At 41.6% G+C, this 115906-nt stretch overlaps 1 protein-coding gene and 1 long non-coding RNA gene across 9 annotated transcripts; both read right to left on the bottom strand.

Annotated features, from left to right (window-relative positions):
- Positions 1-12323: 12323 nt before the first annotated feature.
- On the bottom strand, positions 12324-89976 carry ARHGAP12 (Rho GTPase activating protein 12). Of its 8 annotated transcripts, none has more exons than XM_040547215.1 (19): positions 89777-89870; positions 83290-84044; positions 57389-57652; positions 51507-51647; positions 49866-49946; positions 41697-41822; positions 37936-38010; positions 34672-34733; positions 32965-33046; positions 30391-30513; positions 25793-25894; positions 25349-25447; positions 22916-23015; positions 21891-22010; positions 18915-19013; positions 16802-16879; positions 15608-15742; positions 15240-15342; positions 12324-14800 (listed from the first exon to the last, which is right to left on the bottom strand). In XM_040547215.1, exons 2-19 carry the CDS (start codon positions 83956-83958, stop codon positions 14626-14628), a joined length of 2634 nt encoding a protein of 877 aa, XP_040403149.1. In that variant the 5' UTR covers positions 83959-84044; positions 89777-89870; the 3' UTR covers positions 12324-14625. The 8 variants fall into 8 exon arrangements, with proteins under 8 accessions (XP_040403149.1, XP_040403150.1, XP_040403151.1 ...); XM_040547216.1 differs by having other exon boundaries at positions 89708-89823; XM_040547217.1 differs by lacking the exon at positions 89777-89870 and adding an exon at positions 89176-89198.
- On the bottom strand, positions 75107-78320 carry LOC121064939. Its single transcript, XR_005816814.1, has 2 exons — positions 77644-78320; positions 75107-76269 (listed from the first exon to the last, which is right to left on the bottom strand). It is a non-coding gene; the product is annotated as an uncharacterized LOC121064939 (long non-coding RNA).
- Positions 89977-115906: the final 25930 nt, after the last annotated feature.

Raw genomic sequence — 115906 nt, 5'->3', positions numbered from 1 at the left:
TTGGTGTGTCCATGTTCTCCTGTTGAGGTGCCCCAAGTCTAGAGGAAGAGCCCTGTGATTAACTGCAGGAGGGACAAGGAGAAAGAGGAGGCACCGGGCTGTGGGGCCCGTGAGAGGACAACCACAGTTTCTGTGGCCATGGCCATCACGTGCACAGCGAGGGGAGAGCATCCATGGCACAGGGGCCTCCTTGACCTCCTGAGTGCTGCAAGAGGGATCTAATGGTGAGGCTGCAGGTGCAGCGTGGTGTCATGCCCTGAAGTGGTCATCTGGTGGGAAAGGGGACTTCCAGATACTTCTGTGTGTTCAGCAGGATCTGAACTGATCACAGAGCAAGCCTCCTGGGTGGCATTTCTGAAGAGCAGCAGGTGGAGGGAGAATGCCAAATTCAGGGCTTTGGATCACATTATGCAGAGGGGAGGACTGACTTCAGCTCCAGGGACCCTAATGCCATGGATGTCTATGGGCAGGCACTGATGGCAGGCTTGGATCAGAGGGCTGCCCTAGTGCTTTGGTGGCTCTCCAGAGCTTTTGGGGCTTTCACTGCCCCACTGCCAGGCTCACAGACATGTCAGGAAAGCTCTGTGATGGTCAGCAGTGTGGGTGGTGTTTCCAGAGCAGCTGGAGCTGAAGGTGCCAGCCCGGGGCTGGATGTGGCATCGTGCGGGAGCGCTGCTGTGTCTGGGTCAGTGCTGCCTGCAAAGCTTTTGGTCCTTTCTCATTTCTGTAAAATGGAGAAAGCAAAGGAAAGTCTTGTTTTAATGGCCAATTTGTTGTAAAAGATCAGGAAAAAAAGCTGCATATCTGTAGTTACTCAGAGGACTGCAAAAAGCCTAGAGGAGACTGTGCTGGGTCTGAGGCTTGTTCTCTTTCCTTTTAAAGCTTTTCCTTCTGCTCACCTTTTGAATTAAGCAGAAATGAATTAGGAAAGGCTGCTTGTTAGCAAGAAGCACAACGGGATATTTTTTTCCTTTGTAGGTTTCCTATAAATAACCTCGCGTCCATGGCATGGCGTTTCCTCCTGCTGCTCACGGTCGTTGCTCTCACCTGGAGCAGGGTGTTGGGCTGGGCCGGGGCTGCTCCGGCTGTCCCCAGCCCCATTTGCCAGCACCGCTCCACGTGCACGTGCTTGGCATTGCAGGCTGCACTTTTTGCCGAGTTTGGCTTGGTTTGACACTTTTTTTGCAGGCCAGTCTCTGCCGCAGCCATTGCCTCTGCAAGCTGTAAAAACAACGCAGCGCCCGTCTGTCACCTCGGTTAGCTGAGGCGGACGTCGCTGTGTGTGAAATCCTCCCATGATCAATGCACGAGTTTGGTGGGGTGAGGGGTTTTTTTTCTTGTTTTGCTTTTTTTTTTCTCTCTTTTTTCTTTTTCTCTTTTTCCGTTTTGTACTGAGCTGTCTTATCTGCAGAAACACTTCCTGAGCTACTCTCTCATCCGGCCTCAGAGATACACTCGTTTCCTGGCGCAGGTATTTTTGTTCTGTTTTCATTTTGTGCCTTGCTATTTATATCCCTCCCTTCACTGTTACACGGGGTTCTGCTGAGCCTTGTTCCCGGAGCAGCTCATGTCCCGCTGCACCCTTCCTGCCAGCCCCAGCCAGCTCCAGCCCGCTGGCCCCACTTCCCATTTGCGCCCTGTCCCCAAAATTTGGTATTACAGAGGATCGATCACGTAGCCCAGCCAGGATGAGGTTAAGCCAAGTAGGCAAGCATTTGACGCCTTCCTGCTTTTTTAAGCAGCTCTGTTACTCGAAGGGGTGTGTAAATCTCGGAAACACGGTGTGGGGTTGCAAATTAAACAATGATTTTGGTGAAGAATAAAGACATTTCTGACATTGGTGGTGATGTTGGTGTCTTTCTTACAGAAGCCTTAATTTTTGCATGCATTGACTAGTTACCAACTTCTCCAAAAGGCCTGATTGCAGTAGAAATCTTTAACTGGTCTGAGCGCACAACTTTGGGTGGTGTTCTAGAGCTGAGCACTCAAAGAAAGGGATCTCTATAATAAAGGTTGCTAAAAAAAAGCTTGAATTTGGCTCCTTTCTGGCAAATCCCACCATGTGCATGGCAATGTCTCTTTCTCACATCCATTGGCCGAAGTCCCTGCAGCACAAAGCCACTGCAGCTGGCAAAGTCCAGCCCATGTTCATTGCCTGTGTGCAGGCCGAGGTTTTTCAGAGGTCCCAAAATTGGCCGTGTTTGGTCAGGTCTGGGGTCAGGCCTCTGCAGAGGCCCATCCCTAACACAAAGTGATCTCTCAGCAGGTTTCTCACCCAAACGAGAGGTGCTGAAGCTGCCTCAGGAAGCCTCTGTAGAGAAGGTTTTCCCTGCTCCATGGCTGCTCATGGAGATTGTGAACCAAATGAGAAATCCCACATGGAAAACCTTGCCAAACTTTTCAGCTTTGGGTAACTTTATAATCTGCTGGAAAATAGGCTTGTACTAAAGAATTTTGGACAGCCTGAACTGACACTAGCTATAAATACCGAGATGCTTCTGACAAGGGCTGAAGGGAGGTGAGCGTTTCTTGCTGAAGGTCAGGAAACACAAAATGAGGAGTGCAGGCAAAGAAATGTAAGGAGATGGAGCAAAAGAAGAATAATTAAAAAGAACTAAAGGTGAAAGTGAACTGTAGCCTTTTCCACACACAGAAAGCCCCAGCCCTGTGCCGATGGCTAAGCCTGTTGTTAGCTAACCCTCCACGCACCTTGCCTGGCAAGGTGGAGCTGCGTGTCCGTGTGTCTGTCCATGTGCTTTGTGTGTGGCTTCACCTCCAGGTGTGTGTGAGACAAACTCACTCCACAAGCGTGCTGTGCATCTCTCAGCACGCTCCTTTTTCCTTCCTTGCTTGCCCCTGTCCCCCACCCAAACCTCGCCCACCACTCTCTCAGCAGAGACCCAGGGGCCTTTGATGAATATGAGACTTTTAAAGCAAAGCTCTGGAGCCGTCACACACTTCTCCTAGCCAACCGGTTGGTTGTCCATGACTGTAACACCAGCACTGCGGGGTGCCAGCACTGAACTGAACCTGAAGCTGAACTCAAAGCTGCAAAGTGCTTATTGGGAAGGGTTTGCTGGGGTTTATTTTCCATGTGTACAGAAAGGGGTGGCTTGACATGTCTTCAGAGCTGAGGCCAGGCAGCAGGGCAGCGCTGCCCAGACCCCTTGGCATCTCCCAAGGGCCTGAAACTTCTGCAAAATCTGCATCGCCCATGGGTGCCTCACATGCACTTGCACACATCTGTCACAGGTTTCAAGAGGAGAAGGGGCCTAATTTTTAAAACATCCTCTGTTTTCCTCATTTGCTCTAGGAATGGACAAATATTTCACATTAACTATGTTCTTCTGCCAGGTTTTGTCATGAGAACATGGTCTTCGAATTGTAGAGACTGTGAATTATGGCAGCAACCCCTGTATTGCTCTGACCTTTTGAAATGTCTCCGGCATGATTGGCTGCCCATCCTCCCCTCTCCCAGAGGTCAGGCAGGTTGTAAATATAGGCGAAATGGAAGAGCCAGATAATCAAATTGAACCTATTTCACCGCAGTGCGGTGCAATCACGGCACAGTGCAATTCCATCAGCGGAGGCTGAGTTTCAAGGGATGGGGAAATCGCTCGCTAACTGTCCATACGACTTGAGGAGCCAGGCTCACCACCCACGGCTACATGGGCTCTGTGTTTCCAAACATCCTTTAGCAAAGAAAAAATGAAAAAAATCTCAAATTAAAAAAAAAATGGGGTCAGGAATAGGCTGCCATTTAAAAAACAGAAGGACATCACCTGAAAAAAATTACTTTGACATATAAGATGATTGATAAGTTTTATTTGCTTTTTTTTTCCCTGCTTTAAAGACACTAAAATGATTCATCTGTGAAGGAGTAGATAATGGTACTGCTTGCTGCATCACTTCAGCTTACCTTCTTCAAGGGTGACAAGCACTTTATTAAGTATTTTAGCAATAGCACCACAACACAGGGGTACAGAAAGTGCCATAACTCTAGCTATGAGTGAGGATAACACTTAGAAGCGATGTCCTCTGTCCAAGCAGGAGGAAAGCCTGGGCGCTGAAATCTGGATGGTTTTTCAGCAGGAGGAGCTGAGCGCGGCTCTGCGGCTCCGCCGCCTGCGAGCACAGCGCTATGAGCAGTGGGGTAGCAGGGCATAATTAATGTTTACTTATAATCAGCATCTTTCTGTGCCAGCAATCATGGCAGACTGAAACTAAGCAGGGGAACCAGCAACCCTGCTGCTTTCAGCTGTCTGGAACAATAATTACACAGTGCCACGGCACCTCTGGGAGTCTGGCACCATTTATCCTCCCCGACGCCGCGCGTTGGTTACCTGCCACACAGCGATCCCCAGCGCAGCCGGGCCTCGGCAGCGTTTTCGTACAAAAGGTGGAGAGAATGATAATGGCCATGCTATTGCTCTGCCTTCAGAAAGCGGGAATGATGGCTTAATTGAGGTTAAAATAAGCTCCAATCAGAGAGGTAAAAACCTAACGGGGCTACTTAATCTTATATAAATACAAGAGAGATACAAGTGCATGAGGAGAGAATAATAACTGACTCCGGTAGGGTTTCTATGGAGAATAATCATTAGCCAGGCAGTGAACAGATTGGATGGGGAGCAGGCTACTTAGCATTCATGCCCTGGTGGTGCAGGCTTTGAGTTGGAGCCTAATTTGAATTTTAGGGTTGGGTTTTAAAAAAAAAAAAAAAAAGACAAAAAGCACCTTGTCTGGAGCAAAGCAGCATCACGCTATTTATTTATATATTTATTTATTGCCCAAGCCTGTGCTGGGGAAAAAATCAAATGACTTTAACTCTGCAAGTGAAGTAAACTTGGTCTAATCCAAGGGGGCAGTAGCGGTGTGGGGGACTCGGGCGCAGGGATTTGCCCTGCCCAGGGCAGTGTCCCCAAGCCCTGCTGCAGCCTGTTTGTACCCCCAAACCCCCTTCTGTGCTCTGTAAGGTGGAAAGTGTCGTGCAGCCACCGTCCTCTCCTCAGCACCGCTGGGAATGCTACCAGAGGAATACATGAAAAGGGAATTTAATTTTTGCCTGACGGCATAGGCTCCTTTATTCTTACAGGTAATGCCCATGAAGAGCCTGGAACTAGAATGCTCTTTCTATGTCAAATCGTCGTGAAGGCTTGGCAAAATGTTGATGCTCTTGTTTTTCAGGCTTATAGGTTGCTGGTCACCTGTTTCAGGGAGTTAAATTGTATGTTAGATTTCAGAAGTATTAGAAAACCCTTCTTGCATGGAGCAGCATTTCAAATCTGAGCTGCAATTTCAGCCCTTTTCTGTTCCGTTTGCTCTTGCTTGCGGGAGCTTTTCTGTGACAGCTGCCTTCTTTTCGGCAGGCCACAGGGAAAAACGCAGCAAGAGGCACGGTGGGCACAGGGCCTGCCCAAGTGCCCCTGGCCCTGCGGCTGGGGACGGGCAGAGCCGAGGCATGAAGGGCATTGTTGGCTGCCTTTGGGACTTCGTTCACTTTAGGGCAGCCTGACGTCTCTTCTCCCCTCTTACTTTTTATTTATAGTATCGGGTGAAGTGTATATTGTTACTGTACAATTTCAAAATCGTGTGAAATCACGCGGCTTCCGCAACGATTTGTTTAATGGCTTCGCTTACACATCCCCGTTTTCCTGACTTAACTGGAACTCCTTCAGCTTATGTCCATCAAGAGATAAAAATAAACTGCAGGTTGCAGCTCGCTCCCTTAAGGGCTGCTCCCTTACTGTGGCGAAGCACGAGAGTCCTCAGGAAAGCGATGAAAAATTGCACCTGTCCAGAGAATGAGAAATGCCAGGAACCTCACAGTTTCTGAGGCCTTAAAGGAGAATAATTGCCCTGAACGGGCTGCTGCGTGCTTGGGACGCTGCAAGAGCCCTGTGGAAGGGAGGCAGAGCCTCTAGCAGCACCTTCAGGGGGAGGCAGGCGAGGATAAGCAGACCTGATGCCAGGGTCTGCTGCTTCACCGAGGGCTCGGTGCTGTTGCCGCCAGAAGTCCTGGCAGCCTGGAAAACAACCCGATGGCAGAAGGGTAGCCATGGCCCTACAGATAGCTGGATGTGTATTTTTCATGCTACCCCACTGCCTGGCAGGGTGACCACGGGTGTTTCGGCGTGGAGTTGGGGGTCTCCTTCTCCATCCCTGTTAGGAACGATGGAGCGGGATGAGAAGGGGGCATTTTTGCATCCGCAGCTCTGCTCTGCAGAGGACAATGCCTGGAGGAAGGACGACCTCTGCGGTTGGGTCAAGGCAATTCCGAAGCGATTTGTGCTTAATGGGCCGGGATCTGCTAAATATTTCACCTCCCTGGGAACGAGCCTGACAGCGGCCCCGTGCGCGTTATCCTGTGGAAAGGTGGTAGCACGGCTGAACACGAGCTGAGTTAAGGTTGTAAAGAGAGGACTCAGGGCCTCCTAATTACATGTTCCTTCTCTCTTCAATGCTTTCAACATAAAGAGTGGCTCTGTGGACTAGGACAAGATGCTGTTGGCCAACTAGGTGGGAACTAATGCTTTGGTGGGGGGGCTAAAATCTTCACCGGGGTTTGTTTGCAGGGCAGGAGGAAGGGACCCCTGTGGCAGTGTCACCAGCCCAGTAACAACCACAGCGGCCCTGCCACCTGCTCTGTCCCTGGTTAGCCTTTCCAGCTCCTCTGGCCTGGCACAGAGTTTTGTGCCTTGGCTGGGGAGCACGGTGCAGGAACCAAAAGGGAGCAGAGGGCTTGGCTGCAGCCAGCGAGCTACCAGCAAGGTGGCACAGACACAGCTACCACAGCCAGTGCCAGGCGAAATCATTACTAGCCCCGAACTACCACTGCGTGGCTTTTAAGTATTTTATTTTCAGCATTTAAATTGTAGCTTTGGGACAGATGAAGCTTTTTCATGGGTGCCTGGAAGTGAAAGGAATTCAGGATTAGTCATGTTCCTCGTGGTGATGCAGGTGTAATGCCTATCACTGGGCCAGGGCAAATGAGAGTGTCTCTGCCAGCCTTTAATTTGTCAAATGAATCTGCCAGAATATGCAGTACCTAGTTTTTTTTTGTTTGTTTTTGTTTTTCTTTAATCTTGTTTCTTAATGTAGAAAACCTTGACTTTTTTTTTTTTTTTCAAAACAATAACGAAGTTCAATGAGTTCAAACAATGTTTCTATCACCAGCACTGCTTCCAGTGCAGCAGCCGGCACGGAGTCTGGGAGCTGCAGGCTGAGGCAGGGCAGCACGTGGCAGCAGGAGGACAGAGGTATGTGATGGGGACAGCAAGCAAGCAGGGGAGCCCCGGCATCGGGGTCCCACTGAGGATTTATGGCACTGGCCCTATCTGGGATGCTCGCAAGGCTTCGTGTGGTGCTCCAAGGAGGCAGCAGCAAGCAGTGCCGGGGCTGCTGTTTTGCTCTCCAAGAAGAGGAAATCCAAGCAATGCAAAGCCCATCCACTGGGAAGGGTGGGGGTCCATGCATCCCGCTGCAGTGGCACGGTGACAGCCGGGACGGCAGCTTGCTGGCGCTGCCCCTGGCTGTATCCCCTCGCCCCCAGCCCAGCCCTGGGAGCTGCACCTCCCACCCGCTGCGCTCCCTGCTGCTCCAGCAGAGCTTCTGTTGGTGCTGGCAGCAGGGCTGTGGCCACCTGGCTGCTGCTGCTGACACCCAGTGCCATTGGTGCTGGCCAAGTGCTTCAGGAGGAAAAGCTCAGGAGATGGGGCTGGCGTGCAGGGGGCATCACAGGGCAAAGGGGCAGCAGGAGGTGTGCCAGGCTTCTTGGGCAGGGGAATGCTGAGGGCTTGTCCCTGGGGGGAACGTGAACTCGCGCTGCCCCATCCCATGCCCTAATCAGCAGGCTGCGTGGCAGCCGAGGGAAGATTAAAAGGATTGGGCTTGCTTAGTCTACAGTAGGGAAAACTGAGACGCAGAAACTTTTTATAGCTTTGTAGGCTGCTATTGCGTGTGCAGAGACGAATGGGAAATAGCTCTCCATGTGCTTTGTGGAACAGGATAAAAGCCATGGATATGGACAGAATAGGGAAAAAGACGAAAGTAAATTGCAGCAATGAGTGCATAGATATGCAAAAAGAAAAAACTTTCTAAATGGGAGGGGAGCTATGCGCTAGAAAAGGCTGTCTGGGAGTTTCCACCCTCTCCATTAGCGGGGTTTGTGAAAGCAGCCCAGACTCCTGCTGGGACCAGGAGAAACACGGTGCTGTGTCCCTCCCAGCCCTGATTTCGGTGCCAGCAGCCGGGCCGGTGATGTGCTTGCTGCGCGCTCTGGCTGGCAGCCCACGAGCTCCTTGTGCAGGGTCTTTCCCACAGTGGCTTCCTTCGCAGGGATGCGGAGGAGGCTGCGCTGCCCCAATCCCACAGTGGGACTCCGCCGCTGCCAGCTGCCCTCTGAGCCCAGCTCTGCTGCACGGCGATGCAAAAAAAGCACTTGAAACGTCTTGGGGAGGGAAGCCTTTTTTGCTGTGAGAGCCCAGCTCTCCCATTTCGGGCTGCAGGAAAGAGCAAGCAGCTTTAACAGCACTTTTCTTGATCTCGCCGTTGCTGACAGAAGCAGCTGCATTACCTGGTGCCACCACGTCCGCCCCCGGTGCCCAGTAGAGCTGTGGGAGCTGCTGGCGGAGGAGATGACGGCTTCCCCCCGCTGAACTGCGTTACCTCAGGAGAGGAACGGGAATTCAGCTTCGGCCAGCAGAAGCGCTTTCATTTGATCTGGGGCATGAATGACTAAGTGGGAACAAGGAAGTCAATGTCTAAGTGGCAGGCTACCTGCCAGCTTCATTCAGAGATTTCTAAAACCAGAGAGGACCATTATAATCACGCTGTCTGGCCTGTGACATACCACGAGCCTTAGCTCACAACCCAGCGAGGAGAGAGGAAGCGGGCAGGAAGGAGAGCACCAGGCCCCTCCTCTGGCCCACAGGCCCATCTCCATCCCCTCCTCTGGCCCACAGGCCCGTCTCCGTCCCCTCCTGTGGCCCGCAGGCCCATCTCTGTCCATCCATGGCCAAGGGCCAGTGCTGGCAAAATGGAGCTCACCTCACGAGCAGCGGCAGCACTCGACCCCGGCACCACGTCCCTCCCTCGCCCGCTCAAGCTTTCCTTTAACTCAGGGATGCAAAGCAAGCCCAGAAGGCCTTAGGCAGCCACCTGGGGAGCTGGTTATGATTTGAAGAGCTAACGATGCCGCCCGCTGTTCAGTGGTTATAGCAAATGCACTGCTCCCCCTCCTAACCCAACTGTGTACATGCAGAAGCTGCACCCAGGGACACCCCGAGCACTCAGCTCACTGCAGACTGTGATGTACTGTGTGAGGGGGAAAGGTGGGCGGAAAGTTTAGTTTGGGGTATTTGGTGTGTGGGAGGGGTAAGCTAGGGCTAACAAAGGGGAAAAGCACGATCCTGGTCTGTAGCCACAGTGGTTTAGTGCAAGTTTGTGCCGTCCTCTGGGCAGCCTGCACAGGTGACACAGGTGGTGATTAAAGGGGAGCAGGGAATTACATTGCTGTGCCTCAGCATAACGCCAAATATAACACCTAATTGCCGAGCTTACACTCATTTCTGCAATCCAGGAGGAGGACAGACCCTCTGGAAAACAGGAGCAGCAAGCAGTCTGCTGTAACTGTCTGGAAGGGACCCTTGTCTTGTTCTACTCTATTTTTTAACTACAATACATTTAGCATTAACACTGATGAAGCATTAACACTGATGACTGCTTGCTAATGAAGAGTCTCGTGGCTGGTGTGAGCGTGCAGCAGCCCCTGGCTGCACAGCAGTGCTCCGGGCAGTACCAAGCACCGCCCAGCCCCAGGCAGGTGTTGCACAGGCAGGGAAGGCAATGGCCTGAGGCACAGGGATGTGACAGGCAGCAGAAAGAGCTGGGGGTGCACGTAGGAAGAGGAGAGATGTCCGGGATTACCACTTCGGTAAAGGAAAGGAGAGCAAGCAGGATGGGCAAGGCAGCTTTCACAGCTTGAGACCAAACCCCAGGCTGCAGCACGTGGTGAGCTAGAGAAATGAGATGTGTCAGTGGTTAACATTTTCTTCCACTGCCTGATGTAAAAAATGAAAGCTTTTAATTACAGATATTTTTTTTTAAGAAGACAGCTGTTTCCTTTACACTATCAATTAAACTTCTGACTGAGCAGATTTGTACTATACATAAAAATCTAAAATGGATTTGAAGAAAGTTTAGCTCAGGACTTTATTCTTCTTTCTGCATACTCCCACGTTTCAGCTTTATGTGTTTTTTTTTTTTTTCTTCTGGTTTGCTAAGACTGTACATCCAGGGCTACCTGTGCCATTCAGGACCTGGTGCCACAAGGTTCAGACACCTGGCTGGTATGGGCAGTACCACTGGAGCAATGGAACAACTTTTATTTCTGCGTTGCACAGATTCTGGCCGTGCACCCATGATTACACTGCAGGAACAGAGTTCTTGACTCCCATTACCACACAGGTGTTTGTACCAAGCGAACCCAGACTGCAGCTCACCCCTGACAAGCGGACACAGAAGCTGCTCTGGAAAAGTCTGAAGAAAGGTGGGCACTGCTGTTCTGCAATGTCACTTGAACTCCACCTATTTAGAGAGACACTTACCCTTATAAAACATAGCCACGTCTTCATCTGTATTGCATGCAGGGGGAAAAAGGGGGAAAAAAAAAAGGAAAAAAAAGGAAAGAAAAACCCCTGCTCCTAGCAGTCTGGCTTTCTCCCAAGTCTCTGGCTTGTATTCCTGCAGATTTTCTAAGCTACTGTTTCTTTGCTCTCCTGGTTGTCCATCACACCTGCTTTGTCCGGTTGCCTTCGCTCTTTTGCATGTACTTATTCCCACACTAAGGATCTGCTCTCCCCTTCCCTGGTGAATGACGTTTTAGTGCAATAAGCTGCAAGACTAAATAAACCCAGTGCTATCCCTAATTGTTCTCATTTGCAGCTCTGAGCGTGCTGAATGCAACGTAGATTTCTTCTTTTGAAAGTAGTAGCTAAGTACCTTTAACAAACCCAACTGCATTTGGGGAAGCCCTAGGAAAGTCTAATATTAGAGCTGCCATTTAATTCTCAATGAAATAAAAAGGACCAAGAGGCCAAGTTCCCTCTGCGTGTCTTTCATGTTGGTCTGTTACACAGTGTGATCTTGTTTTACAAGTGCTCTGTTTACAAGAATGCTACGGAAAAAAAAAATGTTCATTTAAGTCCCACAATCGCATAGGGCTACTTTTGTAAAGGTCTGATCCAGTCCTACCAGCTGCTTGCCCACAAAACTTTGCAATTGTGGAGGCTAATTAAGATTCCTCAGAGGCGCTCTCCTCTCCTTGGCAGTTACAGAGCGCCTCATTAGACATGCTGTACCTCCCCCCGCACCCGAGCAGAATGCCCCACTGTGCCTGCTTTACGGCATGGCTGATGAATTAACCGATTGATTCTGAAAATATCATTACTTTGGGGCTAAATAAAGCTGTTCCCTTTAAGGGGAAAACGTCAGTGCTCCACGTAAGAATAAACTGATGCTACAGTACCTACGAACTCCCTTCTCTCCCACGCTGCAAGAGTCGAGGATTTCCTTGCTGGAATACAAAAGGTTCAATAAAAAGGGGATTCATCCTGGCTCTCAAGTCAGGGTGGTGAGGAAAGTTTGGTTCTAGGCAGTAAGCACAACCTAGCAGCTTGCACTGAGGAGGCTTACCTACATGCACCACCTCTGACTTAAAATTAGTTTCAGTTCAACACGAAATGAGTGTATTTGCCTGCTCTGTGTCCACTTCTCTAGCTTTAAAGAGAAGAAAATCATAACTGGTATAGATCAAGCAAGTCTGAGTCTCGCTTGGTGGTAATGTTACATGGCTGATCTGCAGAAGCACACAGCTCTATTACTGGAACAAAATTTGAAGTGGCACCAATGCATGGTACCTTTGAGCAATTACGACTGCAAGGGTTTGTATTGTCTTAAAATTGGATTCTAGTCTAAAATCCAATCTGGTTCATCTATTCCTCAGTTCAGGCTTAAAATTTGTTCCTTCTAATGCAAACAGCTTTCCCTCCCTGTGTTTGTGCAAAGATCTGTTCTTGATTTTTAAAAGAAAGCTAACTGTAGGAACAAGACAACAAGGCATTTCAAGTAGGGAAGAAACACCATGTGCCGACGTACACAATTTCAGGTTAGTCAAGACCAGCAGCTTGGACAGCCTCCTCTTTCTGAACAGTTTGAGTGTTTAGCTGCACCTCTTTTGATTAAAAAAAATACATCCACTTACCCAAACTAAAAGTGAGAAAATTAAAACTTACAACAATTTCACTGCACAAAACCGTACTATATATTGTAATAACAAAATGCTTTATTTTCTGGGAATACAAGGAAAAGTGTAATGGCCATCCTCATTACCAAATGGTTCTAAAAAGGAATTCTTTCTTTGAATACAGAAACACTCATACAGAAAAGGCGACCTGTAGATAAGCTATCTCCCTTAGCAACAGGAATTCTTTATTTTACAGCTGAAGTTGGGATTTGAATAATCTACAACAACATATTTCAACTCTGTTTATATTTTCTAGTAGATGGGGGCACATCTGCCACTCAGCACCGTTCTTGTTTGAAAGCCTAACAGGAGGCTGAAAACACAACACAGATGTAGCTATCACAATTCTCACCCACCTTGCTTTGCAACAAACCACAAGACTTCACCATTACCACAACAAGACAGTGAGAAAGCCACAAGGTAACTTGTCTTCTCTTTTATCTATGAAGACTTCTGATCCAAGCCTTATGCTCATGAAATTCTTGTACCAGTATCTGATTACACCTCACTACTTCACCACATATCCCCTTAGCTGCAATCTGGAACTTTGTTGTGAAAAGCATACAACAGATCAAAAAGTGAAACGAAATTATTTCCCAATGTATCTGCTTTTTTACAATAGGTCTGGAGCCGAGATGCTTTAAAGACCACAAATTTATATCCATAAATTATTTCTGCCCTCTCTGAATTTTATGTTAGAGTTTAACTTGTTAAAGAGAGGGACTGGAAGATTCCTAAACTTGTCAGGGTATAAAGTAACCTTTCATCTTTCAATCCAGCATGACAACTCTTTGCTGCAATTAGTGTCCATGCTAAGCAGTACAATACACCAGTCTTACTGTTTAAATGGGGTTCATGTTGTCTCAAGCGGGAATGGCAAACTCCAAAATAACTAATGGTTTTCTTTATTCAGGTTAGACATAACAAATATGTCAGATACAGCAGTTAGTCTAGAAAAATACATTTAAAAAAATCTTCAGCAGACCATGCTCCCTGTAACAAAATCTTTCAAAACCAATTTTACAAATTATTCTACATTAATGTAAAAAGAAATCCTTAAATTTAGCATCATGGATTCCATCAAACATCTATCAAAACATGAGTTTCACTATTTGCAGATGTTAGAATTCATAATACATTTCTTTCTAATGTATCCTGTACATATTAAATAACCTAAAAGGCTCTTCTTGTAGTGCATTAACAGTTTAGCAAGCACACTCAGTATTTTTCCAGTACCATTTGCATTACAGGTATTTGCCCGCAAATGTAATTAACATCTAAAAGTGCACACAGTTAGGTCCCCCCTCCCTCCCCATAACCTGTTTCACTGCTGAAACCCAGACATCAACTGGAAACATTATGCTACTGCAGCTAATCTACCCATGATTAGAAATGTGTGACTAGAACGTTCTTCTTGAACTATACAAGAACTGAATTATATACAAGAGTCAAAAGGACAGCCTGTATTTACATCAAGAAACTTCCACTACCACAGCATTATACCAAGAACTCAGTACAGTGTTACAGTCAGTATTTACTTAGGATTTAGCTGTAAATCAGTATAACACAAAACCTAGCTCAGAAAACGCCCTGAAAAAAATGAACATATGTATTAAATATGACTTCTGTTATGCCACAGGACAAATATCCATAGCTGGATACTGGTACAAGTTCAGTGTTTGAAATAGTGTGCTGTTCTATAAAGCAACTAAGAAGTTCCAGAATGGTTGCTGGGGAGGGGGGGAGAAAAAAGGAAAAAGGACAGCAGATGTCATGTAAGAAATTAGACTAGAATAACTAAACCAAACTGTTAGCACAAGTTTAAGACAGTCACTGCATGCAGAAACTTCATGGAAAAAGCATCAGACAGATCTGTTTCGCTTGTAATACACAAGCCTAAAGTGTAACTTCACTGATTTTTTTTCATATCAGTTGGTAGAACTTTTCCATATCAAGTGGGAATATTTTAAGATTAAATTCCAGATTATCCAGTTTGAGATCACTAGCTTTACTCGTCAAGAAATCCAGTGTATGAACCTATATTGCAATTCTCAAATGCTAGTTAAAAAACAAAAAAGGCAAACTAATTTTTTCAATTCACTTTTTACGCTGATTTTTTTCAAAGAAATCCAAACAAAGTGTTGACTTTAATTTGCATTAAAGTGGTAAAACATTTCTCCTGTTTCTCCCCTCTCCCAAAAGTGCAAAAATCAAGTTGCTGCTTGGTCCACAAACATAATACAACATATACAGAGAGATTTTCCTTCTGATGGAATACTGCTGCCAACTCATCACTTCCAGTTTCTACTCTGAGAAAAATGTCAGCGTCCAAAGATGGCATTCAATTCCAGCAGAATTAATTCTACAATCTGATTCTGGTATACTGTGTGGACTGCTATGTTACCAGTCTCTTTCTCTGGTTTTAATAAGGTTGGACCAAAAACTATTGCTACACTTTGATAGGTCATTCGGTTCTTTTCTCCATTCTCTACAACTCTGGAAAGGAAAAATACACACACACAAAAAATACATCAGTATTAAGAGTGATGGGATGACAGGAAAAAAGAAACAGTCCAAAGCAAATGACTATTCATAATATTTAACTACCAGGCTTGTAATTAAGACATACACCTGCTGTGATTTCCTTCTCCACAGAAAAGTTTTACTTTGAAATATTATTCTTGAAATCCTCACAAGTTCTCTAACTTATGTTAGAGAAATCAGCTGTTAGCCCTCATGGATTTTGCAGTAAATATCACAGTTATGACACATACTGTCTAAAGTCCACTGGTGCTCTGCAAGTTTGTATAGAACAGACCCATATACGGCGTTTATCAAGTCCAATATTTACAAGAAAAACACAGTGGAAAGTGTCACCTACTATTTTTGATTTGATTATTTAGCTTTAAGGGAGGGTCAGTATTCTAATACTTACCTCTTCAGGTGTCTAAAGAGTACTTGCATAGTGTCCTGATTTGGTTTTGGCAACTGTTTAATTAAATCTTTAACAGCATGGACACGCTGTCTTGGTTCTTGCTCTGCAGAAGGAAGAAACAAAACCTCAGTATTTCTGTTTAAAACTTTACCATAAAATTTAAGAGACTGGGACTAAAAGCTTGTTTTTCAAGCCTCATATTAGAGAACATACTGCCACCTCCTGGCCAGCCTGTATATTACTGGCCGGCAACTGCAGGTGACCCTTACAAACATTCAGAATCAAAACGTTCTTTTTACTAAGATAACTGAATTGCGCATATTGAGCAGAAGTTACATAAAAAGCACACGCACGTTTTCCAGACTTACTAATAGCATTGACGAAGTCATTGAAGTGATTATAAGTGAAGAGTGGTTCCGGCAATTCTCTGAAAAACATCTTTAGAGCTCCTGTGATGACATGTATATCTTCCCATTTACTGTCATTCAAGTCGAGTTTCTCATCTGAGACACAAAAATAAACAATGTTAATAATTTAACTATGTCTTTTTAATATATAACTTAGTCTTCTTTCCCATAGTATTGTTGTTAAGGCAGTGAAGACTGTATTCCCCTTCAGCCTTTTCTCTGCTTTGTACAGAGCAGCAGCAGTGTAAAACCTTTTGTATTTATAGGTGGCTAGGAGAATACTTCTCAGAACAAGCACGGTGTGAGATATCCATATGGCTGCATTCTAATAACAACAATGCATGCTCTCTTAGAAGGGCTAAAACACTGTCAAAAAATCTAGTGCTTGGGAGATCTGCAGCAATTTAGAGGCCCCAAACTGCTCAGAAAGGAACCAACAACAGAAATCTCAACAGTAATTCCACCTCAGCCTGGAAACAGGGTCTTTTCTGCAGCCGAACTGTGTAGGGCGATACATGCCACTCACTCCCTTACCAAGGACACTTTCCCTTTCCAGAGGAGAATATGAACTCCAATATAATACAAATTTTACTCCTAGAACCTGTTAATCAGGAAACGAGTGGTCAGATAGTAGATGGGCTACTGTTCTTTTACCAGCTGCGAGCCTCCTTGATTCCCACTGAACAAAACACTAAGGTATAGATACATGGAGTTTTACAAGAGAGTACAGTCAACAACAGCTAGCAATCCCCACACTGAAAGGGCATAGCAAATCTTGCTAAAAAGCAAGCTTAATGCTAGTGGAAACATAATACGCTTACTTACTGTTTTCTCATAAGGTATGCAGTTATTTTTTAAAAATCTTTTTGCCCCCTTGAATTCTAATACCACCTTTCTTTATAATTATGTTCTAGCAATACCTCTGTGCTCCATGCAAGAACAAACCTCCAGGATGTTAGTTTTGTTGTTTGTCTTTTTAAATGATCTGTATGTCTACTACACACTAACTTCTGCTATTTTGAAGTAATTTTACTTTGAGGACGACAATTATGAAAGATGGTAATTATACATTGAATCTTTTTTTCCCCTGAGCTTTCTATGAACTTCAAATAATCTAAAATCTATGTAATTGCAATATAGTTCAAGGAAACTTACCATGATTGACTGCAAATCTTAGTTTCTGTATCACTGCAAGATTACCACTAACTCGGTATAAGCCGTCAACGTCTAGTCCTAAAACAAAGGGATAAATCCATTTTGATACCTTACATACATAATGATTCTGGAATTATTAGACTCCTTGCTTATAGGTCTAGCCTGCAAAACTAAAAACAAAAGCAACCCACCTAATCTTGTAATAATGACCACCTGTTCAACAAAATGAAGTCATCATCAAAAAATGAAGTTAAACTAGCTTTTTTGATGGGCAGGGCACATAGGAGATGATTTAGTTTTCAGACACAAGTTTGGTAACATGAGGCTCAAAAGTAATCTCTAAGCTTCCCTACCCAGTAGAACAGTAGTAAATGAGGCAACAGCTCCAAGTTTTCCCAATGAGACTAGGGATCTCGAATGGTTTCCATGGGTGGGCAGGGTATATGCAGAGTCCAACATGCAAGAACCAATTATTTTGTGGATGTTCAATTTTTTAATGTGGTGGTTAAGAAAAATCAAATCAAGTCATGCACAGAGCATCTCAAAGTTGTCAAGTGACCAGCTTTGCAAGAAGGAGGATGACATGCATGCACACTCACTATTCAACAGCCTTCAAAAGTAGACAGGTAGCCCCTGCCTTTACAGCACTGAACATTCAACCAGAAAAGAAGAAAACTGTCCCTGTGGTTGCTACTGCAATTATTCAGAAGTGATTGATTAGCAGGTAAAGAATTTAATTGAAATGCCACTTGAATGCAGCATGTGAGTCAGTGCCACAGAGGGTGAGTGTTGCCAGAATACCTTCAGTCCCTGTAGCTCCTCAAGGAGTAGTCTGATGCAATACAGCACAGTTACCAGCACCATCTGACATATCCCTTTTCCCCATAATCCACTAGTCACTCCTTTACAGAAAGAACTGATTTGAAGTGTTGGCAGTAGCAAGAAGAGTTGAGGAAGTGGGGAAAAAAACTGTTCATTTCTGTCAGCTTCCCCTCAGGTATTTAAAAAGGGAAAAAACTTCACCACTATCTTCACTGCAGTCCTGTCTTTAAAATACAAAAAATTAAAAACAGAACAAAGCAAAATAACCCCTTTCTCTCAAACTGCAGACCACAAATGGCAGTAAGCAGTTATCTTTTCCCTCCCAGGCCATACGATGAGAAAGAGAACTATGGGTTGCAACAAAATCCTAAATGAAGTTCCCATGGAAGATACCTTAAAATTCACTTGTAGTATTCCCCTGTAAACACTTACCCTGATTCTCAAGAGAATGTTCTCAGATTAACAGACTGGTATATCTGAGTGATAGTTATGGCAAATCCACTCTCAGGTGATATGGCAATGGCAATAGCAAGAAACAAGCAAGGAAACGAACCCAGACTACAGCCAAATCAGATGTCACAACCAACATATTTCCAACAGAAAAAAGTGAAGATGTCCTTTACATCAGGCAACCCAGAATGCCACATATAGCTTTCAAACGTACCATTTTCCCAGCTATTAGGTAGGAGAGACTTATTTTCAATGAAAGCAAACAAAAACTGAGTCAATATGTGGACACTGATAATTTCCAGAACAGAGTAAAACTTCACATAGCAAATCCGTGCAAGAGGCTGAAGGAGATCAAAATAATAGATTCCTCTTCTGGCAGTCAAAGCTTATACAGAGCAAGAACACCACTTTTTTCTATAAGTTTGTTTCAAGGAAGTGTTAATATAAGTGACTTTGTAAACATGCTTAAACCTTTCAGAAACTAATGGTTGCATTCAGACAGTCTCTCTTCACCTGGAAGAAAATTTTGATGAGATGAGATCTTCTATTACTTCTTGTAATCGCTCCTCTTTTAGACCCCTACTGTTAGGAGGCTGCCTTTTCCTTATCTTGAAAGATATTAAATAGATCAATTCCTCAGATGCAAGACTTACTTTCTTCTCCCCAAATTGTACTCCACCTACCCACCCACGCAATCTTGAAAACTCGCTGCTAACTACAGATACAGGTTTCAGATTATTTTCCCTAAGTAATCTACAGCATTTTACGGATTAAAATGTTCAAAATTAGACAGTGTGATGAGCAATAGAGATTTGGAAACAAACAAAAAAATTCACCATACCATGTTCCTCAACATGCTCAATACACAGCTTCACGAACTTTGGCACCGTGCTGTTTTCTCTTTGACACAAGCTGGTGAGATTGGAACCAAACACTTGATCTGGAACCAAGTAAAGAGACTGATTTACAGTGGAACAGGATTCAAGTGACAGAACTAGTTCAGGTTAAAACAAACCTCTACAAAGAGCAAAGGCTACTGGATACAATTGTCGCAGTATTAGAGTGAAAAGGGGAAAAGTTTTGAAAAGCGTTTCCAACAGCTCCCAGTGGGAAAAAGTGTCAGCAGTAACCCAAGCATAAGTAGGGAACTTTTAGTACTGAAATAATTTTAATCCATCAGAAGAACACTTATAAGAGTCATAGTCATTGCTGTAATGGGAAATGTAACATTCAAATGTCCTGTTGTACTTCATTCCTGTTCCAAGTTCAAAATACATTTACCGTAATCTTTGCTAAACAATCTGAACAGAGATATGGAACTTCAACCAAAATCAATGCTTTTGTGGATTTTTTGGGGGAAAAAAGTAAAAAGTCATCATCCATTGCACTTACTGTTTAACCCTGTATTACACATTCATTGACAGAGAAAGGCTTTAATGTAGGAGTTAAAGACTAAGTTCTGACATGGATTTGTAAATGATGAACCTTTATATTGCAGAGCTCTGAAGTGTGACTATGTATATGCAACCTGGCCACAAGGATGGGATTTGAATAAAGGTATTTAATCGGCAAAGTCCATATTTTTGGACATCATTTTGAGTCTTGTCCTCAAAATTATACAAAAGCCAGGTGTAGTGTTTTCTATCCAACTGGAGTGAAAATGAAAGTCAGCTTGGGCAGAGAACATGTTCTTGTAATGTCTTAGTAAATGTCATCAACATGTTAACTCCTCTTGTTCAGATTGCATGTTAGCATTGAAATCTTTCCCAGACCCACTTCTACGGTTTTATCAACAATGACCAAATAATTGGTGACCTCCCAGGTTCAGATGCATGAGACTGAAACAAGATCTTGAAATAGAGAGGCAAAGCTCACACTCTTAAAGGAAAGAAAGTTTTATTTTACCTTTTAAACATGGCATGTAAGTGACCATCTTTGCAATATCTGGTACATTTTACTTCAGAGCTTATGCAAGAGAGGGACTGCTCTTGCATTTGCATCATGCATATCATCTAACCCACTTTTCATGTTTAGAAATTTAGGCAAATTCACTAGCAACACTTGCATCTGACAAGCACTTTGGGAAATCCAAACAGCACACCAAACCAACCACACAGCATGAAAATTAGCATATAATTATATTAGCAGTAGGCATATAAGGTCAGTGACCCAAAACACCTCATTCCTGCTGCTGCTACTCATGCAGCCAGCTGTATAAGCAGAATCAGTAGCAAAGGGTTGAGAAAGCCCACACAGTAGAAAGCCAGTATAGCAAGCAGCTGTAGCAGGTAGAACAATGCAGGTTAGGTAGCAGGAGAAAATACTAGTATGTAACAAAAGGATTTGCTACAACTGCTTCTGACTTTAATAATTCCCACATGTACCAGAATTGTATTTATTCCTCCCATCTTAAAAGTAGCTTTTGTAATTTTGTTTTTCCATGTACCAAAGCTTTACCACAGTTACTTTTGTGCTTAATGCATGCTGTTTCAAGCCCGTTTTCCAAAATTTTTCATTTTTCAACTCGCATTACATTTGCCAAGTCATCATTTACTAAGCTTATTCTGTAGCAGCCACAAAAGTACACTAGGCCTTTAAATAGACCTCTGTATTTTTCACTCATACAGTAAACATAAAACTGTACAGTGCAGATCCAACTTCATAAGTTTACATCATGCTTTTAAATAAAAACAAACTCTTCTTTCCTTAATATCTTTATTAAAAATCCAATCATCAGCATGCATGCGTACAAATTGAACTTGACTTAGCATTCACTGTTGCTAATGTCAGAAGTGATATCATGAAGAATTCACATGAATTCTAAGCTGTAAAGCAGAGCAGAACCAAGTCTGGGAATAATGCCTTCTTATCCCAAACAAAAATTTCATAATTTACGGTTAAGTTATATTTGCAGATACACAAATATATCAAATGCCACATGCAACAGAAGCACACCTGTTAAAGTATGCAGTTAGGCAAATCATAGTCGGATTTGGGCTATTTGCCTACCCATACGCTATTTTGACCCTAGTAGAGCACCACCTACAAGTCCTGCTAAAGCATACAAACAAGCAAAGGAAGTTTTACAGTAAGTACCAGAAATTAACAAGAAGAAATTTACACAAACACATTAACTTTGACCTGTGCAAATACTGTTCTCTTTCAGAGTTTCCACATGTGTAACAGATGAAAGTATAATATATTAAATTATCAATTCTTTCATAAATTGCATTTAAGAATGTGTGTTATCAAACATTTGTTTGTAAAAAAATGTATACATTCAAAGAAAAAAGTTAGGGAAAAAGGGTATTAGAGTTAAGATTCCTTTAGCCTCATTTTTTTTTTTTCTTAAATATCTCATTTCTTATGAGATGGCACAAGATTGTCTGGTTCCATTTAGACTAAGAACACCCTTGTGAAACATATGAGCACATGCACGTGCTCAACTTTCCTTTCCCTTGTATAAAGCAATGATTATCTGGCTATCCAAAATTTTCAGCTCAGAATTGCAGACCGAATGGACTCTCTAGTTCAGAAACACTCAAAGTCCATATAGGTCCCTGGGCTCTCATCTTGCACTTCAGTTTTGCCAGTAAGGAGAATTGAAGAGGACATCCTTCATGAAGTTTAGCAGCTAACAGCATTGCTCAGAAGAATGACAAACACACACCAGTTCCACTATACATACAAGACTTTTGTTAAGCCAGCTATATACATGTGTTTTACTCTAAAACTAGACAATTTAAACCCCATTTTACACCTGAACTATGAAATTCAGTTTTTCAAATTATTTCCTTTGTCAAAAAAGTTCATTTACCCTTAATGTAGCCTTTTTCACGGACAGCTTGTAATGTAGGTCGTCGTGTAAGAAACTTCTTTAGCTTCGTTTTGGTCTTCTTTTGATCTGTGGAATCTACATTGCTAGGTATTTTCATTGCTGGAAACAGAAATGCACTTTGCATTAATATCCACAAAACCAACACCGAATTTCTCTGTCAAGGGATCAATATGAAAAAAATCTCAAAAACACATGAGTATAAAAAAACCTATTCAAATTTGCATTGCATCCGCATTTTCATTTTTTTGAACTCCTTGTACATAGCATCCACTTTTCAAACTGCCAAGACACTAACCTTTCACATAAAACTTCTAAAACCAAGTGCCATCTGTGAAATTAACTAAATGGTAATTTACATGCATATAAACTAAACATGGAATTTAAATTGTATAGCTATATTTCAAAACCAGTCCTGCCACTCATTAAGTATTTTAAATGAAAGAAATACTTTCTTGTAAATTACATAAAGCCCAGAAGTAAAATATTGAAAATAGTCTGCCTAATGTATTTCTCTGCACAGAAAGAAATTTCTCTGAAGGTGTGATTAAAACTGCTTAGTTTCTGTAAGTAAGCCAAAATAACATCACTAACAACTTAGTGAAATTGAAGTTTAAGTGAAAATATTTACAGATGCTGTACCACAAATAAAATGAGTAAAACTACCCAAATCAGTTTTGAACAGGTAACAGGACAAAAAGATTCTTTATCAAAACCATTTATAAGAGTCAGAGAAAACATCTGATTACCTCTGTACATTTGACAACACCTTGAAAATAATCCATTTCACTACTGCCTGTTCTCTCCTACTTTTTAAGTATGATTAGGAAAACATGAATAAAAGTTAGTAATTGTCACCAAGGTGGAGAAGGAACTATATCAAAGCATGTTTACAAATCAGGGTAGTTTCATTCTTAAATGTCCTTTTGATTTCTTTTCTATTTACACTTAATAGCGAAGACTTTTTTTCATTGCTAAAATCAATTATTGGAGAATTTTCTACTCACAACGAAGTTTCTTAGAGTCTTTATTCTCTTTCTCTTTGTCTTGTTTTTCCACCCCAGGCGAATCTGGTACCTCATCTTCTAAAGCTTCATCAGACTCTACCTATTAGATTTAAGATGACATAGAGGTCAGTTTACCAATTTACAGAACATAGCATTAAAACACATTTCATGGAGACAGTTCTAAAATACACTTTTTGTTTCCCCTTTAACGATATTCAGTTGGTTCTTTCCTGAACTCTAGATGCTAAAATTATCTTTCAGCTGGTATCTGGTATTATACCATTCTCATTGGCACCGAGTAACTCTGCCAAAAACTATTTGATCACAAGACCCAATACAGACAAAAACTTGATTACATAAACTAATAAATGACTTTTTCCTCACATCAGTAGACAAACATCAGCTATTTTATTCACATGGTCTACTACAGAAGCACCTGATTTATATGGTCTAAAAACCATTTCTAAAACATGTACCCTATCTGTAATTTCTAACTAAAATTTTCTGTGACAGAAAAAAGAACAGCCAGTTGGAAAACTTCACTGTCTGAACATACACTGAATTCACTCCAGCACGTAAGTATTCCAGGCCTTGCTCTGTGTGTTCTTGTTCTCTCAGCATATTCATAGAATCATAGAACAGTTTGGGTTGGAAGGGACCTTAAAGATCATCTAGTTCCATCCCTCCGCCATAGGCCGGGGTATCACCCACTAGATCAGACTGCCCAGGGCCCCATCCAACCTGGCCTTGAACAGCTCCAGGGATGGGGCATCTACAGCTTCTCTGGGCAACCTGTTCCACTGCCTCAACACCCTTTGATATTCTTGGGAAAAAAAATAAAAAAACAACACACATTTAAGTGAAAATGTAAGTCATGTTGTAGTGTGTAGGCAGACACCAAAGTCTGTACAACTGCCTATCTGCATAGGTATACTTACACTGCAAATGACATCAGACACATCAATAAATAGAAAAAGAATAGAAAAAGAAATTTCCTTTGGTCTCAGTGCAAAATATCCGTTCTGTAATTGAGTTCTTCTAACTGCTCTTCTACTAAAGCAGAAAGACTTCATTTCTATGCAATTACAAAAACATCAGTAATTTATTTTCTTACAAGTGTCTCACATCTTAAAAATAATGCAAGGTTGTGTACTCTAGAACATCGAATTAACAGAAACATGACTATTCATGACATAAAACAAAGTTGCACGTTAACTTGTTGGGTTGAGAAGACTTGAAAAAAGCCTCATTCCTTGTTGCTTTTCAAAAGCTTTGGATAGCCTTTTTTTATATGTCAAAGTTCAATACATTCAGCAGTTCAGTTAATGTCCCTGCTAAGGATCTCTGTCATTGACATCACTTGGACCTCCTAAGGATGTCCCCATCACTAAGATTGTTTGGACAATATTCTCTTCAAGAGGCCTCTAAGCTCCTTAGGGTTGTTAAATTTCAAAGCTATGTTTCTATTCTACTTCCTCAACCTGATACATAATACCCCACTCTTGCCTCAGTTATATCCCAGCCTTTCCATTTTCATTTACATTTCAGCAAGGGAGAAGTGTCCTCAGCTGTGTTATGTGTGACAGACAGGAGAAAGGTGCTGCTGAGTGTCTGCCTGTTATTAACAGTCTTGACATTTTTGAACCAGAAGTTTAGGGGCCCAAACTGTGAGCACAAAGAAACTAAACCATTTGTATTAGCCTGCTGTGTTTGGGTGGAAAACACTATCCAGGGTTAAGAGAAATGGAGGCCACCGACTGACAACAAAGCATCAGCTTTAATTATCTGCTGCCTGGAGACTATGACATAAATGCAGCTCTTCTGGCAAGGAGCTGTAGCTACACAAATTAAGAATGTGCATTAACTCGATTTGAGGGTAATATTTTCTCCAATGTCTCCTCCAACTTCTTCTGAATTCAAAGATGGTAAAATCTTGTTCAGCAGTGTCAAGAGCAAATGCTTGATCACCTTTCTGTTGATAAGGATTTCGCATTATAACACAGTATTTTGCCAGGGCTTTTGATTTACACTTTAATGTAGTCTTATTAATTGAATAGCAGTAACAGATGCTGACTAAGGTAAGTCACTATGGTAAGCATTCCCTTGGCAGTCCTTCCCCCTTCTACTTCCCGTCAGAACCTTTCAGCTTGCTGAGATGGAACAAGTATTTGGGCACAGCAGGAAGCTCATTTCTGAGCTGGAGATCAGTCCACACCTTCCGTTTCTTAGTCCAGTGGACCATTCTTCTTCCCTTGTCACTATTAGTTATATTTCGCTTGTCATCACCAGAAACTGCCACATCCTCAACCACCAGCCCATGCTCAAGAAAATGAAGAAACAAAGATGTAAGTGAAGCATTTGGAGTCATTATATAAACCATTTTACTAAATAGTATTACCCCGAAAACAGAATCTTCATGATTCCGATACACACCTGATTGTTGATGGTGTAGTTAAGAACTTTATACCATTCATTAATGAAGCTGTCATTATCAGACTGAATTAAGAGCTCAGTTCCTTGGCGGGTTCTTAGCTTTAAAGAAAAAATAGATGTCATCAGAATTGAGAAACTTACTAGAATTCCCAGTTGAAATTACCTAAACCAAGTTAAACATCTCCTTGGCACAACTTTTAGATGATATATAGCTACTCAACAATCAGTGAAAGCAGTACAAACATCTGCTTAAAATTTAAATGCATACATAGCCTATGCAGACATGCAAGAATGGACATTTCTTTACTAGAATAAACATACACGTACATTTGAGAGGGAAGAAGTGCAGAAAACTGAACTAACTGAAGTTTATGCTAAGTTTAGAGACACTTTCTGAAGTCACTTGAAGTGCCTATACTTTTGCATTTAAATAAAATAATTTACCTCAATAACATTCTTTTTGCTGGATTTGTCCTTCGAAGCCCAGTCAATCAATGCCCCTTTGAGATCCACTGTAAATTCTGGCTTAGACTGATTGACACCAAACTTCTGGAAAAAGGAACAATGATGATGAAAAGAGAAAAAAGCTTCTAATAAATAGCCTTGCAATTCTCTAAATGCAACACACCAACACTTTATTTGCAGCCTAAACGATTTAACCCCAATACAGTTCTTTGCTATGTATCAACTGACAAGATACCAGGAAAAAACAAAACACATACTGGAAAAAAACTAAACATGCGTATTAGAAACTGCTCTGCCTAAAAACTTTAAAATTCAATAGCTTTAAATGCCAGATTCTAGCAGGGTTTTTTTCCTGTCGCAAGCAGTAGATGTCCATAGAGATTTTGATTACAGCTTGATTTTAGTCAAAATAGTCCCAAGCTTTAAAGAAATAAGGCTAACGCATAACTGAACGCAAATCATTCTGTCAGTTAACATCAGTATATAAAAACAAAAATCCCACCAGAAATAGCAGCTTTGCCAGATAGGAACCACTACACACAATACATCCCTCTTGCACTGAAAGAGCACTTTCAGTTCTTACATTTTCAGAACAAATACTCTTTTTAAATGTTTCCAATGATGCTTTTTATATTAAATCTATTTAATGTTTTCCTTTAATGCTTCTAATGCAATACTGGAGCATAATCCGCTAAGTAAACACAAATCAATTTCACTGTCTAGCTACTTAAAAAAACAACAAATAAGCAAAGTGATTTAAAAAAGCATTCTGAAGGGCTGCTGGTTGGTTAACAATCGAGGAACGCATGAGGGAGCTATTTTTACTTCCTACTTTTACATTTATGCTGGGTATGGCAAATTTTTAAAGCCAAGTACTTTTACTAGGGTTTCAGCATACAACACATAGCTTTGAAATATCATTTCTCAAGGAAACCAATTTAGGGAGCCACACAAATAAGAAGCTCCAACTGTGAATAAAATAAGCAAAAAAAAAATCAACAGGAAAAGCTGTCAATTGGCTGCAGTACAGAAATTTAATGTTGTACATCTGAGGTAAGCCTGTAGCATCTGATCCAACATAAAGATTTTCTATTTCTGGAAAGAAAACAAAAAGAAAAGAAAAAGAAATTTGATGTTTCTGCAAGAGCTCAGGATGACCTGAGCCTCAGGACAACCTCCTTGCTGTGAACACAAGGCTTGCAGTCTGTACCACAACAACCATATCCAAAGTGAGAAAAAACAGAAAACAGAATTAATCTGCTGCTTCTGATTAAATTCCCAGCAAGGATGTTAATTAATGCTAATTGTGTTTTAGAAAGACTGTTTACCACTGGAAAATCTCCCTGTTTGATTCCTAAGGGCAATTAAGCATTGAATGGAAAGAAACAACTTAATGTGTGAAGTATCAGAAGTGGGGAATATTTCTAATTTACCCAATGCCAACTAATCTCTGAAAAAACCTTCTGCTTTCTAACCTGATTCTCAGATATCTCATCTAAGAATATTTCCTAATAGCTTTTGGTAGTCCAGTTCAGAAAGGGGAGTCCACAGAAGCTAGAAGCAAATGTTGGACAGATATACCTCTCGCAGCCATGGGCAGCTGTACAACAGCTGTCTATTTAGGAGACCCACAACTGCTTCACATGTGACTGAAGCACACCAGCCACACCTGACAGCCTACAACAACTTTGCTGCATGCTGGAAAAGACAAGAAAAAAGACTTATAGAGCTTTCCACTGGAGAGAGCAGGAGATTAGTGCCAAAGTCCTCTGCAAGATCAAGGGATTTATTAAAAACACCTCCCACATGATGCTGAGCAGCACAGAAGATGACCTGCTACAGGGGAAGTTAACAAACAGCAGTCATGACTGTTTTGACCAGAAGGAGAGCTTTCCTCCTGCCCTCCAATATGGTCTGGTTTGCTGAACTCCAGGTGACAGATCCCAGTGCTACCTCAAGCACTGTTGCACTCTACCCTTGTTTTCAAGCTGACTACCTTCAGCATATCAGAGAAGCACAGAACACAAAAAACAGAAGCCACGTTTCCCTGAGTAGGAAATAAAAAGAATTCTTCCCCAGCTCCTTCACATGAACAGTGTCAAAGCTCCAGTATCGGGATCCAAGCAGGTGAAAACAACAAAGCACATACTTCAGCCTCTCTGCAAAACATCTCTGATAACCGATAAGTCAAACTTAGAATTTCCTTGAACAAAGAAATTAAGTTTAGCATTCAGTCTCTCCTATGAGCTTCTCTGCCATGGTTCTTTTCTGCTCCTGGCTGCATGAAAATGAGAAGCCAGCAGTCATTTCCCTCCTGAAAAGATTCCAGAAGCAAATCCAGGGCTGCTCAGATGCTCAGCATCCAAACGTTACCTAAAGGAGATCAAATCCTCCTGCAGCGCACACATTTTGTTGGGAGAAGTAAAAAGAAAACCTGTCCCTTTAGCACCTGCTGCCACCTAGACAAAGTCTGCTTTCTCAGAGTGAGCTGTCAAGCCAGCACCGGTCAGGTCACATTCGGTTCTTACTGGGCAGACCCCTGCTTCTTACCAGATGTCTCTTTTCGGCTGTCTGGGAAGTTTGGAAAGGACAGCAGAAATGAGACAGAAAGAGGGGGAAGGTCTATAACACTTCGCTCTGAGCTGTCCTATGTAGAGAAGTTGTCCTACATTCACTTCTGACAGTTTTTTTCTAGGAACAAAAAAAGTACAGTCATGGGATGCGCTTATGCTACTTCCATGGCAGAGATAACTTTCACTTTTTGGAAAGCATAGGTGTTTTTTTTGTTGTTGTTGTTTTAGACACAGTAGATGCTGAGTAGCTTAAGGACTGCCTTGAAGGTGTGTGCTGGCATCGATAGCTAGAAAGCCTTTCCAGTGTTTTCAGGGGTTGTCTCCACGCCATGGGAGCCTCCACAGGAGGTACCATGCAGTCTGTATGGTGATATATTCCAGCATTTGTTGGAAACGATTGGATATTACTTGTAGGAAGGCTTTGAGATGTACAAATGACAGGTGTCATTCTCAATATTCTGTTCCTAATTAGGGTTTAATAGAGCTTCTAAATTCTAAATTGTCTTCACCTGCAATCAACTGCAGAAATAATACTGTGGGGCTCTTTAGTGGCTGCTTTAGGGCTGGTAACAGAGACTGAGAACTTACAGCTTTGACAAGAAAATGAAAAATATTAAGATATTCTTTACTGTCATAGCAAAATGATGGAAGTTTTGGAAATTTGTCTCCAATAGTAGTATTTACATTACCAATAGCTTTCTTGATAATCATCTGAGCTCCTATATACTCAGCTGCGCAACACCGATGAACTGTAGTAACGTACATATCGCACACTTGTCTATAAGCAGTGGTATAACACAATAAACAGAGTTTGCCCAAATCAACCTTGAAGATTGCTTACTTCCTTGATTTTTAAATGGGAAGTTTACCCACTATTGGTTTACCGCCACCATACCTGACACTGGTGACATGCAGCTGTTGCAGAAGTTTGATAGATGAAACCTTTAAGTAATTACTATTTCCCGTGTTTTCTGAAGCCCCATCACTAAAATCTGTCAGTAGCTACTACAACTCACTCACACCAAGAGACAGAACTTTTCAACTACTGAAGGAAAGTCTCGGGAATCATACCTAAACTAAAGATGTTTAGCACTTTCCACTCTTCATGGTACATAGCCAAGAACCAGAACAGTTTTAATGACCACCGATACTTTAGTCCTCAAGACGACAAATAAAAGAAACAGCTTTTAATGTTTTCAGGATAGAACTTAAAATGAAACCTTTAGTTTGATTCTAATTATATTAATAACTAGAACTAAGATGTTAAAAACTACTACAGCCAATCAAATATGCTTGTTTCTTCTACAAAGAGTATTAATCTCTTCACCCACCTTAGACAAACTACTTTATTAGCTACCTGCATTTACCAGTTTCTGAAGCACCACTTCTATGCTTGGCACCTACACTTCAAAATATGACTAACTACAAATGCTTACATTATACTTTAAAAGTCCTACAAATTTACATCAGCTTTCTATATGTGGTATACAGCCAGAACATCCTTGAGTTTTCCATTCAGTTTTTTATGTATAGAATTTGTTTTTGTGTATTTCAATTATAGCTAGAATTAAGCAATACCATGTGCATCACTGTATCAAAGGCACCATAGGCACCTTACAAACATCCTAAATTAGCTGCGTTAGAAAGAATTAGAAATGGTCAGTTTTTAACAGATATTTTATATCATGCTGTTTATTAGTCAAGACACTAATGGTTCAAACAGTAGGCAAATTTGGGGTTATAATTAATATTTGGGTTATAATACAATTCTGGCGCTGATGAACCAGACAATCTTTGTACTTTGTTCTATTAGAACAATTACAGGATTATTGTAATTCACTTTCGTTAATTTGTACCTTAAAAAAAAAAACCTTTGAGAAAATAACAAATAGTATACATGAGGTGTTATATGAAGAGATGAAACTTGGAAAAGTTCAAATTTACTTTGCAGATTAGTGGCAAATAGCTGTACAGCAACAAGAGACATGCAACAAGAACACATACACTGATAGCTGAAACTCGATCAGAGTTTACATAGGTGACAGCAGGTCGACGACTGAGAGCATTTTTCCAAGAAGAAAGCAGCGAGAGCAAAAGCTCAGGGATTGAGCCCACTTGGCAAAATGACTTGATGAGAAAAAGGAAGAAGAGTGATGAAGTCACAAAACAATGCACAAAAAATGATATGGTTATATCAATCGCTAGACCACTGCTAAACAAATATTCTTCTCTCAAGATGAGGGAGAAATGTAGTTCTTCTCACGTGTCAGACAGACTTGGCTTCACCTTATTGAAATACTGATACAGTTCCAAGTTTCTGACGTGTGAGGCAGAATTTTTAACACTCCCAAAAAATTTCCTATACAAAGACGAAAAAGAACATGTGCTGAATATTTACATATTTAGAAAACCTAGGGTAAGTATGCGCACACAGTCCTTGAAAGATGTTCTCCCTTGACATTTTCAACTTAATCATAGACGTGAACAGTATGAACTGAATACAGCTGTGTATAGTGTCAGGTACTTGACAACATACCTGACAGTTTCCCACCGGAATATTCTTACCAGATAGTGACCGTGGTACTTTTTGCTGCACTTAAATTATCAAAAGAATTGATAACCTTGTTTTTTTCCCTCTTCGCTGAATGACTGTATTTATAAGGTGTAACACACCTAACACTAGTCTTCTTAAACAGTAAGCAGATCTGCATGACTATCTTCTATGGATAATTCAGTCAGGCACACATCCATGCATAACTGTATCATACGTTCATGAGCAGTATGATATAATCAACATATTGTTAATGTGTTTTGATCTACAGCTAAATTCAGATCAAGAGTATTAAGAAATTTTAGAATAAAAATAACACTATTGCTATAATAATAGTATTCTTTGTGTATAGAGACTAAACATTAAACCTCACCTCTGAATGTCCAGGAATTTCCCAGTTCATAAAGTAGGGTGATAAAACTGAACTGAACAATAGACAATAACTGAAGGGCATGAAGGAAGACAAGGGAGGAAGTTTTTAAGCCTTCTGATTGCAGTACTTCCTGCTTTGAGGCTCACCTTTTAAAAGTCCTCCAATATTTCTTCAACATATTTTGTTATGGAAGTTATGTACTAGAAAGTAGTTCACAGGTCTTCTTATTAATATTATTCACAAATGAGAAAAATAATTACATTTACCTAGTGTCCCAATGTTTACAGTTGTGAAAGTCACTTTCAGATATACATATGTTTCTATTTATTTTTTTCCTGTGCTTTGTCTCTGATGTGCACCCCATTTTTTTCCCCTCCCCACATACAGCATAGTCAGACCTCCTTAGGTCCATTTTCTACTACAGAGAGCACAGTTCACCCTATCCTATGCCTTAATCCTTATTCTTTTCCTCCCCTTCTTTTCAATCTGCTTGACCATCTCGCTCAACTTCCTTATTTCCATTCTCTACTACTCCCAATGTTGTTATTCATCCATCCTCATCCATATTCCTGCAACCACCTCTTCAACAGCAACAAAAGTGCAGAAAAATGATGTTTACACCTCTGAAATGAACTCAGTGTTTTAGAAAAGAATGGTCAGTATCAAATCATTGTCCAAAAAGAAGCGTAGCAGGAGAAAGTGAGCCAAGTAGAAAGATCAGCAATTTTGCTGGAATCAGCATGACAATATCCTGGAATAACCAACACTTTATCTGGCCTATCTTTAGGTCTTATAGGAGATCCACATGCAATTTTAATATCAGACCTCCGAAAGTGGGTAATTAAGACATAGTTAATGAACCATTTCTATACTGATTAATGTAGGAACGTAGCTGGATAAATATAGTCAATTTAATTATAGTGCAATTAAACTAGAAAAGATATAAAAATTGAATAGATATCATCACATTTGGTGTGATGTTTTATCTTTAGGTCTTCATCAGGCATAATACATACAAATACTTGTCACCCATTATACAGATATAAAACAAAATAAGGAGTTCAATGAGGCAACCACTAAACAACATTACGACAACAATACTAAACGTACACTTTCTCCCGTAAGTTCAAAGCACTGCTGCCTACCAATACCACTTAAGACAGTCATTTTTATTTATATTATTATTCAAATACTCCAATGCAATAAGCCAAGTGTCAGCGTCAGACTTTTTTTTTTAATTACATGTACCACGTCAAAAATTATCTGGATTCTATAAAAAATATCTAGGAACAGTAGAACAAAAGAACTGTTTAGATAAACACATTAGGAAAGAACATAAAAATACCTGGTCTACAGCAAAAATGAATCAGCTTATTGAACATCTGAATACCTCTATCTGTTTCACACTTACTAAATGTAAAAATGTTTCTGAATTACAAGAAAGTACATCTGTATTTCTTCTCATTCTACATCATAACTATTTTCCTGGTAACTTCTCCAGCCTCCCCACTCTACCTCCCATACTCACACCTTGTGTTTTTTTTCTAAATTACGCATATATATTGGTATTCAAGCCCAACAAACAGTGCTTTCACTTCTTGTGGTTTATGTGATTAACACTTAAATGAAGGCAAGGACTTGTTCCCAAGCTTACCCAGCCAGTTCCACTTCCTTGGGTTTTAGTGAACAGCAGCGATGAACCTTGTAATACCGCCCATGATGACATCCAATTCTTTCTGTAAATATTTGTAAACAAACATTTGATAAATTGACTTTGAAAGCAGATATTTAAGCTATCAGTGTTGCCCAGTTGACCTGCATGTTAATAAAACTTAACCATATATACAGTCATTAGTGCCATCAGTAAGTCTTAATTGCTAGCGTATTTGTAGAAGGCAACATATGTTAATAGTCCCAGCCTGACCATCAAAATCTAAATCAAACAAAGCTAATTAGCAGTGGAAGCAGTTCACCAGGAGGAATACCATACAATTATAATTTCAAAAGGGCTAATGCTCAGCCTACTGTGTACTAAGGAGATTGTGCCAAAGTACTGCATAATTCTGAAACTGACTGATCACATCTAACTGGGATGCAACTGTCCCATTTGTATGCAATAAGCTAATTTACACTGGCAATGAAATACCTGTTACGCATCTTAAAAGATATGGAAAAAGAACAAATCAGTTGTTCCAGCTGTCTGATGATATATTTTTGTGCCTGAATATCTGTCCTGAGGTTAAAAAAAAGTTTGACGAGCCCTGACAATCTATTCCTACTGCCCAAACATGAATTATTATTCAACAGCTCTCACAGTGACATGTTGCATCTTTCTGTATAGCAGCCCAGTAATCCAGATCAGTGATTCCCAACAGATGTGACTTAAGTGGCGAGATTATACTGCACCAGCAGCAGTTTGCATGAGCCACTGTCCACCCTTTCCTACCAGGCTCTTAGAAGCAGCTCTGGGGAACCAAGCTGGGGGCAAGATCTGCTGCCCATCTGCATTGGACTTGGTCAGGGTGGCTCTGGAAGACAGCTACATGATAACAATTTAATACTCAAGAAAAGTACGTTCCATGTATCAAAAATCTGGGACCACTGATGTCTATGACACAATACTAGAGATAAAAATTAATTAAACGTAAAAAAGTAAACCTAAATAAAATCTGAGGAAAAAACACACATTTTTTAGTGCTGACTCTTTGCAAAATGCTAGAATTCTAAGTTACACAGCATTACTCGGTTTTACATTATGATTTATACAGATGCCTGCCTGTGAGGCAGAGAGAGGAAGTTAGAAATGAGGTCATTCATCACCTACAGGGAAACCAACATTGGGTAAGACATTATGTAGGAAATCCTTCACAAGAGAAGTGAAGGAAGAATTAGGGGGAACATTAAATACACTCTCCTTGAATATTATACAAGATGAAGTGTAAGTCTTAAGACCTCTCTTACACCCCTCTTATTCCAGGAACAAGACAGGCTATAAACTACATAGATTTTGCCTTAAATAAATAAATCCTTTTTTTTTTTTTTAAAAAAAAGCAGCTGTCTCTCATCAGTACACCTTTATGAAATCACTGCCCTCTATGAAGACCTGGCACACACAAGCCTCTGGATGCCTGAAGTCCACTATTAAGTCACTGGGAAAAACACATACTTCACTTCGGGTCAAGGAAATACACAACCTACAGGAAAATCTCTAAGGCAAATTCAGAGAAAAACTAAAATTGCAAAACCCTCTGTGCTGTCCTAATATAAGTAATTGCAAAAGCCTCAATGCTGTCCTAATATTGAAGTCAGATATCTTACACAAAGTCTTATGTACATGTACTTCTAGAACTCCAAGACTTACCGAACTTTCTTGCCATTTTCTGTAATTTTCGTCACATTCAATAACCCATATTTCTCTTGACCCTGTAAGATGTAGTAAGGCATAGTAAATTAAAAAGAAAATTCGCTTCCATTGCCATCACATCACTGAATTAAATCACTCAAATAATCAATTTCTGGGAACAAGCCATCTTTTCACATGTTATACGATTACATATGGCAGTTTCTTGAAGTTATATTTAAAATATACAGAGATCAGCAAAGTCAAGATTACTCTGGGAAAGTACTCAACATGAAGGATGTAAAAAGCCTTCTTTCTTTCTGGCCTAAGTTCTTTTGACAAGCTAAACTTAAATCCTTTGTAGTACAATACAGTGGAAATTTTAAACAAGGATATAATAATTTGTGTAATAGCAAATGTGTTTGTGTCTTTTACTAAAAAAGGAGGTATCCGACAAACAGCCAGCCCAAGTTCTTTGACAGAACTCTCCCAAGTTATTCTAACATAGCTGTATATTTTAAATAAACCATACTTAACTGCATAAAAATGTTAAAAGAATCATGTAACAGCTTGGGTTGGAAGGGTCCTTAAAGATCACCTTGTTCCCACTTTCCACGGACAGGGACACCTCCCACCAGACCAGGTTGTCCAGGTCCCCATCCAACCTGGCCTTGAACACCTCCACTGATGGGGCATCCACAACCTGTTCCAGTGCCTCACCACCCTCTGAGTGAAGAACTTCTTAACATCTAATCTAAATCTCCCCTCTTCTAGTTTAGAACCATTCCCCCTTGGTCCTATCGTTATCTACCCAAGCAAAAAATCGCTCTCTCTCTCTTTTTTTTTTTTTTTTTTTTTTTTTTACAAGCCCCCTGTAAGTATTAAAAAGCTACAAAAAGGTCTCCCCAGAGGCTTCTCTCCTCCAGGCTGAACATCCCCAGCTCTGTCAGCCTTTCTTCATAGAAGTGGTGCTCCAGCCCTCTGATCATCTTTGTGGATAATATTCATTATTAATTCATATTAATATATTCATTTCCAAAACAGATGAGTGAAACATTTGATGCTCTATTTTTTCCTAACCCCAAGCAAAACATTAGAATTTTAATCCGCTTAGTTATGTCTTGTTGATGAAAATCATTTATATTTGTACACGTCTGTATAAATTTGGAGATCAAGCAGTGAATGGTGGAAAAAGAACATTGAACAAGAGGGGTATTTTCAAGTTTCAAAGGAGTGAATACTTCTAGTTTCTATAGAAGAATAGGAAAACATAAAGGCACATTTGAAAAAATATTCTAGGATAAAAAGGAAATTGTCAATTTGTACTATTTGTGACTCTTGAAATGAGGTAATGAATTCTATCATCTTTTCCTGTCACCCCAGCATTGTCCTACCAGTGAATTGCACTAAAGGAATCTTAAATTTTTTAATTTTATTCCTTTTCAGTAACAGCTCTTAATAATTCCTAATTTAAGAACTAAGCTATTAGTTGAAATAATCAACTAGGGAAAGGATCGAAATTAACTTTACCATAACAAAAATGTCCTCAATTTTAGATCCAATGAAAAAAGAAGATATATTCTCTCCAGCATTCTCCTCTAAATCTTAAATTTAAGTGGACCAGAACTGCATAATACAGCATAGAAATTTTTTACTCAAAAACTCTGACAGTACTCTTACCAGTCTGACCTGTAGTTCAGGAACCTTACAAATTTTATCTGTATATTTTACGCAGTGTGGATAAAACAAAAGGGATGTTTCCAAGGATAACACCACTTATCTAGTGATTCATATGTTGTTTTGATCCATCAGCCACTGCAACTCTTAATCTAATGTCTCCATCGGGCCAGAATTTTCAACAGAAGAAATTAGTCACATCTCCCTCCCCTCCCCCTAAAATTAGCAAATTCTTTAGATCATTTTATTCATGATCCACGCAGAACGCCACTAGCAGTCCTATGCGTTGCACCCTTCTAACAAACTTTTGGCTTTAGGAAGTGGAACAGCTTGTCACTACCTTGCGCAGTGACCGAGCAACCCACGCCCACTTTCTCAAATAGTCTGTGGCATTACCAAGTTACATGTAGAACCAGTGGGAATGCTCCAAAGGAGAACTATTCAGAAGAAGTATCATAACACAGAACTTGGGAGCAACACTAGGGGGTACTAATGGGAAAATTAATGTAATATTTAATTAGGGAAAAGGAGAAGAAAAGTCTACGGATCAAAGCAAAAACTCAAGAGCTTCTTTGTAATATTTATCTTATAGGGACAGAAAAAAAATCTGTGTTTCCTTTAACTATCATCTAAAGCCAGAAGTGAGTTCTGCTACAAAAATCCAGTTTTTAATATTTCAAGGTCTGAAACATATTTACAGAAATTAGAACACATGCAGCAAGAATTGCTTGTGTGTAAGGCTGTCAGCTATGCTTGCTTAATAAGCAATGCTAATTTCATTGTGGAAAACAGTATTAAGAGTTGTAAGAATGGATCAGCATAAATAAGCCAGAGAACCATTCCTCTGTGTGCAGCATATGAATGAAACAACTAGTTGCCTTTAATGCCCTGAGCTACCCACTAAAGAAATGCTAAAACTGATAAAGGCGCATATTTCAATGCTATTGGAATGCAGTTCTTAAAAGCAAAAATATATATATATATATATATATATATATATATATATATATATTTCTGAATTATTCCCTAACTGTTTAAAAAAGCCAACGATCACATTTAAAATTTAAACTGAAGCAAGAATATCTAAGTGTTCATAACAAGACTTTAGCAAGCTCAGGTTTTCGTCCCAGCATATATCCTATTAAAAAGACAAGGTTTTATTTATGCAAGGTTCTCATGATTCCTACATCTATTCAAGTAGATGAAAAATACAAGTTAAAAATAAAGACATCAGATCATACGAACTATTACTGACTACTGACAGCGATAAACTCTGTGGGTAAGGACAGTTTGTTTCTGCTTGTAACCTTCCAAGTTGCTAGGTGTGAAGACATGACTGTTGGGGAATAACTACGTAATTTGGCATAACTTGAAGCTAAAAATTCGTTGTGGAATCATCTCCCATCACAAAGTTGGTTTAAAAATCAAAAATATCCAGCTTTTTTCTTTCCTTTTTTTTTTTTTTTTAAAGCACATTCCTTTTAAAAACGTTAGTTTTATCCCACTACTTTTCCCCAGTAACAAGCAGGTTTACCCTCAATTATCTAATCATGAACAGCCAAGTTTCTACAACATCTACTTATTTATTTAAACAATTTCCATACTGACTGTGGCTTGATGCTTCGGTGAAGAAGGAGAGGACTCATTTTCAGGAAAACTGGCCTTAGAAGCTGTTGATGATTCCTACAGAATTTAAAAATGCAATTAAAAGTTATTCTCTTACAATTTTAACTTTTTTCACCCCTAAAAACACCCTCTCCTCTCCTCCCACTCATACTTCACAGGAAAAGTTGGGTCTTTTGTTATGCTGTTGTTTTGTTTGGTTGTTTTTAAGTATTCATGATATTCTGAAATACTTGTATTATAAACCTGCTTACCAAATAGTGTTATGACAAGATTTACAGACCAATCAATCCAGGCTAATTAGCACAAGTCCATTTGAAAAAAAAATAATACATAATTCATGAGCTTAAAGCAAAGCTTTCATCTTTATTAAGAAGCAGATTTTTCTGTATGACATGGCTATCAAATTATGAAGCATGTTTATAATACTAACTTATTACAGGGCACATTTGAAAAAACACAGATTTTAAAGAACAGATTATGCTTCTGTGTGGTCAATACATGCAAGATTAGTACAATATATACCCATACATGCAGAGAAACTTACACAATAAATAGTTACATGCACAGTTCATACATTCAGTGTATACTAGCTCTATTTAATTTTTGTGAGTCGTGACAGTTTGTTTCCTTATAATCAAGCACTGAGATTACCTACAGATTCAGGTTTTTGTTTTAAACCAAACATTAACGATGGATCAAAAGAAAATTACTAAATCTCTGAAGACTAGAAAAAATACTGAACCCCAAAAGGCATGCATGTTTCCACTGAAGTACTGCTGCTTTGCACAAATATACTGCTTGAAAATCTGGTAAAGAATTTCAAATAGAAGAAAACTGACACTTTCTATTTGTACATTTCTCCTCTTCTCCCCTTTTAATTCCCCTGATAGCTCTCCCAAATTCTGTGCTTCAGCTTGAACAAAACGTTTGTTTTTCCAGTATTACATAAAATCCTTGCACATCTGCAATTTAAAATCCACTTGTAAATCTACCTCCAAGTAGTGGCCCACTAATTCTTTTACTATTGCACTGAGAAACAGCACTAGCATCCCTAAGAATAAGCTAAGTATTCTATATTTTCAGATGTTCATAGGAAAAAAAGAAAGCTCAATCTAAGGAAACCAACTTTTTCCCTCTCAGAGAAGTATGTTTTTCCCTGCTAATGAAACTTTTTAGCTATGTAAATCCTGATGGCTGTATACCAGTATGTGCCACGGCCACTAAACAATCAGCAAGTACATTTGGTATCATCCAGTCCCAGTCAGCCCTGGTAACCCACAACCTTCCCTCTGACACATTTAACCACTCTTCACCAGCATGTTTTCACAGAATTGAGTTCTGCTGTTTTTCCAGGAAAAACAAACTCAGAAATCTTTAAAAAGCAAATTCCCTAGGAGTCAGCTAAAAGCTGTTTTGCGGTTGATGCACCAAAATACCCATTGTTTTTTTCTCCTTCTATTTCACTCCAAATTTGAGATAGCTTTCATACACTAAGGAGCTCTGGAAGAAACCTAACATACACAGGTATGAATTACTCCTTTACCAGATGCTAATTCTAAGCAGTTCATACAAGAGTGTGCCTGCCAGTGGTAATAAAATGGGTCCATCAATGCAGTAATATTTAAGATCCACGAGTCCTTCCACAAAACACTAGCTTATTGCTCCACTACACATTTTTAAATTTTCCAAAAGCATTAATGTTGTGCTTTATATGACTCCTTACCATTACCAAATGCACACTGCCCGCATATTTTGAAGCTGTTAAAGTAACTTCAAGCTGCTGGCTTAGACTTTACAAGTCTGACTTATATACACAGTTTCTTTTGGTTATTACACCAGACATTTGTACAGTTGCACATCTACTTTGGTGGGTTTAAGGTCTTGGTACTTGAACGTTGGGTCTTGATGAAAAGTAAACAGCTCCTCTTACTCAATGTTTTACAAGAGCTTCTTCATTCAGTGCTGAGCTACATAAAGGTCATTCCAAAAGCAAATCTTATACGTAAGAAAGAAGTCTTCCTTTAAAAGCGGGGCCAAAATTTTAAGTTTTCACCAACAGAATTGTTCGTACCTATGAAGTGTAAACGTCACATGAGACTAGGAGAGCCCTCTCAGCCTTGATTTTGCAGGACTCCATTTAGCTTTCCATGCACATGCGACAGCACATTTGGTGCAGAAAGATGCATAAGGAGATGAAGGCAGGATGAAGGAGCAGTAGAGTAGAGGGACCTCAGAACTGCTCACACTGAACTGACACGTTCAGGTGCAGAACGGGCCAGTTGCTAGCCAAGCACGGTCCCTGGCTCCTCAGCACCATGTATGACATATCCTAAATGGGCAGCTCAAAAGCTTAAGATCAAATCCAATAAATTCTGTTCTGAGAAACTACATCAACTCTTGATAGTGCACTCAACTCCTTGTCCACAAGAAGCTCTTCATTTCAACAATAAAAACTATTAAAATATACCAGAAACAACAGGTCAAGCATGTTAACATTCTGGGCAGCAGATCCGTTTTCATGACTACTGCTGTGTTTTGTCATTTAAGTTTGTCTTTACCATCTGCAATTACACAGGCCAACTTATAGAGGGCTTTTGCCATACTCTCAAAATTTCTACCTGTATCTTATGAAAAAGGAAGTCTATTAGCCAGTTTGCTGGCATCTTATTCTGAGTAGCCTGTGCTAAGATTTCAGCATTACAACATATTTCAGTTTCCGTGAAACTTGGGACTGACTCCTATGAAGTTCCCGGAAAAGCAAGTCATCACCCTACGCCACCAGTTTCAGTTCTTCCCTATATACATCAGCTCTCCTGTATACATCCTTCCCTATATACACCAGCGTGCTGACGGAACGTCACAGCATAGGCAGAAACAGCGGTGACAAAAGTCAAACAGAACAGAAACAGACAGAGGAAGAACAAGGGAGAGGCTCTGTCTACATGTTTGCTCAAGCAGCATCTGTTACCGTATAGTCCGAAACAGACTTCCAAGAATGTGCCATTAACAATGCACAGAAAACAGCTTCTGTTATCCCTGACTCACAGCTCTTTTCAGACTAAACTCCCAGCTCAGCTCTGGATTAAAACAGGGAGTTTTAGCATTTTCAGTACTGTCCTCTGTCCTTTAGTAACATTACAGCCCTGCTGCAATCGAGCACAACTTTTCCTCTTTACGTATCACAGTGGAGATCGGCAGAGAGGTCATTAAAGGGATAAATTCATTGTGTAATAGCATTATTGCTATCTTTAGAGAAGAATTTTTAGTTTAGCAAGTGCAACTTTTATTTCAATTCTACGAATATTTCACTTCAGTTATTCATCTGCAATCCTTAAAGCGTACTTACACTGGGTGTCTTCTATAATTAAGATATTCAGAGATGAAATATCAATATACCTTACATGGAAACCTCACCCATATTCATAATTCTTGAACTCAAACCCTGATTATACTCTACAGCCTGAATTGAATAACAGGAAATTCCCAATTATAAGTAAATGGCTGTACACATCAAAACCTGAACTAACTCTAAAATATTTCAAGGATAACAAGAAAAAGACTACTACTTACAAAGAAACAATAGTGAAGTTATCTACCAGTCCTTGTATTCACTGAATGTTATACACAGCAATACAGCAGAATACAAACGAGATTTCAGAAATTCATGCACACTGATTTTCTGTTAAATACTTTAGAAATCAGAAACGGTTCACATTGGAGCATGCTGTTTAACTCACTCCTACCTTATCGTTGGTGTCCAACACAATTGTGCTGTGCCTCCATTTTGTTAAAACTATTGGTTCTTGTAGCCTCCTGTCCAGACTCCTACTCTTTATTATATCTCTTTGCTGCTGTGGTGAAGCATTATACTAAAGAAAAGAAAAATCAAACTATAAGTAGAATCTAATTTATACAAACAACACCTGAGAATGCCATTCATACATATTAACAGTACAAATGTTCAGATTCCCTATTTCACTTAAGGGTATCAAAATAGCCTTCTTTTTCTTTTGTTTTTAGTCTTCAGAACTTCCTGTCTGCTGTAGTGCCTCTCTTGGGCAACATACAGATGTTTGATTTCTTAGGCAACAGCTTATCATTCTGCAACCAACTGGCACATTGAGAACCACCATGGCATTAGAATAAATACAAGATATAAACATTCAGTCTTCATATTGCACCAACAGTACTATACCACCTGTCAGGTCTTATGTAAAACAAGGAGAACCCTTCTATTCTACTGTAAGCCATACAGATTGAGAGTGGTGATAGACTGAATATAATTCTCTTTGACCCAAACGTTTGGTATGGCTAGGAGAGGAGACAAAAAGGTGAGGATTTGCTTTTCAGAATAACTACACAGAATTACTGACAGAAGGATTTGCTGTTCCTCAGCACAGAAAGTAAGTATTTAGCAGGAAATAGTTTTAGGACTTGGCAGAGCTTTAATAGCCCAAGGAAATAGAAGACCTACGTTCTGATAAATCCACTAACTCAACAGCATCCCAAAAGATCAAGAGGTTAAGAAAACGTGAAAGCCGTGAGAAGGACATAGCAATTAATTTCATCTCAGCACTGCAGCACACTTGTCAGTAGTGCAGTCATTTCAAATAATCACCATCATCACCAGGGTAGCATTATAAAGAATTATAAAAATATTTCAAGCAGAGTTTAACACTGAAAGTACAAAAAAGGAAAAAACCACATAAATTTTGTTTGTTTTACAAGGGCAATAAAATTCTTATTGTCTCTATTCAGTGTTGGAAGACTAAAATCTGCACATAGGAACATATGGAAGTATTTGTGGAGTCACATAAAAGACTAGAACCGACTGGGTAAGATGTAACACAGAAAAATCAAATGTCCTTTTTATTAAAAAAGGCTAGAACAATAGTCTTTGTAAGTACATTGAATTCCACAGTTTTGCTGCATATTTACTACTGTAATCCTGGAGTTTGAGGTCTTCAAAGACAATAACACATTCCAACAAAACGAAGTAAGATTTAAGTTAAATAACAGAAATGCCAAATTTAAGCTAAATAACTCAATGCAGTTAGTGTCTAAATAAAGAGCCGTCATTACTACTGCCATGGCAGACACTATACGATAGCAGCTTTGTTGAAAAATCAGTTTGTGTTTCAATGTCAATACTTAGAAAGTAAATGATAAATTTAGTATTTAATTTATTCCAGTATGCATAACAGTAATAAAATACTCCCAGTTGAATGAGAATTACAGTACAGAGAATAAGATTTGGTGGTTCGTGTACAGACAGAGGCGTGTTGGTTATCATTGTAGAGATCCACATCCAAGATAGCAGTGACTTTGCATTGGTTTCAGCACATTTACATTCATATGACAACAGGTATGTTTTAACAGTGAGGTTTAAGAAACTTTTAGTTTGCACCCTTGTTAAATCAAAGCTGAACTCTCATTCAAGCTACAAGGAATCTAAAACCAGCTGACTTTCTTGTTCCAGAAACATCCACTCTGCAGACACTTCTGCAACTCAATAAACAAATATGCAATTTGCAATATGCAAAAAAACGCCCATACTACAACTAAAATCTAACCGAGTTTCAATGAAACAATGCCTACACTGCAGAAAGCTGCCACAGTGTTCCTCACAACAGTTCTAGAGAATTTAAATGGACAGTTCAAACATTTTTTGCTATAAAATGAACCATTTATTTTTAAAATATCTATACTTAAGTGACACCGTTGAATATTATTTATGGAAATCCTCTATGCACTTTCTATTTGAGTAACTTGAAGAATTCAGGTTCTAACAACAGTCAAATACAGACTTTAATGTAAAGCATCTTGAATTTAAATCTGTCTTAAGAGTTAGAATGTGGGCACAGCCTACTTACAGGTGATCTATATTTAAAAGGTGCCTTTTATACCACCACAAATCAGCAGGAGTCTACTTATCTCTACAGACAACCCCATCTTGAAGGAGAAAGGGCCTGTAACACAACATGACATTCCAGTTTAACTAAACATTTAACAAGAAAGTAAAGAAACAGTATACATGGAGCTCATTAACAACACACTTCCAACAGTTCAGGAACACTGTGCCAGGTATCTTAGCAGCTTCAATATTTTGCTTTGGTGATACAAACAGTGTTAATAAACTGACAGCTCTTTAAAGAGAACATTTGACATCTTTCCCCCATTTTCTCACAATATAGGTGTCAAGTAAACAATTTTCACTCAAGTGTTCATGCCTGTTTGTCAGGTGTGGGTTTGTTTGTTTTTTTTCCCCACCCTCTCCGCAAACAGTAGAATAAACTACTAAGGGAAAAAATAAAAAATATATTTCTGGGCTCAAGACAAGCCTCAGCTTCTGAAATAAATGGTCTGATCTGTGATTTTCCAAAGAGAAGCACAGTGAGATAAAGATACTGATTCAGGCTCCGCGTTATATCCAACTGAACTAGCCATCCTCTAGACTGGACAGATGTCACTGGCTAGAGAGAAGTAGCCAGAGCTATTGGTGATGCAGTCAGACGCCTCCTTGGCGTCTCTGATGTAATTTTGAAGTAAGAGATTAGGCAAGGGCCATACAAAGATCATCCGATGATACCATGCATCTAAACATCAGACCCTAAGAAGATGCTATTATTTTCTTAAATCTAAAATTTTTGATAACGTGACCAAGAATTCTAAGAATGCAGGCTGCTGCTCCTTTAAAGTTTTCCCCCAAAATCAAAAATTGTCCCATTACATTATCCCCTCTAGCACATCGCCTCCATTTGTTCCCTATTCTACTACCAGTTTCTTTTTTATCAGGAAATAAGGACATCAGCAAATTGTTCACAACCTTACCGCATGTGCCAAGTGATGCTGACTTCTTGTTACACCAGCTCTTGGTGTAGGGTAAGGACACTAATGGTGTAAATTTGGGTAACACAGAGTTATTTTCACTGTTGAATTTTTCAAGCAGCTGCTTTCACAGCTACTTGAAAGCTCTCTTTGCTTTGGTATAAAATTATCTAACCCTCACAATTAGCTAAATTATTTATATTTAATTTTAACCTGATAATATGGCATGGCTCAAGGCACTGTCCTAGCCTAATTGTGATTGGAATAAATGCAACACCTCCGAGTTATTTGTAGCAGTTGTCCCCATTTTTAGGGAGATGACACAGATCTGTCAGCTTCAAGAAACAGAACAAAGATTCTTCTTTGTTTGCGCTAACGACAGCCACAGCCAAATGCAAGGAACAGGCGAGTGAAGGGAGAAAAGCGTGGAATGCAACTGACAGTGAAACTTGGTAAAGACCCAAAGTTAAATATTTTACGCTACTTTCTTGCAGTTAGAGATTAAAATAGGGACATTTAAGAATATTCTGATATCCTAGTCCTCTTTACTACCTTATTCTAGCATTTGCAGTTCTCCCAACAGATAGTCTGAAATCATATATTAAAAAAATATTTTTTTTAATGTTGCCTCAGAACAGAAGTATTTCTCCAATGCTAGAACAGTCTTTGGCTTTAAATACATTTTTTTAGTGCTGTGATTAATGTACCACTGATGTACACATTTTGCTCTTCTTACCTAAATCAATACAATGTTTTTCTTAACACGTAAATATAAGTTTTGTGGTTGGGTTTTTTTTTTTGGTCTTTTCATGGACCTCATCTCTACCTCATACTTTTCTTTCCTTGGAGAAAATGAGACTCATTTTCCATCTGCATTGCAGCAGCGTTTGAGGCAGCAGCCTCTCTGAAGCAACAGAGGCTGTGCAGGGGCAGGACGGTGCTGGAGAAGGCAGCTCCACCTGAAGCAGAAGCGACTGGAGACCCCTCTGGATCATTGACTTTGCTGCCTTGGATGTTCTTTGCTTTACCTTCTTACCCACTGTTTCGCTAAGACTGCTGGCCTGTGAAGACCAGCACTGAGTCAGTACCAGCACCAAGTCAGTACTGATTGCCACAGGCACCACTGCTTGCCCCCACCTTCTCTTATCTGGTAGGAATGAAGGGGGCTGGAAACCACCACACCAGGACAAGTGAGGAAGACCAGACCAGGCCTCTTCGATACAGGTACACACATTAAAGAGAAAGGAACCAAAAAAAAATGACTACATCTTCGGATTTATCTCAGGTTTGTCATAATACCACCTGCACTTCTGTCCTTACATACCTCTAAGTCATCACATCGGCTGAGGCAGTCTCAACATCCTCCAAGCTATCCCAAACTTCATGACAAGAATGTGAGGATTATTCACTATTACTAATGTGTACAGACTTACAGTAGACACGAATGCCAACACACACAATGTGTTACCTCAAACCAAGTAGCACTGCTCACGGTAGGACCTGTTCACATCCTGGCCACAAGACAAGTTCATATATACATATTTTCACTTTTTTCTTTCATCATTTGACTGCACAGTATCTTCTTCCTATTACCAGCATCATGTTTATTGTAATTTTTCAGGTGGCATTCGTTGTCTGACAGCACTGAGGTCTCCAGCAGCAAAATCATTCACCTGAGCACCAGAACTGAGACCTCTGAGCTCACACTTGATGTTGGAGGGCAGAGATGGCAAAAGAAAACCGTCAGTCTAAGATGACATCCCGAAATGAAGCTCCTCTACCTACTGCCGCCTCTGTACATACAGCAAGTGAGGGGAGCTAATGGTGAACTAACTTCTGAGAACAGAAAGTGTAATTGGGATAACATAGTCTCTAAATGTTAACAGCCAAAACTATGAGTTCGCTCCTGATGCTTGTAGTATAAGCATTTTCTTCTGATGTCTACTCTTGCATAAGGGAACTCAGCTGATGTCCAATAATCATGCTGTTATGCTATTTTTCTTTTTAGATATAAGACTAGGAATGCATTTAGAAAACTGGGAAGACAATAATTCAGTATCTCTAGTTTTTATTAGGCTGTCCTCTTCTCCTCCCCTTTCAGCTATTTATTCAATATTTATTATGTAGTTTTCTCCTTGCCTTTTTTTTTTTTTGGTCATCTTGATAAGTTGCATTTTTAAACTTTAGAAGGTTTTTATTCCTGAGATCAACTTAACTTTTTCCCCCCTTAATACAGAGTTCTTCATTTGCTGGAAATATAAAACTTCTATTAGAAAACTACTAGGCTTACGGAACAGGGCCATATCCTTCCTCACTATGATTTAGATATTACTCATTCACTAAAAAGGAAACAAACCAATTTTATCACAAACTATTCACAGAAGACCTTATACTTTTTTTTTTTTTTTTTAAATAATCAACAAGAACTGATAACTGAATACAGCAGAAATCACAGGAGAAAACAAAGTCTTTTGGAAGAGGTAGGACAAGTTATGAGTGAATATTATTATCCACTATAAAGAATAATTCAGCATGTTCTTCTGTTCCACTACAAAAAGCTGGGTCACACTCATGAGTCTTAATAGAATTTTTCTAGCAGTTGTCAAAGCTACTCCACCCGAGATGTTGCTTTTAGCCAGAGGCATTCAGCTATTCCTAGATGTCATGTAAATATACGTGACTGGAGGGATTTCTATGAGACTGTCTGAAATAATTTGTTTTGTAACTCTCCCTAACTCCTCTAATATCAGATATTTTTTAAACACACATTCAAGACTACTGAAGTGTTATTCCAGAGCACGTTCACATTTACAGCTAATGCTATAAAAGTGAAGTTTTTTCATATAACGTATTAGATCAGCTAATGTGCTATTTCCAGAAGCCTCTGGATGTTTTTTTAGTTCTATCGATGTCCAGATTACTAAGAATCACCTCAAAAAGAATTACGATCTTTTTCTGGTTTAACAACACTACATGACCATACTATTCTATTTATTTCACAAAATATTTAGTTCATATATTGCCTTCCAAAATATGTTGGGGGAAAAAACTGATCTAGAGAACCACTGTAGATTGTATCTAATTTCTTCTTAAAGATCTTTTTTTTCCCAAGTACCTTAATTTTCATTTAAGCAGGAGTTAAAACGCTGGAGTCTTTCTAAGGTCGTCTCACCATTCATGAGAGTTTTTGATAGAGATTATTTTTCTTCAAAGTCGCTCTGCAGTCTGCGTTGTCTTTCCAGTTCATTTGCTCCTAAGCGCTTTTAGAACACGCTTCAGCGAGTCTTTCAAAAGACTGATCTTCAATCACGCTTCAACTACTCACAAGTTTTTAACGTTTGTTTTTACTGTATGTTTTTCAGATACACAGACTAGCTAAATGTTTTGCTAAAACATTTAATCTATTCCACCGCACTCAAAGCTAAAAACTAGGGATTTCTGTCAACAGATAAGCAGTTGGACTGTGAATCGAGAAGTCAATTGGTCTTTTACTTCTGTTAACCTTGTATTTGCTTCCAACCAAGATTTAGTACATTCAAGAATGCTCAGTAAGGAAATTAAGAATATTTGCTACTCAAATAGCCCAGGCTAAACAATTTAAGCAAAATTCCTAACAAAAATATTTGATGATTTTCATATAAATATGAGCTAAAGCATATCAGACCATTAACTCCAAGAAACAGAGGCTTTGTTTCATTCTGTAGGTGGTTAATAACACTACGGAGCCCAGAGGTTTACGAAGAACCACTAGAATATCATGCACAAACACACAAATACTAGACCTCACTCCTGTAGTTAAGGTGCCTCAGGTTAACAGTGTTGGATTCTCTTCGTGACTTGTTACAGTTGGATTAAAGCCAACTCCACTTGCTATTTAGTTTAAATCCAAATCCAATCTAGTTCAGTGGAAAGCAACTTCTTCACAGTCAAAACCTTCTGTGCAGAAGTCACCGAATGAAGTACCCACGATATCATTCCCCCAAATTACCTTCAACTATATAGACTATCAATTGCTTCTGGTAAAACCTGTCCTAGCAGATTTGCACACTGCTAATCTAATAGCTAATCAATAGCTAAGTAGCTTTTAAAAACAATAGTTACAGATTAGATAGCTTTGACATGTTACAAAATTCAAGATACCTAACACATCAGATCAACATAGGAAAATTCATAATGTCAGCTCAGCTCAGATACAAATCCTTTAGCTGATGTAACAATAGCGTAGTGTATAGCTTCATTTGTAACTTTAAATATTTTCCCACAAGTATTACAAAAGCACTATTACAGTTACTCCTTTTTAAGTAGAAATGACACTATTTTGTACTAAAGGAACAATAGTTGAGAATCACACGCTTTGATATGTTCAATGCAAGCAATTCCCTGTGAATCTTTTTTTTTTTTTATAACCTTACTATATGAGATCAAACAAACATCCTAAAAGTTGTACAACTACATCCTTATGACAAATGTTCTATTAGTTTTTCAACATGAAAATGTAAATTAAGTAATAATAGGAACATTCTCAGACTACCTAAATATGTCGATTTCCTACAAATTTTTATTTTTATTCCAAAATTAATAAATACCAGAACACACTTCTGGTGAAGCTCTCAAGCGTCATCCTCAAAGACACCACAAAACTGTTGAAATTTGTTTTTTTAACACCTCTCAGTATAAGATTTAAATCACCAAATTTAGAAATATATGACAGAAAAATCATTCATTTTGGAGGGTAATAAAAATAGACTGCAGTTTTTAAGGAACATTTTGTTTTGTAAGAAAAAAATTTTTTCCTACAAAGATTTTCTATTTCAGAGATGAATCACAGATAATACTTTGCAGTCATACATGAAAAGCTCAGTTCAGAAAAGATACCTTTTTGACATCTGAATAGTTACATACATCTATTTTTTATGTCCTTTAGTATGTTTTTTTCTCTCCTCAATCAGAAATTCCACAAAAATGCCAGAAAAGTAACTAAGCCCTCTTCTTGCAAATAACTCCCATTAAGGGCCTCATAGAACATTTCCTGAGAAGGAGAGGAAAATCCCAAGTTGTTAAAGTTTCTTTATTAGGTCACTCACCTTAGGTAACTCCCATTCTGATCGGGAACCATCAGCACTGTAGTAGTATGGTCTACCTTGTTCATCTGCGTGTTTTATCCACTGCAGAAAGAAATGTGATGACAGGAAATATAATTAGTGTGACAGTCATAACATAGACAGTCTCTGGTATTTGGGATGTAAAATTAATTTTTATTAAAGTTCCATCCACTTCAGCAGTGCCTAGCGAGCAACCTCCATTAACTAACCAAGGTTAGTTAACAATGGGAGCAACATTCTAGTTTTCTGCTTTCTGAATAGCGCTCACTATCATTTTTTCCTTCTGAAACACCTCAGGAAAAACACCTGCAATATCACAGTTATGGAATTCCTGATGACTCACATAAACTACCAAGAGAATGTGATCAACAGATATTTTGAAGATTACACATCTCACTTTTATCAACATTATGACATCAGTTTAAGGAGGTACAATCTTTGTACCAGATCTGAGTAAGAACTATATAGATAAAATTACAGAATTACAAGAAGCTCAACCAGCAACTGATAATTTAAGAGATTATTGCACAATTTGAACAACTACGTTTTTGTACCATCGACAGGAGCATGAGATGCAGTATCTAAATAAATCATGAAGAATGTAATTTATGTAACCTCTATCAGCAGCTCCCAGAACCAAAGAGGTAAAACTATGGTTATTATCACTAGTTGTGCAGAACAGACAGAATTGTGATGAGTAAAATTCTACAGGATGGTCTCACAAAAAGATGCATAGAAAAAACATCAGGGTTCTTGGGTCAAGTAGGTTTCACAGAACTGCCTTTCAATGAATTGTTTGTGATAGGAAATACTGTTCTCTATCAGTTCCAGTGTTATTTTTTTTAAACAATACTTGCATGTTTGCCAAAGGAGGTATGAGCTATAGATTTTTAGCAGAAATAGATTAAGAAGGACAAAACCCCAAAACTGACATAAAACTCAATCACGTAAAAGCTTACATATATCAAGTAGAGAAGAAGTAGTGCTACAACATGGTAATTATACTACTGTTGCCATAAACACTTTTTGAAGGTTAAAAATCAAAACAACTTCAGTGAGCAATTAAAAAAAAGACTTCTTTACAAATATATACAACTATCATAGTCATTTTTCCTGCGTGGTAGAAATTTCTAGGATATGCCCAGAATCATAGTAAGTTATCAGTAGCAATTATCTCCTTGGAATAGAACATAAATCTACTGATACTGCTATGGTTTAAGTAAAAAGTTTGTCTATATCTGAAACCAGTACTGAAAACCTCAAATAAGGCAAGAATGAAACTGAGAAAGCAGCATTATTTTCAGTTTGAAACCATCCTATCTGGAAGGCCTATCTCATAGACAAGAACAACCCTTAAAAGATAAGAGCATCATACTGGTATTAAGTTCATTCCTGAAGCGTAACCAAGAGGATGGCAGGTGGGAAAAAAAAAGAAAAAAGTATGTCCTTAGTACGGCAAAGGACATACATAAGAAAAAAATGTTAGTTCAGTTGTGAAATTTTCATGCAAGTTTAAAAATAAAAGGAGATACCACTAAGGAATGCTTTTGACTTCTAGAAACGAAATCGGAATTTCTAACAGTGAATTAGCTGAACATGTGATGAGAAGAAGGGAAAAAGTACCTTTTCATTAGTATAGTCATTGGTATATAAGGTTTGACCATGTTCATCCAACTCTTCTGACCAACCCCTTGGAGGAGAACCATACTGACTATCTGACTGGCTGTAACAAGAACTGTGGTCGTTTTCTTCTGATGAAAGATGCTACAAGTAGTCAGAAACATAAGGCAGTTTTGAGAATGAAAATGCTTTAAAATCTGAAAGATCAAAGATTATTTGGAGAGAACAAGAATAGCAATAACTGAGAGAAGTTCACATTTTTATACCTTACATCAGAAAATAAGACAGACATTTTTACAGTTCGTAAGGATTTGATAATTGCTAGGTAATTCAAAAACATTTTTAGAACAGAGTTTATACTGATAATTTTTTTATTCTACCATACCATATTCCAACTACTCAGATTTAAACAATACCATACAACCATTTCAAATATAATTTTGGCAAAAAAAATTGGAGCCAATCTAAATTTTATTCCCACAAATTTACATTACTCATTGATGAAGAAAGTCAGCTTTAGTAAACTCTGTTGCCCCAGAAAACCTGGATGACCAACTGGTTTCCTGGCAACGTCCCTGCTTTCATACCTGGATTCTTTCCTTCCCAAATAGTACCTGGAAACACAATAATCATTTAGGATAACTTTAAACTCCATTTCCACCTATCTAGGTCTGCAATGCATCCTACAATAATGAGGAATTTCCACCTTTCTCCTTCCAATGCTGACAAATGTGACAACAAGTGATTCATAAATCAAGATATTCCACCAACTGAAGGCACAGCTAGCTGAATTGCAAGATTACCTTCCAAAGGCAAAAGTGGATTATAATGTAAAGAACAAGTTTGGCACGTGAAGTAAAGATTTTGCACACACACCAAAACTTCTGTTCTTTAGTACACCTCGTTCATCTCCTTCCCAAGGTATTGTAGATATTATTCCAAGTATCCACTCCATGCATCAAAAAAAACCCTCTCTACATTCATCTTCCACAACAATATTTCTACAACAGTCTCCTGAGGAAATCAGCACACATTTCCTCTCACAGTATCATGGATCATAGGCTGTTTGCAGGCAAAATCTTAAGAGGGAACGCATCATTGCTATTTGAAAATGATGGTTAAATATGGACTAAGGTTCAACACCACAATGTAAAGGTTTTAAAGAAAGCCATAAAGCAGGAAGAAAGGCAAAATTCCCATTTTAAACTAGGAAAAAAAAAAGGCAAGCTTCTCCCTCCTGAAAAGCTTAACTCTCACAAAAAAAAAAATCCAAGCATCTGAAATTCACCAGTTTTAAAGAGACTGTTTTTAGAGACTACATATTTAGTGACATTTCCAAATTATTATATGGGCTTTTGGTGTTAGCTTTTTGAGTAGCTTACCACTTGCATGAGGGAGACTCCCTAAACTGGCACAAGCTAGCTTACCAAGCACAGCAAAACCCATAGCACACAATTTGGTCATTAACAAACCAACATAAGCGTGTCTTCTACAGCGAAAAGGATGGGTGCACTTAAACTATGCACTAAACAATCTCACCTCACGGACACAGGATAACATGAAAATCTGAATTGCCGATTTCTGACTATTTGGACAACAAAAAGTCCTCAGTCACGCTTTTACGCTTGAATTGAGACCACTGACTTGATATTAATGTTATTGGCCCCACTTGAACAACTGTTTTATAGGATAATTGTGGTGTATATGCGCATTTAAATTTACATTATATTTTAATACTTAAATACAAGCACACTGACATTTGTTCCATCAAAGTAGTAGACTTGGAGGGTATGGTTTTTGTTGGTTTTGGTTTTTTATTAACAGGAATTCTGAACAAATAACACAATGCTTCTTCCAAGTAATTCCTGATACTAAAGAAGCACTGTACACATTTAAAACTAAACAGAAGACTTAAAAATGAAAAATTCTCCAAGAAAAAGAAAGCTTTTGTTCAGTAAAAATGAGTTAACACAGGTCTGTAACCCACTATATCATGCCTGAAGTTCCAAGGCTGAGCTAATCCCACCTACCACACTATCTCAGACCTTAACCTTGGCTGACAAACTTAAATGAAATGCCTGAGTTGTTTCAAAGTTTATCAAACCAAGGCATCCTTCATCCACCAGCTACTAGGAACAACTGCTAGAGCTGCTTAAATGGGGATTAAAGAGAACACTGGCCAAACCACGCTCAACTATATTCAATTTCTCTCCCAGCACTAACTGCCTGCAGGCTCTCTACCCCACTCTCCCTTCATGTAGCCTCCGTGCTACTTTGTAGAGTCCCATCCTCAATCACAGGATACCACATTTAGCTAAAAGCATCTTACGCAGGCAGCTGCCAAAACCTTACACCTCCTAAGAACTTTACTGTGACATTAAAAAGCGAATTAGAAAAATGTCCCCCACATCATCATTTCTAATGCCTTTCCTGCCTTTTTTCCATTTATGCTGAAAATCAGGGCAGAGACCAGGGCACACTGTATTTAGAAAAAGGGAATGTTTATGGTCTCTCTTCTATCATTAAACCAGTTTTGGAAGTTAACACTACTTTCCAAAACAGTGAGGGAAAAAAAACAAGTCTTTAAAGATGCTAGCATCCCTTTATTACCCTGTTTATTTTGAAACAAATTAAAAACAGGGGATGAAAGAGCATCTTGGCCACATTTTTTAAATGCAGATTTCGATTTAAACGAAATAGTGCTGCTTTACAGCAGGTTGTTGGTTAATTCACTGGTCTCCACGTTCTGGTCTCCCAGCTATGCATCAGAGGTTTTTCCCTTCTCTGATCCGACATCAGGTCTCATTTCACTTACAGTCCCACCCTAATTAAACCACTCCACAGTTTGACCAATTTCTCCCAGTTACCGTTTAGAGCTCTTTCCTCAAAAAAATTAGCAAGTCACTGCCTCTGATAAATTTTATCCATATTTAGTCTTCCTTTACCAGAGGCCCTGTTAGGATTGCACTGTTCCCCACCCCCAAGTCCAAATAACTGCCACAACTTAAGGCTGTTTTCTTTGTGTCATACCTGTTATCAGCTTCAACACGTTAAGTATAATTTTGCCTGTTCTTAATTATAAAAAAGAAAAAAAAATTCCTAACCACAAAGTCTTAAGACCAACTACAAGCTATTTATGTTCTAATAAATTCCCTATGAATACATACATTATAATATATAGCCATATACAGTTCTCATATTGATGTCACCTTGTCATTTTGCTACCTAATAAGATACAACCTCCTCTAAGGACAAACCGTTAGAGATACAACTAGCATTTAACCTTTGTGCATATGCTCCTGTACTGCTAAATCTGAAGGGAATGAGGAGAACTGACCAGTAAGTAAAAGCCTATTTAATTTCATTAAAATAAATTAAATCAGTTTTTGCTAATTAAGATATATTTGTTCCAACAGCAATCTAAATCCTCATGGTCAGACAAAATCTGGGATGTTCTATATTTTACTGTAGCTTAGCCTGGGATCTCAACCTGTACTCTAAGGTATTAGAGTACTTAAAGTACTTAAAGGTCATAAATGAAATGGTGAACACAACCAGTGGAGTGCGAAGTACACTCCCAAATGCAGAACAGAAGGGAAAAACTGGCTTCAAAATCAACAAAAACTTTAATACCTTAGTCAGACAGGACAAATAATGTAAGGAATTTGTGCTACTGGAAATTTTTCAGCTCGACACAAGTTTATGTTAATCAAAGCACGCATCATCCATTGATCTTACAAAGAATGAGAATTTAACAGATAAAATTGTTTGAAGGTCAAGCTGTGATACCTTAAGCATCACAAAGAAATGGAAGAACTGAGCTGTCTGATATAATACACAGGCAGTAAACACTAGGCTTTCTGAATGTGCAACTACACAGTGAAGTGGTGGTACAGAGGTGGGAACAGGAATCAGGCATTATTTGCAGATGGTGGGGAAAGAGAAAGAATTATTCAAAGTTCTTCCATGAGAAGAAGGAATAGTAATCACACTAGGAAACCGGTTACTCTCACTGCTAGGTGAGTTACTACTCAAAAAAGCAATCATCTCATCCTGACTAAGAACAAAGTCATATCCAGCAAAAACACAGCCAGTGAGAAATTAACAGAGAACTGTAAAATGGTTGCAGACATTTTGCCAGTTTACCTGTTGCAGCCACTAGCTTGTGACAAGAAAAGACTGTTTAAATGCTTGCAAATGTCACTGCTGCTAGGAAGGCCATTCCCAGTGGCAATGAAGAGGTTCCCTTTTCCTTTCTTTCCTCTTTCTGTCACTACTGGCCCAAATGCAGACTTCCACAACAGGACTCCTAGCAATCTAAAATTTCTGAGCAGCACACAATTAAATTTTAAAACTAAATAGTGTAATAGCTCAGGAGGAAATCCACCTAAACTATACATATTTGAAAAGGGTATATAAAAGTGGAAGACTTTTTGACAAATATGTTTGCTTTTTCTTTCAATCAAGAAACTGATTAACCTAAGCACTGTTTGAATACAAGAGCACTATTTTAAGCATATTTAAACAGTAATATCCATCTTCCAGCTATTCCGTTTCTTTATCTGAACCACAGCAGCTCAAATAGACTAACACTACTGTTTGCCTCTCCCTAGCAATCAGTCGCACAGAATATATTTGCACCTCAAATATTATCCTAAACAATCTTTTAACATTAATAATTTCATAGTAAGCTTCAATTCTCTTAAACAGAATCTGTGGCAAAGCTGAACAACTGAAAAATGCTTCAAAAGGTAAAACGTTTGCATAGTGAAAAAAATCTATTGATATACCTACAGAATAGCATTTATGGTTGGAATGTAATCAAGTCAAAAGTTCCTACAGCCAACTGCCAAAAGCTGGGACAGATTCTCCCCACCCCAAGCATTTGCCGCTATTGGACCTAGACAGTTGGTTGGCAGACCTGCCAGCACCATAATTTGTCTTCTTTTCTGCAATACCCAGTTATCATTCACAGAATGAAGAAAAGGATTTTCTCAGTTAACACACTTCCATAACCAAGTATTGCTCCTTTGACTGCCTTTTCCTCTAGTTTGTTCAAGAGTTATCCAAGGCTCCGCACAAAAATCATTGAAAAGTGTGTAAATTCAATTCTCCTAAACAAACAGATAAAATGGATGGAATTGAATAGAAGCCTCAATTATATCAGTATTTTTGACCCTGGAGGAACATGCTATGGAACTCTATTAAGTCTAGTTTTGACGCCTAGACTCCGGATTTCTCTACATCCATCTCTACAACCACCTAAATTCCTCTCAAAAAAAAAAAAAAGTGTTTTCCTGTAAGAAAAATACTTCATATTTAAATGTACTGCCACATCATTAACCAAGTAGTAGCAAATAGCTATATATCGTCTGCCTTTGTTTTACTGTATAGTTAACTGAGGTTGATAAAAAAATTCCCCTTGCTTTTTTCATCCCCCTTCCCACACTCCCTCTCCTTCCCCATCTCCCTCTTCTCACCCAAAAATATGCTGAATATACTGAAAAAGAGAATACCATATCAGAAAAGTCATGATGGCCTTCATACTCAATTGTCATTTAAAGCCCTGATAGTTTCAAGGTTTCTTAGCTTTCCTTTAATTTTAAAAGCAAAGCTGCAACACCTAATGAAGTACTGCTGGGCACTTTTACAACTAGTACTCAGATTTGTGACCTGTCTTTTACACATTTCACGTACATACTAATACACAAAATTGACTGAAGAGAGAAATTGTTGATCTTTACTAATTCATACCAAGCCATATGACCAAAAAGACAAAAAAAGACACTCCTTGAGACCTCAAAGTTCAGACATACCAAGTTCTATAACAAAACAGTACTCATAGGCATTACAATCTCATCGTTTGTGATCTTAGAACAAACTACCTCATGATCTGCATGGCTCTGGGAATCCCCTTTATTAATGCTTGCATCTCGGGCCCAACGTGGAGGTTTCCAAGTTCGTTCCTGTGATCCTCTGTTGTAGTAATAACAGCGTCCTGTAGTATCTTTATGGGTTTCCCATTCCCCATTTATTTGGACTGGAGCACTTGTAGGTAGTGGTGGAAGTGCAGACTGAGATATTTTCAGTTCTTGTAAATTAGCATAAACTGGTGAATCAGGCCTCCCTTGGCTTGGTGGAGTAGTTGGCTATTGAGAGAAGAAATGTATTATTAAAGAGCAAATGAATTTTATAATGCTCCCTTACAAATCAGTATACATTACAGTTGTAAAACAAACCAACAAACTCCCTTTTTTTTTTTTTTTTTATTACATATAAAAGCACAAAGGACAGCCACAAGATGCCAGGGCATGAAAACATTAGATTTTTTCAATGTTAAATAGATATAGTTTGTGATGTTAACCTTATATTTAACAATTTTTTAGCATTTCTCCAGCTGACAGCTGATAATTATGTCTTGCAATGGATTTGAAATACACTGGCATCATCGTCAAAATAATTGTATGTTTAAAAACTTCAGCTTTACAGTTCCAGTATTGCTCAGTAACTATAGGTAACATGCTTTTGTTCAAGACCAAATGTAGCATTTCTTACATGTCACTTGTTAAGTAAAGATGGTTCCCCAGCCTTTTTCCTCCCCTATTGCTATATAGATGATGGTGAATATAAAGCAGCACTTTTCAGTTTGAAAGATGAGCACAGTGTTATGAGAAAGAAACTCCAGAAAACACCTGGGTGGTTTACCTGCAAGCCTTTCCAAATAGATGCTTACTTAAGTAGTTTATGTAATATCACTGACAGTGTTCTGATTACCACTCCCTTTTTACAGGAATTAAGTGGCTATTCTTATCCAGCTAATTTTGTTCATGTATATGCACATAAAGAGAACAAATGTCCACGAGAAAATAAAACACCAATGACAATTTCAAATTCATAGTTTGACAACCATGCTTTCTGCTGGCCTTCATGTTAAGTCTGTGGCTCTTACCAAAACCATGAGTGCTTTCAAATAAGTCACAGAAGCGTTTAGGAGAAAAATATACTTTCTGACCAATTTTTAAAGTACAAGTACATAAAACACACCACACAGAAGACAAGTAGTTCACGAAAGCTGACTAAGAGGTTGTGGGAGCAGCTTGTTATTAAACGAAACTGAATAGCTGCCTGTTAACACAGAGCCATCTCCCTGTGTCAGGGCACTTTATTTAGGCATCCAAAGGAAGTAAAAATATCATTCATACCATTCCTCCCCCCTGCTCAGTTTTAATTCAGAAGCTTTGCTGGAGGCAAGTCCTTGTGCCTCTTGTTGCATCTTTCAAAGGAAAAAAAAGAACATACTGCATTACATAAAAGATCCTTTATAATGTGCTTTTAAACATTAAAACCTTGAATTGCTAATCTAGGCCACATCTCATCATAAATTATTGGGGTTTGCTCAGGCAAGACAGCATATTGTACCACACAATCAGATATAAAGTGATTGCACCACAGCTGTAACCAAATATGGGCAATATCCACAACCAAAAGGGGAAATAGCTAGAGAGGAACTTAATGAGATTAGAACAGGCATGGACTTGTCTTGTAAGTCTTTAAAAGAGAAAAGGCAATTTACTAGATATAGTATGTTTTACAAGAATACAAGGCAAACCGGGGGTGGGGAGTATCTGCAGCACTCACAAAATCAGCCGAAAACAATTAGTATCCTCCTCCATTAATTCAAAGGAAAGAAATCTAAGGTCTCCCGTTTTTAAGAGGGGCAGGGGGAATGCCTGGCTTTGGTAAAGTTCTGTTTCTCGAGGGCATTAACAGCATAAGGAGCACTGCCACAAGTAAAGACTTGTCCCGCTGTCCTCAGGGATGCCTGAGGATGCCACCAGATGCCGTGCGCGTGAGCACAGCCAGCTTGTGAAACACATCGGGCCTGGCGTGTGCGCGGAGCAGCTGCAGGCAGCGGTGGCGGCGCACAGGCCTGAGGACACCCCCTGCTCCTCAGGCACCAAGAAGTGGCCTGGAGGCAGGAGGCCTGAGGCCCAGTGCTCAGAGATTTCACTCTGAGGTCTTCCCAGGTCTCAGCATCACAACCAGAACAGCGCCAGGTGAAGCTGCAGGGCCTGTATTACCCTACGCCGATACAGGGAGCTCGTGGCCGATGCACAGCCACGTAGCCCAAGCAACACTCTGGTTAAGTTTAAAACAGAAACGTGAGATGAAAGTTTAATGAGTGTTTTTCTTCTGAATGTTTAGTACTACTAAACTCATAATACCAGCTTCTGGCTTGCCCGCGGGAAAGGCAGAACCTCTGAGCTGAACGACAAATGGGCCAGCTAAGCATCCTGCTAACCAAAGGCCCAGCTACCACCATTCCCTGCTGCACCCTCTCCTGAGAGATTTCCCTGGTACAACTTCAAGATTTTTAAAAGGTACCCTTCAAGTTACTGTTCTCAGCGAAGCATGGAAAACGCAAAAAATAAATTTAAGTACAACACGTAGCTTAGCTGTGAAGTACGTGTACGAGGGATCCGACATGCTTATCAGGAACTACTTTAAATAACCACGTAGCACGCGGCAGTACTTCCTCATACCTCAGGACACGCAACAAGGTACACTGCTCTCTGCAATGCTGCGTTCGACAGCGTCCAATGTCAATGCTAAACTTATACAGTAAGATTTTCTCGTTTATTGACAAATCAAAGCAACTTTTACAAAGCTCGTCACTTCCTGAGGTAGCCCTATGGCATTTCCCAGCCGGTGCCAGCAAGAAGGCAGGTCCCTCACCCCCATGGGAAGGGGACTGCCACAGGGACCAGCTCCCTCCAGGTGGCCCTGTAGAGCTCTCAGGCTTCAAACAACTTTGCCATTGCCTTGAAGGTGAATGGTTCCGGTGAAAAACTGCACGCTGCAAAAGCCTTTACTAGTTTCAAGCCAAAAAGCATATTAAAATAATTAAAGTTTCTTTTTCTTAACCCATTTACTCATCACTAATATATAAATCCAAATAGATAATGCGTTACGTAGATCAAAATAGTTTACAACAGCTTCCTTGACTGTTTTCCCATATCCAGACATATACAGTTAAGGGAAACTTAAATGTATGCTAACCACCAAACATTTTGGTATGGACATGCGGAGCTCCAGTTAGAACTTCCTTCCCTGAGATTCATTTTTGTCCTGAAGAACTCCGAGTGCTCATAAACGTGGAAATAAATCTACTGAGACTGCTTGTTCTTTTAATTTTGATAGTGAGAAAAAAATGTAAAACGTCCTTCAACATGCACACACACGTACACACACAAGGTGGCTTATACTCAAAACATTTCAAACTTCATCTGCTGCCTGGTATGGTTTCAAGTTTTTTCATGTTGCTTTCTCCTACTAAAGACAGTAGGAATTCTTGCTAGGTAAAAGTGATAAAGGAAAATCAGAAAGCAGAAGTACTTCTACAGTGCCACAACTTGAGTGAAAATTGCACAGCCCACTAAGCACAATGACAACTTTATGAATAAAAGGACCTCTCCCTGAACTCTGTAATGCTCAACATTTTAACACATTACAAGTCTGCTGTATTTAAATTCAGTCTTGTTGCAATATCCGCACAGAAAAAAAACTGCCAGCAGTAAATCCTTGCAAACTGACAATGAAGACTTTCACACAGGCAAGACAAAGCTTCCAGGATCAACACAAAACATTCTTCACATACAGACATTACACACAGCTTTTTCAGAACTTAGTTTTTACACTGACACAGTAGGAAGCAGATATGTGCCTTTAAATAAAACAACTTGTTAATCATTCATGAATGAGCAGTCAACATTTTCAACAAAGGCCAGATATGCTATCAGGCCTCTGAACACTTACTTGAACTCAGTGCAATGAAAAGTCAGCTTGCTATACTTCACAAGGTACTTTTCATTACCAAAATGCATTATCAGCTTCTCAGAGAATACCTTAGGTTTGAATATTACCTTATACAAAAGGCTTTCTTCAGATGCCGGTATTTGTTCAAGCATTCAAAAAAAGTTTGATGCACGCTACCCTACGGCATAAAACTCCAGTTCTGGGAGATGGACAACAGATCACCTCCTATCCACTGCCTAATAATGTGTTGCGTTTTTTTGCTTATTTGTTTTTCTAAATCCAATGAGAACATTCTGCATTAAGGATGCCAGCAATTAAAAGAGAGAAAACAAAATTCCTTTTAATCTGATGCTTACCTTTTTCTTTTTACAGCACTTAAATCCTAGGACAAATCTTCTAGAACATAACTGCTTCAAGTATGATTGCAGTGCTAGCTTTCAAAATATAAGCTTTTTCAGAATAAACCATACGTGATTTTTCCCTCCAAGACAAATAGTTTTATTTGTCTTGCTTCTTTTTGCAGCTTTTCTGAACGTTAAAAATTTGTAATTAAGAGCTTCCATTTCAGTAACAGCATTCAGACTGCTGAGAGGCGCTGATAAATTAACAAAAAAAAAATACATAAACCTCATGTTAATGCTCCCTGAGTTACATTCAACAGCATGCAAAAGAGCAACATAGCACTGAAGGAACCCGAGGGTGTACTGGTGCTCTGCAGCAGTGGGCAGGCAGAAGCACAGGCACATTCTCCAGCATCCAGAGGGAGAACGAAGAATCCCAGTTCCCTCAACAACCGAGCTTCTTGCCAAGGAATTGCCACTGTCCTTTTAGTAAGGCCTGGGACTTCAATACTAGCTTTATTCCATAAGAATGATATAAAAGAAATCTCAAAAACTCTACATTTTCATTTTCATGAAGTGACAGCTTCAACTGGAATAATTAGCTTACCTCCTCCTCCCTCTTTCTGCTCATGGCCTAGGTTTCTACAAACATGTTCAGGATCCTACATTCTTTCTAACATATTGAGGCACATATAAAAATTCTTATAATGCCCAACAATACTTGAGGACGATTTTCAGCAAGTTTGCTGCTACTTCACAAGTAAACCTAAACTAATTTAAAAAAAAAAAAAGTTAAAATGAGAACCCAAACAATTTTTATGCCCTAACCTTTTCTGGCCTAATACTTAGCTGGGTAATGCTTTAAACTGTAAGCCTACAGTATGCATAAAAAGAAAACAATAAATATTATAAGCCTGTTTACAGATGACTTTGAATTTAGGACAAGAAATATTAATGCTGTTAAATATTTCCACTACAGTTTTCATGTGGACCTGTGATTATGAAGTGATAAGAAAATTTAAATGACCTAGTGAAGTAATACAGAATGAAAAGCATCCTACATAGATTCCTCAGCATACATTTGTCTATTGAAGGCAACTCAACACTTAATTTTTTTAAGTAGGACACTTGAAACATTTAAGCAGATAATCTCAAGTGTTTTTTTTTTTTGTTTTTTGTTTTTTTTTTTAAATGTCTGGCTAATAACTTTCCATCAGACTGAAAATAGTAAAAAAACAAACATGTAATTTATTTTTGGTAATTACATTTTTTTTTTTGTCAATTTTACATTTACTTGCACTGAATTACAAGCAAAACTATTTGAACTATTTGTTCTATTTCTGGAAATATTTACCTACATTTTACTATAAACGTCTATTCATATTTTGCTTTATGAAACTACATTACAAAACAAAGCATTGTAGGACATAGGACATCACCATCTGCCAGAAAGCTCTTGTGCTATTTGAGCCATTAAAAAAAATTATCCCAAAGTTGCCGAAAATATAACTCTTTATCTGGTGATATCATAACGCCTTTTCAGCAAAAAGTCTGTAACACTCTGAGAACAGTACTAAATAAAAGAACAAACAAACAAAACTACACACGCACCTTAGTGGGATACAGTGAATTATTTGACTAATATCAAAGTAAAACACATTCCCTTTTCCTGGTAACCTGAAAAAAGTAACTTAAATTGTTTTCATACTCATCAAGGCAGTGATTCATTAAACTGCACTGCAAAAACCCTGCAGCAGAGAAAGCCAAGAGGCTTGTTCCCGTCACATTCACATCCGATTAGGAAGAGAAGCGGAGAGCCTCCCCAGCAGGACAGCTCTGGGACGACCGGGCCGGTCGCTGCAGGCAGCGGTTGGCTACTCCTCTCCCTGCCAGAGACAACACTCCATCAATCGTAATTGACTGATCAAAGAAAACTGATGGAAAACCTTTCTTTCCCCCTCTTTACACAGTACAGATTTATCATTCACATTTCTATAGCACTCCCGACCATCTCAGTGAGGAACCCTTACATCAGCTTATGAATTCTGTAGCAATACACGGGCGTATATAATTGATCGAAGGGCTGCGACAGTGATGTCAAATATTTTATAAAAAACGGAAGTAAGACCTCACAATGGGATCCTTTGTAAAATATGCACAAAGATGACAGTGTTTACCATACTTGTTCTCCACCACTTGCACAATCTAGCTTGTCCCTTTAATAAAAAAGCTTTTGTCCAAGGCTACAGACAAAGCTGCTTTTCCTATAGTAGGAAATTTAAATACCATATGAAACACTTTACTTCATGCACGCTTACACAGAAAGTTTACCCCAATTAGGAAAGAGTGGCCAAATTTAACATGTTAAAGAGTCAGCCAGTAAATTTCCTTCACTTTCAACTGTCCATTCACCATACAAACCACTGATGCCTTCAACAAACATAAGGTAGTCTCTGTAACATATTTCAGAAACATAGACAGCATCTTCAACAACCTGGACATGCCATGCAGTAGTAACTTGAAACATTTACTTTTCCCCCAAGCTTCATAGAAGTGATATACAGTTGGTCTTGTAGTAATGAAAGTTCAACAAAGCTCGTAAAAACACTAAATTTATTCTGTGTTTTACCTTAACTGCTTGCAATTCTTGACCGCTGTGGAACCTGAAGTACATGTTTAAAAGCAGGTTTGCGAAGAAGAAAGCTGTTGGCATTGTTTGTGATGTCTCCTGAGGATTATTTCCAATAAAATCTAAGCACATTAAGAAAACACCACAGAAACCTAGCTTCCTTTCTCCAGTGGAAAAGTGTAGTCTAACGTGCCAGCAGCTACCACAGGGCAGCATCACAAGAGCGAAAGAGCTTTAGATGTTTTAGAAGCCTTACAGCAGAACAATTGGCACAGTAGAACAATCTCCAAATAAATAAATAAATAAAAGTTTCTAGAGTACTGGAAATTCACAAGCCATTTACCGTTTTAAAAAATTTAACGTATAGCCCCATATCTTATTTGCCTCATAGAAGCCAAGTAATTTAAGAGAGCTTATTAGCAACTCTGAACTTCCTCTGTGTTGTCACCATCACAGTACCACAGCATCTCCACAACGTTCTCTCTTACAAAATACCATGGTGGGCTGGAATGGTGTTATTTGACCTCATGGTAGCTTAAAGGTCAAAAAAAAGTTTCCATTAGTTTACATCACTGCCAACTGAATAGCAATTTTTCCTACGCTTCCTATTTTCAGTAGTACAGATCCCATAGCATTTAAGCGTACTTCTGAGAGTTCAGTGCTTATACAAAGCTGAGTAAAGCCAGGCACCCCTAGAAAGTGCAGATGGGAAAGTAAACATCACCTTTGGTAAGATTCCCAAGCTACTGAGAAGATACTGAAGTTGCGTTAATAGCTCAGAAAGCCTAAAAGATAGCTCAAGAGCCACCTGATCAAATATATAATGAAATCTAACTTATGCCATGCAAGATATTAAAAATCATGACGCACTGGCACAAAAGTTATACCATCCTACAGTTTTCAAGAGAAAGAAAAAGCTATAGGCACTAAGAACTTTAATATAAATAAGGGCTGCTACCAAATATTTAAGCTTTAAAAAAAATTTGCACGTTATTGTTCCAAAACATAGTAGTCATCAAAACTGCACTCTGTCAAAAAGGGTATTTAATTCCAAGCATTTCACAAGAAAATACAGAACTCCCACACAGTTTATTTACAGCTGTTGTCCTTCTACTCTGCTTTTACAGCAGATTTCACTCGTGTGAAACTACTTCAGAGAATGTTGCTTGTGGCAGCAAATTCTGTAAAAATTTGTTGCGCTAGTAGTTCTTTGTTAGGTGTTAGAATAACTTCAAAATATCTTGTTGCTCTTATGAACTGCAACATCTCTAAGTTTTTAATAACATGCAGCTGCAGGACATCACCAGTATTTAAACAGGATGAAAAAATGCTAAAGTACCAAGACGCTTATTGATATAAAAGCAAAACCCAGTTACTAACACAGCTAGCTGGCCTAGAGAACAACCACAGTACAGCAGGAAATCAGATGCTAGAAAATTCCTGTTGGCTTACCTTACTCATATATTAACAAGAATATAACCTGTTGGATAAGCAGCGGGCTTTATCTGCTCCTGAGCAGTCAGGCAGCTGTATTTCACACAGCTAAGACAGCTGCTACCCCACATCTGCTGCTCGGAGGTTTCTCCGGTTATTATTTACAACTACTACCCCTGAGCTGCCTCACTACACGTGTTCCCCAGACCTCTGGTGGGCAGCTGACTTGATCGGCGTCCCACTTGGGATGAAATGGAGCAAATCACCTCAGAAAACAACTCCTGTAAACGCTTACATTAACTTCCATAAGCAATTATACCAAAAACCTGACAACCAAGCGTCAGTAACACACAATTTATAAACTTGAGCAACATCCCAGAAGTATGCTCTCAGGATTCTGCACGGCTATTCAATTTCAGATTGACACACCACATTTTGCCATGCTAGCTCTGTATCTCTACAAACCTAAAAATCAAATTGTACACCCAAAATCTAGAAACATTACGATGAACACTCTTCACCAAGTAGTTTAGTCATACTCTAACGCAGACCAGACATATGGTAGGGAGATATGGATCTCAGGATGCAACTGTTCTCAAGTCTGTATATGTGAAGTCCCGATTGTTTCCAGAGTTCTTTTTTCAGCCAATTTTTTCAACAGCTGTCCTTTTAAACACAGCAAAACATCTACTATAAAAAAATTGGTTTCTGCTCTTTTTTCCTTTTCTGCTCATCTTAGCAGAAAGGGAAGCGCAGAGTAAAGTAATTTGCTGTTTTAAATGCGTTTGTTACCTTAACTCCCCCTGCATGCCCGGGAAGAATTTCCTTTGTGCATAAAGGCAGAAGCCACACTGACACTTCTGCTTACACCCAGAGTTCAGCAAATACTTTTGCTAATTCAGTTCATGTCGCCAGATTAATACAGCACGCAGTTCAGAGGACTCGGCCAACGATTCAATGTTCAGAAAACAAGAAAAACACCGATCTACTTATCTCAGAAAATAAAAGACCTCTGAAGAAGGCTGATGCCGAAGCCAGGGGGTGGGCCAGCACACCGCTACCGAGGGGTGAGCCCCCTCCCGGCCCCGCAGCCCCGAGTGGCTGCCCCCTGCCCTCCGGCACCCCACTGCTGGCAGCGGCGGTCAGCCAGCCCCTCTACTCGACGCAAAGAGCCGAGCAAAGGTAAACCGAGGTACCTCAACAAGCGCGGCTATTGCAGGGACAAGGGCACAAGCTCCGCGTTTCCTCGTGAGGCTGGTTCCAGTATGCCACAGGTCTGCATGGCTAAGTACAAAAAACGCCTATCCCGCCATCTAATGTGGTACTTTACAGAATTAGAAAGACACAGGATACTTTTGCCACAGTTGTCATCAAACAAGATGGAGTTAGGTAAAGGACTAATGTATGCTCTTAGCTATGCTGGACAGCTGTGTCTATAGACTTCTTATTTTTCAGAAGAAACATTATGTTGCTCAGAGTGCTTAGTCACTTTCTGTAACATTAACAAAACCCATATTGCTAATATTAATATTCAGCAGAAAGAAAAATCCTGGGTCAGGTATGCTGGGAATACCTTCATCAGTTGAAGCAAGGAAAGATGTTTTATTTTCTGCTCTTCTCCAAACCTCCAGGGTGTATCAATACCTAAAATAAGTTATAACCCAGAAGAGATATAACACGTTCAGAAATATGCCAGTAAGGAAAGGGGATGTATTTAGGTAGTTTTAAGCTGAAGACGGTTTTCTTGAACCTGTAGCAAAACTGCCCTGGATAAAGCAAGAAGTTTCCACTGCATCTGGTCGTGCTTCTGCCTTCAGACACTGCCACAGATCAGAGCTCAGGAGAGTCAGGCTTCTCTGGTTTCAGACAAATTGTACCCCTTCGCTCCGTCACACCAACCCCACAGCGGTTCCTGTCCCATTCACCCAGGCATTTCAGCCAAAAAGTTAGCAAGATGATAGCAAACCAAACCAGACAGGAAAATAAACCCAATACTACTACACTTTGGAGTTAGTAGGTAGATTTTTCAGAGCAGGGAAGCTCATTAAGGGGCAAACCCACTTTCGTGTTCCGAGATGATGAAAGGCAGTAAAACCAAATCTGTATTAGAAAGCTTTCTAGCACAGAATGTAAATCACCCTTCCAATATCCTGTAATGTGCCAGACAACAGGCAGTGCTTGTACTGAAGTTACTCTTCATTAACTATGAATTATCACTTCACAGCCTTCAGAAACAGAGTTGGGTAAGACAACTCCCAGGTGCAATTTGCAAAAAAGAAAAAAAAAAAAACAAGTCTTAGAAGTTAGATGGCAAAACCACACGTTTCACGACGAGCAGTTTTACTGAGACCCGCAGCTATTTCCCCCTTGCTGGCTGTCACAGCTGCGGCACAGGAAACTTCAAGTCACTGGTCTTCCTTGAGAAGTTACAAAATGCAACTTGTTTCATCATTTGCTCATTTGTAATACAAAATAGAGGTCTTGCAAACGAAGTGAACTGGGGCTTAGGGCTTTCCGACTGCAATCGAAACTTAAATATTTATTTTTTTCCAGAAGCAGTTGGTTTTATTTTTTCCAGTTTCAATAAAATTTTAATGTAGCCATTAAGACAAAAAGTCTGGATTGTGTACTACAGTAATTAGGAAAGAAACACAAAATAGCATCAGTGCCTACTGTCTATAATATCTTAACTAAAAGAACTGGTGAAGGGACAAGGCAGTGTCACAGTCTAGAAATTTACTTTTTTAACAAGTTTATGCCAAAATACTCGAAGTAATAATGAATGGGTTGCTCAGCAATGGACTAAGCCTATTCCCACAGGCTCAGCACATCCATCCGCACCCAAAAAACAAAACTTATCTGACTATTTCCCCCCCCAGCAGTCTTCCTCAATCAGAACAGTTCCTCATTTTACAAAGACAATTACTGCTTAATGTTCACTGGTATGCATTACAGAACATTTGCCACAACAGATTTTAATGGTCCCTTACATCCTACATGAACTACTGAGCAATTCAAATTAAAAAGCTCTAAATTGAAAAAAAAAAAAAAAAGGTAAAACAAACCTTGACATTCGGCTAGTTTTTGTTATGACTGAAATGAAAAATACACAAAACAAGAAAATATCTCCATTCCCACGCTGGTGTGACTACCTTTGAATAGGCAACCATACGGTCTGGTGGTCAAGCGCCAAGAGAATCGAGAGACTACAGGCCCCCTCTATAAAAAAGCTACTTGGTTTAAAAAAAAAAGAAATTAGGTGCCTTGAGAATGAGCATCTCATCTAGTGCTCAGTAATCAAATTGAAATACTTATTTTCTGACTCCTTAGATCTACTATAACAAAAAAAAACCAGCCCCACTTCAGTATTTCCAGCCGTATGCTAGGGTGTAAATTGAAACAAAGGAAGGTTAGAGAGCACAACATCAACCAAGTTTCCCATAACATAGTTCATTGCACTTTTTTTTTTTTAAGCACACATTTTAAAGGGTATATGGCAGTGAAAACAGACTGGACATAACTAACATTGTCAAAAATATTTTATGTTTCACTATAGGTGTACAATGTTAGTGATAAATCAGCATATGAAGTTATTACAAGTATCACTGAGCGTGCTATCTTTGAGTTGTTTGATAACTCAAAACGAAAAGAAAAAATTAGCCCACTATTTAAAATTTTGACATCCTAAATTGAAGTTTTTCATTTAAAGACTGGGAACTGTCTGTTCATCAAAAAATGCTGCATTTGCATCAGCAGGAAATTGTTAAGTAACAGTACACAGAAGTAAAAGTGATTTTTAAAGTCTCATTCCATCTTTCTGCATTGATTTCTTTCCTTCATACAAGTATCAGCAACTAATCATAGTCGGAGGTTTAACAGAAATCCTCTTGTCAGCAGGTCCTTCTCAAACAAAGCTTTCATACAATGAAAGATCCCTTAAGAAGATCAGTAACAAAGAGCTACAGCCTGCCAGAAATAGCAAAGAAAAAAAAAAAGCGTTTTGATATTTCCAGTAAAGGCTCCGTCTCCAAAGTCCTGATGTCACACTGGGATCAATCCCAATAGGGTCAGTTACAGCTGCACCTATCAGAAAGGTGGCATCTCATCTGCCCGTCTCTGGATTCAGATTGTAAAAGTCTATTTCAAAGTCTGTCTCCAGAAGCGAGATAGGACACTTCTGAATGAGTTAATGCAGCCATAAGCAAACCAGATCTCACAGTATAAATAGGAAGCTTCGTTCTTTGCCACGTTTCCGACCACAACACGGAGAACTCATGCAGTTTATCCAGTGCAGAGTTGGCAAGCAGGGGAGTGGGAGGGCGCCCTTCCAGTTTCTGCCATGATTATGAGGAGACCACGACCAATTTCTCAAATTACTAAAAGCAGCAAAATAAACTAACAATTAAATTGGCTTTCTGCCACATAATTTCAACGTTGACAACTAAAACCAAAAACTGTCCCAACCTATAGATGTCAGAGATCCATTCTGATTCATCGGTAAAAGGAAGACATGATTAAACTGCCACAAAAACCAGAAGTTACTGCTCTAAAGCAAGAGGCAGAGAATAGGCAAAAAAGACAAATCAAGACATTTAGCACTAGCCCCCCCGAAACGTACTGCTGATGGTGCAAGTGAGGCCACTGCACTCCCTGTGCATTGCACACCCGTTTACAAAGCACTTCCTAGAATACGAGGGGGGGGGAATGTCAATTAAAAAAAAAAGAAAACTCAAAATTTTGGACTGAAGTAAAATTTGCATGACCTTCTGACAAAATTAAGACAGTACTTTAAACTGAACTCATACTATGTTTTTGTTGGCAGGTGTCCATTTTATGTAATATATTATAAATTAAAATTACGTAGAAATCTTTTAAGTCCTAAAATTTTCCTTCGGAAAAGGTACAAGTAAGTAACCAGCATTTCGTACGACAGGAGTCCAAGTGCATTAAGCGAGGGAGTTCAGAAAATGACGCCTAATGTCATTAAGCGGAATGTTATGCTACTTAAAATTACTAAAACATTCCAGACTTTTTTTTGACTATACTGTGCAATAAAGCAAACCTATTAGCAATGCATTATAGCTGAGAAGGCAAGAATTTGCTAATAGTTTCATGCTGATTAAGCAACACGCAGCGAGCGGGTGCCCGAGCACTGAGAGCAAACAGCACCCTCCCCCAGGCAGCTGAATTACAACCCTGTGCTCAGCAGTCAGCGGATCAGCCAGCCACGAGCCTCTACAGAACATTCCCATTGAAACTGCAAGTATTAGAAAGTATCGCAGCACTATCTGCCAAGCTATCGGAAAAAAAAATGCTTTTAAGGACTCGTATGCATTAAAATCTCTGCGCCAAGGTATATGGCAGAGCTCAGCACGTAAAGGTTTTCTTGAAAGCTGATGGAAAGCAGCTGCTCAGCTACAGAAACCAAGTTCAACGAAAGCTGAACTTTCTGGGAGTCTCCAAGAAAAATAGGTAATAGGGTAAAGGGCATGTTATTTCTCTATTATAAACATGCACCTTTAGAAGGTCATTGCATTTGTTTGATGATACCGCTAAAGCCAAATATCACAAGCGAAATTTAAAGTATTACCATTTCTGGAAAAGTGAAAATTCGCCATGAATTAAGGCGGACAGAAAAACAAGTTTTTAAAACGGATTTAAAATTACCACGTAGAAGTTTTGACAAGAATATTTCTCCACTGACTTCAATGCTGTTTTCTAGAGATACTTTCAGTATTACCACTGAGCTTCTCTAAAATGGTGAAAAAAAGCGCCCACGATGCCTGCTGTTGCAAGGCTCAGGTCTGCAGAAGTGACAGTGACGCCTGGCCAGCCAGCTACCCAGAAACCTTCCTGGAACACCACTGCCATTAAATAAAGCTCCATTTGCTGTCCAGTCACATCTAGTACAACAGCTACATAAAACATAGATGGCTTACCTGGAAACTTTAAATACCTTTTAATACATGCTTAAGAGCAGCATTGCTCCCAATTATTTTGTCTTCACGAGAGCTGCAATTGAGTGTCTAGGGGGTTACCTGCATCTTCTCAACAACACTTAATGAGATCCAATCACTGAGATCTAACCGCAGGCATCAGTATTAATAATTATGCTTTTTAGAATGCCATTAAAATCGAGGGACTAGAGGATGGGCAATTGATCTGGCACAGCAATCATAACACAACCTACAACAAAGCCATTCGGCTGGACCTGTGGTACCACGAGCCTTGCAGCCATCACTCGTCCTACAGAGAAATGCAGGAGAAGAGCTGCAGGAAGATTTTAAACCACTAATCTCTGCTATGAACACCAGTGCATACTTCACACTGTAGCATAAAAAGTCATGTAAGAGCAGAAGCTAACATTTTATGCTGCCTTTAACCAAGGCAGCAGCGTAGAGCTTTTGGCCACGCTGGCACCCCATAACAAAATGGGTCTAGTAGCAGCAATGTTAAAAAAGATTGATTAAAAAAAGACATGTCACACCCACATTTTTGTCACTACAAGGAAACATACCTTTACTGAGATGCTTAGTATAAGCTGGTATGAAAAGAGTTCCTTACTTGAAAACAAACTGGGACACGAAGCTGGTAGGTTTTGGGATTGCCTGTTTCCACAGGCTTTTCTCCACACAAACCTTCTGCCAAGCACACAGATGATACAGAAGTAGTTTCCACACACACTTCATTTTTCACATATTTAAATGTTATTTCAACTAACATTTAATTTTTCATTTCATTTTAAATATGTAGTTTAAAACTAGACACTACGCTTCCCCTTAATCATTTAGCGCACTATTAAAACTGGTTTTACCTTTCTGTATTTAAAATCAAAACTGATTTTTACCTAGCAGGTTTCAACCAGCAGCGAACAGGTTGGACTTTGTCTTTAAACACCACTTGCCTTATACCAGTCCCTTTCCTGAATCTGCATTCATATCCAGTATGCTCTCACATTTTTACTGCTAACACTGCATATAATTAGTGGGTTCCACGACAGACAGCACGATTTTGTAGAAGGTGCAAGACAGTCACGGTACAACAACCAAGATCAGAGATTGTAATTTAACTTTCAAAGGAATTTGGTATTTCAAGATACTGCATTTGTCATCCTTACTGTTTTGGAGTCCTTTAGAACAGGACGTTTATCAGCCTTCATCAAGAAAACTTTAAGGCAAAAAGCAAAAAATGGCAAAAAAAAAAGTTTGGCATTAAAACCCATTTTAGATGAGTTTTCTGCTTAAAACTTCTCTGACCAGGAAAAATACTTCTGATTTTGACACTTGTGGAAATGAAGTTCCCAATAAACCATGAAAATCCCACATATATTAGCACTGAGAGAGAATGAGGGAGAGAAGGAAGAATATGAATGAATATGAATTGAAGGGATGAAGAATTAAGACAAAGTGTCACAAGTCCTTCTAAATTCAGAAGACATTGCCTACACAACATATTTTCTCCACCACAAAACTGAAACTCTGAGGTTTAGTTAGGGCTGTTTGAGACCCCCATCTCACACACCCCCCCTCCCCGAACTCACTTATTCTAGAGGCATAAGAAAAAGAACATGTACTGTTACACCAGGCATAACATTTTTTTCTGATCATGAAGTAGGAAAGCAAGTCTCATGCCAGACAAGACACAGACAATATTTTACATCAAGATTGCAGCTTCAAATTCTGTCCTAAAAGACGTAATAGGATGAACAGCAACAAAAAAATACTCATTGTCAGCGCATTTATACAGTATTTAAAAATTTGAACAAAGTAAGAATATTTCCTTTAACTGCTGTTTAAAGACATACAGAAAAGCCTATAAGAAATTGTGCCATGTTGCTTCTAATTTCTTTTTTAATTCTCCGTTTTCAATTGTGCTAGAATAGACTACAGTACCTCTGATTTTAATGTTCTGATTCCATTTTGCAAAGGAGTACAAAACAGGATGAATATTTTTAGAAATAGATCAATATTTTTAGAATTACATCCAAAACACAGCACATAACTTCAACAAGTTAGAGATTTCTAAGATCACTTTTCAGTTTTCTGTTATTTTTTGTTGTTGTTTTGTTGTTTTTTTTAAAATGCTAACAACAAGTACATAATTGTACTGTTAAAAACTACATTGAAATCCCAACGAACACAGCAACAGACCGTACATAATGCTTACAGGAGAGCTAAGCAAAGCAAGAAAATTCTCATGGGAATCTCAACCAGGTTGCAGCTTTTCCCCCCCTCGCAACAACTAAAAATATACATATTTGTCCTGTGACTGTACTTTTTACTGTTTCTCTCTACTCGCAAGACAGTTTATTGGCACTTGGGTTTAGGGCAGAAAGCATTCAACAGCCACGCATTTCTGTACTCTTTCTTCCCCTTTATTTTCCTTACACTAGCAAGAATTTCTTTCATTTTTGAGAACAGTTATTTCTGCAATTCAGTATCCAGAGTAAAGAAGTGTACTTTGTCATTCCATTTTGTGTTTCAACATTAGGACAGAATTTAAACCAAGTCTGCAGCTACCACTATGCTTCAATGAAACTAGATACTAAACCAGATTTTTTTCCCCTATGACAGCTGCAAACATATAAAGAAAATGTAGTATTTGTGGAATTTTATTAACTTTACAACAGCTCTGAGGCTGCACTCAACCCAAATCCAACCACAGCAAGGGCAACAGAGAAGCCTGGCCCTCGGTGCACAAGTCACAGTCTACAGCATAACATATGGTGAAGTAAAGCAGCAAGCACTCAGGACAGACAGGCAGTAAGGAGGCACAGTGAAAAGATGAAATGAGGGGAGGATAAGTGTATGCAATTCCTGAGACCACCACCAGAGAGTTTTTAAATTCAGCCCTTCAAGCTACAGCAACTGGTCTGTCTTCTTTCTACCTGACCTCTGCATTTGCCTTTAACAACTGGTTGCATTGAGAATAAACACCAAAAAGATACTTTGCAATTTTCAGCAAATGCTCGGTAGGTGAAAAGGGTGGGTAAGTTTCTAATCAAAAGGAAGACTTACCAACCAACAACAGTTCCCACAGACAGGTGAGTATGAGACTTGCACTCCAGGATCTGGAGCTTTATCCTTACGTGCTGCAGTAATGTAACTGGATCTTCCTAAGCACAGCTATGACCAGTCACGACTAAAGAGAAAGTTTATGAAAGTGTAAAAAGCAACATGATTTTGATCTATCCTTTCTACCCACCGACTATGACTACATATATAACAAGTATACACACAGAACTCAAGATGTGAAGTATTGCATCATTTTCTCCTGCTACGAATTTCATGATGTGTCACAAAGAAGCATACAACCAGCAACATATGGCCTGGCCTAGTATACAGTGCTGGAGAAATAAAATTGGAAATATCTTATGGATATTGATTCCATTTGTTGCAGAAAGCAACCACGTTACAAGAAGGCAAGGGAAGAGCCACAAAACTGACAGTGAAAGAAGCCACAGGGAGGTTTAACTGAAGAGTTAACAGAAGGGTTAACTGATGAATCGCAAATAAAAAGGAAAAAAATCTTCCCTCTGAAATCAATTGCAAAGAAATAAATTGTCTGCGCAACATCATCTTTCCTCATAATGTTCTCTTTATTTGTTTAAACAAACAGCATGCCAAAGAGTTGCAGCTGCTGGATAGCACTGTCTTACATCCTTCATAAATGTTACTTGGAGTTTCGTCAGACCCTAAGTTTGGACAAAGTCTGCTGAGGCTTTTAGAACTTTACAAAGCAAGAAACAAGTTATTTGCAAAGCACTTGGGAGTTGTTGTTTTTTTTCTCTCGTTCTCCATAAAAAAATAAATTTGAGCACAAGTACATACCCAAGTTTTGTTTAGTCAATGGTTACAACAGCAGCTTGTAAACTAGAAAAGAAGGAAAGGGATACAATACAGCTTTTTACACACACAGTTAATTGAAAACAAAGTTTAAGTTTCTATCTTGGTACATCACAACCCACATCCCGATATAAGAACAAGTACTCTAACACTTGGGGAGAGAAGGAACAGACAGGTCTCTTCTGGGGAGAAGGGCATGGAAGAATACCAAGAAAAAAAAATCCCTTCCAAGTTTTATTTTCCCCCCAGTAAACGTCCTTCCTTCTCAGAGGTGACAAACGAAGAACATAATCCTTCCAGCCAACAAAGACGAGATGGGAGAAAGCAAGTCAGACCGAAGGCCGCAGCCGGGAGCTGTGAGGGCAGCAGTGGGTGACCGACGAGCACCTGCCCCGTGAGGGGCTGCCCACCATGACAGGCCGAGCGCCACGGGGCTGGAAGGAGAGCGCCGTGACAGCCATGCTGCTGGCAGGCCTCAGGGAGCTCCGGCCGGGCTGCCTCGCCTCAGGCCTAACACCACAGCCACAGGGCCCGGCCATGACAAGTGGGCCGGGCAGGAAGCAACAAAGCCTCCTCCGGCTTTATCTGCACGGGCGTGAGCGTAGGGATGAAGGAGTCACACCGGTTATATGCAACATGGCGTGGAATTTCTGTGTAGCGCGAGTGATTCTGAACAACATCCTGGCAACCTGTCAAGCTGCCTAGAAAAGAAATTTGTATACAACACTGTTATATATATTGAACAAGTTCAGAAAGATTTTGGGGAGTAGTATTTTTGTTTTTATCAGGCAGTATGTTGTCCTTCACATAGTACCTTTGTTGTAGGTATCTCAGCCCATAGGTTGTACCAAAAAGGCAAGTGAGTCCTTCAGTCCACCAGGCTTGCAAACTTTGCACTAGACTATTTATAGCTATTCAGGCTGTAATAAAGGAGTACACACAGCCTTTGGTATTGCTGCACCGGTATTTACATACTTGCTCACAGCACTCCTCCAGCCAGCACCGTTCCATCTCCGTGCTCTACCAGCAATAAATATTTACAGAGCCGTGCGGTGACTAGAGCAGCAAAGTTATTCAGCTGAATGATAATCCACGAAAGCAAGAGAAAGATGACATCTGCTTGTGCTAGCCACGGCCAGAAAACCTGCATAACACTCTGCTCTTCAGCAGTGCCTTTCAACAGAACACGGGGAAGCTACTTAATTTAACTGGATGATCTGAAGATCATCCAGAAGCCCCAGGCAAACCATTTAAAAAGGGAACAATTAAAACTATTAATTAAATTCATAAGTCGTATGTAATTTCAGATTAAAGAGGGGTGCCAGTAAATTCTAATCAGGAACTCTGCTTACAAACAGAAGTTGAAGCCAGATAATACAACATCAAAAACCAACATAAGCAATAAGCTCAACCCCTCAGCTTTAAGGTTTCATTTACAAAACTTTTATCTGAGGGAGAACTACAATTCATTGAAACAGAGACTCACAATACCCACGCCCATCGTCAGAACATCTTTGTACACAAGTTCTCAACCCTCAAGAGTTTACAACAGAAAAGACAGGCAGAAAAAAAAATGTTAAAAGAAAAAAAAAATAAGACTACTTTACTTCTGAACAATCTCTCAGCCATTTCAGCAGCAATGAGTACAATACCTATTCTGGATGTAACGCTAAATGCGCACCCGGAGAGAAAAAGTTTTGCAAAGATTTCACGTGGGAACTATTCCATGCCTCTGCTCATACCTTTCACCTTTCTGTGTGCTGTTTTCAGCACTCTCTCATTTTCCATGAGAGAGATTTTCAGTGAGAAAGATGACTGCAATTGCAAAGTATTTAAGATACTGAAATACCATGGAATTAGTTACAAACTTCTGCATTTTTTTTTTTTTTACTGTTTTCTACAAAAGACGTTATCCACATTTATTTGATCACTTCTTTATATTAACCTAACACTTCCATAAAGTGGTGTACTGAACAGTTACAATCTTTCCCAAGAACTAGCTCAGAAGCCACACTAAGATAGACTAAATGCAAAGTTGTAAGTGTAATTTAACACTACATTGCCCAATCACTCACCATCACAAAAGTCTTTGAAACTCTTCATCATCAATTCTTACTATTCAGAAGAAGATTATATTGTTTAAAAGTATTGTGCTTTAGTATTCGAATAAAATCCATGTAAGGACAAAACCCATTTCTGTCTATCACTTTTAAATCAAACACCTCTGCAAAGACACAGAAATATCAGCTGTTTGGGTACTTAGAAGTGCACAGACTTTACTTTCCTTTTTTGAGCACAAATGTCTACTATTCCAGAGAGCTGCCCATCTGACCAAAAAAAAGCGTTCTGCATTTTATTCTATCCAGTCATACGTTCCCTACTGTTTTGTCACACTGCTGTGAAACAAGTGAGACTTTCTTTAGAATTCTACAAAATAACAGCACATTTATTTAACATACAAGCATTGGAACATTAAACAACTGTCTAGAAAGCAACTAGGTAAATATATACAGAATGCAATTGTTTATTCTCAGAGTTACGCAACGTTCAAGAACAAGATAGGATCAAATATTCTCAAGTACGGTTTTTGTTTATTACAAAGCAATTTGAGTTTGTTCTGCATCTGGAAGTTCCCAACTTAAAAACCGACAGAAGCGCTGCCAATGGAGAACAAGCAAGTCTCCAGTATCGCCTGCTGCTTTAAGTTTATGCAGCAGCCAGACAAAACATCAGTTCATTTTCCTGGTGCTGCTTTTCTGTATAAGCGTTTACCGGCTGCGGAGATTCTGCCATTGTCAGAGCTGAAGGTGGTATTTTGTACTGCTTAAAAGAAAAGGCAGGTTCAGGGTAACTGATACAACTTTCTAACCAGCCTGAAACGTTTTTCTAAATTGTAACAGCAGTTATTGGAATTACATAAGAAGAATTGTTTTAATGCTTTACAAAATACCACAGACAACTTCTAATGACAAGGAACTAAAAGCTTTATTCTTCACCTCATTATAACGGGTATATTTCAGCATATTCTAACTTAATGAAGTAAAAAAAAAAAAAAAGTTATTATGCAAACTAAATCTGAGGGCCACAAAAACAGTAACAAACATTTATTTAGAGTTTTAGTATTTGACCGAGGTAGTCTAATACTTAAGATTTACCACCAGCCTTTCAGCTAGGTGGCAAAATAGACAAAAATGCTAAGACCTCCAGATAATGCACTCACACTATCTACTGAAACATACACACACACAAAAAAAAAGTTGTCTCCATTTAAGAAGTTATAGCAATTCCCACAGAAATCTCTAGAGTAAAACTGAAGGATCTCTTTGCAAGATCTTCACTACTCAGAATTAATCAAAGCAAAACAGTCATCCTAGTGATAATCCCCTTTAGCACTTGACAGTTTATGCAATAGTCAATTACTAAAGAGGATGAAAGACAGAACGATCTTTGCAAATGGGTCACTGTCTATATTTATAATGATTAAAAACAGCCTGCTACTAAAAGTAACTTTTAATGAGCATAAGAAGTAACACTAAGTTAGAGCAAATATTTTACTCATACACATACATAATCACCTATATAATCCATGTCTCTGATGACACAGTAGGAAGTTACACTCATCCTCATCAGAAAAAGTATTTCAGGTAAGTTATACATTAGCATTGCTGAAAGCAGATTAATTTCTGTCTGCAGCTATTTTATTCCAAAGTACCATCCTTCTATAAAGATAACACCTAACCATCCTTAGCATGATCTCTGAACTTAACCAACTTCTCCCTCTCTGCACACCCTCTCTCAAAATCTGTTGAGTACATTTTACTTGCAAACACTGTCCCAAAGCCTTCTAAACCACTTTCAAATTTTTTCCACTTTTGCTTCAACTCTTCCTTCTTAAGAAAACAGATGTGCCTAAATGCGTAGGTTTTGGGTTTCCCCCCCACACCTACACAACAATTATTCTGGCCTATACTGCACATCACTAACCTTTCAGCTGCTTCTCTCAAGTATTGCTCATCCTCTGCTACAACATTCTCCTCTTAGTTTCCTTCTTTCCCATTGCTAGCATCTCAAAGGATTGTCTTCTGCCCTTTCCATAGGATCTGGACATCACACCTGACACCACTGTCCTAAAATTCTGTTGAAAACATTCATTGATTCTCAGATTTGAGCACAATCAGCGTGCCAGTGATTCCATCTGTGCAATCCTGATCCACTTCATTCAACACCAGTTCTACTGGCAGGTACTATCTCCACCAGATTTAAATCTGGTTAAATTGGAACATTTCCTCTCAAGCCCTGCTTTCTCTAATTACCTCCAGCCTTCCTACAGTTCAAGTCCATAAGCAAACATCTGATTCTTAGCACACCTTATGCATCTGAGTTACACCCAGTACTTGGAATTTCTTTACACAAAGAGCCAGAAGTATTCATTACCCTTTCCTTTTTTTCCTCCCTCTTGATCAGATCATTTTGCCCTCATCTTCATTAACAAGTTCTTCTGCTCACATTGTCACCTCCCTAACCTCCATTTCATACCACATCTCAAAAAATCCTTCCTTTATGCAGTACACTGGAGACTGGATCTTCCAACATTTCCACAGCCAGCAAATGTATGAGCTGGAGGTTGTTCAGCCACAGAAGCTGTACTTTTTTTACTGGAAAGGTGAAGTAGGATAATCTTCAGAGAACAGTGTACCCATCTCTCAGAAGTATTTCATAATACAAGCACTCCTCTGCATCTCATATATTCATACTCAGGACACTGAAAAAACGCTGCAGGTTGGGATAGGGACAAAAAATTACCGTCACCTCAAACTAACCCATTCCTCATTTCCGTGGCTGGCTGGAAACCATGCCACTGGGCTGGGTAAGTTCAAAGGTTCCTTCTCCAAACCGACTCGACCACAAAAGCACACCCCTTAACTCTCAGGCTTCCTCAGTACCAGCTCGGTGCTGACATCAATGTTAACTCCCCTTCCAGCCAGACTCTTAAATCATGAGTCTAGGAAGAAATAAAAAGTCACCCACACAGAGATACTATCAAGGCCAGTCTAGTCTCTAACCTTACAAATTTAAGAGAAAACACCTGGAGCTTGAAGCTCATTGCAGTACAGACGGCATAAAACTGAATTCCACAGCAGGCAGAGGGAAGGAAGAGCTGCAGTCGGACTGTCTTGGGAAGCAAAATCCTGTTTGTGTGCGAAAGCAGGGAACTTGATGTTCTCACTACAGACTAAAAAGCAATAAAAACAGCTTTCTAAGCCATTAATTTCGGCACAGCTGATTTGTACTAAACAACGCTCATTATTGAAAGAATTATAAAAAAAACCATGGGTCTGTTCCAGAGAAGGCTGGCACTCATAGTATCTAGACTGAGCTGCGGTGACATCAGTTCTACTACTGCTTTAATCCCTATGGCTATGAAATGTCAAATATTTTTATCATATTGAAAGAGCCCATGATTCTGCATGACGAGATGAAGTTACTTCATGGTTTTAAAATAAGACAACTGCGAGGCATACTGAGCACCCGCTCTCTTGATGTCCGAGGCTGTGATCAGGACAAGTTCCACGGCAACACACGTCAAACACCACCATGATTTTCCCTACAGCTGAAACATCACATTTTTAGCATTTGGAATATTAAGCACTGGGACACCTTCCATTTTCAGACCCTCCTTACAACCCTGTAAAGCCTACACGCACATGCATACTTGTCCCACCAAAGTCCACACATATAAATAGGTTCCAGTGGTGAGGCAGTGGGGGGTGGGATGGAGGAGAAAGGTGAAAAGATTGTGTCACTGTATCAGCACCACAAAGTTGCACAAAAAATGAACAGCAGGCCTGAATGTTAATTACTGTGTGGCAGAAGACACCCATGTAACATCAATTTCACCTACTTTAACTAGGAAAGGCGATGCTTATTCAACACAGTAGAGGAAACTGTCTTGACACACAACATAAAAATAAGTGTGATAAACTATTTAGAGTAAAATATACTTTCAAACCATTCCTTAGTATTTTGTCATTCATTCAGCAATCAATTAATCCAACAGCAGATGAGCCACTGCACGTTTCTGAAGTAAATGCCTAACAGTTATCTTATCCTTAGTTCTAAGCAGCTGGTATCAACTACTGTGAGCTAGGACATCGGTTTTCTCCACTTTGTTCATAACAATCTTTATGTTAATGAAGTACGAAATGAAACTAAAACTAAAAGCATGAAGAAATGACATTCAGTAACCCCATTTATTCCATATTATTCACATTTTTAAAAAAAAGTGAAAGTAAAATTGTTAGAAAAGGTAACAAATATTAGAGGCATGAAATCCCCTAACTAGAGAAACTCCAACTTTGAAGAAAGAGGTCAAGAATAGAGTAGGATATTTAAGAATTCCTGATAGTGGGTACTTCAATAAATATCAATATATTATATAATAATATAGATTAAGAGTTCATGACTACGTAAATCACCTCATCTATCTTGTATCTTTAAGACCTTTCTATACTCGCTCATATTAACTAAGCAGCTTTGTACGAATTGTGTCTTATTACAAAACCAGTGCTGATGCACTGCTCTCCACAGTAATATTTTCATTTCCAAAGTTAGCATCAGCTTTCACTTGAATACCGCTCTTAACTGAGTCCTGAATGTGGCAAGTGAGTGGCTGACAAATGGGATTTATTATAGTGGTTGGTTTGTACACACGCAACAATGAAGTGTAAGGAAGTTTAAGAGCAGCAAATTTTTAATCTGGGAATTCTAAAACAATTTAAAATCTCTGTATATTGGGGATTAAAATCTCTGTATTACACAAATACATAAATATGCACATGTACACACACACACATCAATACTTCAAGAACAAATCTGGAATTACAATAGACCAATTAACTTGGTTATCCATACCAGAAGTATGACCTAATTATCTAAATCAGTGCTAACTTTTTTGTTGTTGTTGTTAAGGGAGGAGAAGGGCAAGGAGGTATTAAAAAAAAAAAAGGAAAAAAAAGGAAGTAAATGAAATGGCTTCCATTTTACTAAAGAAAAAGGAAATCAATGCTCAGTTTTAGCCTGAAGTGGGAGTACATCATTCCTGAGATTCTTCCATACTAATTAACAAAACTCACATGTTTTGAGTTTTAATCCAGTGTAAACTTGTGAGAAGCAGAATTGGCAAGGCTGACTCATTACAAGAGCCTACAAATAAAGTAATCAAGCCAGAAATTAAACTCCATACAAATCTAAGTGTACCATTTTTAAGCTATTAAACCCTCTAGTACGTCAATTTGCAGCTCGTACACTATCTACACACAGATTTAGAAAAAGCTGACAGTAACTAGCACTATTATCTTCCTCCGCTTTCACAAATCCAAACGAGTTACTGCAATAGGCTCCCTTCCTCTGGAAGAGAATAATCCAAATTAAGCGTCATCTCCAAACAAACTTAATAAAGAAGAGCTGTTTCTGTAACATTCAATCGCATGAATCGTAAATGGAATTAATCCCCAAACCAAAGTACTTCTGCAAGTAATAGAACCACATACGTCAACTGGTTGGACTTCAACAGCTAGTTCATGCTGAGACAATACATTTTGACTTAATCTCAATTTATTACAGAAAAAAAAAAATCAAAACTGTAACAAACCATTATGGTAACAAGGAAAAAGGGAGAAGGAAAAAAACCACACATCTACAGAAACCATTTTTAAGCTTACCTGCACTTGTTCTGTGGAGCTACTACTGAGTTCATCTCCAGATTCTGAATCTTGATGAATTTTTTCTGAGCCTTCTCCTGCTGAATCACAAGATTGTTCATGCAAAAAGCTGGTCTTCTCTATTTCCAAGAACTCTGGACACGGGAAATGACCCATGGAGATGGTTCTATACTGATTGGAAATTTTGGGAGACTGCAACTCGTTGTTAAGTTTTCCATTGTTTTGAGTAAGGTCCAGACTCAACCCAAGAGTTTGACCAGGGCTATTGTTCGGTCCCAGATTTTGATTGGCATCTCGAACTAAACAAGACACTTGAACTGGAGAAGATTTTCCAAAACTAGAAAGCTCTGGTGACTTATTCACATTTTCTGTCGACCTCTGTAATCCGTGTGTCAACTTTAAAGCATTATTTGACAGCATTCCTGCTTGCTTAACAGGTGGCATCAGTGCTTTTCGTGGTATTTCCTTCACATACTGTGCTGGCACATAAAAGGGTTTGGAATTTTCATCCCTTTTGACTTGCCACCAGTCATCATTAGTTTTCTTCACTAAGATGTATTTCTCTCCTTGCTTAATCACAATTTTCTTGTCCTTGGCCTCGTACTCGTAGTCATACTCCACTTCAATGTACAATTGTCCTGGAAGGATCTTCCCACCCTTATCGGCCATCTCTCTTTGAAAAGATTTCACCTTTTCCGGCAAACAGTAAGCGACATTCTGCTTCAGAAGTGTTATTTTCCTGTTAATAATCAGAGCTGCAAGGAAAAAAAAAAAAGTTATATCTACATAATGAATTGTCCAAGAGCACTTTAGAGGAAAATAATTTCAAAAATAACCCTGCATATTCAATTTACGTCGACCTCAGACAGAGAGATTGATGAAAAAAGCAAGATTTTCAGGTGCCTTTCACAGCAATAAAACAAAGTCAACAACACAACCGAAGCCCTGATTTAACCCTCGTATTCGCAGAAGCCTCTTGCTACCAAGTTACCTGTTAACCCTGTTGCTTCTTTTACTAAGCAAGGTTAACCATCACAGGGGAGACTAGTCTGAGTCTCTCTCTTGCTTACATACAGGCTTAATTTCTTATGAAGCTGCATCACTATTCTGGATTTAATTTATTTAAAAGGAAAAGATTATGGTTTGCTTATTTTGAGCTTTCCTTCAGTTCACAAGTCCCTTCAGAGTGCTCAGAATTCCTTACAAAATCCTTTAATTTTTCCTCCAATGCTACATACCAGTCACCAAGTTCAGCGTGGGCTGGCAATCCCTGCCCCACGTGTTGCACGCTGTATACAGGCTCTGCTGACCTCCACCTCAGTGCCGAAACTGATCCCTAAGGAGCTGCGCAACCTGTGCAACTGCTGGTATAACTGCAATATACTATTGTAATGCTAAAACAGTTTCGGGTTAAAAGCAATATTTAAAGTTTCCAACATACTCTGGTTTTAGTGGTTTAAATTCTACATATTCACTTTGCTCTTAGAAGAGCTTTTAGTTTTAATTACTTTTATAGCTTTTAGTTTTAATTTACTTCACAGAAAACCTGATATAACCAAGAGTGATATGTGCTAAAACAAAGACCCAAAAAAATAACGAAACAGGATTATGAAGCAAAACTGAAAATTAATAATAAAAGGATACTACATGAAAATTTTTAAGAGGACTTTTTAGCATCCTACAGTCTAGACAATGACAACTGTACCCATATCCATGAACTACCATGATTTCTCCTCTAGTTAATCATGCTAACATCAAAGTCGCGATTCATGAGTTGGTAAGCGTCAGTCTTAGCAGCTTCCACATTACTTCGTTGTGTTGTGTTCATTGTAAGATACAGTCTCTTAATCTTGAAAAAAAAAAAAATGAAGCATACAAGTAAATGGGGAAGACCTCTAACATTCAAACAGAGTTTAGGAGAATTCAATAAAATGCTGCCATTTTAACCCCAAAGATTAACAAATAAGTCTAAAAAAAATCCTGCATGTTTCGTGAATGAGAAAAACAATTCAGAAACTCGCTGCTCTGCAAGTTGAGACTTCATGATGAGATTTACAGTGTTTACCCTGAAACACAGCGGAACTAATGCAATTCCATGCAGGCACACAGATGCAGGCTGTAAGAGGGACTAAGTGCACAAACAACAAAAGGGACTTCTGGGGAGAGTTGAAGCAGAAACCCCTAACAGTTCCTCAATTTTTCTTTCACCATTTCTGCTATTTGATCCGATCCTCGAATACGTTGCGTTTCCCACTTAACTCAATAGAAAGAGACAACCCTAAAAAGCTCAAGTACCAAGCCTGGAAAGAACGATCTGTGTTTAAACCATGTCGCCCCTTCTCCCACAGGCCATCATCGACACCCAGGACGCACTTCCTACGGGTAGCTTTAAAGCCACAATCGCTTACCGGACTCCAAATGGAGTCACAAGATCAGACTCGCAATTTTACTGCGGGACTTGGCAGAAAGAAAGATGGTACCACATTCAAACAAAGCTGACGAGAGGGACACAAAGCAGCAGAAAAGAATGCTCGGATTGTCTGGGGTTTTGTGTGCGCGTTTTGTTTTTTTCCTTTTACTCTCTCCCCCATAAAACAGCACACTGACATTTGCAGCACTGCAGTCTATTTACAGTCTGGGTACAGAACAACTAGCCTACCTGCTGTTCAACATAAATCGGTATTTTTAAGTGCACTTCTGCAGTTGTTTAGCAACTCCAGCAACAGGTAAACATACCCACTCTCTTCACAGCTTTGGAAACTCTCGCATAAAAACATTATTTTCCTCCTTGTTACTAAATCTGACTCCTCCCAACACTTCTTCAGCATCGCTACCAATCCCTTTCACAGCTTCAAGGTCATACACCAGAAAAATAGAAGCGATTCCAAGTTACAGTCTACCATTAAGGTATGCTGCCTTGGATATTAAAATGTAAGAAGACAACCCACTCACACTGGTTTTACTTCTCCCAAAAGAAAGAATGTATACCCGTGGTTTCCCACAGGGCTCCCAAGTGTTTGAAAGCTTGGAATTTTCATTCTCTTGCCTGCTTCATATAACTATTTAGTGAGAATGCATGCTTAATGCTTATTTTTTTCTTCAAAATAGATAGGCTCAATATAAGTTGCATTTTACACTTCAAAAAAGTTAACAGAATTTTGAGAAATAGAAGTTAAATAAAATGCAGTAGCTACAAAAATAGCTCTACCCAATTCTGAAGTCAGTTTTGTAACCCCATGCCTTTTCCAAAAAAAAAAAAAAAGGCACAGTTTTTTGTTCTTTCAGCTGAGCTGCAAAATTATCAAGTCAATAGCAAGCGTTTTGTAACACTGAGCATAGGATGAAAAGAGACAGGCTGTATTCTGCGGCTGGCCAGAACAGTCAAACTGATTTATAAATAGCTCACATCATCAGGATCAAGCCAGGCTCTACTTCTGCACCTCCCCTGAGAGAAACACCTATGGTATAGGTGGGAAATCCTCACCGAGTTTAATTAATAAATATTGGCTTAAGCCTCTAAGTCTGCAAACAACTAGCACTGCCTTGACTTCACAGATCCAAACGCAGGAAGTTTTACTTCATTTTTTTTACGCAGCTGTTGCACCACAGAAGACAGGACTGCCTGCACCCTGTGCATAGCCCGGGGACAGCTACTGGTGACACCCTCTGAGGACGCACCCGTTTGCCTCGTGGAACTTCACTTACAGAGCCCTGGGAGCCTGGGCTGAGCCTCTACAGCACAGAGCACGGAAGAATTCAGACCTGAGAGCACAGCGGTGACATCTGCAGCACGTGAGTTTGTTGCTACTGGTCAGTCACGGAAGCGATACAGCGGGTCAGGCCTCGCAGCCCCTGAGCTGTTTTTTCTAGCGTTACCTGAAATGCTGGATGACAGCCACATCAGTAAAGAAGGCTGAGGAATCCTAATTATAGAGTGACAGGCATGAAAAAGCCATCGACTGCAAACAGAGGACATCCGTAAGCTTTAATACCTTAAATAAAGTCTTAATACCTGGTGAACAGGTTAACAACAATGAATGCCCCCAACTGACAACAAAAACATGAAGAAACTTTTTTCATGAATGCCAAAGAATAGATTCAGGCCACATTTTCCATCTGGTGAAACCTGAATGCTACAGGTAACTAATTTAAGGTGGGCCACATCCCCACGTAGAAATACATCCTGCCACTTAACGTAGCAGCCCAAGTGCTCTAAAGAGCGAGCATATTCATGATTACACCCGTGTCTGTGTCCCCACACAGACAGGGCCGCTGGTTATGAGTTCTCTCACCCAACACCATGGCGTGGATCTCTTCGGGCTCCCGCTCCCAACACAAACCCTTCCCAGCTGTTACTTGGCAAAGGCTGAGCAAAGCGGGCAGCCCACTGTGTTCGCTGAGGTCAGCTCTGCCCTGCCCACACCCGGCTCCAACACCCCTCAGCATGGGCACGCAGCAGCTCTGCAGCCAGCCTCTGAGCCCAGCTGGAACTTGGGCATTTCTCACCAAACCGGGATCTTTTCTTACCGAACCCAAGCAGCTGCAATGGGAAATTCGTCTCTGCTTGGAGTGGTTCATTCTAGGTATCTTTGTATTTGTTTACAAGGAGGCCTTTCCTAGGGAAGCTGAAACCCTGCAGTTCATCTGCTTGAAACTCTCACTCTTAACTGCAGAAAGATGTTCACTAAATTCATCTTGAAGTGTGTGCAAATGGACCTGAACGAAGCGCAGCCCCAGCACACACAGACAGACATGCACACAGACATGACCATGTACAACATGTATAAGATTATGTAGTGCATTAAGTATGATCATCCCTAACTTCAGCACTACCCCAGAACTCAAGACAAAAATAAAAATCAGGAGGTGCACAATGTAAGATTCCTACCACTCCCCAAGTTATTACACACAGAGTAATTTCTCCTGATCTTCTAGAGCCAAGTAATTAAGCAGAAGCCTTTTTTGTATAACTCAAGTCTTTCTCTTCTATATTTGTCTTGGGGGAGACTTACTCACCACAGCTATGTAATAATACCAACACAGCAAACTACTAAATACAAAACACTGAAGACATTAACTGATCTCCTTAAAATTCTTCCTGTGACCTTGTTCATGATGTCCTACAAAGGAGCAGCAGTTGACTTGCACCATCTTCTTCCATTTTCAGAATCAAACTTTACCCACTACTGCAATGAACCCTTCTGAGGTGCTGCTGCAGAAATAAACCCAAGTACGGAAGCTAAATTGGAATAAATTATTATCGGTTTGGGACAGATGAGATAAACTGGCTGCAGTGCAGTAGATTCTGTGCTTCTGCTTCTCCACTGGCAGCTTCTCAGCACTTCAGGACATATCGCATGATGGTTTCTGAGCAGACCGACCCCACAGCAGCCCTGCCTGTCCCAGCCTCTCCCCGCTGATGCTGCTCTTCCCCTGGGGACCCCTTCCAGCCACCTTCTCGGCGGACTTGGTGGGTCAGACGAGCAGCCAGCACCCAACCAGCGCCTGCAAAAACTGCCGCCTGCAAAGCCTGCGCTTGCGGCCCGCAGAAGTTGTATAAAAATACATGCCAAATGCAAATGCGACCAACGAACACAGACGAAACACGGACAACTTGCAGGCTCCTGAAGGCAAGCTCACTCCTGCGCTGTCTCCTCGCAGAGCTACCTACCGTCAGGCTAGAAATCAAGCAAAGCAAAGCAGCTTCCCGGAGCTCGGACTTCCTTAAAAATTAAAAGGCTTAATAAGTAACCATTTAACAATCGCCTACTGACTCAGAGCCCTGCACAAGCCCTGGATTTCACACAGCTGCCCAGGGCCACTTCTGGGGCTCCTGGCGCACCCCCGGCCGAGCCCCCCGCACTCCGCCAGCCCGCCTGCCCTCACCGTGCGCCTCGCAGCGTGCTGCGGGCTCACGCACCGCCTCCGAACGGCTCCAAAACCCCTGCCGGTGCTGAGCTCCTGGGAGAGGGGCGAAAAACCCCAAAACGGAGGGGGGGTGAGCCGGGGGAACCGGGGTAAAGGGGGGGAGCCGGGGAGAGGCAGCGCCGCGCTCCCTTTGTTTGCAGCCCGGCTGCGGCTGGCGCAGGTGAGGGGAGGCTGCGCCAGGCGGCTCGGCACGACCCGGTACGGCCCGGCACGGCTCGGTACCACCCGGTACGGCTCGGTACCACCCGGTACGGCTCGGTACCACCCGGTACGGCTCGGTACCACCCGGTACGGCTCGGTTCGGTTCAGCACGGCGCGGTACGGCCCGGCTCGGTTCCTTACGGCCCCGCAGCGCCCAGGTGCGCCTCCCCGCCGCCTCCCCGCGGCCCGGAGCCGCCTCCCCGCCGCGCCGAGCGGGATGGCGGCGGCAGAGCGGGGCGCCGCCGTGCCCCGAGCCCTCCCGGCGGCGGCGGCGGCGGCACCTCCCCACCTTCCTCCTCCTCCTCCTCCTCCTCCTCCTCCTCCTCCTCCTCCTCCTCCTCGCCCCGCAGCCCCTCACCTGCCTCGGGGTGGCGGCAGGCCCCGATCCAGCGGCGGCCGCTCCGTGCCCTCCGGTCCCCTCCCCTCCCCTCCCCTCCCGTTCCCTCCCGCCCCGGTCCCCGCCCCGTCCCCGCCGCCCAGTGCCAGCTCCCGGGCACGGCGCCGTCACCGCCCCGCGTCACGTGCCGGGGGCGGGCGGGCTCCGGGACGCCGCTGGGGCCTGGCCCGGGGCAGCGCGGGAGGGGGGGGGGGGGGGGGGGGCGCGGCCTGTGCATGGCGGGCGTGGGGGTGGGAGGGTAGCGGGGGGTGTCCGTCAGGGGGGGCACCTGTGGAAAAAAAACGCGGTGTTTGGTGTGACCGGGGGGAAATAATAAAAATGTACCTCCTCGCTTGTTCAGAGTTCGTGTGGTGTCTCTTAGTCTGCCAGTCAGAATCGTCACACGTCCAGTGTGGAAACGTTTACGTGACCTTCGCGGCGTTTTCAAATTGTGATTTATCTTATCTTTTTTTTTAAAAAATAGTATCTAGTCCTCCTTGAAAGCATGAGCTGAGTGTAACCCACGCGGGGGTATCTGCGTGGATCTGCAACCATCCTGAAACAATGGCATTGAGACGTGTAAACTGCGCTCTGTTCCTATAATCCAGGCTAACGTTGGCCCAAACTTCTTCTTTGTTGATTATTTTAGCACATGGAATACGGAAGGTGACGGTAAAATCCTCTAAAGGTGGGAAAAAGAGGCTTTGCTGAAGGGAAGGAAAGGCAATGGGAAGAGAGCACCTGAAGGGTGCAAGCAAAAGAAACAGACTTCACTTGAGGAAAAAGAGAAGCAGAGGCTGTATTTGAGGGGGCAAAAAAGATAAAAATGACATGAGTATGTATAAATGAACATGTGGACACATTTTCATACTGAATCATATTTCCCGTAATTATATTTCCCTGCAATTTTGTATCTGGTGATGTGTGACAACATGCAAGACAAGTGGTAAACAGTGCAAATATCTTAAAGCTTTGCTTCTATGTATCTTAGCCTGAATATTTATGCAAGTGTCCCCTTGACACCAAGGATTGTTTGATTTTGGGCTAACTGTTCACAGAACATAATTAAAATCCTGTGAAGTCTGCTGATGGAGCAAGGCTGGTACCACCGTTACACCTCCTTCTTCAGAAGTTATTCACAGAGTCCAGAAAAACAGTAGAGACTACTATTTCTATTGCAAGGGAAACAATATCTTTTATATAGATGTTCATTATTTATCCATAAAAGGCGAAAGAAACTTGTCAAATAGTTTTGCATTCATACCTAGTATTTTTAAATATATGTATGAAAATAAATGCACAGTAGTTCCGGATACAGTGTTCAGTTGGATGTTTTTGTCTACTAAGATTCAGCTTGCATGCCCAGTTTTGTGGTAGAAAATAATATACTTAAGACACTTGGTTATTTCTAGGCAAGCTGACTGCATTTTACCTACTGACATGCCTGAGGTATGCATAAAAGCATCTCAAAAATCAGTCTTAGTAACCACATTGTAATTATCCTTTCTTACTGCCAGAGCTTCGCTAGAGTGCTGCAGGATATGGCATTAGTGATTCAGAATGAGGCACTCTTCCCTCTGAGTCAGTGTAGAACCAATGGTCCCACATAATGCTAACATGTAATAGAGCCGAAGGTGCCAGAAGATATGTAATTTTGAGTCCCTGCCCAAGTGCAGTCATGAAAGATTCCACAACACACACAAACTGTCCAGCTCAAGTTCCAATTTTAGCATGTTATGTATTCTGCTTATAAAGGATTTCTCTATAATTTTGCTGGAGTAAAAAGAGCTAGAGTTCACAACCTTTACTCACTGTGATTTGTTTTTTTTCCTCGAGATGTGCAAGTGCAGTGCTGCTGTCACACTTGATGCCTCAGGTAGGACTGAGGCATACTTTAGGTGAAAAGATCCAGTACGTGCAGTTACGTAATGAATTTCAGATTGAAAGAATTGCCAAATACAATTGCTTTAGGTACTATTGTGAACTGTTATACAATCTACAGACTCTTAATTCTTGTATCTATAGCATTTAGAATGTTTTTATATCATAAATTGAATATTAAATATCAATTTCTGCCTTTGTAAACTGATTCCTTATATAAAGCCAGTGTTCAATCTGTGTCTGTCAGTTCTGCTACCTCATATCTTCTAATACCATTGTCCAAATTTATCTATGTTTGCCAAAAGGGAGTTGTCTTAAAGGTAGCTAAACTCTTGAAAGTTTTGTGAAAGCAGGCAGCTATATAGAAGGGCAGGAGAAGACACATAAGAAAGTGACATTATAAAATCCACAATCGTGGAGAAAAAGTTGACCTCATACTTTCATTTATGACCTCTGTGATAAAACACAAATCCACAGAAAATAAGTGTCATAGTTCTGAAAATCCAGTCTTGGAAAAATCTTTTTTTTGGTGTTTGAATTAGAAATAGAAAGAATACTTATTCTCCTTAGGTTAAGAGTTCTGAAATAGCAGGGTCATGTGTATAAAAATCTGAGTCTATTAAATTTGAAGGGCAAAATCCCATTTATGTTTCTTCTGTGAGTCCTCAAATTCAAATCTCTACAAGTTCAGCTGTCCATTATTTTGGTCATGACTCAGTTGCAGTAATTCTAGATGAGCACTGTGTTTTAATTCATTTGAAATGCATACCTAAGATTGGACATTGCCATTATGTTATTCATAGTGCCAGAACTGATGTTAGATAACAGAAATGTTCTGCCTAAAATGTGATCAGGGGATGGGAAACAATAAATAAACAATCTGGATTTAACACTACACAGACTAAGCTCATTATGACCTACATTGATTCTTTTTTTCAGAAATGGCTGAAAAGGAAGAAAAAAAAAAAAAAAGGCTTTCTCATGTCTAATGGGCAGATACTGCAAGTATCCACTTTAGTCCTTTTCCTTTCTCCTTGGGTTTTCAGCCCATTTTTCAGTGATTTTGTGTTTGGAACTATGACCTCAATAGTGCTATGCAATAGAGAAACCATTCTAAATTTAGACAAAGAAATGCACTTAATTAGCAAACTGTTCTGATATAAATAGGAAATATTTTTTACTTCCAGTACTACTTACAGGTTTATTTTATAAAATGGTTCAATTAGCCTGATCTAAAATACATCACCTGGGGCATCTCCTGTCTACTCTGCTCCTACTCTCAGTTTTTTGACAGCTTCTAGCCTCTCACCTCTAGCTAAAAATACTTTTACCACCCACACATGTACATACAATCAATTCTTCCTTTCTGTTTTTTTCTAACTACTACAAAGGCACTTTTTAACAACGTGCAGATGCTGTGGGCTTTTTGCTTGAACTTGTCAATTTACTCCCCATCTCCTGCCTCGACTCAGAGATGAGCCATTTTTATTTATATAACTGTTCATTATAAGGAAAATCAATTGAAAGGGGAACAAAGAAAGTAAGGAATATAGCAAAGGAACCCAGATTTCTCAGAAGTTCAGTGAAGAGCTTCTTTTGCTGTTACACTGCTGAGGAATGTTCTCTGCCTTAAGCAGGAATTTTTATCCACAGTTCAGAGAAGATAATTTCTTTTACTATGAAAAAGCAGGGAAGAGTTTGTAAGATTCTTCCATCTTTCCAGCACATTTTTTTTAAATCATGTTAGAATGGACTGAGGTCAGCGCAAGCTTTTTTACTTTCTTCTGTTCATTTGCCACAGGGTCACTGTGGTGTTTAATAGTTGTATTTCTCTCTGAGACCATCCAGTGAAAGCTGTGACAAAATTTCAAATATGACTATTTTTTTGCATGAGCAGTCTATCAACTATCCAATTGTCAGCATTATTAAAGTACAAAGTAGTACTTGTTTTGGTCAAACAGATCCTCTAGGTCTGCTCCTGCCAGGAACAGGCTCACTAGTTACCCATGACATTACCTTTTTACGTCGCCTTTCTCTTCTTGGTCACGATGTTCAAAAATGAACCACTTATATGTTGAGCATGAAAATGTACCTCCGAGTCACAGCATGAAATTAAAAATGGTGAAAGGTACCAAATCTATTTTGGATACGCTCTCTAGAGCAAGCAATAGATGAAGGAGAGCATTCCGTTCTGCTGCCTTGGCTCAAGCCCTTTGCCTTAGCACAGAAATACTAAGCTAGATCTTAGTCATGTCCACACAGCCAGTTGTGGCTTGGTGTAGCAATGGTTTGCGCTAACAGACAACCATACAAAAGGCACAATTAATCCTTTTAATAATAGGGTCTCTTTCCTGGGATAAAACTATAATGAAAGGTATTGATATTCAAAAAGCACAATGTAAATGTCCATTTATACGCTGGAGAATTAAGGAGGGTCCTGCACCAGTTTCTTTAATTTCTAAATAGGTGGACTGGTTTTGTGTTTGTTTGTTTTTGTCTAAGGAAAAGGAAGGAGTTGCATTTGTGAACCACTGATAAGCAGAGTCAAAAGAAATGTAGAGATGTGCCAAAAGAACGAACCTGTTGTGCTAAATGTTTTATTTATATTGAAGTTCCTTTTGTAAAAATGCACGAAATCCAATGTGAAAGAAGAAGCACGAGGGAGTTTCTGGTTCCCCAAATCATAGAGGTTCAGAGCTGACTCCAGCACAAGGCCCGGCCTGGCTCAGCAGCAGCGTGCTCGCTTCGAGGCCCATCTGAAACTAGAAGCACAAAGCCACTCTGAGCCTTGAGCGGCTTCTCAAGGGCTTGACTGTCAAAGAGAAGTTGCTCGAGGTTGTCCAGTTTATAATGAATGTTATTTCTGAGGAACACCAGAAATAGATAGACAAGGTAGGATTCATCTCACCTTCATAGGCATAGCTTCAAGACAAGGGAGAGATCCATTCTGCCTAAGAATCTAGGGTTTGTGGGTGTCTATTAATATGTATCTACATCTAGGCAGATGTCTGTGCTCCCTTGATGACCGGTGGAATTCTACTCAAAGAGTAGAAGGCGTTAAGAAAAAGTCAAAAGAGTCTGAAGAATAATTCACCTCATCGTGGATGCCTGTATGTGATCAGCTCGATCACACTCTAGATTCTACTGATGTAGTTGAACAGTGGAAGTGATTACTACTGGAATCAGTGAATTCCAGTTTACATGTTCAAAAAAATTAGACAAATTCATGAGAAAAAAAGTGAGAGACAGATGTTTGATTTTCAGCTGCATACACTGAGTTTAACCCTACCTGTTTTCAGAAACATGGATGTGTATGTATTGGTTTTCAGTTTCTCTGACATCTTTTTGTTCTAAAAGTGTGATAATTTCTCTCATTGCTTTGTGGCCATGCTAACCCCTGGGGCTGGGCTTGGAGAGGACAGAGCTAGAGAGCAATCCTGATGAGAGAGTTCAAATCCTGCAAACCCGTTGCACCCTATGGATCCAGGCGATTCAGAGAAATACTTCATTTGGTAACTGTGATACTCAGCTCAGTAAACATTCTTGCTAATCACAGTCTCAAGCTATGTCTCTGCTGGCAAACAGACACGGCCACCCACAGTGTTAAACTGGTAGCATGGTCCCTGGCATGGTTTTGGCACGTGGTTTTGGCCAGGTGTGAGTTGGTTCTAAATATGAACTGGAATAAGCAGTAGTAACAAGGATAAAAAATACTTATTTTTTTTAACATGCAGCATGAAAGAGACATGGTGGCTTGAAACAGGTGAGTTGTGCACTCTGTCTTCTGGCAGGCCCCTGACCACTTCCATACTCCTGTATTTAGTTGAACACAGCAAAGGTGAAGAGAGATTTTGATTCCTCTATGTAAATATATCAAGGAAAAACACCAACAGAAGCTTTTCTGTCTAAACAAATTGGATGCAAATTGACCTTTTTTCCTCGCTCTCTCTCTCTCTTTTTTTTTTTTTTTCATAAGAAAAAGCTTCCTGCCATCAGGAACACTGAAGTCAGGAAAAATCTAACTCTTTTCAAGGTGCTGTTAGATGCGTTTAGAGAAAAGACAATGTGATTTGGTTGCATACATGAAAGGAAGGATGGATGTGGGTGTCCTTGCACCTTCAGTGGCTGTGTCCGTACCACGGGGTTAAACAGGCCTTGGAGAGTGAAGCCGACTGTCCTTGCCAGGCCCACAGCCACACCATTAAATGCTCTTACTGCTCAAAATCTGGTGTTGTCATCTAAACTGGGAAAGGTCTCGTCGCAGGAGGTGTGTGGGACACAGTATGCCACCCTCCAGCCAAACCGTAGGAAGGGACTGTTCTTACAAGTTAACGATGTGGATGATCACATTCCAGTGCCAGTGAGCATGTTCAATTTGCTGGTATAGATGTCAACTTTTATTCTTCCTTATCCAGTCCCTTTGTTCTATTACAGCCCCTGCACCAACTCGTCTGTTTCATTCCCTATTTCATAAAAGATAAAGGAAACTGTCTGTGCCGACAGCTACTGCAGAAAGAAGCAGGTGGAAGGTTATGACATTTCCATGGCATGCTGTGTTTCTTTCTTTCAATTTTGTGTTTTGCTTCTGACAAAAAAGTTATTTCAAGTCCCTGAGTGGGCTGGTATGATGGAAACTATGTGCTGGCTTGGAGTTCCTAGTAATTTCAGCATATCACAGCCATTCCCGAGGAGTCACTGGAGTTCAGGGAACAGACCCTTTCCAATCCTGTCGCTCCTTCCTCCAATAACAATATCTTCAGGAATCCGAGTCCTCATTTTGTTGTATGTTTGTTTCCCTGTAAGTTTCTCTGCTGATTTTCCTTGCTCTTTCTCTTTGCCCGATTGTTTTCCACCAACAAAGGAAAAGAAACCCTTACAAAGTATTTTATCGCTCTAAGGCTGGCGTAGCAATAACGCTGTTGGTGATGGTAGTCAATGCTGTCTTTCGTTCTGTTGGATCAGCTGGTTTTAGCCAGAAATGAGTCATTCACATTTTTCACTAGAGAGCAGACCATGAAAAAAGCTCATAAAAAGGGATTGGCTCGGCCTTCCTTATTTGTATGTGTTTTTTAACAGTAAAACTGATTTGTCTTTAGAAAGAACGGAAAGCTACTGTTATTGTGGCTGGACCGGCAGCCGTTTACACACTGAGTTGATGTGAAGGATCCCCTGGTATGTTTGAGCTGGATCATAGCTTGACTTTATGATCGCCACATCCTGAAGAAAGGGAGAAAAGAACAACTGTGCTAGCCGTGGCCCTGCATGCATATCTCCTCCACAGCCTTTGCCTAATTCCTTTTCCCCCGGCCTCATCGGTTCACTGTGCTGGCACTCCCTAAAGCATTCGTGGAAACTTCTTATTTGTACCACGCTCATTAAGCCAATCCCCAAACTCTCCTCATCAAAACCATTGGATGATGTAATCATTTCATTTGAAAAGTCAGGCTTCAATTTAGTAATTGCTAAAACTTTTAGTGAAAATGTTGATGGTGAATAAAAATTGCTAAACCTTTTAGTGAAAATGTTGATGGTGAATATAAACATTTTTGGAAGGAGGAGAGTCTTATACCTCCCTTGAAGCCCACTCAATAAAAGTATGTCCAAAATGCGGACATCTTAGCCACTTCTAATTAGCTCAGAACCTAATTGGAAAGTCTGGGAGCACTGTGCCTACTAGATAATGACTTTAGCAATACATAAGACGTGTGCTCCAACTGTGGAGATCATGATCTTTTCCTGGTGCGGCACCGGTCTGCCCTGGCGACAGAACCAGGCTGCGTAGGATGCTGGTTTCGTTCGTGATGAAACTGCCTCCTGAAAGGGAGGAGTCCCAGAGACACTGCAAACAGCTGAGCCGAGATGAAAGCCGGTGGCATCACGGCGGCTCCACCAGGAAGTAACAGCAGATCTACAAGTATCTATTATCCCGCTGATAAAAGAATACCTAGAAGGTGCTTTCAGTTACGAAATAATAACTACACCTTAGGGAGGAATAAACTCCAAAGCCAAGCAAGAGGTGTTCACTGGCCTGGAGCTTTGTTATCGTTACATTTGCAATGAAAGAAAAGGGAGGGAGGGTTCTCAGGCATCCTGCTGAGACAAAAAAAAAAAAAAAAAGTAAGGGGGAAAATGAAATTAAAAACAAGCCCCAGCTTGGGGCAAAACAAATTTAAATGTGAGAGTTTTCATGGCAAAACAAAGACCTTGTAGTTTAGTTCAAATGCGGCAGAAACTGGATTGAAAATCATCTGCCATATCCCCCAGATTAGCATCCTGACCATGGGCAGTCGCTCTGAAGTGGGCCACCTTCAGTCCCCCTGGTTGGCACCATTATGGATCACGGAAAATACATCAGCAGTCATTTAAACAAAGGCCGTGGATGCTTCTCAGCCTGGAGCACTCCTCCAGGATGGGAGATATCTGAAGCGCCGTCCCTCCGCCAGTGAATCTTTAATAATTAATGCTAACTGTAACAACAGCAACAGGATTGCAAGCACCCCCGAACGTTTAATGGCACAGGAGTTAGTGGTGACGTGCTTAGAAAGGGGAGGTGGAGGGGGCTTGAAAGCCCTTGAGCAGACACGAACCTGCGTCTTCCACATCTTTAGTGAACGTGCAAAAAGAGGCACCCGCTCCCCCAGCTCTGCGATGGAAATGCAGTCACATCCCTGGTCCTTTTCTCTCCTTAGGCAGCATCCTTCAAATGAATTCAGATCAAATTTATTATGTTTTTGAATGAATGGGACCATATTTTTTGTGAATTTACTGCTAACTGGGAAATGTATCATCCATTCCTCCTCTTTACTTGTAGCAGGTCTCTCAGACTGCGGTTTTCCAGGTCAGTCCGTCCAGCGCCAAGTGATGCACCAGCACTCGCCTCACTGCAGCAGCTCCCGTGTAACAGAACAGCAAAAAGGCAGAGTTGGCAATCCAGAGCACATACTCCATGCATGCCACAAGCCAAATGTCTCATGAGGTGCTGAACACCCAACCATGCAAAAATAATTACAAAACAAGTTGGTGCTGTGCAGGCTGAGAAGCTGCCATGACAATAGAAGTTAAAACAGGTCTGCTGGCGAGGTGGTGGGTAAATAATAAAAAGTCAATGTATTTTAACAGATAGAGGTCTTTGGCTATTGCACTTCCAATTATGTTATTATTAGGATCTCAACCACAGCGCCACCCAAAGCAATTCTCTTTCTCAGCACTTTTAATTTGCTTCTTGGGAGAGGGCAAGTGAGACATAAAAGGAGAAGAACTTCCTTTTCCCATAAAAATATTTCAGAGTTGCTCTATATGTTTTATGAGTGGGCATTAACCATTCTTCCTACTTTATTGTGCCTTTTTTTAAGAGACAGACAAAAATGAGAGTGCTTTCCTTTTGGGAGAGACCCATATAAGGAAAAAGATAAGAAAAAATATAACGTTGTAAAAAGAAAGAAGGAAAGCAGATCAAGAGTTTCCAATTTTCAATTGTTTCATAACAATTCTCTGTTTCATAAAAGAAAATAAAAATAAAAATAAAAAAAAAGGAGGAAAAAGAAGGGAACATTCAGCAATAGTGAAATGTTACAAATTAGAAACTGAGAATGTTTTTCACACAGATGAGAACACAGGACTTGTTGCCCGAGTCTTTCACTGAGGCCAGAAGTGTAGCGAGCTCAGAAAACAAAGGAGCTTTACACAGGTCCCTGTGTAACAGCAGCGGCTGTAAACCCTCAGGTTTTACAGCATAAACCGGTCTTTTGTACCTCCCCTCAGTGAATAGAAAACCAGGGCAGGTTGTCTCATTTACTCCAAAAGAACTTTGAATGTTTTGGCTCTTAGAGCAGGGATTTCAGCACAAACAGACCTTTGATCTGGCATTATGGGTCTGTACTTATGGGTCTGTAATGCCAACAAGATTTTGAAGAACTGAATCTTAACAAATGCAGGATATAGGTTTATCACATAAAATTATCACTTCTAGACACCAGTATGCTTGATTCCCAAGGAAATCATTATTTATAGATTCCAGGTTAGTCACTCTGTAGTGTACTCTCCTGTTTCCTTGTTTATTCCAGAGAAAAACAAAACAGTTAAACAGATCTCCATTCGCTGTGACAAAAACCAGTCTGACATAAATCAGATGGTTTGCCAAGTGAGCAGGATAATTAACAGTGAATCACAGGATAGAAATTCCTCCGTGGTATTTCCAGGAGCTATGAAGTTGCCACGAGCGAGGCAGCATCAGTGTTGCATCGCTCTCTTCCTGAAGGCGCATCCCCTACGCTCGCCACCTTCGGCCTGCAATGTTGCATGCAGCAGTCGTCTAGAGGTGGTGCCTCAGTCACAGTTGGTACCCTGGTGTGGCCACCACGCCACCTGACAGATATCTGACTGCAGCCGGGTCACCTCTGCGATCTAGGGCCTGGATGGGTGCACAAAAGCACGCTTCCAGAGCTGCAAAACCTAGAAAAGAAACGAAGGGAATCTGTGACTTGTCTCTCCTCTTTATTTAAAATTCCCCCCAAAGCAATTATAGATGAATTATGCACTCTCCCCCTCTCCTGTGTATGCACTTGCTGCCTGGCTAGATTTTAGTCATCTATTATTCATGGACCTGTTCTCTCTCTCCTGCCTTGCCCTCTCCGCCCCAGCCCTGCTGATGCCCCACAGCGCTGTGGGTGCATTCCCGCCCTCCTGCTCACCCGCTATGGGTTATTGCCATCTTCTGGAAAGGCAGGGTGGACTGCCAGATAACCTCACCCTAATTCCTGGAAATAGAGTCAGGCCACTTAAATTGTTAACAGCGGGCACTGACTGGGCGTCATCACAGCTGTGAAATGTGCACGCTTCAGTCTGGATGGATGCCAGCAAGCCGGGGGCTGAGCCAGGAGCTGGGCCTCAGGGCAGCACAAGGTGGCATCTCCAGGGGCTTTCTGGGCACAAGTTGTCCCCGGGGCCCTGGGGGAACCATAAAGCAACTGCAGTGCTGCTGCGACGGCGTTATTACATGGAGCAAGGCTGTCACGCAGTTGGGAGGCTTTCTTTTAAGCACAGATCATTCCAGGGCATTTGTTTAGATACACAAGAAGACTTTTCTCCTCCCAGAGGTTAATTAATTCCAAGCACAAGTGAGAAGACTCTCATTTAAAATTCCCCTAAGCAACTAGGTATTTTATAAGCAATAAAAGCTTTAACATCCTACAAAAATAAAAAAAGCACTCGGAAATGGGAATGCATTTTAATTTTCAGAGCTGCTGAGCTCCATCACAGCACTGATGTTGCCTTTCTGTGGCCTCTGACAAACCACCCAATGGTCCTGCTGGGCCAAAAGTGGAAGAAAAAAAAAAAAAAAAAAACAGCTACAGTGCTTTGTAGCATCAAGGCAGATGACTACCAACATGCACTTTTAAAAAGAGCTTTTATGGTTTCATATCTTGTGTCTTTATGTTGAAGCTCAACTGATATCACTGTCAGAGGAAAATTAATTAATCTCTTAATGGGAGGTGAGATGACAGCTCCAATTTTCTGTTACCTTTTTTTCCTGACTGTATGCTGCAGTCATTAAAAATCCCACAGGTAGGTGCTTTTATAGAAGCAAGCAGGTTACTTTTTCTAGTTCTAAAATTTTCCTTACAACTTTAAACATTTTTTGATTGGATTGTCAGGTAGCAAAAGGCTGAGTAAGGTACCCAAGGAGGCAATAATCTCGACCAAGAAAGTACAGTGCAGGTGGGAGACAGTTAACCTTACTAGGCAAGCCTGTAGTGTACAACATGGATTTAGTTCATATTATAGATAAAAATTGCAAAATAATTCCAAATTATACTTTAAAAGAGGATGGTTTAATCAAAACCACGTTTAAATATCTTCATTTCAGTATCCTGAATATTTTGTTGGTGTGAGCGCTGGGGAGTTTGGTGAGGTTGCTAGGCCACAGACAGTATTCAGATCAGCTTCCAAGGCTGAGGAAATCTGACAGGCATTCGTCTCCAGACAAATCAGTCTGACAAGATGACGTGCTGATGACTATCTATTTTCTGTAAATTCTGCAGTTTTTGATTCTGTGATTGCACAGCAAGAGAAAGGCAAATGACCTGGTTAAAATCAACGTTCCCCAAAGCAAAATATGCTTTGATTTGTTCAAGATCTTCTCTTATTACCTGACACTAACCTGTGATGGGCTTTGAAACTTCATATTGATTTTTGAGTTTCCAAAAGAGAAAAGAAATTGGTTCTGCAGAGGTTTCAGGGCCTTCCCTTACTGGGATTTTGCCACGTGCATTTCATCCATTAATCATTGCTAGTTGGCACTAAAATGAAGATTACTATTTTACTATACACCTGTGTGCCGGAGAATATATAAGGAGTTAACTGAAATAGCCAAAATTGTTAGTATTTACGATCTGTACTGCTGCAAACAAGTAATAGACACAGCACAGTAAACAGCTGGATCCTACACTGAAGAATTAATACTAGATTAAAGAAAAAAGTGGTATGGGAAGAGAAGACGACGCTGAGGGAGCCCTGCAAACCTACTGTGTGACAAGGAAACACAAGGAAGGGATCGGAGCTGCGGGAGGGCGCTGATCTTCCACATTTCCCTTGCTCTCGTCTGGTGAATCCACAGCTGTGGGCACAATCGAAGACACTGAGGCTGAGTAACAGCATTGGTCTCGCTGCTTGATCCAGGGGATGTTTACTGCGATGTTTTATTGACCTTTAGCAAGGATTAATCACAGAACCGCAGGGTGGCTGAGGCTGGCAGGGAGCTCTGGGCCCAGCAGGCCCAACCCCTGCTCACGCAGGGCCACCCAGAGCAGGGAGCCCAGGGCCACGTCCAGGCGGCATCTGAAGGTCTCTGAGGAGGAGACTCCACCGCCTCTCTGGTTCCTCTCCAGACAACCCATCCTGCTGGGAGTCCATTTAGAGGAACAATTTGACTTTATTTTTAGTTAATGATTTCAGAAACGCGTTGGGAATTTAACTGCTGTAGCTGTTTCTCACAATGTTTTCTGTCATCAACTGACTGAGTCTGGCCTGGCCGACACTCTGCAGCCCCTGGGCTGGGCGCAGGCCCGTTCCTCCCTCCCAACGCCAGGCCAGGCAGCGACCACTTCCCCACAAGGCAGCAGCCCGTGGAGCTGCTGGCCACCTCCTGATGTGGCTTTCTCTACCTCCAACCCAGGAAACCTCAAAGGTGCCAATTTGCTCCATGACCGGCAAGCCTCACAGTGCCTTAGCAGCACCTCAGGACACAGGGTTACGGCAGCAAAGAACTTTTCCTTATGGGTTTCCATTTCCAAGCCTGGAAGATTTTATATAGCAGGGCACAGATTTTTCTGCTGAGTCTAACCCATGCCAGGCGGTAATCTCCTAATTACACTGTGCAGCAGTCTCCCTAATCCTTAATTAGATCTTTGTTTGGAAAATGTTTTGTCTCACTGCTGTCTCTTGCACGTGGTCTCCACCTGCCCAAAGGCTCCCACCTCTGGCCTTTGCATAGGCAACCAAATAACCCTTACCGACAATTTTTCCATCCTCTTCAGTGGCAGTGCTGGGTCTGTGTCCCACAGGACCTCCACGCCAGCTGCAGCAGCGGCTCACATCCACTCCCAACATCCCTGATGGGAGAGGGAAAGCAACAAGCAGCAGTTGCCCAGCTACTCAGGAGAAGTGTCCACACAAGACGTGATTTATTGATCAACTAGACACAGCTGCAATGGTTTAGGTCAGCGTGACAACCTGGCAGAGCCTTTGTCACGCAGCGAGCACAATGACGGCTCGGTGGGTTTGTCAGCGTGGCTTCCTCCTCTCCACCTCGTCCCCATGACCATCCCTCACTTCTCCTCACAAAGGCTTTATCCACATGATTTCCTGGAAACCTGCTGGGTCAGGGAGGAGAAGATCCGGGGAGACAGGGATGTCTCTCCCAAGGCACTGGGGCCCCCTGTGTTCATCCCCATCCCCTCTGCGCCAGCCGAACCCAGGGCAGACCCTGAAGCACGCAGCCCCGTGTGCCCTGTGTGGTCCCTGATCCCACCGACCTCGCACAGCTGCAGAAGTGGAGGTGAGCTGTGCACTGGGAGATCTGAATTACAGATTTAAGTTTCATTGGGGAAACAGGAAAATGCAGCCTGTCTTTTCCTCCTGCTGCGTGAGGTACTGTTGTTGGTACAGATTTGTGCAGGTAGCCTTTTCTTTTTCTTCTTCTTCTTCTTTTTTTTTTTAAATAAATGCAGAAAAAGGATGTGCTTTGCATCAGATGGAATGGTTTAGGTGGGTGAACAAGGCTTTTTTAACCTAAAAGAAACACCTGAAAATTTTATCTCACTCTGATCTTTGCTTCTTTTATTAACACTTCAGTCCAGCTGCCGAAGTCAAAACAGTAATTTTCTCAAACCAGTTCACAGTGCTGGGATGGGGCTGCATCCTTGTTCAGAACAATAATGGCACTTTCCGGCATCCATTTAGTGACTTGTGGGAAGCCTACAGTGAAAACAATATTTGGTTCTTGGATCAGCCCCTGTAGCTGCAGCAGTGATAATATGGCATCAGGATTCAGAGATTTAGTAACAATTACTATGTAAATAAGACATGGAATGAAGTTAATCTTCCATTATTCACGGTGGGAGGAGTTAAATACTTCAAGAAGACCATTATGGGGTGGGAGGCTCCAAAGGCTGAAGCAGCAGGGGCTGGGGACAGGCATGAAAGTTGCAGGCGGTTCAAACTGCTGAGGAAAGACAGGCACAGGTCTAGAGGAGCCTGGGCTATAGGGGTGGGAGGCATTTGGTGCAAAAGGAAGAAAAATTTAAAAAAGTTTATTTACTTGCAAATCAAAAAGAAAGAACAGTCCTGGAGGCTAGAATTTCTTTTCTAAGCTCATAATAAAGAAGCTCATTTGCAAGCTGTATGACGTTACCTGATGTAATGTGGACTCTTAGCAAAGTAGTTTGGTATCAGCCAGTACTGTCAAATATGAGACCGAGGTTTATCTACCAATACTTTTCCCATTCTTTATGTTCAATATTCCTTTTATTTGTGCTTTTCCCCTTGATTTGTCCCCCTCCCCTTGCTCGCTGTGCCCAGGCGAGCGCTCCCTGGCCAGGTGGAGGACTCAGGTGCTGGATGCGGCCGGGCAGGCAGCGGGGTTGTCACCCGGGATGTCCCCTCACCGCCCCAAAATGCTGGTGGGGGTGGTGTGACGGGGGCAGCACATAAAAGCACCCATCACATCTCAGCACACCAGCAACACTTCTATTTTACAGCACAGGGTATTAGAAAGGGATTTTGTTTTATGTGGACACTTTTTATTACAGTCATCACTATGGGACAGAGGGTAGCTATCCAGCCACAGAGACAATAAGCCAAGACCCTTAAAGTATGCAGTTTAAGGTAATCTTATACTGCTGTGCATGAATAACTTCCACCGGACAGCAATACGGGGAGACAACTCCTGTGGTGCATCATGGAGATCATGGTGCTTCTCTCCGTTTGCTGTGCCATCTCCATGAGCAGCTCCTGCTTTTATGAGCAATTACTGTACCCCTGTGTTTTGGTCGTGTTTTGCTCCAGCACTAAGCCATGATTAGGCAAGGTTTTTTTGGGGCAAAAGTGGCAGTGTGACCTGTGTCCAGCCATCACAGGGCTGCAGGTCTCACACACAGTCTGTGACCAGAGCAGAACAGGAGTGTCCTTATCCCTCCGTCCCTCTGGGGCTGGCTTTGTCCTGGCCCTGACAGGGGAAGGACACCCACAGCTTCCCCACACCAGAGAAACACAGGCAAAATTCACATCCATCCCTGGCACATCGCACCACAGGCTGAGTGAGGATACCTGCTCTCGATGTTTGGGTAAAGAGGTTGGGAGTTTGACTAGTTATGTTAATATAACAGCTTGGGCTACCGCTTTTCTAGGCCAGAACACTGACACGGTCCTGATCGATACGTGTATTGATAGGTCCCATACACGGCTCTGTGACGTTACGGCTGGTGCACTCGCGGTCGCTCCCGGACACCTCCAGGCAAGCATCGCAGGGCGGCAGAAGCAGCGCTGGAAGCCAGCACTACAGAACCGAGAGCAGCCAAATCTCTCTGCACAGCACCTCACTTCTGAAGGGTTTAAAACTGAACTAATAAAACAAAAGATATCGATGAGAAGACAGATACCAATGTAAAGGTGTGTTTAATGCTGCAAAGGTGATCTCATTAGATTCCGTGATGAATTATTTGATAACAATGTGAAATAATTTCTCAAGGAAAGATGAAGATGCCCCAATCGCCTGCACTCACCGTGCCTGAGAGCAACCCAATGCAGGGAAATGCCAGCTTTCTTCCCAAACCAACCTCATGTGGCAGTAACCCTGTGATGCCCAAAGCCTTCCATGGGACCAGAGGACAACCGTGGTGGCACCAGCCAGGCAGAGCTGTCCTCCAGGATGTCCTTTGCAATGGCAGCCCCTGCTGGGAGGTGGCTCACGAGCTGTCATCGCTCAGGTGCCTCAGAGCAGATGACGTGGTGGTGGCTGCGGTGACCGCGTGGGTGCTGCCATCACCGTCGCCGTGCTCCTGCATGGGTCAGCGTTGGAGCCCTGTGCCTCCGGTCACGCATCTGCTCCCTGCCCCTGGGGAAGGGAGACACTCGTGAGGGAGGGAGGGGGCTCACGGAGGTTGCACAGGGGAAGATTTCAGGCCAGGAAGGGTGAGCAGGAGGACCTGCAGTGCTCACTGCCTGATTTTTGCAGGGAGAGGGGCTGGCTCCCACTTAGGCTCAGGGCTGACTTTCTCACCCACAGACATGCCCCAGTGCAGACAGATTTCTACCTCTTTGGAGATAAAACTGCAAAAGAGTTACTGAGAGATGCAAACTGCCCCTCTGCCTGGTGCTGCACAACGGATTATAATTGCCTGGGGACATTTTTTATGAGTTGAGCGGGATTTGGGGAGCAGCAATTGCTCTAAAACTCTGCAGTCCTTAATCACCATCACAACCCTCTCATTGCACGCCTGCTACTTGGCACGTGAAACAGCAGTAATTACGCATTTCATTTCCAAGGTTGCAACTAATTACTGCTGTCCTGACGAGTGCTTCTGTGCTCGTTCCTGCTCACACACCCGGGGTTGACAGGAATACATCAAACTGGTGACGTGTCCAAGGTGGTCACCCAGGAAGGGTGACATTACAGTGACCCGGAGGCAAGCAGCGTCAGCTGGGGGCACATCCCGCTGCGGGATGGAAATCCACCCGTGCTCTTGCCAAAAAGGGAAGAGGGGATTCTACCCCCGCTGGGTGAGCATCACCCAACCCGGGGGTTTACCTAGAACACGACTGTGAATCACACTCCTCCCAACAGCCTCAGCTGGCCATCCTGCAGCACGGCGGCCGCAGGGGCTGCCCCACCACCAAGGACGTGAGTAACGGGGGAGAGCGTGAGCAAGCTCGCTCCCTCCCAGGCAGTGCCCCGACCTGGTTTTTGGGTGCTGGTTGGCTTTGCCTTTACTAGTGCCTTTCCTTTGGGCAGGGGGCTGCCCTGCTCTTCAAGAGGAGCCGGGGGTGGCCGCCGCTCGGCGAGCAGAGGCGAGGAGGTAAAGACACAACATTCATCGCCGAGCTCCCGGGAAAGCAGCTTGAGAGGCAGACCAAGAGCAAGGTGCTTTAGTCTGAACACAGCCCCACATCCTTCGTCAGCATCTTAGCTGGTTATTAACATTAATTATTTAATGCCTGATTAATAAAAGATATTCTATCTCTGCTACTAAGGTATTATGAGACTTTCAGAAAATCGTTCTGCACCCACATATACAATCCTCAAACAGGAAAAATTCTGACCTCTGTGAAGAGTTTCATAAACTGAGAGCAATAAAAAGCTTTTCCCCCAGGAGCCGTTTTCCCCATCTCAAGCAAGAGTTTCCCAATATTTGTTTGTTTCCTTTTCACTTTTAACAGATAGATGGTTTAAAATTTCTAGCATTAAGAAGTGTCATTAAAGAAACAAATGGTACAGTCTCCAGCATGTGACACTCTTGGGTAATCTCAGTGACAGTATTGCACACCCGTTAGCACACACATCAAATGAAACTAGCATTTTAAAGGGGAACATATTCCACATCACTCCCCCACAAGAATATTTCAGGGGGTAGGAGAGACCTGCAGCTGTTTGGGAAGCATTAGTCTCACTGCAGAGTGAGTCAATACGGGGTGACATATCTTTTTCCAAGTAAGTCAGAGAGCAGGACGAGATCTTCTGTTGTGCTGATGCTCTGGGGAAGCTTGGGCGCAAAGAGAGGTGGCAGCAAGCAGCTTCGTACCACAGCGATGCTCCCTGTGCCTGTCCTGTTCCCCTAGGCCTCTGGCCACAGCCTCCCTGGTGCTGGTGAGGGCTCAACCCACGGGAGGACGCCTCGGTGTCCCCCAGCACGCACGTCCCACTCTGGATTGGGCTGTGTCACCCAGGGAGCACCCACAAGGCTGCTTCAGCATCAATGGATCAGCAGAACTCTCTCGAGGAACAGGAAATTCAAACACACTCACACACTTGTTTGTGCACGTAAGTATGTGTAGAGCTAAACCTATGTGCGTAGAAGCTGGATAAACGCTGCATGCTTGTGTAGCACTGTGCGTAGCTTGAGGTGTTCGGTGTTTTAGACAGCAGCCAGCTCCTGACTTTAATGGGTGTTTGTTACTGAATGTGTAAGTGAGCACTCACTGAGTCAAATATAAACGATTGTATCAGTAATACAGAGAGACGATAACCCTAACTCCTCAGCTAAACGCATTGCCCTGCTCTCCTCCTCTATCCATCAGTTTCAGCCCAGAAAACAATGCTGCTGCGTGATGCCGCTCGCGGGACTCAACCCAGATGGCTCGCAATAAACACGGGTGAGGGTCACGGGGATGACCTGGGCTGTGCGAGCACGCTGTGGTGTGTACCTTTCAGGCCGGTATTCACAACATCCCGATGACGCAGCGGACGCAGAAGAGGCGGGTACCACCCATGAGATTAAAAGTCAGAGCAGCGAGAACAGGGAGGGCAGAGCCCAGCCCTGCTCCACGTGAGGGTTCAAACAGGTTCAAACGCCTCTTTACAAATATTCATTCGAATCCCATCTTTAAAAAAAAAATAAAATCAAAATGAAACAAACAAAACAAAACAAAAACACAACCAACACTGCCAACAAAGAGGTGGGTTTTCGGCTCTTTGAAGGTGTAAAGGAAGTGTGAGTAAGGAATCCTCTCTATAGACCCAGGCATGACTCATGGCTTTCTGGTTTGGTTCATTTAGGTGCCGGGCTTTGTTTTTGTTGCTGCTGCTTCCACCCATGGTTTCGTGGTTAAAGCAGTCAGCCGAGGTGTGGGGAACCCGGCTCCAGCCCCTTCCTCCGCCCAAGGACAGTTCCACGCTCTCCCTGCCCTGAGCTCCACCTGCTGAAACTCTCCCTTTCTTTGTCTGAAGCCATAAATATTTATTGGGTCGAGTAAGCACGATTCTGTGGTCTAGAGGCCCAGGGGGGCAGGGAAGAAATGAGATTGTGGGGGAAAAAAATAATCTCTAAACATTTTCTCCCCTCCAGCCAAACACAGCACCCATTTCTCTGAAGAAGTCCCCTTTGACTTCTCCTCGCCGCTGCCTGGCGGGGGGCAGCGCATCTTCCTTCTCCCCTCGCCGTGCCTTCCCCAGCCCGAGGAACAATCCTCGCCTTGTTCCCAGCCAGTGACCCGGTGCGGGGATTAGTACGCGTGAGCGGCCGCCCCGCTGTGCCATCCCCACCGGCTGCACGGGGAAGTGATGCTGGTGCTGCAGACCAGCGTAAGTGCCTGGGGCAAAGGTGGATGTGGAGCCCTCGCCACTTCGGTCCATCCACAGCACCCTGCTGGGGAGGCAGGAGATTTAACATAAATCACTGGGAAAAAAATCAATCAATCAATAAAATATAACACAAAAAAACACACAACCCTGTGCACGGAGTGGAGCTTGGGGAACACCAGCACCAGCTGAGGCCACCAAAGTGCTTGGCACTGATCACCTACCTACCAAGGGACCTGATGGCAGCAGTGGGCCCCAAGGGAAGGAGCTGCCCTTTTCCTGCAGGGACTTTCTCAGCATTGTGGTCCCCAGCACTTCCAAAGGGCTTTTTTTTCACCTACAAAAGATGATGGAGAGGGTTAAATCTCCAGCATTTTTTAGGAGCACTGTTTATATCCATACGTAGTTTCCTGCAGACCTGAACAGGCCGGCAGCCACAGCTCAGCTGGATCTGCTGGAGGCTGAGGGCAGTTCTCTGCTTGCCGGGCTGGGATGCCCCGAGGGGAAGCCAGGCAGGCAGCTGCATCCACCCACCACTTCTTTTGGCTGCCCCGGCACCTCCATGGTGCTGCTCCTCTGACTTTGCTCCTGCAGGGTGTGGTGGACTCACACGGACAGGAAGCTCTGCTCCAGCACACCGCTCTCTGGTTCCTCTCCTCAGCAGAGCAGGGGGACAAAATACAATAGAAAAAGCTCATGGGTTGAGGTAAGGCCAGGGAGATCGCTCACCAGTTGCTGTCATGGGCAAAACGTACACAGCAGAAGCGAGATTATGGGCTGTTACTAACAGACAAGAGCAGTGAGAAACTAAAAGCAAACTAGAAACACCTTCCCCCCCCCATACACCCTCTTTCACCTCCTTCCCGAGCTGAGCCTGCGGGGGCTGCCCACAGGCAGCAGCTCTTCAAGAACTGCTCCCACACGGCTCCGTACCACGAGGTCCATCCCCCAGGAGCAAACTGCTCCAGCACAGGTCCCCCACGGGCGGCAGCTCCCCCCAGGCCCCCTGCTCCTGCGTGGGCTCCTCTCCACGGGCTGCAGCTCCGGCCCGGGGCCTGCTCCTGCGGGGGCTCTCCATGGGCCGCAGCCTCCTCCAGGCCACATCCACCTGCTCCACCGGGGGCTCCTCCACGGGCTGCAGCTCCAGCTGTTGCACAGCAGGGTTTTTTTTGTTTGTTTGTTTTGTTTTGTTTTGTTTTCTTCTTCTTTTTCCCTTTTCGTAACTCTGCTCTCCCAGAGGCCCAACTGGTGTTGCTCCTTGGCTCAGCTCTGGCCAGCAGCAGGTCCCCTTTGGAGCAGCTGGAGCTGGCTCTGCTCTGACACCGGACAGCTCAGCTCAGCTCACAGAGGCCACCCCTGCAGCCCCCCAGCTACCAAAACCTTGCCACGTAAACCCAATACACAGGCACAGCAGGACTAACAGCCCTACTTTAATGAGGCTTGTAAACAGGACACACTGCAGCTTCCTTCAGAACCAGGGACAGGATTCAGGGGGTTTCCAGGAACACCTGTGAAGTCCAATCCAGCCTGGTTTGCGTTCAGACACCTGCCGTCCTCCTCCATGGGGAACATCACAACGTTTCCCATGTGCTCAGCCCGCTGTGGTGTTTGTAGGCCAGCAGAAGGGAGCAGCCCACGGTCAGCAGAAAGGCTTCTTGAGACTCTTGTGTGTATCCACGTTACCCCCTTTCATCAGCTTCCACAGTAGAAATAGCTGTCAAAATATTTTGTTCCTATCCATTACTTAGTGCATGAAATTAGAAAACTTGGAACCAGTCACAGAAAAAAAAGACTTCTTAACTGCTCAATAATGTAAACGACCTGCTCCCCCTTACTCCACTTTTTGTGGACTTATGTTGACATTAAAAACCAGAAGTTCTGCTTCCATGGCTACCAAGATCAGTTCCCAGCTACAAGATTATGATCAACAAAACTTGTCAGATGTGGCTCCATAAGCTTTCGTTAACAAAAAAAAAAAAGTGTGAAGAGAATCTTTCGAATAATTCTAAGAGACATGAATAAGACACTCTTAAACAACTAATCTGATGAAAAGCACACAGCGAATAGCACCCACAAGATTTATCCCAGGCAGTAACGAGGCATTGCTCTGAGAGCACACACTGCGAACTGGCCTTTCAGAAACACGCAGCACACACAGCCCAGCACACGCAGAAGGGGAGCCTCACCTGGCCCCGCTTTCCCCAGAGGCTGCCAGCCCGTCCTGCCCCTTCTGCTGAGCTGCTGCCCCGCAGAACGAAACCCTGGGGCAAGTCATGCCGGCTGAATTCCCTCTCCTGGCACGTCTGTTCTTTGGAGGTTGTCCCAAGATCTCGGTATCTTGTTGCCTCTGGAGTGCCCACCTGTATGTATTATAAAGTCTAAAGAAAGGTGCACTTACTTACTGTCGGGTCTGAGGAAGCCCCAACACCAGCTATGGCTGAGACATGCATCCAGGAGGAGGGGACACAGGCAGCCAAGGAGAAGTGGAGGGGGGATCCTCAGAGCCAGGCCCTGCCCTGGGGCCAGCAGCCCCCTCCCCAGCAGCCTGGGGTCAGCCGCAGGGCTCGGGACACCCTCCTGGCTTCAACCACCCCGAAGTGCTGCTGCTGTGAATCGCTCGTGTCTACAGAGGCTCTTTCATGCAGCAGTTCCCCAACACCTCTGGCTCTGGTTCCCTGCCGCCCTGCCTTGCCGTGTGTTGCCACAGGAAGCAGCAGGGCCACTTGTCTGACTGAACACAAACCACCAAACCGCAGGTTGTGTCTCTGCCGTGTGCCAGGCTGGCAGCCATGAAGGCCTGGTCTCTACCAGCTCCATCACCGGGTATCCCCTCGCTCATCCCCACACGCACTCACCTCCTGCACTCAGGTGTGGACACAGATCTCTCCTGACAGCTTCTGCAAAGCTGCTGGTTAGAGCCGGATGAAAAGGAGAAGGAAATGTTTTATTAAAATCCACTCGGGCTTTTATGCATATTTTTATGTGCTTCAGCTCATTTTTTATGCACATTCTCTCATTTCCTGCTCATTTCCACCAGTGTGTCTCCAGGTTAATAAACTCGGGCTAAGCTATGTGGAGCTTTTCAGTCCAATTCAAACACTCTGCATCTCTGATTAGCCCATAACAGGCAAAGCGCTTGTTTGCTGCCATATTGTCACTGAATTATCCTGCGCTGGAACTGGATGCCACTGCTTGTCACCATGGGAATGAAACATTAATTTTATGCTATCTGCATTTATTACACAGCCCATTGTATGGGCTGCCAAGGGAAACTGACAGTCCTCTAAAATAATGAGTGTGGGGGAAGAAATCCATTTCTCATCAGGAATGACTCTTCCCACCTCTCTCATGCTGCTCATGTGTCTGTGGATCAATGGAGACAAGTCAGCTGGAGATGAGAGAGGAATACAAAAATGTCTCAGAGCTTCACCTGTGAGTGCATTTGACAATGATTCACCCATTGCACAGATGAGAGTTCTGAGTTTCTGCATCTTATATCACTGCTTTGCAGCTCAAAGATATGAAATCTTGTGATGTTTCCAAATATCTTCCTGCAAAAATTGTTTAAATAAAGAGCAGAAAATGCCTAGAAGAATACTGCAGTGCTTATTCAGAAACACAATATGCAGCTTTTCACAATATTTTAATGTCAAGATTCAATTCTATGCACCTCTGTGGGACAGAAGACTTTTACAGTCATCACTTTACATAGAGCAGCGTTGAAAGAGACACACAGGGGCTGCTCCTGGAGCATTTATTTGTGACAAATGGCACTTGTTCTGCATGACAACAGCAGAGCTAGTTGAAAAAAAGAAATAGCATAAGTATGAATTCTGCAGGTTTGAGTTAAGTGACTCTGTAAAGGTCACACATCAGGGGATCTGCCTGATGCTGCACCTCTAGAAAGCCAATAGGGTTTCTCCCCACAGGTGGGGCGAAGGCACCAAGGGTAGCAACTGGCTGCACAACAGCCCTGCAGAAAAGGACATGGGGAGTTGTATTAGGTTTATATGGCAAGGTTTTGGTTGTGGGCGGCTGCAGGGGTGGCCTCTGTGAGCCCTGCAGCTGCCCCATGTCAGAGCAGAGCCAGCTCCAGCCGGCTCCAAAGGGGACCTGCCACTGGCCAGAGCCGAGCCAGTGAGTGATGTTGGTTGGGCTTCTGGGAGAGCGGATTGAAGGAAGGGGAAAAAAAATCAAACTGCTGTGCTATAGCCGGAGCTGCAGCCCGTGGAGAGGAGCCCACGCAGGAGCAGGGCTCTGGGGGGAGCTGCCGCCCACCCGTGGGGGACCCGTGCTGGAGCAGTTTGCTCCTGGGGGATGGACCCCGTGGTACGGAGCCGTGTGGGAGCAGTTCTTGAAGAGCTGCTGCCTGCGGGCAGCCCCCGCAGGCTCAGCTCGGGAAGGACAGCATCCCGTGGGAGGGACCCCACGGGGAGCAGGGGCAGAGAGGGACCATGAGGGGGCGGTGGAGACGAAGCGTCAGGGACTGACCGCAGCCCCCATTCCCTGTTCCCTGCTCTACTCAGGGGGAGGAGGTAGAAACGGGTGTCGTGCTGGACCTGAGCTGCTCGCCCCATCGGGGTGAAGCCACCACGGGGCTGGGGAGGACACGAAGCTCTGCATGAGTGAGCAGAGGGTGAAGACCAGGCCGGCTGCCAGCTGAGCTGGCCCAGGAGGCCGGTGGCAGAGGCCGGAGGAAGGCGGTGGTCCCCGCGCTCAGCGCCGAGGAGGCCAGGCCCTGTTTTCTGTCCCCTGCTGGAGCCTTCCCGGGCTCAGCTGCGCTGACAGCGGATTTATGCGGAGACCTTTGCGGGACGGGAGGGCAGGCACAAAGCCCAGCGCAAACCGCCGCCATCCAGCCGGGCACCGCGGCCTGAGGCCGAAGCCGCCGGGGCTGCGGGCGGGAGCCGGGAGGCGCCGGGTGGGCGCCGCGCTCCCCCTGGCGGCACCGGGGGCGCCCCCGGAGCTGCCGGCGGGCGTTTGGTGTCCGGACCTCAGCCCCAGCCTCAGCAGCCTCGCTGAGCTAATTAATTAATTCCAGTTTTAACACTGCTGCCGACACAAAGCCCAGCCAAGCACCCACCAAACAGTGTGAGTGGCTCCACAGCCGTCTCCAACGCGGTGTTACCAGCTACAAGGCGTATTCTCCCGATGACCCCACACATGCAGAAAAGTCCGAGTTCATTTTCTGAACGTTATCAGGGGCCCCCGGTAGGAGCTACTCGAAGAGAGGCCGCAGGGATGGCTCGCTGAGAGCTTGCTGCGGGGGGCACTTAGGAGTCCTCCACACCCAGTCTTCTGCATTCAGGAATGCCGAGAATTTGGGTTCTGCTGCTCTCCTTACTTGGTGGAGGTACTTATCAAAACTTCCCCCAGTTTCTTAGGTAGAAAATATGTGGTAGATTTAGCTTGATTCAGTAATATCAAAATGCCTGGTATACACGGGTATGACAGACTCCACGATGATCCTTACCTTCAAGGTATCCACGACACAGATCTGCCACACCATGCTGCGTGGCCCTCCACCCACCCTTTTTTTCCCCTAGATAGCCATCACCCTCTTATCTTCCTTTTCAAAGATAAACTAAATACTGCCTTATACAACAGTCTCATCCACACGTATTACATTTTTATTCAAATAATCCTTCCTCTCCCCATTACACTGCATAGCCTAGTCGATTGGTACCCTCTGCATTTTCAACTCTCAGAACAAGAGACTAAAAGCAGTTAAAGTTAAAACTGCACTCCTCCCAGTCCCACTTTACTTGCCCCTTCTCCCCCAGGAAGGATTGGCTGAAAAAGGGCTACAAAGACGGTGAAGGGCCTAGAGGGGAAGGCATATGAGGAGCGGCTGAGGTCACTTGGCCTGTTCAGCCTGGAAAAGAGGAGGCTAAGGGGAGACCTCATCGTGGTCTACAGCTTCCTCAGGAGGGGGAGTGGAGGGGCAGGCACCGATCTATTCTCTTTAGTCACCAGTGACAGAACCCGCGGGAACGGTGTCAGGCTGAGGCAGCGGAGGTTTAGGCTAGACATCAGGAAGAGGTTCTTCGCTGACGGGGTGGTCGCACACTGGAACAGGCTCCCCAGCGAAGCAGTCACTGCACCAAGCCTGTCGGAGTTTAAGAAGCATTTGGCTTAGTCACATGGTCTGAATTTTTGGGTAGACCTGTGTGGTGCCAGGAGTTGGACTCAATGATCCTTATGTGACCCTTCCAACTCGAGATATTCTGTAATTCTAGAATAAAGTGATTAAGAGAGGGGAAAGAGGGGAAGCTTAAGAAGATGAATCAGCTCAGAACCACATAGACAAAAATCCTGATATATTCAGTCTTTATTAGTGATTTTTCAGATGTGTTTGCTGTGTCCCTTGGCAATGTGATGGATTTAAGTGATTCAAGAGAGTTTTACGTGTAGCATACCTTATATACAGTGATGCAATT

The sequence above is a fragment of the Cygnus olor genome, chromosome 2 (genome assembly GCF_009769625.2).
Source record: "Cygnus olor isolate bCygOlo1 chromosome 2, bCygOlo1.pri.v2, whole genome shotgun sequence".
Classification (NCBI taxonomy): domain Eukaryota; kingdom Metazoa; phylum Chordata; class Aves; order Anseriformes; family Anatidae; genus Cygnus; species Cygnus olor.
This window is presented reverse-complemented; position numbering and strand designations above follow the sequence as displayed.

Coding starts and splice junctions, on each gene's coding strand:
- ARHGAP12 (XM_040547215.1), bottom strand. CDS start 83,958: ATGGCCGATAAGGGTGGGAAGATCCTTCCAGGACAATTGTACATTGAA. Junction 49,947..51,506: donor ATGACTATACTAATGAAAAG/GTACTTTTTCCC, acceptor TTCTTTCTGCAG/TGGATAAAACACGCAGATGA. Junction 22,011..22,915: donor AGACTCTAAGAAACTTCGTT/GTGAGTAGAAAA, acceptor TTCTGTTTCCAG/CAATGAAAATACCTAGCAAT.